This window comes from Delphinus delphis, chromosome 17 (assembly GCF_949987515.2).
Source record: "Delphinus delphis chromosome 17, mDelDel1.2, whole genome shotgun sequence".
In the NCBI taxonomy this organism is placed as follows: Eukaryota; Metazoa; Chordata; class Mammalia; order Artiodactyla; family Delphinidae; genus Delphinus; species Delphinus delphis.
In genome coordinates this window covers 17878308-18003653 of record NC_082699.1, presented here as the reverse complement: position 1 = coordinate 18003653, position 125346 = coordinate 17878308, and the positions used below count along the sequence as shown (strand labels likewise).

The following is a 125346-nucleotide window of genomic DNA, read 5'->3' as shown; positions in this document are numbered from 1 at the left end:
TCTGTTTTATTCAGTTACTATTTCATTTTTGTATTGTCTAGATTATTTTATGCTTTTTAGACTGCTTATCTTTCATGCAATTATTATTGGCAGATAAGTCTCCTTTTGAAGAGCTGTCAATATTGAGGAATACAATCTACTATAAGTAAATTCAGCTCATGTTAAAAGAGAAATACATTTAGAGACATCTTGCTATATATGGAGCTGTCATCTTAGCTGTGGGTCGTTTTGCTAAACTTATCAATTATTCTTTCAAAGTGGTACAGGTATTCTGAGAAATTATATAAAGTTGCTGTTAAAGATCGAAGAGTGTTTAAAGCTAGTAATTCCTATCTGTGTAGAGGAAAATTCATACAAATTAACAAAGCTTGGTTATATTTAGACTTAGCAGTGCTAAGTTGAGCTTCTGCTTAGTTATATCTAAGTTTGGTAAAACACATAAGATCTGGAAATCAATAGATGCAGTTGATTTTATATATGGTGTTTTATTTGCAATATATAAATCTCATTTAATTCCAGGCTAGTCATATTTGTGCTAAGTCTTTATATTCCTATTAGGCTATAATAAGAAACTCTTAAATATTATATATCACACCTAATGGTTTGTTGGTTTAAACAAATATTTATTAGCCTAGAAGTATTTTGGTATATCACAGCACCAAACTAAGAGTTAAAAAGTATAAAATCTTGTGCTAGTAAGCCAAGTTATCTTGAACAGGGGACTGGTTCTTCATTTCACTTCTAGGAAATTAAGGAGACTACACATCAATAGGGTGATGTTTACCACATTTTTTAATGAACGAACAAGATTGTGGATATTGCTTAAATCTAAGATTGTAACATTACAGATGATCAGATTAGAAGAATTATAAATGAGAAAAAATGCCTTTCTTGCTGCATCTTTTAAGTAACAGTCTATAAATTTCAGCTTTTGCTACTTTTGATTAAGCATTAAATATTACAAGCAGTACTAAATACATTAACTAGATTAATTTAGATACTTGTTTTCTGTTGCCTGCTATATAAAGAAAATTCAATTTTAGTGATGGTCATCATTAACTTTATGATACAAAGGGAAATTTATGTGCAGTTTTCATACCAGTATATGCAATGCCAGGTCAACCCCAAACTCAGTTTTCATTTATGCTCTAATATAGTATTTATCCTGAATTAGGTACATAATGTATTTTCTTTATTTACTCCATATTTCTTTATCTGAAAACAGAAGACTTTTGTTTTAATGCCCTATAGAATATTCAGTTTCCTTTCTCCACATTCGCTTAGTTGCCCACCGGCCCCCCTCCCTATACACACACACTGTATGTTTCTTAAACTGGGAAAATTATTTTTTTTTACATCTTTATTGGAGTATAATTGCTTTACAATGGTGTGTTAGTTTCTGCTTTATAACAAAGTGAATCAGTTATACGTATGTTCCCATATCTCTTCCCTCTTGCGTCTCCCTCCCTCCCACCCTCCCCATCCCATCCCTCTAGGTGGTCACAAAGCACCAAGCTGATCTCCCTGTGCTATGCGGCTGCTTCCCACCGGCTATCTATTTTACGTTTGGTAGTGTATATATGTCCGTGCCTCTCTCGCGCTTTGTCACAGCTCACCCTTCCCCCTCCCCATATCCTCAAGTCCATTCTCTAGTAGGTCTGTGTCTTTATTCCTGTCTTACCCCTAGGTTCTTCGTGACATTTTTTTTTCTTAAATTCCATATATATGTGTTAGCATACGGTATTTGTCTTTCTCTTTCTGACTTACTTCACACTGTATGACAGACTCTAGGTCCATCCACCTCATTACAAATAGCTCAATTTCGTTTCTTTTTATGGCTGAGTAATATTCCATTGTATATATGTGCCACATCTTCTTTATCCATTCATCCGATGATGGACACTTAGGTTGTTTCCATCTCCAGGCTATTGTAAATAGAGCTGCAATGAACATTTTGGTACATGACTCTTTGAATTATGGGTTTCTCAGGGTATATGCCCAGTAGTGGGATTGCTGGGTCATATGGTAGTTCTATTTGTAGTTTTCTAAGGAACCTCCATACTGTTCTCCATAGTGGCTGTACCAATTCACATTCCCACCAGCAGTGCAAGAGTGTTCCCTTTTCTCCACACCCTCTCCAGCATTTATTGTTTCTAGATTTTTTGATGATGGCCATTCCGACCGGTGTGAGATGATATCTCATTGTAGTTTTGATTTGCATTTCTCTAATGATTAATGAAGTTGAGCATTCTTTCATGTGTTTGTTGGCAGTCTGTATATCTTCTTTGGAGAAATGTCTAAGGTCTTCTGCCCATTTTTGGATTGGGTTGTTTGTTTTTTTGTTATTGAGCTGCATGAGCTGCTTATAAATTTTGGAGATTAATCCTTTGTCAGTTGCTTCATTTGCAAATATTTTCTCCCATTCTGAGGGTTGTCTTTTGGTTTTGTTTATGGTTTCCTTTGCTGTGCAAAAGCTTTGAAACTGGGAAAATTTTAATGTTGTTTTGAGATAGAACTCATGGTCTTAATCACCATATTGTTCTATAAGTTTTGTGTTTATGTTATTGTTCTAATATAGGACACAGTTGCATCAGTATTAGGCTTGTTTCTCCCTCTTTATAGAACTAGATGCTTAGCATCATTTTTAATACAAAAATGTTATATTTATTTAGGTATATATTTATATGCTAACACTCTTATTTGTGATAGCATCTATTGCTTCATTATTTAGAGAAGCATGTATAAGATGACAGCTTATAAGAAAAATTCAAATTTCATGTTTTTTTATTCAACCAGAATTGTCTAAAATATTTTAATTTGAGCCGCCTTTTACATCATGAAGTAAAGCTTGTGATTAATTCTGCCTATGCATACCAACTGGCCCAGATCAACTGTTAGGATTTTTTAAATACATCAGTAGAATTTTAACTATAGGCGTATTAAATGTTGATGCAAACTTATCAAATATATTTTCCTTTTGAATCAGTATAGTGTCATTTCTGCTCTAGAAAACTTCAAGGATCTGCATCCATCTCAAGTACAATTTTGAATTGTAAAGTACATTTTCTTCAGACCATCAAAGAAAATTTTTGTTTTTCCATAATTTCACTCAGATGTTTTTGAAAATGCATGTTTCCTTAGTTTCTTACAGCCACCATTTGAATCAGCCAATATGTTCCTTTTTGATATTTGTTTTTTGTTTTAATGAGGATCCAAGACAAAAAGTTACGGTAATCCAAGGTCACAAGCTAATTTATGGTGAGATTCTAGATCCAGATCATAGTTCGAATTAGAACAAACATGGTGCTTAGATTCTAGAAACACCCTATGAATGGTACATCTAGAAAAGATGTTTGTTAAGAGTACTGAAATAAATAATATACAGAATATTGAAATGGTGGAATTGGGATAGGGAGTTAATGCATGAGATGGGCTTATAAAGTAATAAATGCCTTTTAAAGTACATAACATTTCTATCCAAATGAACATCATCCTTAGTAGGGCGATTGTTGCTCAAAAATGTTTCTGGAACTGACTTCAGAGCTTATAATAAATGTTCTTTTGAATAGCCTCAGTGGTGGGAGATGCTTTTCTTTGAATGTTTTGCAACAGTCAATGAATGTTTTTGATCCAAACCTACTGAATAAAGATGAGTGGCCAGGCCAGGTCAGGAAGAAGATATATAATTAAAGGAATTAGAGTAGCTTTCTCATGTAGCCAGTAGTCATGCCAGGATCATGACATGTCACAAAACCAAATTTAAGAAAGTTGCATCAGAGTTGTGATTCAAATGGGTTTTATAAAATTGCTGCCTTACGGTGTAAAACATCATCTGTGTTACTTTGCTCAGAGTAGACAAGGTTTAAACCTTGTGCCTCCAGCAGTTTGGTTTCTCTGCAACATCATATTAACAGACAGTTTGGGGAATTCCCTGGCAGTCCAGTGGTTAGGGCTCTGCACTTTCACTGCGGGGGCCCAAGTTCAATCCGTGGACGTGGAACTGGGATCTCGCAAGCCGGGCTGCATGTTCCCCGCCCCCGCACCCCCCCCAAAAAAAGACAGTTTTTCTGTTACCGGGAAGAGTATGATCTACCTGATAAAGTACCATTCCGCCCTCAAATACTGAAGGAACTCTCCAATGAAAACTTACATTCCTAAAGAGCTGAGTCTATGAAGTTACTTTGACTGGTGGAATGGCAATAGTAAAGTCATAAAAAGCCAAGAGCTAATGAAACCACAATTTAAGTTATGTGATTGTTCTTAAATGGAACTGTTTTTCTTCTTTTCCTAATGGCAATTTTTACCTTATCTTCTAAAAATTAGATTGTAAGAAAACAGGAATAAAGAAGGGAATTATTTCATATTGTGAGGGGGTGTTGATCTCATTGTCTCTCCCAGTCCCTTTCAGGGTGCTTTAAACATGGTAGGTGTTCAATAAATGTTGACTTGAAACAAGCTCATTGGTGTGGAAAGGCAGTACCTCAATCATATTCCACTGGATCCTTAAGTTTTATGTCTTAACTAACGTTGAGATAAAATCTTTGTCTGAGCCTAACTGCAGATGTCTGCACATCATCTAGTCTGCCATTTGCAGGGGAGAATACTGAATGCGAAGGCAGGAAAGCTGGGTTCAAGATTGTTGTTGCTGCACTAGATTCTTGGTGTTCTCCCAGGAAAAATAATAGCAGTCTCTGAACAAACATTTCTCCAAAGAAGATGTACAAATGACGAACAATACCTGAAAATTTGCCCAAGTCGTGAGGCATTAGGGAAATGATAATCAAAACCACAATATGATATTTCACACCCCGTAGATAGCTATAATAAAAAAGATGGACATTAACATATTGACCAGGATGTGTAAAAATTACAACTCAACCTTGCAGGTGGAGATGTGAAATGGTGCAGCTACTGTAGAAAATAGTTTGGTGGCTCTTCAAAACGTCAAACCATGTGACCCATCATGGTATAGGCCTAGGTATATACTCAAAAGTACCCGTTGGAAGTTTTTAAACATCAAAATAAATAGCCACAGGGCTTCCCTGGTGGCACAGTGGTTGAGAGTCCGCCTGCCGATGCAGGGGACACAGGTTCGTGTCCTGGTCCGGGAAGATCCCACATGCCGCGGAGCGGCTGGGCCCATGAGCCATGGCCGCTGAGCCTGCGTGTCCAGAGCCTGTGCTCCGCAACGGGAGAGGCCACAACAGTGAGCGGCCCACGTACTGCAAAAAAATAAAAAAATAAACAGCCACAGAGAAGAAAGTTATGATTGAAGACTACTCTTTAAAGAAAGGATAGAGTAACATTTTATGAGGTGCAGCTATCCATCCTAAGCAGATTCATAGCCTTTATTATATATGAGAGAATGAGAAAACAAACTAAGCATTAAATTCAAAATGTTTGAAACTAATGCCAACAAAATCAGGATGAAAGAATTAACAAAAATAGCAAAAACAATTAGAAAATAGGAATTAGTAAATTAGGACATTTATAAATAGAAGAGCTGGTTCAGAGCAGTAGAAAAACATGGGACATATCAAGAGAAAAATGAGGAAGCAAAAATATATGGATGAGATAGAAAATAATACTCAACATTTGTTATGAGAAAGTTAATACCCCAAAACAGAGAAAAGCTCTTAAATTATAAGAGATTATTATTTATACCAAATTTTTAAATTGTGATTGAGTGATTTTCTAGGAAAATAGAAATTATGAAAATTAAACCAAGACAAAATCTGAATACATCAATAACCATGAAAGGAAAGTGAAGTAGTTGTCAAGATATTTCTCCCAAAGAAACGTAAGACTATTTTTTTTAATCTTCATGGAGCATGATTCACAAAGATAGCAAATTTCTAAATTCCTGTTACAAAGTTAGTATAATACTGATATCAAATTCTGAGATAACAGACTTAAAAAAAGAAAATCCTATAGGCCTATACCACAGGTATATAGAGACAACAATCCTAAATAAAATACTAGCAAATCAAATCCAGACTGTAGTCAATGTATACTACACCATAACTAAATGAGGTTTATTCTAAGTAAACAAGGATTGTTTAAGGTAAGAAATTTTATTGATATAAATTTACTGAAAAAAATGTAGGATCGTTTCAATAGAGGTTTAAAAATAATTTGGCAAAATATCATTTCCACTCCTAATTTTAAACTAATACACTACGAGTAGAATGTTTCATTTATTATTTTAAAGCAACATTAAGCTAAAGTTATCATACTTAACAAAAAACATTTATCAAAGGGGCTCTCATTGAAAATGAGGACCACTTAACAAGTGTGGGTGAGGATGTGGAGAAAAGAGAACCCTCATGCACTGTTGGGAATGTAAAATGATGCAGCCACTATGGAAAACAGTATGGAGGTTCTTCAAAAATTAAAAATACCACTACTGTATGATCCAACAATTCCACTTCTGGGTATTTATCCAAAAACAAAACCAAAAACACTAACTCAAAAAGATATATGCACCACCCCCCTGTTCATTGCAGCATTATTTACAATAGCCAAGATATGAAAACAACCTATGTCCACCAAAGAATGAATGGATAAAGAAATTGTGGTATATAAATACAATGGAATATTATTCAGCCTTTAAAAAGAAGAAAATCTTGCCATTTGCAACAATATGGATTGACCTTGAGAGCATTACGCTAACTTACATAAGTCAGAGAAAGACAAATACCATACAATCTCACCTGTATGTGAAAACAAAAACCCAAGCTCACAGATACAGAAAGCAGATTGGTGGTTGCTAGAGGTGGGGGGTGATGGGTGAGCAAAATGGGTGAAGAAGGTCAAAAGATACAAACTTACGGGGTTTCCCTGGTGGCGCAGTGGTTGGGAGTCCGCCTGCCAATGCAGGGGACATGGGTTCGTGCCCCGGTACGGGAAGATCCCACAAGCCGCGGAGTGGCTGGGCCTATGAGCCATGGCCGCTGAGCCTGCGCAACGGGAGAGGCCACAACAGTGAGAGGCCTGCGTACCTCAAAAGAATAGACAAAGATACAAACTTCCAATTATAAAATAAGTCATGGGGATGTATGTACAGCATGGTGACTGTAGTTAGTAATATTATATTACACATTTGAAAGTTGCTAAGAGAGTTAATCTTAAAACGTCTCATCGGAAGAAAAAAGATTTTTCTGTGTATAGTGACAGATGTTAACTAGACTTATTGTGGTGATCATGTTGCAATATACACAAATATCAAATCATTCTGTTTTACACCTGAAAATAATATAATGTTACATGTCAACTATACCTCAAAATAAAAAAAAAAAACATGAGAATACTTGCTATCAATACACTATTTAGCATTTCTTGGAAATATCCAGACATTGCTGTAAATTTTTTTTATGTAGGTATAAATACTGGAAAAGAGGAGACAAAAATATCTGCAGGCAATATAGAATCTCACAGGAAAATCCCAAAAGTCTCAACTGAAAGATTCTTAAATCTAAAAGAGAGAAGTAGAAAATGTAGTGGACATTTGTAGAATCTTTTCTTTTCTTTTCTTTTGGCTGCACAGCATAGAAATCCCCATCCTGGGTTTGGGAAATACCATTATCTAAATTCAGGTGAAGGGGGCATCCCCACACCCTGCTACAGAAATCAAGAGACTTCTTGGGGACTTCCCTGGAGGCGCAGTGGCTAAGACTCTGTGCTCGCAATGCAGGGAGCCCAGGTTCGATCCCTGGTCAGGGAACTAGATACCACATGCATGCCACAACTAAGAGTTTGCATGCCACAACTAAGGAGCCCATGTGCCACAACTAAGAAGCCCACCTGTCGCAACTAAGACCCAGCACAACCAAATAAATAATAAATTTTAAAAAAAGACAGAGACTTCTTCCCTGCCTCCTGACTGCCAGGGCACAGGAACATGACCAAGGAACCCTCCACATCCTTCCAATAATTGCCTTCTCTTTTCTACCTAGGCTTTCTGTTGAGAATTATAACTCCTACAGAAATTGATATTAAGGGTAGGTTGCAGGCAGCAAACCCTCCAGAAAATGGAGGAATCTAACTGTGATTGCTTTGCCCAGGTAGGGCCCAAAGTGGTGGCAATTCCACAATATTCATAAATGGGGATCTGAAATCAAACAGCTCAGGAAAGTTAAATAGCTATTCAAGTTATTTCTTGCCTGTTGAGGACAGGGCTTTGGATGATTTCAATGCACCTATGAAAGAATAAGATGGAAGACATCAAGAATGAATGGTGTGAAACACAAAAGACCCCAGAATAGCCAAAGCAATATTGAGAAAGAAAAACGGAGCTGGAGGAATCAGACTCCCTGACTTCAGACTATACTACAGAGCTACAGTAATCAAAACAGTATGGTACTGGCACAAAAACTGAAATATAGATCAATAGAATAGGATAGGAAGCCTAGAGATAAACCCACACACATATGGTCACCTAATCTATGACAAAAGGATAAAAAACTAAAAATAGATCTACCATGTGACTCAGCAATCCCATTACTGGGCACATATCCAGAGAAAACCAGAATTCAAAAAGGTACATGTACCCCAATGTTCATTGCAGCACTATTCACAATAGCCAGTATATGGAAGCCACCTAAATATCCATCAGCAGAGGAATAGATAAAGAAGATGTGGTACATATATACAATGGAATATTACTCAGCCATAAAAAGAAACAAAATTGGGTCATTTGTAGAGATGCAGATGGACCTAGAGACTGTCATACAGAGTGAAGTAAGTCAGAAAGAGAAAAACAAATATCGTATATTAATGCATATATGTGGAATCTGAAAAAATTGGTATAGACGATCTTATTTACAAAGGAGAAATAGAGACACAGACATAGAGAACAAACGTATGGATACCAAGAGGAAAAGTGGGGGTGGGATGAATTGGGAGCTTGGGATTGAGATATATACACTATTGATAGTATGTATAAAATAGATAACTAATGAGGACCTACCATATAGCACAGGGAGCTCTACTCAGTGCTCTGTGGTGACCTAAATGGGAAGGAAATCCAAAAAAGAGGGGATATATATATACATGTATAGCTGATTCACTTTGCTGTACAGTAGAAACTAACACAACATTGTAAAGCAACTGTACTCCAAAAAAATTAAAAAAAAAAAAGATGCATGCACCCAATGTTCATTGCAGCACTATTAACAATAGCAAGGACATGGAAGCAACCTAAAAGTCCATCAGCAGAGGAATGGATAAAGAAGATGTGGTATATAAATACAATGGAATATTACTCAGCCACAAAAAGAACAAAATAAAGCCATTTGCAGCAACATGGATAGACCTAGGGATTGTCATACTGAGTGAAGTAAGTCAGACACAGAAAGACAAATATCATGTGATATCGCTTATATGTGGAATCTTAAAAAAAGGGGTAAAAATGAACTTATTTGCAAAACAGAAGTAGAGTCACGGATGTAGAAAACAAATTTACGGTTACCGGGGATAAGGGGGAGAGGGATAAATTGAGAGATTGGGACTGACATATACACACTACTATATATAAAATAGATAACTAATAAGAAGCTGTTGTATAGCACAGGGAACTCTACTCAATACTCTATAAGGCCCTATATGGGAAAAGAATCTAAAAGAAAAAGAGTGGATATATGTATATAACTGATTCACTTTGCTGTACACCTGAAACTAACACAACATTGTAAATCAACTACACTCCAATAAAAATTTAATAAATAATTTTTAAAAATCTAATGGAAATAATTTCAGGAAAAATTAAAAACTCATCAGTTGATATTTTGTTCTGAACAAAAGCAAAATGTACTAAACTCAGTTTCTGATTTTATCTTACCACTAGCCTGTACTCCAATTATCAGTTAAAATGACTAAACCCTGTTTTCAATTAAAGAAAACAAAAAAGAATTAACGGTGTGAATTTATAGCCTGAGAAGTGGAATGGTTGCTTTTCTTTTTTATTTTTTTGGCCATGCGTGTGGCTTGCAGGATCTTAGTTCTCTGACCAGGGATCAAACCCGTGCCCCCTGCAGTGGTAGCATGGAATCCTAAACACTGGACCACCAGGGAATTCCCTGGAGTGGTTGCTTTTAATGGTACTGGATGGCTTAAAGAAAGAGGACAACCTCAAATCCCACAGATTTCAAGGCACGGTAGAATTCTAGGAAATTTCTAGTATTCTGTTATTTAACCACAGATAGCTTTCTGATCATTGTAAAACCAAACTTGAAGATTGATCCAATAAGCCGAATTAAAATGTCAGTTCAGTTAGTGTCTGGTGGTTATATGTCTACCATGTAAAATTGAAGATATTGATTGAGAAAAGGGTGGTAACCTAAAAAACTGAACAGGGATCATATTGAACCCCTCATGACCCTCCTCAACAGTTAAATCAATCTGCCACCATCTTTTGGTAAGAAGCAGGGACTCCCTTATACCTGGAGATACCTTCTGGGGAGAGGTAGTTCTCACCTCACCTGCCTTTGTTTCAGAGTAAGAATACAAATGGATCCCTGGGGACTCCCAGGATTCAGCATCAAAGTTAATGGAAGATTACTGCCAACTCCATAAAGACAAGGTCACCACGAGTTTAGATCCCTCAGGAATAAAAGTTTAAGTCTCGCTACTGGGTAAAAAACTCCAGCCAGGAAGTTTACTGGCTGAAGGCAAAGGAAACAGTAATGGAAGAGGAAAATCATAAAAACCTTCTTTGACCTTACTACCCGTTGTAGAAATGACAATTACAACCTTTCCTTTATATTCTTCCCTGCTATGCCCTGCGTATATTTATATGTGTTAACTACTTTCCTTTTCTGTTTTTCCCACCATCTCCTTTTTCCACCACTATTTTATTTAGGTCTTTTGGAGGTTTAACTTTATAATTAGCGCTTGAGGGGATCACAAGAGAACTAGACAAGAAACTGATATTATTTAGAGAACTCAGATTTTTTTTTTTTTTTTTTCGGAACGCGGACCTCTCGCTGTTGTGGCCTCTCCCGTTGCCGAGCACAGGCTCCGGACGCGCAGGCTCAGCGGCCATGGCTCACGGGCCCGGCCGCTCCGCGGCATGTGGGATCTTCCCGGACCAGGGCACGAACCCGTGTCCCCTGCATCGGCAGGCGGACTCTCAACCACTGCGCCACCAGGGAAGCCCAGATTTTTTTTTTAATTCAGTAATTGGCAAGACAGTTGCTCCTCTTCAAGAAAAGAGGGGCTAGTGCTTATTTTTCCCAGTTTTACTGAGATATAATTGACATGCAACACAGTATAGGCTTATTTATCCATTCCACTGTTGATGGACATTTCAGTTGTCTCCAGTTTTGAGCTGTTACAAAAAATACTGCTATGAACTTTTTTGTACATGGTTTTTAGGGCTCATATATACACATTTTGTGTAAAAGCCAGAAGTCAATTTGCAGATTCATAGGGAATGCATATGCTTGGTGTTATACGTTTTCAGCTAACGGTTTCCTAAGGTGGTCGTACCAATTTATGCTTTCACCAGCAGTGTATGAGAATTCCGGTTACTCCACATTCTTACCAACCAACACTCAGTATTGATATTTTTATTTTAGCCATTCTAGTGGAGGTGTGTTGTATTGCATTTATTTAGATATTCTCACCCACGCACCTGATGCTCAATTAATCTACGACAAAGGAGGCAAGACTATATAATGGAGAAAAGACAGCCTCTTCAATAAATGGTGCTGGGAGGGGACTCCCCTGGTGGTCCACTGGTTAAGACTCCGCACTTCCACTGCAGGGGGTGAGGGTTCGATTCCTGGTTGGGGTACTAAGATCCTGCATGCTGAGCGGAGCGGGCAATATATATATATATATATATATATATATATATATATATATATATATATATATATATATATATATATAGTTCTGGGAAAACTGGACAGCTACACATAAAAAAATGAAATTAGAACATTCTTTAACACTATACACAAAAATAAACTCAAAATGGATTAGAGACCTAAATGTAAGACCGGGTACTGTAAAACTCTTAGAGGAAAACATAGGCAGCAAACACTCTTTGACATAAATCACAGCAATATCTTTTTCAATGCATCTCCTAGAGTAATGGCAATAAAAACAAAAATAAATGAATGAGACCTAATTAAACTGAAAAGCAATAAAAACAAATAAATGAATGAGACCTAATTAACTGAAAAGCTTTTGCACAGCAAAGGAAACCAATAAACAAGACGGAAAGACAACCCACAGAATGGGAGAAAATATTTGCAAATGATGCAACCAACAAGGGATTAATCTACAAAATTTACAAATAGCTCATGTGGCTCAATATCAAAAAAACAACCCAATCAAAAAATAGGTAGAAGCAACTATACTCTAATAAATATTAATTTTAAAAAATGCACGGAAGACCTAAGTAGGCATTTCTCCAAAGAGGACATACAGATGGCAAAGAGGTACGTGAAAAGATGCTCAACATCGCTAATTGTTAGATAAATGCAAATCAAACTACCATGAGATATCACCTCACACCAGTCAGAATGGCCATCATCAAAAAGTCTACAGACAATAAATGCTGGAGAGGGTATGGAAAAAGGGAACCCTCCTACACTCTTTGTGGGAATGTAAATTGGTACAACCACTATGGAGAACAATATGGAGGTTCCTTAAGAAAGTAAAAATAGCGCTACCATATGATCCAGTAATCCCACTCCTGGGCAAATATCCAGAGAAAAACATTGAAAGGATACATGCACCCCAATGTTCATTGCAGCGCTGTTTATGATAGCCAAAACATGGAAGCAACCTAAATATTCATCAATAGATGAATGGGTAAAGAAGATGTAGTACATATATACAATGGAATATTATTCAGCCATTAAAGAGAATAAAATTAATGCCATTTGTAGCAACATGGATGGACCTGGAGATTATCATACTAAGTGAAGTAAGTCAGACAAAGACAAATATCATATGATATTGCTTATGTGCGGAATCTAAAAAAAAAAAAAGATACAAATGAACTTATTTACAAACCGGAAACGGGAATTCCCAGCAGTCAGGGGTTAGGACTCCGCACTTTCACTGCTGAGGGCCCGGGTTCAACCCCTGGTCAGGGAACAAAGATCCCACAAACTGCGAGGCAGGGCAAATTAAAAAAAAATAAAAAACGGACTCACAGACTTAGAGAATGAACTTAGAGTTACCAGGGGGAAAGGGTCGGGGAGCGGGAGGGATAGATTGGGAGATTGGGATTGACATGTACACACTGCTATATTTAAAACAGATAACCAGGGCTTCTCTGATGGCGCAGTGGTTGAGAATCTGCCTGCCAATGCAGGGGACACGGGTCCAATCCCTGGTCTGGGAAGATCCCACATGCCGTGGAGCAGCTAAGCCCGTGAGCCACAACTACTGAGCTCCCACTTCCATGAGCTTTTGCTTAAATGATTCTAAAATTTAGGACCACATTTTCCCTTACCCAAGGTTTTTTTTTTTTTTTTTTGCGGTACGCAGGCCTCTCACTGTCGTGGCCTCTCCCGTTGCGGAGCACAGGCTCCGGACGCGCAGGCTCAGCGGCCATGGCTCACGGTCCCAGCCGCTCCGCGGCATGTGGGATCCCCCCGGACCGGGGCACGAACCCGTGTCCCCTGCATCGGCAGGCGGACTCTCAACCACTGCGCCACCAGGGAAGCCCCCCAAGGATATTTAAGACACTAATTCACTGTTTGCTAATACCAAAGTGGAGGATTCTGATGATAAACTGATTTGTTCTTCTTGATTTTTTTAAGGCAATATTTACAGTTTTTCTTTTTTCTTTTTTTTGAAGTATAATTGACTTACAATATTATCTTAGTTTCAGGCATGAAACACTGTGATTCAAAATTTTTATAGATTATACTGCATTTATAGTTATTATAAAATATTGACTGTATTCCCTGTGCTGTACGATCACCACTCTTTATGTTTAAATTCCAGTATTTTTATTAGGCTATGTCTCTGTGCTGATTGAGCTGTATTACCTTTTCAAAATTTTCATTAAAACACACTTTTAATGTTTCCATCAATTTTTATGATAAAAACTTTCAAATGTTGAGAAAAGTTAATAGTACAATAAACATCCATATGCCCTTTACCTAGATTTAGCAGTTGTTAACATTTGCCACATTTGCTTTATCTATATCTATATCTATTATTTTATCAGTCAGGATTCTCCAGAGAAACAAAGCCAATAGGATATATCCATATCTATCTTTCTATCAATCTGTAGCTCTATATAGACATAAAGTTCTTTTTCTCTCCTTCCTTCCCTCTCTCTATAGATAGGTAGATAGATAGAAATATATAAAACAAGATTTAGTTTAAGAAATTGTCTCATGCGGGACTTCCCTGGTGGTCCAGTGGGTAAGACTCCACGCTGCTCCCAATGCAGGGGTCCTGGGTTCGATCCCTGGTCGGGGAACTAGATCCTGAATGCTGCAACTAAAAGATCCTGCATTCTGAAATGAAGATCCCGAGCGCTGCAACTAAGACCCGGTGCAACCTACATAAATAAATAAACAAATATTTTTAAAAAATAAAGTCAACTGAATTCTAGATGTACTCATCTACAAAGTACAGTTGTCCCTCCTTTTCCCAGGAAATTGGCTCCAGATGACCCAGAAGCCCCTGCGGATACAAAAATCCTCCAATGCTCAAATTGCTTATATAAAATAGCATAGTACAGGGACTTCCCTGGTGGCACAGTGGTTAAGAATCCACCTGTCCCTGCAGGGGACACGGGTTCGATCCCTGGTCTGGGAAGTTCCCACATGCTGCAGAGCAACTAAGCCCGTGCACCACAACTACAGAGCCTGTGCTCTAGAGCCCGAGAGCTACAACTACTGAGCTCACATGCCGCAATTACTGAAGCCTGTGCGCCTAGAGCCCGTGCTCCACAACAAGAGAAGCCACCGCAATGAGAAGCCCACGCACCGCAACGAAGAGTAGCTCCCGATCACCGCAACTAGAGAAAGCCCACTCACAGCAGCAAAGACCCAACGCAGCCAAAAATAATAAAATAATAAAATAAAATAAAATAGCACAATATGGATACTGTCGGCCCTCTCTACCTGCAGGTTTCACATCTGCGGATATGGAGAGCCAACTGTACTGTCACAGCAATACCTTGATTAGTGTTTGATTAAATAACTCGGTACTATAGCCTAGCTGAATTGACACATCAAGTTAACTATCAAAATTATCTATATGGGACTTCCCTGGCAGTCCAGTGGTTAAGACTCCACGCTTCCACTGTAGGGGGCACGGTTTTGATCCCTAGTGGTGGAACTAAGATCCTGCATGTCATGAGGCGCAGCCCAAAAAAAAAAATTATCTATATATTTCTCTATATGTCTATAGCTCTCTCATTATATAGAATACATATACGTGTGTGTGTGAAATTTGCAATTTTCTGAAAGTTGCAGAAATCCTGACACTTCACCCATAAATACTTGAACATATTTCTCCCAAGGACTAGGTTATTCCCCAACATAACACAATACAGTGAGGACAAGTTAATTCCACTGATTCGATAACAGTAAAATTTCCCAAACTGTTCTAATAAATTTTAAATCTAGCATTTATTGAAGATTATTTATTGCCTTTAATTGTTTTGTCTTTTTATTTTTCTTTAATTCCAGAGCCGTCCTCCACTTTTTTATTTTTTTGGTCACACTGACATTTTTGAAGAGCCCAGGCCAATTGTGTTCTAGAATGTCTCACAGTCTGGATTTGACTGATTGTTCCTTCATGATTAGATTCAGGTTAAAATTTTAGTCAAAGAATACTAAATGCATAATGCTATATTACCACCGAATCCCACCAGGAGGCACATAATTTTAGTTTGTCTCATCATTGGTTTCATCACTTGGTTCAGACACTGTCTGCCAGATTCCTCTATTAATAAAGATAAGCTTTCCCCTTTAAAATTGACAAGGAATCTGAGGGTTGATACTTTGTGATTATACTTTGTGAAAATTGACAAGGAATCTGAGGGTTGATACTTTGATACTTTGCAACAATGTTTCACCTAATAGAATTTGTGTCCCTTGATGCTCTTTGCCTGAATCAGTTACTACATTGGTGGTTGTAAAACAGTGATCTTCTAATTCTATCATTGATTCTCTCTCTGTGTTTTTGGCTGCATTGGGTCTTCATTGTGCGTATTATGATTTAAGAAGCTAATAGGAATCTTTCTCCACATCAAACCAAAGGTATGTGACCCACACAGCCTTCCCTCTTTAAATGCCTAACATTTTCAAATATCCTCCTCTACTGACTCCTTTTAGCTTATGATAATGCTCAAATCACTTTCTGAAAACAAACAAGAAACAAAACTTCTCCCTACTCTTGACCTTGCATTTGTCACTAGTGCAGTCTTATCTCCCTTTTTCTCATCTCCTCCAAGCCTTTGATGTCTCTTTTTTAAAAAAATATAAATTTATTTATTTATTGTCTGCGTTGGGTCTTCGTTGCTGCACACTGGCTTTCCCTAGCTGCGGTGAGCAGGGGCTACTCTTTGTTGCGGTGCACGGGCCTCTCATTGCAGTGGCTTCTCTTTGTTGCGGAGTGCGGGCTCTAGGCGCGTGGGCTTCAGTAGTTGTGGCACAAGCGCTCAGTAGTTGCAACTCGCAGGCTTAGTTGCTCCACGGCATGTGGGATCTTCCTGGACCAGGGATCGAACCCGTGTCCCCTGCGTTGGCAGGCAGATTCTTAACTACTGCACCACCAGGGAAGTCCAAGCCTTTGATGCCTCTTTATCTTCACTTACCAGTTCGCTCCACAGTTCACTACAACAAAAAGTAATCTGATGAAGAGCATTGACGTACTCCACATTGCCAATTCAGTTTTTGTTTGTGTGTGTTTGTTTTACAAATCTTGAATGAATTTACATTATTGATTACTTACTCCCTCCTCAAGACCCTTTTGACTTCTAGCCCACATTTCTCTTAAATGTTGGTGTTCCTTTAGCCACTGACCTCAGCATTATGGGTTTTTTTCTCCCCTAAACTCTCTCTTGGAGTGATCTCTTTATTTTCATGGTTTCAAATGTAATCATTTTACTGAATGAGCTGGACTCCATGTGGTGCTGTCGCCCATTTTCCTTTAAAACCCGCTCCGTGGGTTTTCCTTGCCTTGGATGAAATCTCAGGAAGGTTCCAGAATATCTGCAGTCCCTCTGTCAGAAGAACAGTTTCTTTAAAAAAAAGAACAGTTTCTTATCAGTCATTAAAAATTTCAGGCCACGGGCTCCCCTGGTGGCGCAGTGGTTGAGAGTCCGCCTGCCGATGCAGGGGACGCGGGTTCGTGCCCCGGTCCGGGAAGATCCCACGTGCCGCGGAGTGGCCGGGCCCGTGAGCCATGGCCGCTGAGCCTGCTCGTCCGGAGCCTGTGCTCCGCAACGGGAGAGGCCACGACAGTGAGAGGCCCGCGTACCGAAAATAAAAAAAAAATTTCAGGCCATCTAGTATTACATCATAATCCAAAACTTCACTTAAATGAAAGCTCCCCCCTATCCTCTCCCAGCTTAAGCCTGTGGTGTAGAATGTCTGCTGAATATATTCCAGTTGAGATGTAGTAGTGGACATCTGTACTTTTTGTCTCTCTTGCATCTCTTATCTCCCCTCACTCTAGTGTAAGAAGCTTCTTTCTTATGGGAGGTCTCATTTCATGTGATTTGAGTGGGGCTGGCTCCACTCCCACCCATGCTACAGCCCAGGCCTGATCAGTCAGATCACTGTTTGGTTGAGAGATGAAGCTGATTAGAGCTAAGCCAATTGGACCCCCCTCCCAGATCTTTGCTGTTAGAATAATCCACTGGGGTTACTGAGCTGGTAGGTTGGCTATGAGTCTGGAGACTAGAGGCCATCTTGAACACCACAGAGACTGACAGAAAAAGGGCCCTCCACATAAGCTGAGCCTCTGTTCCCAGGATTTCCTAGTGAATTCATTTGAGATAGATTTTACAAGTTTCATTTTTAAAAGGCATGACAGATGACCTATGGGAAACTTTAAATCCTCAAATATGTCCAAAATGGAATCATTTTTTCTTTCCCTTCTATTTTCATTTCTTCTGTCTGTACCAACTCCTTTACTTTCAAATCAGAAACCTTGCATTCAACTCCTTCCTTGTCCCCTATATGCAACAAATCGCAGTCCTGTCTGTTCCCCTTCCTAAATATCCCAAGAGTCCTTTTTCTACGTTCCCTAGTCCAAGCCCTCATCCTCCATCTGTCAGGCCCTTGCAATAGCCTCCTTTTCTGATTTTTCTTTTCTGATCTGACCTGATCAAATCTGTTCAGAACAGTCATTTCAAAATATAAATCTGGCCTCACCACCTCCCCTCTGAAAATAACTCTAATTTGCCAAATGATTTCTTTCCTCTTCTTCTTTTTTTTTTTAATATTTACTTATTTGGTTGCGTGGGGTCTTAGTTGTGGCAGGCAGGCTCCTTAGTTGAGGCATGTGGGCTCCTTAGTTGTGGCATGCGAACTCTTAGTTGCTGCATGCATGTGGGATCTAGTTCCCTGACCAGGGATTGAACGCGGGCCCCCTGCATCGGGAGCGTGGAGTCCTATCCACTGCGCCACCAGGGAAGTCCCACCAAATGGTTTCTAAGATAAAGTCCAACCTTGCCAGCCAACAAAGCCTTCCATGGCCAGATCTTGGCTGCCTCTTGTCTCTCACCTCCTTCCATCAATGATTTAAGGTATTTCTTAAAAATTTGATTTAAGAACAGGTTTCCATTTTTTTAAATGTACACCTGTAACTTATATAATACTGTACATCAACTATATCTCAATAAAAAAAATTGTGATGACAGTACAAAAATTCCCTATGTTCCTCATTTAATTTCTCATATTAACATCTTATATTAGTATGGTTCATTTGTTACAATCAATGAACAAATATTGATACACTATTAATAATTAAAACCTATACTTAAGTCTGATTTTCTGCATTTTAACCTAATCTCCTTTTTCTATTCCTAAATCCCATTATATTTAGCATCCTGTCTTCTTAGGTTCCTACTTAGGCTGTGACAGTTTCTCTCAAACTGTCCTTAATTTCAATGACATCGACAAATTTTAGGAGTACTGGGACATTGACAGATTTGAGGAGTACTGATCAGGTCTTTTGTAGAATATCCTTATTTAAGATTTGCCTGATGTTTTTTCTCATGATTAGACAGGGGTTATGTGATTTCGGGGGTGGGGGGGAGACCACAGAGGTAAAGTGTCATTTGCATCACATCTTATCAAGGGTACATACACTCAACATGACTTATCGTTGCCGAGGTTGACCTTGATCACATGACTGAAGTAGTGTTCGTCAGGTTTCTCCACTGCAAAGTTACTTTTTTTTTTTTTGCGGTACGCGGGCCTCTCACTGTTGTGGCCTCTCCCGTTGAGGAGCACAGGCTCCGGACGCGCAGGCTCAGCGGCCATGGCTCACGGACCCAGCTGCTCCGCGGTATGTGGCATCTTCCCGGACCGGGGCACGAACCCGCGTCCCCTGCATCGGCAGGCGGACTCTCAACCAGTGCACCACCAGGGAAGCCCAAGGGTTACTTTTATTTTAAAACCTCACTTACACGGGTCATTAAGAGAATGGATTTGGAAGGACAATATGGCATACTAGTTAATGAACTCGATCTGTAGACTAATGGAGTTAGAATTTCCAAGGTAAGATTCTGACTCTTCTATTCAGAAGCTGGGTGACTCTGGCAAACTACTTAGTCTCTCTAAGCCTGTTTCCTAGCCTATAAAATGGGAATTGTTTTAAAGATTAAATAATACAGGAAATACAAGTGCCTCTCACAGTGCCTGTGTGGCACATATAAATATTCAATCCAAGGTAGCTGTTCTCTTATCGTCATTAATAAGGGCAGATCTGGGAGGATGCCATGTGGAGAAGGGCAGTGGTGGGCCCGGGAGATACAAGATTTCAACCTTGAATATTTGTGTATGGCAATTTTCAGTTCAGAGCAGAGTGTCCAGTCTCTTCTATATTCACAAACTGGTGTGAAATTTGGGGATCTTGACATGGGTATTTCTCAATCACTGCCATACACTCCACTCCTTAGCCAGCATCTCATCCGTCCACTGCAGAGAGAACAGAGTATTTCAGAAGAATAACGAGGCATCACCTCTCATCCATGTGGTGATGTGCCGTTCACCAAGCTCCTTCACATCTATGATTGCATTTGGACTCCACCACCAACCACATGTTGGCATTTTCATCCCCATTTTACAGATGATGAAACTAAGGTCCAGAGAAATTTATTTTGTTTTTAATTTATTTTATTTTTGGCTGTGCTGGGTCCTCGCTGCTGCGCACGGGCTTTCTCCAGTTGCGGAGAGCGGGGGCCGCTCCTCCCTGTGGTGAGTGGGCCTCTCATTGCAGTGGCTTCTCCCGTTGTGGAGCACGGGCTCTAGGCTCATGGGCTCAGCAGTTGTGGCGCACGGGCTCAGCGGCTCCGCGGCATGTGGGATCTTCCCAGACCAGGGCTCGAACCCGCGTCCCCTGCATTGGCAGGCGGATTCCCAACCACTGCACCACCACAGAAGCCCGGTTCAGAGAAATTTAAATGACCAACTCCAGGTCACAGAACTAAGAAGTAGCAGAGTTGGGATTCAAAGTCTAGCCCTCTGATTCCAAGTCTAGTGCCTTTTCCAATACGTGTTAAGTGGAGATAGGCGAAAAAGAGGCACACACACGCGTGCGCGCGCGCACACACACACACACACACACACACACACACACACACACACACACACAAAGGATGGGAAAGGTAGGCAGGAGGTAAAGTCATAGGATAAGAAAGAACTGTCTGGCAGGGACAAAATCACTAGGGCTGCTATCCCTCCTTAAACAGTAGAGGAAGGGTAAATATGTGTTTGGGCAATGATGGCTTTATAAGTAGATAAAGAAGGACAGTATAAATTATGATAACACAATTATGGGATTTTTTGACAAGAAAAGAATTTATCTGGAAAGCTTTGAAGAAACCATTGACTCTCCATTTTACAGATTAAAAATCTAGACCCAGGTAGACACCTGACCAGCCTCTGATCTTATATCATTAATGGGAAAGCCAGTCTGAAGGCCAGCTGGGACTTACTGTTATGGCTGTTTTGTTAAAATATTGAAATGCTCTTCTCTGTTTTTAAACAGCTTTATTAGGGTATAATTCACATACCATAAACGTCACCCATAATAATTACTCAATAATTTTCGGTAAATTTATACAGTTGGTCAATCATCACCATAATTTTTAGAACATTTCTATCACTCCCAAAAGAAAACACTGAAATACTTTTATAGTGGTGAGTAAATAGCCACTGCCCGCAGACCCCCAAAAGAATCTCCTTCTGTGGCCTCGGAATCCCCCCCACAGCTACCCATGATCTAACTACAGGTACCTGGCCCTTGGGGCAGGGAGCAACCAGGCCCTTGCTCCAGCACTGAGCAACTTCTGTTCTGCACAGTTGGTACCTGTGCCACATCTGTTGTTAAGTAAGTTTAGTGTCACCCCTGGGAAGAATCAAGGTAAATTATCAACTCTTCTGGTTCCCAATCCAGAGCTTTTCACATAGCACACTGCTTTTCAGAAGGACCGGAAAATAAACAAGTGAAAAAAAGAAAACAAGTGCTATGAAATTGTGTCTCCATAAAAGATAGACAGGTTTTGAAAAGGGCAAAGGGTATCCATCATCACCTCTTCAGTAGAGGTGTTCTTACCTTGAGGTTTACAAACTTCCGCCAATGGATGGACTTCTGAGGGTCAGGTAACCCCCTAGAATACAAAATTTTATGAGTATGAGCATTTTTCTGTGGAGTGGGTCCATGGTTTTCATTCGGTTTTTAAAGGGTTCCTCTTTCCCCGCAAAAGGATAACTTTCTAAGAGGTCTAGGGGAGAAGCAAGCTAGGAATGTGCTCAAGGTCTGCAGACCTGGGTGAAAGAATTCTGATAGGGAGGAAAAGGAAAGCTGAGAAAGTGAAGACAAGGTTCTCCGGAGTCACAATCTTATCTACAAACCAGATATGTATATAAATCAATCGTTTTTGACGTGTAAAGTAAGTCACGCAGAATAGGTCACATATACAAACCATCTGTTATTTTGTTAATTTTCATTGTCTCTTCTTAGGAGATCCACATGAAATGACTAGTTTAGATTCAAAATTATAAAAATAATACTTTTGTTTTGTAGATATGCTTTTTTTTAAAGTATCACTCTAAATCATGAATTTGGAGTTTTCGATACTTTTTTTTTTTTGTCTGCGCCCCTGCGGCGTGTGGGATCTTAGTTCCTTGACCAGGGATTGAACCTGGGCCCAAAGCAGTGAAAGCACGGAGTCCTAACCACTGAAACGCCAGGGAATTCCCCTGATACTTTTTGAAATCCCATTTACAGCTCAGTTGGATTACATTAGCATTTTTAAATTGTTAACTAAAGCACCCCAGTATCTCTACAAAAATTACAATGAAACCAAGTTCCTTATTATACTTATAAAAGTGATTTTTTAAAACTCAAAATAGTACATCATGTCCATTGCATTTTATCTTAGACTTTTAAACATAGTATTTTTTTTTTTTTTTTTGCGGTCCACGGGCCTCTCACTGTTGTGGCCTCTCCGGACGCGCAGGCTCAGCGGCCATGGCTCATGGGCCCAGCCGCTCTGCGGCATGTGGGATCTTCCCAGACCGGGGCATGAACCCGTGTCCCCTGCATCGGCAGGCAGACTCTCAACTACTGCGCCACCAGGGAAGCCCTAAACATAGTATTTTAAACACATCATTTCAAATTTTGATTCCCTCTGATAGGTGCGTGGAATTTGACATCTGGAAAGAAAACTTGGAGATTTTACAGTCTGATTTACTCATTTTATTGATAAGGAAATAAACCCAGAGATATTAAGAGCCTTGACCAAGCTTGCTAATGACAGAGCTGCGATAAGAATACAAGCCTTGGATTCCTGGCCTGTTGCCTCTTCCAATCCAATAACCAAGCTGCTGGTTGCTAAACTGCCTCTGTTTCTCTGATGAGATCAGCTAGTGGGAGACTAAGAATAAACCACTCTGGGGAGACACAGACTCAAGTAAGGACTCGTCAGCTCTGCCTCTTCATCCTCCAACAAGCACATTCTCATAGGACTGCGCCTAACTCACCGGTCTACTGAATCACTAGAACTCAAGCATTCATAAATCACATGACATTATCAATATTGCAGGATTTGCCCATTGATCCCTTTGTGGGTCCTTTAAGAAATTAGACTATTTGGTTTCCCATATTTCTTCTTTTCTGCCAGAAAGTCCAGTTGCTTTCAGTCCCCTGTGTCACAGGCTCTGCCTTTCCCTTGGCAGGGAAGACCTCAGGCACATACACAGCTTGTGTACGTCCTGGTTTTTCTCTTCCAGGGAGATGGAGGTGGGGGTAGTTTGTGAGGTGAAGGAGAATCACTTCCTTGAACCTGATGGTCATTTCTAATTGCTATGGAAATTAAAAAATGAACATCATTATCAAATCTAACAAAGACAGCTATTATTCCTTAATATTATCTGATACCTATTTTCTGCTTAAATTTCTCCAGTTGTCTCCAAGATATCTTTATTTTTTAAGAGACAACTTTTATTGTTTTTATTTTTTGGCTATGTTGGGTCTTTGTTGCTGCTCACGGGCTTTCTCTAGTTGCGGCGAACGGGGGCTACTCTTTGTTGCATTGCGTGGGGTTCTCATTGCGGTGGCTTCTCTTGTTGCAGAGCATAGGCTCTAGGCTTGCGGGCTTCAGTAGTTGTGGCGTGCGGGCTCAGTAGTTGTGGCTCGCAGGCTCTAGGGTGCAGGCTCCGTAGTTGTGGCGCACAGGCTTAGTTGCTCCACCGTATGTGGGATCTTCCTGGACCAGGGCTCGAACCTGTGTCCCCTGCACTGGCAGGCGGATTCTTAACCACTGCGCCACCAGGGAAGTCCTCGTATAGAGTTTATGAGAGCTCCACTTCCTCTCCTACTTTTGGAATTGTCAGGCATTTTGTCTTTTGCCTATCTGATAGGAAGCTCCACTCTGTAAAGAAATGAGATGTGTAAAAAACAAACAAAACAAAACAAAAACTGAAGAAATGAGATGTGAGCCTAGTCCTCAAACACTGTATAATCAATTGTTTTAGATATAAACATTTCATGCTTCCTGGAGATAATTATATGCTCCCACCCCACCTGAAAGTGACTGTTTTAGCTCCTGAGTACATGAGGATCTTTTATATATCAATGAAAGAATGAAGAAGGTAGTGAGGTAATTATGTACTATTTACTATTTCCTGGAAAGATATGACTGGTACTGACTTTTCCCTCCTATGAAGATCCTCTTTAACACATATAAAATCCAAGGGACCAGATGTTGATTTTACTGTGAGGAGTATTAGGATTCCTGTAACCCTTTCTTCCTTATTAGTATTTGTCATGGCAGGTTGTTGATTCTGATGATGTCATAATGCTTTGTTTGTGGGGTCATCTAAAGACACATACCTTAGGAAGAATTGGCTTTTAAACAAAGTAAACCTTAGATGGTAAAACGATCAATTTTCTGAGATCATAGGGATAAAGATCTCCAGAAGAAAATACATCTGGAAAAGCTTTCCTCTTTCATGATATGAGTTTTACTCAGTTGAAATGTAGGCAACACAACTGGGCTGACACCTGATATGTTTCTGGATCATCCTTGGTTGCCGGAAGCCTGCAAACATTCCTCAAGGACACAGTCATTTTGCACAACAAAGGGAAAACCAGCCCATTTCTGGCAATCGGGTGGAAGTCTAAGAGGAAGAAAAGTATACCAATATAAATTCCTCTCTAGCGATGAAGAATAGGGTGTTTAGTATTATACCATAGAATAAGTAGGGTATTTTAAGGATCTTTTTTCCTTTTTTGAACACATTTTACCTTAGAGAATTTCACAGAGAACATAATGATCTAAAGAGTGGGAAGGATGATATCTTACATTGCTCTTATATTTAAATCTTACATAAATTTCTTAAAAGAACTCCAAGTTAATAAAATGACAGATTTTTAAGCTTTCATTCTGGTAAACTAAAAGCCTTCTACTCATGTATCAGCCACCTACATTTAAAAAAAAAACAAAAAACAGAACAGGAAGTGCAAGCATTTGGCTTCCATTTTCCTTTTATAAACCAATAACATCTTCAGTTCTATGTGGCTTCTGATAAATGTTGGCAGAACTGGTGCACTCCCAGAATAAATTCTGTGTACTCAGCTCTCCCTACTCATATACATCCCTAGGTGGAACGACCACAAAACTGCCCACTACAAAACAGGCTGAAGAGAAATCTGGATGTGACAGAAGGTATGTGTATATTATAGCGTGACACTGATACATTAATAACAATTTCATGTCTAGGGTCAAATCTCTAACCAAGTGTCAGTGCCGTAACACTATAACTATTATTGATACACGTGAAGTTTCAAACTGAGGGGCTAGGGTAACGGGGCAGAAATTGCACACAAACAAAAGAAAAACTTCCAAATGTTCTCTTCCCCTTCAGGCAAGTTTCAGTTCCACAAATCTACCCTTGCCTTTAAAATATCAAAGTGCTGTTCTGCCCTCAATTCTCATCCCGTTGTGCAAGGAAATCTGTGTCTCTCTTCCCCAAATTAGGAATATGAGAAGACTTCCAGGTCCGTAAAGACTAGAAAGCAGCCCTACGGCAAGTTTTATCTTGCCCCAAAGCTGTGAAAGTGGGCATGGTAATGTGGAAAAAGCATCCGAATGGAAAAAATCTGTAAACCATACACCTGTGGTTGGAAAAACAAAACAAAACAGAAAAAAAACCCCAAAACCCACGGATCTGGACATCAGGATCTCGAGGTATAGACAGAAAAAAGAGAACAATCGTGGCTCGGGTCAAAACCCGAGTAGCGTTTCCTAAGCGATCGGGGTAGCGAGTGGGGAATCTTAGTGGAGGCTGGGGAGCTGGATGTGACCGAACGTACCGACACCGCCATTCACCGCGGCCGGGTCCGCGCCTCCCCCTCCGGACGCCTACTGCGCCAGCCAATCCCCTCGCGCACTCCCCTTCCCATTGGAGGCCCCGCCCCCCGCGCCCAGGATGCTGGGCCCCCGCGGCGTGACGCAAGCACGGCAGCTCCGCCCCCTGCGTCTCTGGCCTCGCCGGTCTTGGGGGGGATGGTTCTATCATGGCGTCAATGCAGGTAAGAGGAGTTTGCAGCATCTGGGCGGGCTCCGGAGCCACAGGGAGGATCCGAGCGTTTCGTCCGGGGGGGTGTCTGGGACTCTGGGTACCTGGGCCGGCTCCGGAGCGGCCCCAGTAGCCGGTCCTTCCCCAGCGTCCGGGCGTTGGGAGGGGTGAGAGGCGGCGAGAAGAAGGGGGTTTCTCTGTCGGTCGAAGCGGACACCAGCCGGCCGGGAAGTTGGGGGATAAAGAAGGCTAAGGGGAGGAAAGGGCGAAGTTTGATGTTCGCTCAGGGGCAGTGGTCTCGGAATCATCTCCAGCAAACCCGGACGGCTCCCGCTGGCCTGACCCCCGCCCCAGGGATGTCTTTTCCTCCGCGGTCCCCGGCTGGGCGGAAACAGCTGCTGTCGCCGTTGTCGCCGGGGCAGGGGCGGCCCTGAGAGGGGCTGAGTGTGGGGAGCTGAAAAGGCGTTCCCGGAGAAGGCGGCTGGCTGCAGAGGCGTTTCGCGGCCTCTGTTCAGGCCTCCCACGCCCGGCCTCCCTGGCCTGCTCGGCCCCTCGACTCCCCTTTTGACTCTTAGTCCTTTGCCCCAGGGGTACCTTCCTCTTTCAGCCTCCGCACTCTCAACGAACATACGTCCAGCAGCCCATTTTCTTACTCTCCCCGAAGCTGCAGTTAGCCCATCAAAGTCATTTGCCGCCTAATATGCAGTCTCCCCGAGAGACAAGTCACCAGCTCCCCATAGCTCCCGGGATAGATAGCTCGCCCTCAAATCTTTTTATTTCCTACGGTGCCCCACCCTTGCGGTCGCGGTTAGGCTACAGCCTTTTACCCCTCTTCGCCAGATCTTTAGTGGAACCTTAGTTTGGTAGGAGGTGTTTTATTAACCCGTGTTGTATTTACCTGACTTGGCAATGCGTGGTTTTCTGGTTTTCCAACTTAATAGGCTCCTTTTTACCAAATCCAAGGAGTTTGATTTTTTTTCAGGCAAAGATGGCATCCACAGTTGCAGTTTTGTAGAGATTAACTCTGCATTATCTATAGCTTGCATTTAATTTACAGATGAAGACTAGCTCTGTCAAAACATAGGAAGAGAAGGCAGAACTCCCGTTTGGAGTGTCATCTGAGCGCTTTTTAGAGTTTTAACAACATCTTAAAGAAAGAGACCACGTTTTTCTTGGAAGGATTTTATGCTTTTGTTTCTAGAAGAATAAGCACGTTTCCCTGTCCCTTTTTTCCTCTTTTTAGGAGAGAAAAGTGCTTTTCTTTCATCTCTTCTCTTTTCTGAATCTTCTTCCTCTTCTGTGCACGTATTTGCTTCACATTTACTTCTGTGCTTTTGTGTTGTCTGTCCCCTTTCAGCCTCTCCATTCAAGACTCTTTTTACTTTTGCTTCTCCCTCTGGACTTCCCTGCAGAATAGAAAAAGAAAACTGTATATAACGTTCCTAGTTGAAGAGATGTCATGAAGTAATCCAGAGAAAAAACAAGAACAATTTCAGGAAACATTATACTTTACCCTAATCTCCCCAGAGACGTTAGAGAAGTTTCATCATTTGGGCCAAAAAAGGAACTGTAGAACACTAGTTGAACAGTAGATCGGCTATATGACCAATTTAAGATTATTTGTATTGAAAGATTAAAATCCACTATACTTGTGATTATATTTGGCAGGAGGATTATAGGGATAACTAATTTGCTGATTAGATTTAGACTTTTAGTGTCTGGAGAAGACAGATTTCAGTTTTTAAGAGAAAAAAACTTGAGTCGGTACAAAACAGTGTTGACAGTCTTGAATTTTACATGGCGACTTAAGCAATGGAAACAATACTAGGCAGTGCAATACTGCGTTTTTCTGCATCCCAAGTACTACCTCTGACTGTCTTTTCATCCTTTATTCCTTTATGTCTTCTGATTAGAGGAATGGAAAACTGATGTTTCCTATTTTAATTAAAACTAAATTCTTCCTTTTATTTGTATTTTTAAAATACCTGATACAGATTTTCTGGTAGTATCTTTTTTATTAAAAATTTTTTTAATCGAAGCATAGTTGATATACAATAGTTTATGTTTCAGACATACAATATAATGATTCACAATTTTTAAAGATTATACTCCATTTATAGTTATTAGGAAATATTGGCTATACTCCCTGTGCTGTACAATATATCCTTGTAGCTTATTTTATACGTAGTAGTTTGTACGTGTTAACCCTGTCTCCCTATCTTGCTCCTCTCCCTTTCCCTCTCCAGTGTTAACCACTAGTTCTTTATATCTGTGAGTCTGTTTCTTTTTTGTTATATTCACTAGATTTACTTTTTAGATTCCACATGTAAGTGATACTGTACAGTATTTCTTTCTCTGACTGATTTTATTTCACTGAGCATAATACTCTCCAAGTCCATCTATGTTGTTGCAAATGGCAAAGTTTCATTCTTTTTTACAGCTGAGTAATATTTCATTGTTTGTGTGTGTGTGCATGTGCGCACGCCAACATCTTATTTATATGTTCATCTGTTGATGGATACTTAGATTGCTTTCATATCTTAACAATTGTAAATAGTGCTGCTTTGAACATTGGAGTGCATGTATCTTTTACATTAGTGTTTTCATTTTCTTCTGATATATACCCAGGAGTGGAATTGCTGGATCAAATAGTAGTTCTAATTTCTGTTTTCTGAGGACCCTCAATGCTATTTTTCATAGTGGCTGCACCAGTGTACATTCCCACCAACATTGTACAAGGGTTCCCTTTTCTTCACATCCTTTTCTGGTAGTATCTTGAAAAATATTTTAATATAGATAAACTGAGCTTTTTGAAACACAACACTTTCTGTGTGGTTATTCTGTGTCTTAGAACAAAATTTTTTCCTGACCATCTTAATGGCAAAATTTAACTCCTCAAAACAAATAAATTATACATAAAACTACAGCTAAATTATGAAATTTGTTCATTCACTCATCAGTTATTTTTTTGAGGGCCCACTATGTGTCTGGTATTCATCTAGGTGCTGGGGATACAGCAGTGAACAAAAGCAGGCAAGATTTCTGCCCTTGTGAATGTAATAGTCTGGTTAGGGGTAATGGATAAGAACAAAATATTTAAGTTAATCGCTATTATATTAGAAGGTGATAGTGCTATGGAGAAAAATTGTGGAAGGAGGTTAGGAAATATTTTTCGGATTTTAGTTTGAGTGCTTAGGAAAAAATAAGCTATACATGAATGCTGCTCTAACCATGTCCTTACCTAAAAAAGTTTTCAGTAGATTTCTTTATCTTAACGCGCACCAGGATATTATTGCTGATGAGGAGGTTACTTAAGCTGTAAGAGGAACTGTATTTTAAAAACATGCATATTATACAAATGTAACATAAGACTTGATTACTTACATTGATAAAAATAAATAAATGAATAAAACAAATTAGCCTTTAGGATCATCAGGATATCAAGTAAAGGTAGACTTTGAATTTCTTCTTTGGAGAGTATGTTGTTGTTTTATCTTTTTTAAAAAAATTTTATTGAAGTATAGTTTATTTACAGTGTGTTAATTTCAGGTGTACAGCACAACGATTCAGTTATACATTTATATATATCCTTTTTTAGGTTCTTTTCGGAGAGTATGTATTTTAAAGTTGATGTTGTAACTACTGCAGTATACTCTTATCAGTGCCTCTCAGCCTTTTTTTAGGCTGTGGCACACACAGAAAATACGTTTTGAATTGCACACCAGGGTGGGTGAGATTGTTGGAGGCTAGAAGCACCTGGCCAAGCAGTTCAGAGTGAAACACTGGGGATGAGGATCAGTATTCTGGTACACCTGTAATGCTGGGGAAGCTCTGCTCTGTAGTTTTGCTAGAGTTGTTCTTCAATATATAGTTCAAGATTGTGGTTTTCAGATTTATATGAGCCCTTTGAGATGTTCTTTCCCATTTTTTTCTTTTTCTTTTTTCTTCCTAGAACAAAGTCACAAATCACCAAGTAAGATATGATTAGATTATGTTTTAAGAAACCATTCTTTGAGAATGGTGGGTTCATGGTGATACTTAAAATTGGCAGGAGTTAGAGTAAAGAAATAGATTTACGTTTAATTTTGATGATTCTAGAATTCTTAAAATACTATGTGGAAGGTTGTCGATAACAAATTTTTAGATTTAGCATTTTCGGGACTTAGATAATTTGGTACAAACTTTCTATCCCCAAACTACAAAAGCATTATTAAAGTGAATTTTTATGTGATTCAAAACATTTCTTAAAAGTGTAGCAATATTAGGGTATTCTGTTTTCAGCTAAACCATAAAACAGTGTTTTTTGTGTTATGTTTCTTTTTTCATTTTGTACATAATCTTTTTTTTCCCTATTGGCTCATTTCATAAAATAATTAATATTGCCTCCTGGATATTTCTGATTTTAGAATTTAGCTGTTTGATTCAGCCTTTATGTTAGAAGTTTTTAAGTATACCTGGTATACTTTTCTAATTTAACCATCTAGATTTACTGATGTAATGAACTACTTTTACCTTATGTCTTAAGATCTTAGAAAGTCAGTGTATAGTAGTTGATATTTGTCAATTCCAGAAATAGTGATATAATTGAAAGAAATGGTCAGTTGAATTACTCTTGCAGATTTTCTGCATTATCTTCCTCTCACTTAATTGGGTCTCAGACTATTGACTGTTGACTTGACTAGATGGAAGGAGATTGAGATTTAGTAACAGGAGATGGATTATGAATGTGTGTTTTTTCTTAGATGAGTTAGAAATAATAAATTATTTTGGATTATTCACAACTCTGCATTGCTGTTTACTCAAATAATTGGTGTAGTGATTGAGAGAGGTAGAGTGTGGCCTCTTGCTGACATTATTGTTGTCATGTTACCTTGACAATTAGATTTCATATGACTGTTGACATCATTATGAAGGGTTACAGCATAATTAAAAGTTAGAAAACTGACTGTCATCGTGGATCCTGAGGCTTACTGAGCACTGGAGACTTGGGGTGTATAGCTAGAATTACAGTATCTGAGAAGGTTGGCTAGGTACTCTGGCTAGGAATGGGGCTGACAGAGAGCTGTTGGAGCAAGTGCTGAAGGAAAAGGGGAACAGCATAGAGTAGAATTGACGGTGTTCTGTGTGAATGAGAAACATAAGTAGATAGTAGACTACATTGTGAACAAAAGCATAAAGTTGGGGTCATCATCTTAATTCTCAAAGCAGTCATTGTGGTATTTTTCTTTTTGCTATTAATCAATTACTACTTTACAAGATGCCTTCTATTTTTGTCCTAAAGTGTTGGTTTGGGTCTTTCATTTAACTTTTTAGGTCTCTTCCACTCCTCTGGGCCATAGATTCTATTAGAATAGGAAAAAAAAATCCTTTCTCACTGTTCCTTAAATGTGCACATAGTGACTACAGTAAATGCTTGTCAGTTACTTGACATAGCAAATTCTGCATTAATTTAGTTCTATTTTAGAGAAATCCAAAAAATTTCACAATTTGTTTGGAAACACAAACGATCCCGAATAGCCAAAGCAATCTTGAGAAAGAAAACGGAGCTGGAGGAATCAGGCTCCCTGACTTCAGACTATACTACAAAGCTACAGTAATCTAGACAGTATGGTACTGGCACAGAAATAGAAATATAGATCAGTGGAACAGGATAGAAAGCCCAGAGATAACCCATGCACATACGGTCACCTTATCTTTGATAAAGGAGGCAAGAATATACAATGGAGAAAAGACAGCCTCTTCAGTAAGTGGTGCTGGGAAGACTGGACAGCTACATGTAAAAGAATGAAATTAGAACACTCCCTAACACTGTATACAAAAATAAACTCAAAATGGATTAAAGACCTAAATGTAAGGCCAGACACTATAAAACTCTTAGAGGAAAACATAGGCAGAACACTCTAAGACATAAATCACAGCAGGATCCTTTCTGACCCACCTCTTAGAGAAATCTAGTAAGCAATTTTCTTATAGTAAGGTTGAATACCTATAAAGGAATAACAAAATTCATATTTATAATTACATGTGTATTCCCCCCAAAGTTTGATTATTTTCTTGATACATGTGTTTGCCATAACTTTGTTTTTGAAAGTATTTTCATTTTCTTCCTCTCTGGATTCTTATTCCAACCTTGTAAAATGGGAAGTCAGATAATCCCATTTCATTCTATTAGAGAGAAAGAGTGACTTTTGATAAGTAATCACTTACTTGGGAAGTGACTTACCCAAAATTTCATAGCAACTGAGTAGTGAAGCTGAATTGGAAACCAAGCTCTAAAATCTACTGATGCTGTTAAGTTGGAGGTAATGAACATTAACAAGTTTGGTATTGTTGAGAAATCATTTGGATAATTATTTAAATCTTCAGTCAAGAATTTAGCATTTACTAAAAAATATTTTATAGCTTCTATAGTTAAGAAAATGAGAGGAAAATATTCCTTATACTTTAAAATATAAAGTCACTTTATCAAAATTTTTACAAAGATTCTTTATGCATATACTTGTGCACTGAGTAAAATTATAATGGCAAATCTTTACTGTTCAAAGATAATCTTTATTAAGGAGAATTTTTAAAGGGGTGATCTGGCATTTTTCTGAAAATATACTTCTGCATAGTATTTATCTAAATTGAGCATTTGTTAGATGAATTTTATTGCATCTTTATATTATTGTCTGCTTCATTATTTTACCTACATAATACATTATCATGTTTGTCAGGTGTTTTAAGAATGTTTTTGTTTGATAGCCTTTATTTGGGAATGCAGTTTTTGGAGTACCAACAAATGGTGCATACCTTTGAGTTACTTTATTCTGAGGAAAACTGTAGTTTCATTCAGTTGCTTTTGTAAAACTTCATTAGAAAAACGTGCTCAGGATCTGGAATCAAAAGACCTGGATTCAGGTTCTGTTTCACTACATAACAGTTGTGTTACACAAAAATCAGTGTAGTGAAGTGGTTAAGACAAAAGTAGATTAACAGAGAGGTAAACATTTGTAAAACTCCTTTCTTGGTTTCCCTTCCCAAACTTGTTCTTTCTATAGTATTCCCCATGTGGTACATGGCAACTTCGTTCTTCCAGTTGTTCAGTCAGAAACCTTGGTTTCATCCCACTCCGTAGTCAAACCATCAGCAAATTCTATCCAGCTCTACCTTCAGAATAAATCCAGAATCCAACTCTCCGCTCTTCTGCATCATTACCTGATGTACATCATCATCATCATCTGTCATCTGTATTATATCAACAGCTTCCTAACTGGTTTCTCTGCTTCTGCCCTTGTTCCCTTACAGTCTTTTCTCAACTCATCAGATTCTTTCAAAACAAAAGTCAAATGTCACTTCACTCACATCCTTACTGTGGCTTCCCTGTTGTACTCAGAATATAATCCAAAATCCCTGGTAATGACCATTGCCCCACCCTCCTCACTTCTCTACAGCCTTATGGGCCTCCTTGCTATCTTTGCCCCTGTTATTTCCTCTGCTTGGAGTGCTCTTCTCCACATATCTGATGGCTCACTTCCTTTTTTTTAATCTCAGATCTTTGTTCAAATGTAGTTTTCTCAGGGAAGCCTTCCTTGATCACCCAGTACAAAACAGTCCTTCCACTGTGGCACTTGCAGTGCCCCTTTCCCTGCTAAATTTCATCTTCATATCCCTAACATATTGTTAATTAATATACTATTTCTCCTGGACATACCCCAGTGCCTGGCATGTAGTAGGGCCTCAGTAAATGTCAATGGAATAAGCACAGCTTTTGGATTCAGATAAACTTGGTTTGAATTCTAGCTTTGCCGTTTAATATCTGTGTAACCTTTTTTTTAACCCATCCTATGGGGTAAAATTACAAATTACTTCATGTTATAGACCTTTGGAATTGTTTGTGAGTTATATCTTGTAATTCTATAGGCCTCTTATTTTAAACTACCTCTATCAAGTACTCACTTTAAAAAAATTTTGATTCCTGGTCCTGTGTTGGCTACCAATGGAAAAAAACAAATTTCCTTTATATGAAGCCTCTCCTTGTATTTACACACCACAGGAAGGAGAGAGGAAGTATGATTTCTAATTAGCATGTATTCTTTGCCAATCTTCTTCAGAATTTGAGAGTTAGCCAAGTAAAATTTTGAGCCTCTTACATCAGTTTTACATGGCATGTTCAGTTTTTTTATTTTTTTTTGGCCGCGCCACATGGCATGCTGGATCTTAGTTCCCTGACCAGGGGTGGAACCCATGCCCCCTGCAGTGGAAGAGCAGAGTCCCAACCACTGGACCGCCAGGGAAGTCCCAATTTTTTTCTTTTTTTAATTGAAATATAACTCACATATCATAAAACAACCTTTTTTTAAAAGTATAAAATTCAGTGGTTTTCAAAATACATTCACAGCCATTGTCACTAAAAGAATATACTCACAAAGTCACCCCCAAAAGAAACCCCATACCCATTAGCAGTCAGTCTGTTCCCAGTGTATCATGTTATCCTGTCCCCCACGTCCCCACCTCCACCCTTGGAAATCCCTAATTTGTTTTCTATCTTTATAGATGTGTCTATTTGGGGCATTTCATATAAATGGAATCATACAATATGTGGTCTTTGGGACTGGCTTCTTTCACTCAGCATAATGTTTTTGAGGTTCGTCTATATTGTAGCTTGTATCAGTACTTCATTCATTTTTAGGCTGAGTAATAGTCCATTTTATGGTTATACATACCACAGTTTGTTTATCCGTCAGTTAATTGACATTTGGTTTGTTTCCTGTTCCCATCTGTTAATTGACTGTTTGTATTATTTCTGCTTTTCTTTTTTTTGAATAATGCTGCTATGGGTATTTATGAACATGTTTTTGTATGGACATGTTTTACTTGTCTTAGGTATATACCTAGGAGTGGAATTGCTGAGTCATTTGGTAACTCTTATGTTTAATTTTTTAAGAAACTGCCAGATGTTTCCGTGGCAGCTACACTATTTTACATTCCCACGAGCAGTATGCAGAGGTCCCAGTTTCTACATATTCTGGCTAATATTTGTTGTCCATTTTAAAAATTATAGCCATCTTAGTGGGCGTGAAGTGGTATCTCATTGTGGTTTTGATTTGCATTTCCCTAATGACTAATGTTGGACATCTTTTCTTGTGCTTATTGGTACATTTCTTGGAGAAATGTCTATTTAAATCCTTTGCCATTTAAAAAGATAAGTTATCCTTTTATTGTTGAGTTGTAAGAGTTCTTTATATATTCTGAATTTATCAGACATGAGATTTGCAGATATTCTCCTATGTGAGCTGTGTTTGCACATTCTTCATGGTATCCTTTACAGCACAAGTATTTTTAATTATGATGGAGTCCAGTTTATTCTTTGGTCATTTGTACTTTTGTTTTCATATCTAAGAAATCATTACTTAATTCAAAGTCATGAAGACATACTTTATTATACCTCTCTTCTTCTGAGAGTGTTATAGTTTTAGCTCTTACATTTATGTCTGATTCATTTTGAGTTAACTTTTGTATATGGTCTGAGGCATATTTAGCTTTTATAGCATTAATATGGCAGGTTGTTTTCTTTTTGAAGTTGTATAGGTGAGAGTCCATCAGGTTTGATAATATCCTGCTGGATTCAACTTATTTCTCTTGGTGAGTGGAGCTTTTAGCTCTTTTTCAGATAAGAATTTATATTGCAGCCCTACTACTAAAAAATGTGATTATAATCCTGATAAACTATTACTGAGAATATTTATGTATTCATATATCGGCTTTTATTATAATTGAAATAGACACACGAACTTTGGTTTATAGACTTGCAAAAAGCATTGAGCCATTGGGCATTTTAGAGGTCATCCAGTCCAACCATCGTACCTTTAAATCATTGCTGCGTTTTGTGATTAGAGCTAGTTGATAAAATGATTACTTTTGTACTGCATGAAAGGAAGCTATATTGAGCAAATATAGTTTTTTTAGTATATAGATTTGATATGAGAAAAATTGTTATATTTCCTTAAATAGGAAAACCAATTTAAGGATTTTAGTGGAGAAAATTATGTAGCTGGGCATATTGGTGCCATCTTTGCTCTTTATGTTGCTGGAAACCTCAAATTCCTATCTTTATAACAGTTAGTTTGAGCTACTTGATTTGATATTTCTACAGTCTGTCCACATTATTCATGAATTCTGTATTTGTGAATCCACCTACTTGTAAAATTTATTTGTAACCCTAAAATCGATTTCATGGTGGTTTTGTGGTGATTTGTACACATGTGCAGAGTGGGAAGATTTGAGTTGCTGACGTGCATGTTGCAGCTCAGGTAAAACAGGGCAACTTTGCAGCTGTCATACAATAAACAAGTGTCCTTTCTTGGATCTGTTTAGTGCCACTTCCTTTCACATGTTGCTTTTAGTGATTTCACTGTTTAAAGTGGCCCCCAAGCATAGTACTGGAGTACGATTCGGTGTTCCTAGTTGCAAGAAGACTGATGTGTCTTGTGTAGAAAATATGTGTGTTAGATAACCTTCATTCAGGCATGTACTGTTGCCCTTGGGTTCAGTGTTACTGAATAAACAATATATATTAAGAACTCCAAACAGGAACGCACACAAATTAAGGTTGAATGTATGAATGTGAGTGGAGGATCACAGAAACCTAACCCTGTATTTCCCCTAGGAACAGTGTTTCACTGTTTGCTAATTAAGTATTTGCTGTGACTTTACAGAATGTAACTACTGTGAATAATGAGAATTGACTGTATTTTGATTTAAATTTCAGTCCACCTTTGATTTGAAATGTACTGAAGCCAGGTTAAAACTGGCAAAATGTAATGTTACTACATTCAGGTTCCTTGTTTGCCTTTTTCCATTTTCTACTGTAGATAAGTACCCTCCCCCAGTTTTTTTCTTGAGTTACCCACACAATCCAAGTTAGTGGTTTTCAATGTTGGCATTATATTGAAGACACCTGGTGAGCTTTAAAAACAACAGCTATCCCCCGAGATTGATTAATTGGTCTGGCAGCATCTTGGGTATTGGAATTTTTCTCAGCTCCTTGCTAAGTCTGATCTGCAACCAAAGTTGAGAACTCAGCTACAATGGGAGAATTTAGCTGTGCAAATTATGTAAATTGGATAAGATATAATAAATCTCCAGATTTAGGTTTCAGGAGATGGTAGACATTTCAAAGTTGATACTTCTGGAGAGATCTTTTTAAAAACCAAATTTGAGACTATTAAAATGTTTATGTTTCTGGCTGTTTACATGATCACAGTTCTATCAAAGAACATCCATTTTCTGTACATATCAGAGCAAATGTTGACTGCCTTTTCAATTTTTGTGAAATCTCTTGTTTGGTGGCCATTTTATACAAAGAAGGTATCTGCCCTGAGAGTTCTTTGTGGAGGAGGATTAGTAAACAAAGTACATTAATATGCTGCTGCTGGGTGGTCTTCTAGGCTTAGTTATGAGCTTAGTGATTCTTCTGTGCCAGTTGTCTACCTAGACAAACTTACAAATTTTATATCAGAAATCTTTGGAGTTGAATATGAATAATTTCAGGCTTAAGAGTTTTTTTGTTTTAGTTTGGTTTGGTTGTTTTTGATTGTTTTAAATAATCTTAGGAGGCCTGTATTAAAATGTGAATAGCCCTTGGAATGTTAGTCTTGCTTTTAGTCTTTTGGCCGTTATTGTTGTTACCCCATGCAGCTCCCATTTTAGGCCTATGCTGAGAGCTTTTTGTCAGTCTGTTAAAATCACTGAGAATCAGGCTGTTTATGATTCTGGGTCCTGGGTCTATCTTTCCTGTCTTTAGGCTGAACTGGACATTGCTGCAAATTTGTAGATTCTGTCAGTAGCCTTTTCCTGTTATGAATACTTAATCTTTTTACTCACTTTTTAATAGTGAGCTTCCACTTTGAATTCTGGGTATTTTCACAGTTCTCAGTCTTGTCTTTTCATTGTTTCTGAGATTTTTTTTTAAACTTATCTAGCTAACTTACCTAGTTAGTCCTTCTACTCTTTGTCTGTCTTCTTGTTTATTTATTTTTTAAAACTTTTGGCTGTGTTGGGTCTTCGTTGCTGCGCGCAGGCTTTCTCTAGTTGCCGCAAGCGGGGTCTACTCTTCGTTGGGGTGTGCGGGCTTCTCATGGTGGTGGCTTCTCTTGTTGCGGAGCATGGGCTCCAGGTGCTCGGGCTTTAGTGGTTGTGGCATGAAGTCTCAGTAGGTGTGGCACGCAGGCTCTAGAGCGCAGGCCCAGTAGTTGTGGTGCACGGGCTTAGTTGCTCCACGGCATGTGGGATCTTCCCGGTCCAGGGGTCGAACCCGTGTCCCCTGCATTGGCAGGCGGACTCCCAACCACTGTGCCACCAGGGAAGTCCCTGTACTTTTTGAATTCAGATTTTACTCGAAATCCCCATTAGTTCTTTAAGTCTTTATATCTGGCATCATGAATCCACCAAACTTAGCCTCAGTCTCACAGCTGTATACACTTTTTCTTACCTTGTGTGCCCTCACAGCACCTTTTACCTCTTTCATAGGATTTTTCACTTCTGCCTGTACTTACTATAAAGGTACTTTATTAGATTTTTAAGTCACTAAGGGCAGTGTGCTACTAGTAGTAAGCACTCAGGTGTTTTCTGAGTAAATAAATAGAACAGCAACTCAAGTAAATACTTTTTTCAAAATAGGTCAGAAGTGATATCAAAACATTGCTTTTTTTGCCCTATCTCTGATTCCTTTGATGTCTGTCTTTTGCTTCAGCTTCTGCCCTGGCCCAATTAAAGAAACTAAAGAATTGAATCGAATAGGAAAAAGTATATAGTATTTTAAAATTAATGTTCATTTCCTGTTAATTATATACATCTCTTTCAACTAGATTAATATTTGGTTTGTAATTCTTTCACTTTGGACATAATGCTTCAATGGAAGTCTTTTTTTTTTTTTCCTTATGGTAGGTTTTTTCCTTAAGCTTCGAGTCTACAACGCTTATTTTGACAGCAAATAATTTTAGGTCTTGCTTCATTGAGACTAAAATTATGTGATTGCTCTCTCCCTAAGTCCAAATATGTTGTGTCTCAGGATACTTCTCATTCCTGAAATTGTATTCCTTTTCTAAATGTTTTATTCCTAGGGTGTGTCTGGGTGTGGATCTGTTTGTGCATGTGGGAGGAGGAGGTATGAGGTTTTATTGGGTGGAGGGGTTTTGGTATAGCGAGTTTGTGATTGATTCTTTCAGATGTAGCAGAGGACAGAACATCTGTTGATGGTCTGTGAAGTGTAGACTGGGCTGACTGATAAGCGTTATTACCCATAAACATAGTATTGACTTAAAGAAAGCCATAAAACATAAGAGTTATGAGTTTAAATTTTATTCAGGGTCTCACTGAGGACTATAGCCCAGGACATAGCCACTCAGTTAGCTCTGAGGAAACTGCTCGAAAGAGGCAGGGGAGAAGCCAATTTATATATGATTTTTGGCTAGGAAATACATGCAGTCAAGCATACATCTTGGTAAAAGATTACTGTTAATCACCGAGAACAGATATCTCAAGTGAATGATTTTAGTGCTTTTCTGTGTATGGGGAAGATACAAGCATCTGGGATCATTGAAATTCTTCCTGAGATATGCATCTATATTTAAGGGCCTGTTTATCCAAAGCTCAGAGTTCCTTATCCTGTTTTTCACTCTGAGTTCCTCTCAGGTTGTACTGTTGGTGGGCAACTGCAGTGGGTTACTACTTAACTCTTGTAGAACTGGGTGGTGAGCAACAAGCACTCTTTGTTCTTTATCTGTGGTAGTGACAGTTTTTTCAAAGTGACAGAGCTTTACTTCAGATTTTTTCAATTTAAATTATAATGGAAGAAATTGGTCAATTTGGAATACTTCTACCAAAAAGCATAAAAAACAACCCTTACAAGGATATAGATGTCTGGCTTAATCCTTGCAAGCCTCTAGTTTTCATAAATTTGATGACAGTGATTGAAGTACCAGAGGAAACTAAGACAAGTTAATGGTGATGGCTTGGAAAGGATTATCTGTGATCCTGAATAGCAAAAGTGGTGTGAATAGGTGTTACTTCTTTCTTTTTTTCTCAGCACCTATTCTAAAATTGACTGTTGTATCTGATTGTGACTGAAACCAGATTTTTCTATTTAAGATACATTGAATTTTTTTTTTTTTCTGGCTTGTGGGATTGAACCCGGACCACCACAGTGAAAACCCGGAATCCTAACCACTAGGCCACCAGGGAGCTCCCCCATTAATGTTTTTTATTATCTTATTTTAGATCCTCATAAACTGGCAAAAATTAAGACTAAATTTTTAAAAATTCAGCAGCCCTTGTTTTTGTAATTGAAAAAAACAATTGAAAGGTAAATTGATAATTTCTTAAACTGACAATGTAGGATGCCAAAATTGATTTTTTTTTTTTTTTTTTGCGGTACGCAGGCCTCTCACTGTTGTGGCCTCTTCCATTGCGGAGCACAGGCTCCGGACACGCAGGCTCAGCGGCCATGGCTCATGGGCCCAGCCGCTCCATGGCGTGTGGGATCCTCCCAGACCTGGGCACGAACCCGTGTCCCCTGCATTGGCAGGCGGACTCCCAACCACTGCGCCACCAGGGAAGCTCGTGATTTTATAAGTCAATCATTTATACTTTCATATTTCTTCATTCTTTATTAGAATGAAACTTGGTATAAATACATTTTATGTTCTCTTTATTGTTTTAATAAACTGAGTTTTACGTTGCTGTCTGAAAAAAACGAGTTGTTGGTTTTTAAAACAAAAATTAAATCCTAATGGCCTTGTATTTCTAGAGATTTTACATATTAATGTTAAAGAAGTTGTTGACTTCTGAGTTTGCATAGAGTGAAAGAAACATACTAAAGGTATTCTTTCTGAGAATCTCAGAATCATACTGTTGCTATTTTTGACAATGTGTAATTTGTAAGCAAAAATTGTTTTAAAGAAGACTTAGAGATTTGAATTGATCTTTATTTAAAATAGTGGTGTTTATACTGTGTAGCTTTTTTTTAAAAATAAACTTATTTATTTTAAATAAATTTATTTATTTATTTTTGGCTGCATTGGGTCTTCGTTGCTGTGTGCGAGCTTTCTCTAGTTGCGGTGAGTGGGGGCTACTCTTCGTTGCGGTGCGTGGGCTTCTCACTGCGGTGGCTACTCTTGTTGCGGAGCACAGGCTCTAAGCATGTGGGCTTCAGTAGTTGTGGCTCGAGGGCTCTAGAGCGCAGGCTCAGTAGTTGTGGCGCACGGGCTTAGTTGCTCTGCGGCATGTGGGATCTTCCCGGACCAGGGCTCGAACCCATGTCCCCTGCATTGGCAGGCAGATTCTTAACCATTGCACCACCAGGGAAGCCCCTGTGTAGCTTTTTAATAACACATTGTTATTGTCTTTTATAAAACACAAATTGAAACTTCTGAAGAAAATCAGTTTTATTTTGGTCACTTACATACACATGAGATATTCTGCTGTCTACCTTAAACACCAGTTCTTAAGCGTATTGCTGTATTCCTTATGTTAAAAAATCTTCCCGTCAGCATTAAATGTGATTCTTTTTTCTTACTTTCTAAAGTTAATGAGTCTAACTAGTATTATAAAAGTTTCCATCTACATTATCAAGAGAAAATGTTGGTGGAGGAAATCCCTAAAATCACAGCATAGCATAACCGAGCATACACATACTGAGGAAAAACAAATGGCTATATACGTTGAATGTAACAAAAAAAGTTGCCGAAGCTGTCTTTTCATTAGATGGATATTTGGGTTTTGTGAGGTAACTAACCTGGAATGTTAAGGTTAGTAGTTCATTTTATAAATTATTTTATTTATTTATTTTTGGCTACGTTGGGTCTTCGTTACTGCACAGGGGCTTTCTCTAGTTGTGGTGAGTGGGGGCTACTCTTCGTTGTGATGCGTAGGCTTCTCATTGCGGTGGTTTCTCTTATTGTGGAGCACGGGCTCTAGGCGCATGGGCTTCTGTAATTGTGGCATGTGGGCTCAGTAGTTGTGGCTCCTGGGCTCTAGAGTGCAGGCTCAGTAGTTGTAGCGCACGCACGGGCTTAGCTGCTCCACGGCATGTGGGATCTTCCCGGACCGGGGCACGAACCTGTGTCCCCTGCATCGGCAGGCGGACTCTCAACCACTGCGCCACCAGGGAAGCCCTGGAAAATATTTTATACTGACTAGCTTTTCCCCAATACTATTTTTAATTAAAACTGGAAATTTATTTGCCTTAGATAAGATACAAGGTAATGATAACATGAGTTATGAACATATTTGGTTTTATAGTGGTAATTTGTTCATTTGGTTAACAAAAAGTTTGTGCTAAAAACAGCTTTATAGTTTTTTGGAACATTTTTAAACCATTATAGTTATGTAGGGATATGAATATATATAAAAAACACTACTCACATTAGATGAGGTTATTATAATATCATACAAGATTTATGAGGTAATATTGAGAAGTGCTTAGAACCATAATGAGAATATGTATATCACTTGTAAAATTACAGAAAAGTAATTATAGGTATATATGACTGAATTAGGCTGACAGTATGTGGAGGAAGCTTTAACTTGTGAAAATTAAGTAGAACCTGGGTTGTGGAATTTTTGAACTAAAAGAACTCTAGAGAGGGACTTCCCTGGTGGTGCAGTGGTTAAGAATCCGCCTGCCAATGCAGGGGACACGGGTTCAAGCCCTGGTCCGGGAAGGTCCCGCATGCCATGGAGAAACTAAGCCTGCGAGCCACAACTACTGAGCCTGCGTGCCACAACTACTGAGGCCTGCGTGCCTAGAGCCTGTGCTCTGCAACAAGAGAAGTCACTGCAATGAGAAGCCCGTGCACTGCAAGGAAGACAGTAGCCCCCGCTCGCCGCATCTAGAGAAAAGCCCGTGCTCAGCGACAAAGACCCAACGCAGCCAAAAATAAATAAATAAATTTATTTTAAAAAAAGAACTTTAGATAATTTAAGTTAATCTTTTTTTTTTTTAATGAAAAAATGGGCCCAGAAGTTAGGTAACTTGCGTAGGTTTATGATACTTAAGGTGTACCTGCAATTCAAGAAGTGGCCTCCCTAATTTAAAGTATTTGTAATTTGTACTTTTCAGATAAATCTGCCTGACAGAATAAAAATGTTCTCAAATTATTTATAGTATCAATTTTATTTATCCAAGATGAGTGCCATTGCAAAACCAGGTTTTATGTTCACTGAAAAATGTTGAACGTGGAATAGTAAAATTTGCAGTACAAATGCAGTACATCTTTAAGAACACATATTTGTTAGAAGAGTATTCTAACAGTAACCAGATGTGTGTTCCTTTGAGACTAAATCTAGAGGAAGGATAAATCTATGTAACTAAGATCCATCTATTTTTACAGCTTAAGAAGAACCTTATAAAATCTTTTTAAGTCACAAAACTTTAAAGATAAAAGTTGTGGAAGCTGCCTTTTGGTATAGAGTGTTGAGCATCAGTACTTGTTCTAACAGTATGTCATGATCTAATTAGCAGTATTCCTGTTTCCACTTTTTTACCATTGTAAGCTGCATGTGTGCTGCTCCCTCTCCCCCCACACCCAGTTTTGTGTTATTCTTTAGGGTAAGTTTTCAAGAATGCTGTTACTAAGTCATAGAATTGGTATTTTCTGGCTCTCGAAATACTTGATAGTGAATTGAAAGTTGTGAAGGAGCACACCAAAAATGCCAGAAAACTTTGCTCTGGGGGTGCCTACAAAAAAGAGGGCCTTGGGAGTAAAATGTGATTAGTATCGCAGAAATAGGAAGAGAGCCAAGTTTGGTACAATAGAATCAAAGGGGGAAAGGTCTTCACATGGAAGATTGTAAGTGATAAGTCTGTGAAATTAGACCTCCAGTAGGTTTAATGAGCAAGTGGCTTGAACTCTGAGAAGCTTGCAGGGATTGAAGTTTAAGTGAATGTATTAGAGGGGAAGTAGAGGCAATGGGTGTTGACCGAATTCATGGAGTTGGACAGTGAAAGGAAAGGAAGGAATGGACAGAGAAGATAAATGATGACTGTTTTAAAGCTAGGAGAGACCCAAATGATGACTGAGGGGAAGGGGTTATGGACTGGGAAAGAATGAAGTTATTAGAAACCAGATTATTAACCCTGAGAACAATATCCTGGATGAGTTGATAAGGCATGAGATCCAGAGAGAGAGGTGGGAGGGTTTCAAGAAGGGGAGAGAATTTTCTTTTTCTGGGAGTTAAGTGAAGGACCAGAGATTGACTTTAGGGGTGGTGTGATTTTTATTTATTTTTCTTTTAGTTATTGGCTAAAAATAGGGAAACAAGTTGGCAGTTTGCATATTTAGCATTTTTACTTAGAAGGAAGCTTTTCATTAATGAATTTTGGAGAATATTTGTGACACAGTTTATAGATTTGAGCTGAAAGAAAGCCAAAGTTTATTATTTAAAATATTACCCCAGGGAATTCCTTGGTAGTCCAATGGTTAGGACCCTTTGCTTTCACTGCCAAGGTCCCAGGTTTAAAAAAAAAAAAAATTCCTCTAAACAAATGAAGTTGATACATATTTTCATGAGCTTCAAAATATTTTTAAAAATTTCAAAATATTGTTAAATTTGCTGACCCATCTCATTCTAACAATCTGAGATAGATATTTAATTATGTAGAAATTAAGCTACAGATTATTATTTATCCAAAGTCACACATATTATACACTCCTGGAAAGCAGGTGTTGAGTTTGCCAATTGAATATATCCTTTATAGCACTTGTATTCTTTCTTTTTTGGGGCGCTGCACCACGTGGCTTGCAGGGTCTTAGTTCCCCCACCAGGGATTGAACCTGGGCCCCTGACAGTGGAAGCGTGGAGTCCTAACCGTTGGATTGCTTGGGAATTCCCATGCGCTTATATTCCTAAGGCTTGAATTTTACTTACATTTTTAACAAATAAGTGACAGATCCTATTATCCTAAATCCTAATTCTTGTCTTTTGTGATAGATCTGCAGTTTGATTTGTAGGTCAAACCAAACTTTGCACTCAGCATATTTATTTAAGGCTTGATGTGTGCCAAACCCTGGCTGTAGTCTACATTTTCCACTACATAGCATGTTTTATGCTTTATGACATTGTTGTTTCAGCAACTTTATTAATACTTATTAAAGCCTCTCAATGTAGCCCAGCGTAACCAAATCTGGAAGGTATAATAAAAAATTTGTAATTGTACCTTTACAAGGAAAAAACCCACCGCATTTAAATATTCTTCCAGTGTCAGAAAAGGTTAGCTAAAATGAGACCTCAACTCTTATCAGGCTTAGTGCTAATTACTGCTTTTTACCTATAGCATGAAATGTAGTGATCACAAGGGCAGAACAGTAGACTCAGAACTGTATTTTATTTCATTCAGAGTCAAGGTTTCTGGGTAACTTAAATAATTTATTTGGAGCATTAATTTCCAAAACACCGGACAGATAACTTCTGAACTAGCTTGAGAAATTCGGGTTTGATATTTTATTTGGAGCATTAATTTCCAAAACACTGGACAGATAACTTCTGAACTAGCTTGAGAAGTTCGGGTTTGATATTGTATTTGGAATGTTAATTTCCAAAACACTGGACAGATAACTTCTGAACTAGCTTGAGAAATTCAGGTTGTGAACTCATTGCCTCCTGGAGCTGAGGTAGTTTAAAAAGTACACATGATGGATCCATTAGGTTCATGGTAGAGAGCATACCCAGCCTAGAGTTTTAAAAGGCCAGGGGACTTCCCTGGTGGCGCAGCAGATAAGACTCCGTGCTCCCAGTACAGGGGCCCCCGGGTTCGATCCTGGTCAGGGAACTAGATCTACATGCACACTGCAACTAAGGAGCCTGCCTGCTGCAGCTAAGACCTGGCGCAACCAAATAAATAAATAAACAAATAAAAATAAAATAGAAGGCCAGGCTTCACCTCTGGTTGATTCAGTTATTTTTGTCTATCTGAATATTCACGAGAAGCTTGAATCCACAGGTCCAAATCTCAGCTGCCTCCAACGCCACATAGACAGAGACTGGCTGACTCTACCTAGTCCTCCTCCTGTATTTGTTTCAGATTAATAGTACCACCATTACTCAAGCTAACATCCTGGAGTCATTCTCATTTTTTTCTTTCTTACTCCCCCCATCATTTACTATTGAATCCAGTCTTTTGTATCTTGATTGTTCACTAGTAATGTCTCACCTCTTTATTTTTCTAAGTAGTTTTCAGTATGGCTTCCTGGCCTTCATTCTGTCTTAACTCCTCCAGTACATCTGCCACACTGTTGTCAGTTATCATTCATTTTATTAAATTTTTATGTATGTTCATTGTTGAAATGTTGGAAAACTACAGATTAGTAAAAAGAAAAATCACTACCCTGAGAAGATCAATGGATGATGAGATTAAGGGGTTAATTTTTAAATAGTTTGGTTTCTATCTTTTCCTTATAAACATGGCATTTAACATTGAAAAAACAATTCCCTTGTAAAGTCAGTCCCTAATCCTAAACATCTCCTCACAGATATTTCACATATCAGTTATCACTCCCCTTTCCTCTTTTTTTTTGATTCGTCTCATAAATATTTACTTATGCTAAAGTTTCTTCTCCGTCCTTTCACAACCAAGCTTTTTGAAGTGGCCTTAAAAAAAAAAGGGTATGATGCATAAAAAAGAATTTAAAAATCATAAGTGACTATTTTAAGGAATATTAATAAAATAATAAAGAATATTAATATTCATCTAGCTTAAGAGATAAAAGTTACCATTCCTTTTGAAGCCACCTCTATGTACCTCTTTTAATTGTACCTCATTCCTTCTCAGAGTAAATTGCTCTCCTGGATTTTGTTTATCATCCCCTATTTTTCTTTACTTTTTTCTGACTTGTTTAACCTTTTAAGATTAATCCATCTTGATGGATGTAACAGTACATTTTTTAGACTAAGTACTATTCCATGTTACAAAGTCTTTTTTTTTTTTTTTTGCGGTACGCAGGCCTCTCACTGTTGTGGCCTCTCCCGTTGCGGAGCACAGGCTCCGGACGCACAGGCTCAGCGGCCATGGCTCACGGGCCCAGCCGCTCTGCAGCATGTGGGATCTTCCCGGAGCGGGGCACGAACCCGTGTCCCCTGCGTTGGCAGGCAGACTCTCAACCACTGCGCCAACAGGGAAGCCCTACAAAGTCTTTTATAATGGTTTATTTTACTCCTAATTTATTGTGAACATAGCTGCTTTAAATATTGTAACACATCTTTCCTGATGCACATGTGCATGATTTTCTCTGGGGTATGTATATGTATCTAGGAGTGGACTTGCGGGGTTGTACTATGTCTTTGTTCAGTTTTACCAGCTAATGTCAAAAGCGGTTAAATAAGTTTATGTTCATGCTGGTAGTACCGGAGTTCCAGGGATACCACATACTCCCCATTACTTAGTATTGTCTGACTTAATTTTTGTGAAAGACATCTCATTGCATTTCTATTTCACATTTCCTTGATTGATAAAGAGGTCAGATATCGTTTTTATTTGTTTATGGGCCATTTGTGTTTCTTCTATGGAATGCCTATTGACTGTTTTTCAGTTTGGTTATCCTTTATTGATTTTTATAGGAGTTCTTTTTTTGTGTTTTTTTGTCTTGTTTTGTTTTGGTTTTGGCAGTACGCGGGCCTCTCACTGTCATGGCCTCTCCCGTTGCGGAGCACAGGCTCTGGACGCACAGGCTCAGCGGCCATGGCTCACGGGCCTAGCCGCTCCGCGGCATGTGGGATCTTCCCGGACCGGGGCACGAACTCGTGCCCCCTGCATTGGCAGGCGGACTCTCAACCACTGGGCCACCGGGGAAGCCCAGGAGTTCTTTTGTATGACTAAATTCTTTTCTCAGTTTAAGAGTTGATTTTTCACTTTCAGTGTCTTGATGAACTGCAAAGAGAATTTATCAGTCTTTTTCCTTTTTGGTTTGTACTTTCTCTGTTTTAAGAAATCCTTTTCTACTGTGAGCTCATGAAATTTTTCTAAAATTTTGTCCTAAACTGTTGTCTCCTAAAAGTCTTGCAGTTTAGTCTTTCACATTTAAATCTTTAATCCCTTATGGGTTGAGTTAGGCATCCAATTTCTTCTTTTTTTTTTCTTTTAATGAATACACAATTTGTCTTAGCCCCATTTACTAAGAAGCTTTCCTATTTGGTCAACAGTCAAGTTTCCAAGTATGTGTGGGTCTGCATCATCTGGGTTATCTCGTCTGTCCCATTTGGCCTGTATGTGTCCATATTTGAGTTTATGATGAAATCTTTTTTTTTTTTTTAACATCTTTATTGGGGTATAATTGCTTTACAATGGTGTGTGTATGATGAAATCTTGATGCCTACCAGGGCTAATCCTTCTGCCTTTCAAATCTAGATGTCATTTTTGAAAAAATCCAGATGTTAAAAGAAATTAGCAAAAATGTAAGATAAAGCTACTTTAAAAAAAATGAATAATTGAAAGGAGTTTTATATTTCACTTAACTTTGCCTTTCCTGATCAGAGTATGTTTACATATGTTTGTATATCATATGTTTACCTTTATTTTTAAGAGCTTATGCTTCTCATTTTATTTTTTATTGAAGTATAATTGACCTACAATACTATGTTAGCACAACATTTAATATTTCTATACACTACAGAATGATAATGGTGAGTCTAATTACCATTTGTCACCATACAGTTATTACAGTATTATTGACTATATTCCCAATGTTGTACATTTCATTGCTCTGACTCATTTATTTTGTAACTGGAAGTTTGTACCTCTTAATCTCCTTCACCTATTTCTCGTTCCCCCACCCACCTCCTGTCTGGCAGCCACCTATTTGTTCTCTATATCTATGAATCTGTTTCTGTTTCTTTTTGCCTGTTCATTTGTTTTGCTTTTTAAATTCCACATATAAGTGAAGTCATATAGTATTTGTCTTCCTCTGTCTGACTTGTTTCACTTTACATAATACCCTCGAAGTCCATCCATGTTGTCACAGATGGCAAGATTTCATTCTTTTTTATGGCTGAGTAGTATTCTGTTGTGTATATATACCACATCTTTATCTTTTCACTTTTCGATGGACACATAGGTTGCTTCCATGTCTTGGCTATTGTAAATAATGCTGCAGTGAACATAAGGATACATATATCTTTTCAAATTACTCTTTTTGTTTTCTTCGGGAAAATACCCATAAGTGGAGTTGCTGGATCATATGATAGTTCTATTTTTAGTTTTTTGAGGAGTCACCATGCCGTTTTCCATAGTGGCTGCACCAATTTACATTCCCACCAACACTGCATGAGGGTTCCCTTTTCTTCAAACCCTCCCGAACATTTGTTATTTCTTGTCTTTTTGATAATAGCCATTCTGACAGGTGTGAGGTGATATCTCATTGTGATTTTGATTTGCATTTCCCTGATGATTAGTGATGTTGATCATCTTTTAATGTGTCTGTTGGACATCTGTATGTCTTTTTTGGAAAAATGTCTGTTTAGGTCCTCTACCCATTTTTTAAAAATTAATTAATTTAGTTTTTGGTTGTGTTGGGTCTTTGTTGCTGCGTGCAGGCTTTCTCTAGTTGTGGCGAGCGCGAGCTACTCTTGTTGTGGTGTGCGGGCTTCTCATTGCGGTGGCTTCTCTCGTTGTGGAGCACGGGCTGTAGAGCACAGGCTTGTTAGTTGTGGAGCATGGGCTTAGTTGCTCCACGGCATGTGGGATCTTCCTAGACCAGGGCTCGAACCTGTGTCCCCTGCATTGACAGGTGGATTCTTAACCACTGTGCCACCAGGGAAGTCCCCCTCTGCCCATTTTTAAATCAGGCTGTTTGTTTTTTTGATGTTGAGTTGTATGAGTTCTTTGTATATTTTGGATATTAATCCCTTATCAGATAACATTGTTTGCAAATATCTTCTCCCATTCAGTAGGCAGCCTTTTTGCTTTGTTGTCAGTTTCCTTTGCTGTGCAAAAGCTTCATATTTAGTTTGATGTAGACCCATTTCTTATTTTTTTTTTTTTTTGCTTTTGTTTCCCTTGACTGCAGCAACATCCCCCAAAATATTACTAAGACTGATGTCAAAGAGTGTACTCGTTAAGTTTTATTCTACAAGTCTTTTGGTTTCAGGTCTTACATTTAAGTCTTTAATCCATTTATAGTTTATTTTTGTGCCTGGCATGAGATAGTAGTCCATTTTGATTCTTTTGCATGTAGCTGTCCAATTTTCCCAACACCGTTTATTGAAGAGGTTGTCTTTTCCCCATTGTGTATTCTTACATCCTTCGTTGCAGATTAATTGACCATGTAACTGTGAGTTTCTTTCTGGGCTCTCTTTTCTGTTCTGTTGACTTATGTGTCTTTTTTTGTGTCAGTACCATATTGTTTTGATTCCTGTATCCTAGTAGTATAAGTTGAAATCAGCAAGTGTGTTGCCTCCAGCTTTATTTTTCTTTCTCAAGTTTGTTTTGGCTATTTGGAGTTTAGTGTTTCCATACAGATTTTAGATTTGTTCTAGTTCTGTGAAAAATACATTGGTATTTTGATAGGGGTTGCATTGAATCTGTAGATTTCTTTAGGGAGTATGGTCATTTTAGAAATATTAATGCTTCCAATCCATGAGAATGGTGTATTTTTACATTTGTTTGTGTCATCTTCACTTACTTTCATCAGTATAGTTTTCCAAGTAAAGGTCTTTAACCTCCTCAGTTAGATTTCTTTCTAGGTATTTAATTTTTGATACAATTGTAAATGGGAATGTTTTCTTAATTTTACTTTCTGATAGTTTCTTGTTCATGTATAGAAACAGCAGATTTCTGAATATTACTTTTGTATCCTTCAACTTTACTAAATTAACTTACTAATTTGAATAGTTTTTTTGGTGGCTTCTCTATAGGGTTTTCTATGTTTAGTATCATGTCATCTCTAAACAGTAATGGTTTTACTTCTTCCTTTCCAATTTGGATTTCTTTTCTTTTTCTTATCTGATTGCTGTGATAATGCCAGTCTTCATATATAATACATTTTGTATTGGAAACAGTTATTTTCATAAAACAGTGTCTGTTAATAAATGATGAATTTATTTTTAAATAAATTAACAACATTTAAATTTTCACAGTTGTAATTTCTATCGCAGTAAATAGCAGTATATCTATATTTTCCCCCTATAAGCAAAAGCTTTTTGGGTTACTCAAAAATTTGTAAGTGTAAAAGGCTCCTGAGACCAAAAAGTTTAAGAGCTATTGCTCTAAAGTAAACATTTAAAATTCTTAATATATACTTTGTTAAGTACACTTTTAGCTATATTCCACACCTTTTGATAGGTAATATTTTTGTGATAATTCCTTTTTTTTTTTTTTTTTTTTGTTTTTTGTTTTGGCTGTGCTGTGGGGCTGTGGGATCTTAGTTCCTCCACCAGGGATTGAACCTGGGCCCTTGCCAGTGAGAGCACGGAGTTCAAACCACTGGACCGCCAGAGAATTCCCATGATAATTCATTTCTGAATATGTTCTAGTTTCCTTCTTCTTTGATCATTGAGTTGTTCGAAGGTGTGTTTTAAAATTTCCAAATGTATGTGGGTTTTTTCCAGTTCTTTTTGCTGTTGATTTCTAATTTACTGCATTGTGGTCAGAGGATGCGATTTGTATCACAGTTCTTTGAAATTTGTTGAGGTAGACTCTATGGCTTCACACCAGTTTTTATAAATGCTTTGTAAGTGCTTGAAAAGATTTTTTTCTCTAGTTAGTGGCAGTATTTTTAAAATGCTCTATTCATCAGTGAGCAGGTAGGAAAATAGTAAATACTCTATAGATACTTTTAGGTAGAGAGAGATTTCATACAGGTAATAGGTTACAAGGGTATGGTTAGGACTAGAGCAGCAAAAAGGGTAGAGAGGGTTTGAGAGGAAGAGGGAGGTTGTCTAGGTTGTCTAAGGATCTGGGAGTTGTTACTACCTATGGCTGGAACCAAAGAGCCTGCACTTGCTACTAAGCTGCTGGAGCACTGGTACAAGTTACTGCTACTTGGTAGAACCATACACACTCCTGCAACTCAGCAAGAACCCAGGAGCTCAACTTTTGCTGATTTTTCTGGAATCTACAGCTGCCAGCTCTTGACTTCAGTAGGAGACACCTTCTGTTGGAGGTGTTTCAGAACCAGGAATAAAATGGGAGGGGGAATGGCATTTTTCTTCTACTTTTTTTCCCCGCAGTACCTTCTGTTGGCAGAATGGGAGACAGGGGAGTCTGACAGAAATAGTTTACGGGCTTTTTTGTCTGCTTGATCTATCCATTACTTTGAGAAATCTTAATAAAATTTCCTACTATGAAGGTAGATTTGTTAATTTTCCTTTGCTTGTCTATTTTCAAAGGTAAGTTGGGTATATACAAGTTTTTTTTTTATTGTTTAAATTTATTTTTTTACATAGCAGGTTCTTATTAGCTATCTATTTTATACATATTAGCGGGGTGTATACAAGTTCTATGCTTTTGATGAACTGAACCTTTTATCATTATATAGTTTGTTTTTTTAAAATCTCTGTATTTTTGTTCTTAAAGTCGGTTTTACTTGATATTAGTGTAACTTTGTCAACTTTATTTGGCCTGGTATCTTTTCTGTCCTTTGATTTTGAACCTTTCGGTGCCCTTATCTTTTAAAAATCACATAAACTGTATATTGTCACCATCCATTTATCTTTTAATTAAAGAACTTTCATTTTTTTGCTGACTAACTGATATAATGGAATTTTTTTCATTTTGTATGATTTTCATTTATCCTTTTTTTGTATCTGTGTCTTAGTATGGATTGATTTCTTCTTCCTTTTTCTCATTTTGCTTTTTCCACCTCTCCACATCTGGAACTTATACACTCCTATTCTTTTACAGGTTACCGTAGTTATTTTTGCATTTATTTTGCTGTTATCATTCTAGTTTTTATTTCATACTTTTAGTTACGAAAATTTTAATCATGAGGAAAAGTAGAAAAAAGTACAACATCTCTAGTCTTTATTAAGATTCAACAATTAACATTTTCTGTATTTAGTTTTTCTTTCATTTATTTTTTTGTTTAATAAACATTTTTTGTTTTTGTTAAGTCTTATTAAGAAATAATGCACATACCATGATCATTCAAAGTATACAGGCTAATGGCTTTTATTATTCAGAGTTGGGCAACTGTCACCACAGTCAAGTTTAGGACAGTTTAATAAACGTTTTTACTAAAGTATGTGTAATATACAGAAAAGTACGCAAATCTAAATATAGAGTTCACATATTCACAAAGTGAATGCATCCTTGTAACCACCACATGAAATAGAATAATACTCATAATACCCCAGGAGCCTGTCTTATGACCACTCCTGATGACTGCTTCCTTTTCCCAAAGGTAACCACTGTCTTGACTGCTAATGCCATAGGTTGCTTTTGCCTGTTTGTGAGCTTTATGTAAATGAAATTATATGATACAGGTTTTTTTAAATGTTTTGTTTTTTGTTTGATTTCTTTTGCTCAACATTAGTTTATGGGATCCATGTTCTGTGTAGAACAAATTCATCTTTATTGCAGTGTATGAATATATCACAGATTATCTACCCAATTTCCTGTTGACAGGCATTTGAGTTATTTCTGGTTTGGGCCTGTCATGAATAATGCTCCTATAAATATTCTTCTACGTGTGTTTTGTCGAACATATGTATGTTGGGTATATACCTTAGAATGAAATTGGTGGGTCAGAGCATATGTTTATTATATTCAGGTTTACAAAGTAGCACCAAATCGTTTGCCAATTTACACTTCAGCCGTGTATGAGATTTCCATTTCTTGAACATATATACTTGTCAACTTGGTCTTGTCAGTTTTTAATGTTAGCCATTTTGGTAGATATATGTCATTATTGTAATATGGCTTTAATTTGCATTTTTCTGTTCCCCACTGAGGTTGACCCTTTTTTCCTATATTTATTGGTCATTAAGATGCTTTCTGTCCATCATGTGTTCTAGTTTCTCACCAATTTTTCTGTTCAGTTTGTCTTTTTTTAAAAATTAATTTGCAGGAATTGTGATAGCTAATTTAAATACATAGTTATCAAAATCTAAAGTTTTATCAGTATGTTTGCACTCTTTTCAAAATATAAAATGACCTTGGAAGGGTTTAACTCCCATCACGTGCCTACCAGTTTATATGTTGATTGCCCTAATCTTACACATTAGGCATTTCTGGCTAATATACTTCATTGCAAATCCAAAATCTAAAAAAAGGCTTAGACTCACAGATATAGAGAACAAATCAGTGGTTACCAGTGGGGAGAGGAAAGGGGGCAGGGGTGAGATAAGAGGCACAAACTATTACGTATAAAAAAAGCTACAAAGTTATATTGTACAACATAGGGAATATAGCCAATATTTTATAATAACTATAAATGGAGTATAACCTTTAAAAATTGTGAATCACTATATTGTGCACCTGTAACTTATATAATATTTTACATCAACTGTACTTCAATTTAAAAAAAGAAAGAGGACTTCCCTGGTGGTTCTGTGGTTAAGACTCCGTGATCCCAGTGCAGGGGGCCCAGATTCAAACCCTGGTCGGAGAACTAGATCCTGCATACCACAACTAAGAGCCCGCATACTGCAACTAAAGATCCTGCACGTGGCAACTAAGACCTGGCGCAGCCAAATAAATAAGTACATAAATATTTTTTTTAAAAAAAGCATAGGAAGAACACTGACATAAATCACAGCAAGATCTTTTTTGACCCACCTCCTAGAGTAATGAAAATAAAAACAAAAATAAACAAATGGGACCTAATAAAATTTAAAAAGCTTTTGCAGGGCTTCCCTGGTGGCGCAGTGGTTGAGAATCTGCTTGCTAATGCAGGGGACACGGGTTCGAGCCCTGGTCTGGGAAGATCCCACATGCCGCAGAACAACTAGGCCCGTGAGCCACAACTACTGAGCCTGCGCGTCTGGAGCCTGTGCTCCGCAACAAGAGAGGCCGCAATGGTGAGAGGCCTGCACACTGCGATGACGAGTGGCCCCCGCTTGCCACAACTAGAGAAAGCCCTCGCACAGAAATGAAGACCCAACACAGCCAAATAAATAAATAATAAAGCTTTTGCACAGCAAAGGAGACCATAAGATGAAAAGACAACCTTCAAAATGGAAGAAAATATTCACAAATGAATCAACGGACAAAGGATTAATCTCCAAAATATATACACAGCTCATGCAGCTCAATATCAAAAAACCAAACAACCCAATTAAAAAATGGGCGGAAGACCTAAATAGACGTTTCTCCAAAGAAGACATACAGATGGCCAAGAAGCACATGAAAAGATGCTCAACATCACTAATTATTAGAGAAATGCAAATCAAAACTACAGTGAGGTATCACTTCACACCAGTTAGAATGAACATCATTAGAAAATCTACAAACAATAAATGCTGGAGAGGGTGTGGAGAAAAGGGAACCCTCTTGCACTGTTGGTGGGAATGTAAATTGATACAGCCACTATGGAGAACAGTATGGAGGTTCCTTAAAAAAAACTAAAAATAGGGGGCTTCCCTGGTGGCGCAGTGGTTGGGAGTCTGCCTGCCAATGCAGGGGACACGGGTTCATGACCCGGTCTGGGAAGATCCCACATGCCGCAGAACGGCTAGGCCCATGAACCATGGCCGCTGAGCCTGCGCATCTGGAGCCTGAGCTTCACAACGGGAGAGGCCACGATAGTGAGAGGCCTGCGTACTGCAAAAAACAAAAAACTAAAAATAGACTTAGCATATGACCCAGCAATCCCACTACTGGGCATATACCCAGAGAAAACCTTAATTCAAAAAGACACATGCAGGGCTTCCCTGGTGGCGCAGTGGTTGAGAGTCTGCCTGCCGACTCAGGGGACACGGGTTCGTGCCCTGCTCTGGGAAGATCCCACATGCCGCGGAGCGGCTGGGCCCGTGAGCCATGGCCACTGAGCCTGCGCATTCGGAGCCTGTGCTCCGCAACAGGAGAGGCCACAGCAGTGAGAGGCCCGTGTACCGCAAAAAAAAAAAAAAAAAAGGCACATGCACCCCAGTGTTCATTGCAGCACTATTTACAATAGCCAGGACATGGAAGCAAGCTAAATGCCAATCGACAGATGAATGGATAAAGAAGATGTGGTACATATATACAATGGGATATTACTCAGCCATAAAAAGGAATGAAATCAGGTCATTTGTAGAGACGTGGATGGACCTAGAAACTGTCATACAGAGTGAAGTAAGTCAGAAAGAGAAAAACAAATATATATTAACACATATATGTGGAATCTAGAAAAATGGTACAGATGAACCAGTTTGCAAGACAGAAGTAGAGACAGAGGTAGAGAACAAACATACGGACACCAAGGGGGGAAGAGGGAGGTGGGATGAAATTGGAGATTGGGATTGACATATATACACTAATATGTATAAAATAGATAACTAATGAGAACCTGCTATAGCACAGGGAATTCCACTGTACAGTAGAAACTAACACAACTTTGTAAAACAACTATACCCGAATTAAAAAAACAAAAAGTACTTTAAAAAAAAAATAAAGTGGAAAAAATAAATAAATTTAAAATGGCTTAGAAATCAAAACTTTTTGGAAGTTGATTACAAATTTTTCTTGTGAAACCTGAAATGAGTGGGTATGAGATTGCGTAGTGTTTTTTAAAATTTCATATGCTATAAACATTCACATATTTCAGTGCTAAATACTAATTAGTTTGGTGGGGTGCGTTGTTATTATTTTTATAAAATCCAGAAAATTCTTAATTTTGAAACATCTGGCCCCAGGAATTTTTACATAAGGAATTGTGAGCCTGTGTTGTTTTATACAGTCATTGTTTAGATTTACTTACATATTTACGTATTTTTGCTTCCTATGTCTTGCATCTTTCACCTGTCATTTAGGATTATTTTCCAGAAGGAAATTAAGATTTATTGTTTAGCTGCTCACTGTTGGTGGTAAACTCTGTTCTATCTGAAAATACCTTCTTTTCACCTGTGTTCTTGAAACTGTATCTAGTTTTGCTAGGTGTAGGAGTTAAAATTGTCAATTATTTTCACTTAGATGAAAGATAAAATTCCACTTGTTTTCTAAATCATAGTATTATCTGACTTCAATTATTGCTCTTAAAATGATAACCATCATTCTAATTTTATGTATCTTTGTAGGTAATCTTCTATCTCTAGTTTTAAGATTAGCTCTTTTTCAGTTGGTGTTCTGTACTTTCACAGTGATATGTGTGAGTTTGGGATTCTTTTTATTTATGCTGTTTGGAATTCATCCTGGACTTGGACTTGAGGATTGATGTCTTGAACAATTCTGGGGAATTCTCATGCATTATCTCTTAAAATGTTGCCTCCTATTCTCTTGTATTCTCTTTGTCTCATGTTTTCACCTCTGTTTCTCTGTTATATCCTGGAAAAATTCTTCAGACATCTTCCTAGGTGTTAATTCTCTCTTCACCTGTGTTTAACCTATCCACTGAGTTTAAAAAGGTTTTTTTTTTTTTTTTTTAGATACATTTCACATGCCATAGAATTCATCCACTTAAAGTGTACAATCAGTGATTTTTTTTTTAGTATATTTACCCAGTTGTACAACTGTCCCCATTATCTAATAGAAAATTTTCATCATCCCCAGAAGAAAACCTTGTACCCATAAACATTCACTCTCCATTTTCTTCCCATCTGCTGGCAGACACCAGTCTGATTTTTATGTCTATAGATTTGCCTCTTCTGGGCATTTCATGTAAATGGTATCGACCTATATGTGGTCTTCTGTGACTCACCACTTTTACTTACCATAATGTTTCTGAGGTTACTCCATGTTGCAGCATGTATCAGTACTTCATTCTTTTTTTTTTATGGCCAAATAACATTCCATTGTATGAATACAACAGATTTTGTTTACCTGTTCATCAGTTAATAGACATTTGGGTAGCCTCTATTTTTTTCTGTTATGATTAATGCTGTTTTGAACATTTGTGTTCATGTTTTTGTGTGGATATGTTTTCTTCATCCATTGAGCCTTTAAATCTAATTATATAAGGAATATACTTCTACATTCTTGTTGTAAAAGAGTCATAATATGACAGTATATAGTGTAAACAGGGGTGTCCTCTTTCTCCTCCATTTATGCTGCTAGGAGGGAACTACTATAAAATAGCTGGATGTGCTTCCGTCTCTCCCATGTGCGTTTATATGACGTTTCTATAAATCTCTTGCTTTTGTTTTAATATAAAGGAATTATATGTATTTTTGAGGCTTTTTTTTTTTCCATTTCAGTATGTTTTGGGATTCTTCTGTTGTTGTTAGTACACAGAGATCCACATCATTCTTAATGGCTGTGTAGCCTCATTTCCATATGCCATAATTTGTATAATTATTGTTAGACACATATATTGTTTCTGGATTTTGCATACAGTGAAGCAGTCAACATCCTTATTAATTTTTTTTTTTTTTTTTTTTTTTTTGTGGTACACGGGCCTCTCACTGTTGTGGCCTCTCCCGTTGCGGAGCACAGGCTCCGGACGCGCAGGCTCAGCGGCCATGGCTCACGGGCCCAGCCGCTCCGCGGCATGTGGGATCTTCCCGGACCGGGGCACGAACCCATGTCCCCTGCATCGGCAGGCGGACTCTCAACCACTGCGCCACCAGGGAAGACCCTTATTAATTTTTTAAAAAAGCATTTACCGAGGAAAAACATTTGTCAGGCACAGTTTTGAATGCTAGGATTACAAAATAAGTAGACCATAATCTCTGCCTTAGGTTGCTCACAGTTATATAAATGCTACAAGAACATTAAGTAAATTAATTGGGGATCTGGTGCTTTTCCAGCTAGGAAGATAGATTTTTATTGCATCAGGTATTTTATGCTATTGTCTTCTGAATAATTTCTCATTTGGTTCTTACTACTTTTTTAAGTATTTTTCTAGATTCTGAAAAGACAAATTGTTGCCTCAGTGGATAGAAATTATATTCCCCAGGATTTTTTTTTTTTTTTTTTTTGCTTCTGTGAGTTGCCTGGGGCATTTCTTCCTTAACCACTTGATTAAATTCTTGCCTAAGGTTCTCAGCAGGAATTCAGACTCAGACCCATGTGGGTGTCTGCTTGAGATTTTGACATTTCATGGGAGACGTTTTTTCCTTCCTATACCCAATTGCTAAGTTCTAAGCAGGTAAATTTCATTGTTATCTCTTTCTGTGCCGTTTATCTTATTCACTATTACACTGAGGGGTCATAGTTTTATGCAGGTCTTCCGAGAGATTCCTCACTTTTTGGTCTTGTCCCCCTTGGGTTTGGTACCCCCCTTGGGTTTCGCAGAAAACCCCAAAGTGAAATCCAACCCTGATCCTTTGAATATTTCAAAGTTCGTGTGTTCGCTTTGTTTTTGTTTTCTGTGGAATTATTCAGAGTATCTACATTGTGCTGGAAATAAAATTTTGCTTAGTCTTTAAAGGCATTCTTCCTTTAGCTTTCATTATACCACGGTCCTGGTTTTTCTCCCCTTTGATCACTCTCTTTTTGAACACTGCTGTACCCTGAAAGCATGTAGAGATTATTTACATATTTGTCTCTCTTTTTAGACTGTGGGCTCTTCACAGACAGGACTCATTTAGTCTTGTCATTTTTTTGCATCCCAGTCTGATTTTTGAAAATGTTAGTTTAATTTTAAATTTTTTATTCTTTTGGCCATGCTGAGCAGGTTGTAGGATCTTAGTTCCCTAACCACTGATCCAGGTCACTGCCAGGCCCCCGGCAGTGAAAGTGCCGAGTCCTAACCACTGGGACACCGGGGAATTCCCCAAAATGTTAGCTTAAAATAAGAATGAACGCCTTGATTTGTTGAAGGCTTTCCATTTCCTAAAAGGGGGAAAAGTTTCAATAAATAAATGTTAGAATTAAGGGCTATAGAAGTATACTTAGGAAAAAAGTATTTTTTTCTTAATTTGCATGAATCAAATTCTATCTTATTTTAAAATAAGGTAAAATCATTTCAGTGCCGTGTCATCTCACCCTGAAAGAAGAAAAATGTTGTAATTGTTTAATGTTGTTGGGGGGAAAGTAGTAATTTATTAGTGAAATGATGTTAATGTATATGGTATTCTTATTATTTTTTCTATCACGTCCTCCTATTGTTAACCTTCCACCTTTAGTTGATTGTTAGATGAAATTAGAGAAAACATGTTGGACATTTTATGTACAGTTGCATTAGCAATCATTGTTGTATAGCTCTACATTTTTAATGTTTTCCCCACTCTTGTTTATATTTCTTCCTACCCTAAATAAGGATTTCTACCCTTTAGAATAGTTTCTCAAAGTGTCAGTTTTAAATAAAATTTTGCAAGATGTGAGGCCTAACTCTCCAACTCCTTAACTTGCTCCATTTTTCATCACATTTTAATATACCATACACTTATTTGTTTTTGTTATTATTTATTAACTCCCTTCCCTCACTAGAGTTTAAGCTTTACAGGGCCAGGAATCTTGTCAGTTTGTCCATTGATGTACTGCCATTATTAGTATCTAAGAGGGATATATTCTCTCCTGGTTTTGATTCATAACCATAAGAGTATCATTTAAATATTTTGTGGCTTGGTTTCAACATATATTAGTGTGGGATGATACTTACACAGATACATTATTTAGAAGCTGAACTGTTTTATATATGAATGAGCTTTCTAGGATGCTATTTAAAATACTTAGTCTAGAGGCTTCCCTGGTGGCACAGTGGTTAAGAATCCGCCTGCCAATGCAGGGGACATGGGTTTGAGCCCTGGTCCGGGAAGATCCCACGTGCCCCGGAGCAACTAAGCCCATGTGCCACAACTACTGAGCCTGCGCTCTAGAGCCTGCGAGCCACAACTACTGAAGCCCGTGTGCCACAACTACTGAAGCCCGTGCGCCTAGAGCCTGTGCTCTGCAACAAGAGAAGCCACCACAATGAGAAGCCTGCACCCCGCAACAAAGAAGCCTGTGCCCCGCTCACTGCAACTAGAGAAAGCCCACGTGCAGCAGTGAAGACCCAATGCAGCCAAAAATTAAAATAAATTAAAAAAATTTTTTAAAAAATACTTAGTCTATTTTTCTTTTTTTTATTAAGAGCATTTCATTGAGCGTGGTATTCTTCATTAAACACTAATGTTCTCTGTCATACAACTGTAGTAGTATTTTTTTATACAGTCATACCCATCATCCTCAGCTGTCTGAAAAAGCAAAACTTGAACTAATATATAAGCATGAGCATTGATGAAAATGATCGGAAGCCGAAGAGGTAAAGATGGCATCACTGGGATGACACACCATGTTTTAGCACTGTGCTGCACATAGTGTGGTCTGTGGACCTGTTACTGGGCTGTGCTTTTCATTTTATGAGGACTTGGAAAAATTGTACCTAATTTCTCCGGTTAATTTCAGTGGGGGAGTATAGTATGGTTTAAGAGCAAATGAAGCAATAAGTGTTAGCCAGTGTTAAATGCCAGCACTGAAGATTGGTTAGGATTTGTTACACGAAAATAATGTGATATATTCACCAGAATAAGTAAACCCTTTTGCTTGGTAATGTATGGTGGGGCTAAGGAGGGGGAAACAGCAAATAAAAGAGAAAGAAAAGAGGAGAAAGAAAGAGAATGTCAGTGACTAGAGGTTAGATATTATGACAAGTTATTGATAGTCAAAGAGCAGATGACAGTTAAAAAAGTGAAAACTGGGGCTATCAAGCTATCAGAACTATATACTGAAGGATCATGTGGGCTTGTAGACCTCACTGTTGTCTGAGGATGTCACAATAGAGTAATCATTATTTTTAAAAAAAACCTTTTTTTTACATCTTTATTGGAGTATAATTGCGAGTAATCATTATTAACAGACTAAATTATGTACAATACACATAATGTCAGGGATCTGTATTAGAGTTCAGAGTTTTACCATGTTGATTTAAAATTTTTTGGATATTTAAAAGTGTTAGTCTTCATTTTATCTCATTTCCTGATCATGCCAACACATTCAAACTTGGTTTAACGTTATGGGTCTATGTTGGGACAGGCATTGATATTATCAGTTGGGGGAAATGGAACAGGACTGATTAGAACATAGTGATTACGTGTTTTTGTTTTTTTTTTTTTCTTTTTTGGCTGTCCCACACGGCATGCGGGATCTTGGTCCCCTGACCAGGGATCAGACCTGTGCCCCCTGCAGTGGAAGTGTGGAGTGCAACCACTGGACCGCCAGGGAATTCCCATAGTGGTTACAGTTTTTAAAGTGATCTTTAAATTGCTTTTACTCTTTTGTATAAAAACTGTATCTTGGGCTTCCCTGGTGGCGCAGTGGTTAAGAGTCCGCCTGCTGATGCAGGGGACACGGGTTCGTGTCCTGGTCCGGGAAGATCCCACATGCCGCGGAGCGGCTGGGCCCGTGAGCCGTGGCCACTGAGCCTGCGCATCCAGAGCCTGTGCACTGCAACGGGAGAGGCCACAACAGTGAGAGGCCCACGTACCACAAAAAAAACCAAACTGTATCTTGAGCTTTCCGAGGACTTTAAATCTCAGAAGGCTAAGAGTAATAATATATGTGTCTGTTTTATTCTGTTGGCCTTTTTGTGTCCCCACACTCGACCTTTGCTGTGAAGCAGCTACTCTAGTGATTCTTGGAGAAGTGGTAGTGGAGAAGAGGAAACGTTAAGCTCCTGGGCAGCCTTTTCATGTTACATAAATACTCTCCTCGACCCCTATAGTAAGCACCAGTCATAGGGAAGAGGAAATCTCAAGAATAATCCCTCATGTGTACTGAAGTGGGAAAAAGTTTTAGGCACTGAACTTGTGTCACTCTTAAGTGCAGGGTCACACATCCTAGGATGTTGTTGTAGTCTAGAGATTCTCAGCCATCGTATGATGACGTACAGGAATGCCATTCAACATCTTGTTGATAATAGTTAACTGCAAAATTTGTCAGTGGTTTTCTTACCCCCAAAAGTAGTAAATTTCAGTGGATTCATATCACTTAGATTCATTTGCATTCATGAGGAAGGAGAAAGGGAGGTCTGGCTGGACTATAGAGCCACTGAAAAGCCAAGCCAGTTCTGAAAGTGTTAAATCTTTTTTTTTCATGGTATTTAGGTTTATCAGGATCTTTTTTACTGAGTATATAAACCCACTTGGATCTCTTAGAAGAGCTCAAATTCCTGTGCGTTTTCCAGACTTGAGCCAATGCAAGATGAGGGCTAGATAGAATTTTTAGGTTTACTCTAGATTTGGGATGCTTTAAAACATTTAGATTCTGGGCCTGGCCTTTTTGTCTTGGAAGACAGATGTACTGCTGTACACAGTCTGGGAATAAAGTGCATATTTATTGATTGAGATCATGTATCGCTGGGTACGTGTTAAATATTGAGAGAACAATCATTTTAGGCATATTAAATTTACTCAGAAAATTAATTTTTATTTTTCAGGTGGTTCTAGTACTTAAAGAGTTAGGAAAATCAAGCTTTTTTTTTTTTAAGTGGGTTATCTACTCTAGCCACTTTTTAAAAAAAATATTTATTTTATTTGTTTATTTGGTTGCATCAGGTCTTAGTTGCAACAGGCAGGCTCCTTAGTTGCAGCTCGCCAGCTCCTTAGTTGTGGCATGCGAACTCTTAGTTGTGGCATGCATGTGGAATCTAGTTCCCTGACCAGGGATCGAACCTGGGCCCCCTGCATTGGGAGCGCGGAGTCTTAACCACTGTGCCACCAGGGAAGTCCCCAGGAAAATCACACTTTTATTAATAACATATATCATACATTTTTTAATGCACAATTTTTCCCCTACTTTAACATATCTGAAATCAAGATATGTCTAATCAGTGGTGTGTAATTGTTTAATTGGTAGCAGTTTTCCTTTCCTAGTATTACATAAAATAATAGTGCATCTTATGATTCATTGTCTAAGATTCAGAGAACCATGGTACGTTTGTAATATATGTAATTAATTTTCCCATACCTCTCCGATTTAGGGACAGACAGGGTAGTATTTGGCTGTGAACCTTTGGAACTGTTAATTTTTCAGCCCCCTTAGCTCCCAGTAGTTTGTAAGTAGTTCTGCTTCTTTACTTAGTTACCTTCTGCACGTTATTTTCCAGTTATCTCAATTCTAGGCTCTCATTTTCACCACTGTCTAGGAAAGCAGCCAGTGTTGCCCTGATGGTCTAATAATCTGGTGGTATCACTGCTTTTGCTAGTGTTCTAATGCACGTGTTTCTCATCTACTTTTGCTAACGCTTTGTCTTCAAAGTTAGGAGGTGAATGCTTCCTCATGTGATGATAGCTTTCTGTTGATAGATGCTACAAGGTATGATCTCTAAACACATGGTGTTATCTCTAAACAGTTACGCTAGTTTTTCACATTCTCAAGTGAGTATGAATTTTCCTTTATTTTTACATTGAACTCTTTAAGTCCTCCTTTTTTAGCTTCTGTGTTCATATTCAGGGTTCTTAGAACCAGTTTCTTAGAAGAACCAGAGGACCCTTGAGGGACCTGTTTGCTTACTTAAAGACACTTCCTGCCCTCTTTAATGATTATTGTTCCGGGAAGGATCCCTAAGAGTGAATTCCCTGTTTCTATGAGCCTGCCAGACACACTGTTTGACCTTCTACTCTTATTTTTTTTTTTCCCGGTAAGTTTTATTAGTACACTGGTAAATCATTAGTTTTATTAGTGTGCTTAGTAAGTACTCGTTAACCCCCCAAATGTTCGTCCTGCTCTGTCTCTTTATTGCAGAGGATGTGGATGTGCAAGGTAGTTTATTGCCTGATAGCAGAGACAGTAAGGGACTGGCATGAATTGTCTTTTTAATGTAGTGACTCCACCCCTCAATTAAAAAACGTGCTCCAGTGAATGTCTTGGATTCTGACCTGTGATACTGAAATTGAAATGACGAAGTGGATGATAGCCCCTTCTAATGGGGAGAGGTTGGAGCAGAGGTTCTGTATTAATCATCTTGCGCTGTGTGACACATTACCCCCAAATTTAGTGATTTGAAAGAACAAGCATTTATAATCCCATGTAATTCGAAGGGTCTTGAAGCAGAGAGCTGGATTCTGGCTTGAGTTTGCAGGCAGTATACTGGCCCCAGCTGTGGTCATCTGAAATCTTGGCTGGAATTGGAGATTCCAGATTGGAGATTCTTCCAAATCATCCATGGTTATTGGCAGGCGGCCCTAACCTTACCGCGTAGGCCTCTGAATTGGACTGTTCACAATATGGCAAGTGATTCTAGAGAGAATGACCCAGATGTAAATCATAATCTTTCATAACCTCATCTTGGGAGTGATATACCATCATTTCTGCTGTATTCTATCGGTTACACACACCAACTCTGGTACAGTGTGGGAGGGAACTACACTAGGATGTGAATACCAGGAGGCAGTTACTTGGAGATTGTCTTGGAGTTTGGCTATACCACAGACCCCTTTCTTTGTGGACCTATAATAAGTAGTGTCAGGGTGGGGAAAACTTTTCTTTTTCCACAGTGCTCTTCACCGTTATCTTCAGGAGACCAAGGAATAATTACACCAACACGATTCTTCTTAACTTGCCTTTATATCCTGTTTCAGTTGGTAGCTATGCAAATCGACCTTCCTTTATATCTTAATTCAATAACAAGGGCTGTCTTCCTTGTCTTAGTAAAGTTTTCAAGATCTGGAGAATTTCCACAGCAGTGTTTCCCAAAATGTAGTCATTGAAAGGAGACTTTTCCAAGATGCCCTACACTGAGAGGATTCCAGTACTTTTGGAAGCCTGTATGTTGTCTTCCTCCCCTTAGAGAATCATTGTGCAAGTTCGTATATCAGAAGTCTCTGAGAATTCCTGCTTTAAAAAAAATCCTTTTTTCTTTTTGTTGTTGAGCCCAGTGTTTCTGAAAATTTACTTGATCACAGAACCCATATTTGTTGACAGAAGTAGAATAAATCAAAAACCCTCTTCTAACATAGACATTTATCACAAATATAATCCTCCTTTATTCAAAACAAATTGTTTATGCAGCTTTATTTCTATATTTTGGATAATTAAAATTTTTCTAAACTAATTTTCAATTTGTAATTTTGCATTTTAGAAGGCAGCTGAGGTCAGAAGTTGCAATTAGTTGGTATCTTATTTTCCATGTTACTAGCAGTTATGATATTGCACCATCTGAGGAAAAGTTTTCACTTTTGGCAATTTAAAGAGCCATTGATTCTCAGCAAAGAAGGGAGGAGTTTTCTATTCTGTAGTGTTGTTAGATGGTGGTAAGCTTATTTAAAGGCATTATGAATTGAAAAGATCTAGAAACATTGCTGTATTGATAGTAATATTTCATTGTCTAGAAAAATCAGAAACTAGCTTTTAAGTAGAGAGTTGTTTGGAGTTCTGAACAGAAATCCATGCTTGTGTGCTTTAATCCAAGAAAAGATGTTCATTAAGAATTTTTATAATGTTACGTGCACTTCTAATAACATTGGTTATTTTGTTTTTAAACCTGTAAATTATGGGCTGCTGTGGTTTTTGTTTTGCATTATTGTATACTGAAAAAGAATGTCCACTGATGATAACAAGGGAAGAACTGAACAATAAAAGCTGTACAAAAAAGAATGCAAATACATAGCCATTTTGGGGCATCTAGTATGTGAAAAAATAACTTTATGTATCTCAGGCCCTGGTATGTTATATTCTGGTGTTGAAAGATTAAGTTATATGTGAATGATCCTATTTTAAGAAAATAAACAGGGGCTGTAAATTGTAAATTAAAATTATTTTAAACTTTTTCAAAAGACTTTTTAACTTAATATAGTTCTTCTCGAAAGCCTGTCTGTCTGAAATGATGCATTCTTTAAGGGTTATGGAGAACTGTGGTTTTTATAATTGAAAAGCAGTAAAGGAAACCCTGCTAAAACTTTTAAGCATTTATAACCATATAACTTTAATGGAGTAGTTTGGAAGTTTTATAGGTAGCTGGCTGCTCTTCATAACCACTTTACAACATCTAAGTTTACAAATATATTTAGAAATATTTGACAATAGATTGTGAGTTATAGGACAGGCAATTAAAATTTTGAGAATTAAGCATGTAAAATATATAGAAGATGTAAGGGGCTTGTAAAGGAAAAGGCGTGAGCATTTGGACGAAGTTTAATCAAGGATTTCAGACTGTGTGAATACACGTATATTATGTTGTAAGGGAAAAATGTACAAGTTATTATTGATACTCTTTTCTAGAAACGACTACAGAAAGAACTGTTGGCTTTGCAAAATGACCCACCTCCCGGAATGACTTTAAATGAAAAGAGTGTTCAGAATTCAATTACACAGTAAGTGTTTAAGTTTTAAAGTACTTGTTTGTTTTTCTTTTGTTATCCATGTAATATATGAATATATACTCATTTTAAAAATACAGAATTATTTTCTTATTTCATCCCATTCTCTTCCACCAAGAGGTAAGTACAGTAAACAGATCTTATTCTGTGCATTTATATATACAATTTCACTTTATAAAAGTTTCCTGCTAATGAGGCAGCATTTAAAAACTTTGGTCTGACTTTGTTATGAAATGTTCTTCACCTGTAATAGAGCAGTTTGGTATGAGGTTATTTATCAGACTTTTCAAAAACATTTAAGGCTCTGAAGAGAATGACAGTCAAGAGGTATCTCTATCCCTGTCCACTGAACATACTACATAGTTGCTTTCTTTACAGAAGGGTAGCTAAATGAATGTCAGACTCTTAGCATTCTCATTTAATAATAAGAAACTTTTCCATGAGGATGAAAAAGTGAAGGGTAGAAGGAGGACATAGAAGTATTCTCTAATTTAGCTCCTTCCGTGGGAGTGGAGCAGAAGTCTCTTCCCAGGTATGTGCCAAGAAGAGTAGAAATATGGGTCCCCTCTGTTAAAAATGAGCATTTGAATTAGTTTAAAGTGTTTTCAAGAGTATCATCCTAAGATTTCACAACTCAGTGTGGTCTATCCTTACCACTCCTTTGATCTAACAGTTCTGTTAGACAAGGGTAAATGTTCTAAAATGGGAAATTTTTAAGCAATTGACTCTCTCCTTAAAAAAAAAACTCCAAAAATGTAAAAGGAGTAGAAGCCAACAAGAAAAAGTTTACTATAGACCAACTTGTAGGACAAACTGAACAATTCAAATATTTAGTGATATTCTGGGTCCAAAGAGCAAAAGTGACCAAAGCTCTCACAACAGGGACATATTTATTTTCAGAAGAAACGATTTTGGTTACCTTTGACTTTGACATTTGAGTCAGTACTTAAGACAGGAGCCAAGCTTTAAGAACAGGAATATGAAGAAAGGGTATGTTGATGTTTGAATGGATATACTGATGTTTGAAAATGTAGTATGGGGGACTTCCCTGGTGGTCCAGTGGTTAGAATTCCATGCTTCCACTGCAGGGGGCATGGGTTCGATCCCTGGTCTGGGAATTAAGATCCCCCATGCTGTACAGCACAGCCAAAAAAAGAAAAAAGAAAAAAAAGAAAATGTAGTGTGTATTACTACATATTATAGATACTATAGAGTATCTAGCTCTATAACGATCTCTTTGAAACGTTGCTGGGTTCTCAGTTGACTGAGCAGTTTTAGATTCACTGCCAAATGAGTGGAAGGTACAGAGATTTCCCATGGACCCTCTGCTCCCACACATGCCATAGCCTCTCTAATTTATCAGCATCCCCCACCAGAGTGGCACATTTGTTAGAACTGATGACCCTACACTGACATGTCATAATCACTCAAAGTCTGTAGTTTACATTACAGTTCACTCTTGATACATTCTATGGATTTGGACAAATGTATAGCGACATGTATCATCATCATGGTGTCACACAGCACTTTCACTGCCCTAAAAATCCTCTGTGGTTCATCTATTCATCCTTCTGTCCCCTCCCAGCAACCACTGATCTTTTTACTGTCTCCATAGTTTTCCCTTTTCCAGAGTGTCATATAGTTAGAATCACACAGTGTGTAACCTTTTCAGACTGGCTTCTTTCACTTAGTAATATTCATTTAAGGTTCTTCCATGTCTTTTCATGGCTCTCGATTGACTTTTCATTTATCTCAAACAGAATTTAAAATGGAGCACACATTTAGAGTATAAAGCATTTGTTCTATATGATTAAACAAGTGACTGTTTTTTGTTCTATATCATTAAACAGGTGGATTATACTCCATTTTCATCTTTTTCCTCTTTACCTTTGTTAACCTGCCTCAGAATATCCTATAAGAGCTAGCCCTATAGTTTTCAAGGAAGTAGGTACCAATCGTTTCCACTTTCAACCTTTATTTTTTTGGGGGTGGGGAGGAACTACACAACACAATGATTTATAAAAAGTTAAAGGACCATCTTACGTTTTTAAAATTGAAATATTTGTATAGATATTTCTACCACAAATTATAACTACTGGGACTTCCCTGGTGGTGCCGTGGTTAAGAATCTGCCTGCCAGTGCGGGGGACACGGGTTCGAGCCCTGGTCCGGGAAGATCCCACATACCGAGGAGCAAGTAAGCCCATGCGCCACAACTACTGAAACCACGTGCCACAACTACTGAAGCCCGAGTGCCTAGAGCCTGTGCTCCACAACAAAGAGTAGCCCTGCTCACGGCAGCAATGAAGACCCAATGCAGCCGAAAGTGTAACTACCAAAATAAACAGCATCTTTGCTACAGAATAAACCTGTCACTTAGAGATGTTTGTCAGGCAAGAATTTTTCTTTTAAAATAATTTACTGTAAATGAACCACAAAAGTTTTATTATCTTTGGACTATCTTCCAGGATATGAAAATAGACTTATAAAAATTAGATCTTGGGAATTCCCTAGCAGTCTAGTGTTTAGGACTCCCCTTCCACTGAAGCATTATCTCCAAAGTGGATGAACTACAAATCAAAATTTTTTTTTAATAAGTTTATTTTTGGCTGCATTGGGTCTCCGTTGCTGCACCGGGCTTTCTCTAGTTGCGGTGAGTGGGGGCTACTCTACGTTGCGGTGCGCGGGCTTCTCATTGCGGTGGCTTATCTTTGTTGCAGAGCATGGGCTCCAGACATGCGGGCTTCAGTACTTGTGGCTTGTGGGCTGAGTAGTTATGATGCACGGGGCTTAGTTGCTCCGTGGCATGTGGGATCTTCCTGGACCAGGGCTTGAACCCGTGTCTCCTGCATTAGCAGGCGGATTCTTAACCACTGCGCCACCAGGAAAATCCAAACCAAATATTAATCTAGTTGAAAGAGATGCATATAGTTAACAGGAAATAAACACTGATTTTAAAATACTATTGTATATATACTTTTTCCTATTCAGTTCTTTAGTTTCTTTAATCAGGCCACGGCAGAAGCTGAAGCAAAAGATAGACATCAGAGCAATCAGAGATAGGGCAAAAAAGCAATGTTTTGGTGTAACTACTGACCTATTTTGAAAAAATTATTTATTACTCGGGGAATTCCCTGCCAGTCCAGTGGTTAGGACTCGGCACTCTCACCACCACATCCCAGGTTCAGTCCCTGGTCTGGGAACTAAACTCCTGCAAGCCGTGCAGTGTGGCCAAAATAAAGAAAAAAAAAATTGTTGTTTAAGTGGGATTATATGGGATGGGGTATATGGGTAAACGAAGATGATGAAAGCACGTTAAGCTTTTTGGAAGACAGTTTGGTAGCATGTAGACCTTAAAAAATAATGCGTATCATATCCTTTCACCTAATAACCTATACGCTGTCCTAAGGAAGGAACAGAGATACAGAAAGATTGACTTAGAACTAATTAAGTTGGGAAATGGTTTCTCAGTGTAGTAAAGTAAAATGGCACCCCTTGAGTTACAGTCCACAGACATCATATCGTGTAAGGCAGAAATTTTGTGTAGTCATAATTGCCTTTGAACATCCCTTGAGAGAGGCTGTATTGGTATATATCCTGTATTAATATATCCAACAAAGCTAGTTCTTCCTTCAGAGAGGCGTAGATGGCTGTTTCTTTGATTAGGAGCCATGAATGTGTGAAAAATACCTGTTTTAAACATTAGAATCACAGAACAATGGATATTCACAGGAGGTTAAGAAGTGAGACTTCTCTCATCATCCTTACTCTGGGGCGTGTGTGCTTGTGACTGGAATTGTGAACATTGATGATTTGAATGTAATGTAATTTAAGTGTACACCTAATGCAGCTCTACTGGACTTGGAGTCCATTGATATAGAAACTGCAAAATGACTAGAGTGAAATGTACCCTAAAAACTTTAACAGTGATTATCTTTGGGTGATTTTTGTTTTATTTATGCTTATGTAAATTTTCTGTAGTGAACATATGTTACTTTTTAAATTAGGAAAACGTTGTTTTAAATTATCCTGCATGATGTTGAGAAGTATGCCTCCTTTGACCTATCTCACCCATATATTGCAAGGTGTCTTTAAGATCTTAAGAGCTATGCTTGGATAGGTCACATGTCAATTTATGGTATATTATGTGTCCTAAGAATTGCCTTATAAACAGAACGAAAGGGCACCGAGAAGTCCTGTGATTTTTTCTTGGACTGTCCCAGCATAGTAGGTGGGAGTGGGCGGTGGGGCTGAAAAGGAATGTTCATGGCTAGGAAGGACCTAGTTTGGTGGGGGTTTTTTTGGTTGGTGGTGGGGGTTTTTTTGTTGTTGTTGGTTTGTTTTTTGGCTGCATCATGTGGCATGCGGGATCTTACTTCCCTGACCAGGGATCGAACCTGTGCCCCCTGCAGTGGAAGCATGGAGTCTTAACCACTGGACCACCAGGGAAGTCCCTGTTTGTTTGTTTTAAATTTAACTTTAGTTGATTTACAATGTTGTGTTAGTTTCAGGTGTACAGCTTCAGATTCTTTTCCATTATAGGTTATAAGATACTGAATATAGGTCCCTGTGCTATTATACACAGTAAATCCTTGTTGTTTATCTATTTGATATATAGTGGTGTGTATCTATTAATCCCATACTCCTAATTTATCCCTTCCCCTCCCCTTTCCCCTTTGGTAACCATAAGTTTGTTTCTTATGTCTGTGAGTCTGTTTCTGTTTTGTAAGTAAGTTGATTTGTATTATTTTTTTAGATTCCACATATGAGAAGTATCATATAATATTTGTCTTTCTCTGTCTGACTTACTTCACTCACTATGATAATTTTTAGGTCCATCCATGTTGCTGCAAATGGCAATATTTCATTCTTCTTCGTAGCTGAGTAATATTCCATTGTATATATGTACATCTTTTTGTTTTTGGTTTTATATATATATATATTTTGAAGTATAGTAGATTTACAATTTTGTACCTATCTCTGCTGTACAGCAGAGTGACTCAGTTATACACAGATATACATTCTTTTTTTTATATTCTTTTCCGTTATGGTTTATCACAAGATATTGAATGTAGTTCCCTGTGCTATACATTAGGACCTTGTTGTTTATCCATTCTAAATGTAATAGTTTGCATCTACCAACCCCAAACTCCCAGTCCATCCCTCTCTCTCCCCCTTCCCCCTTGGCAACCACAAGTCTGTTCTCTATGAGTCTGTTTCTGTTTTGTAGATAGGTTCATTTGTGCCATAGTTTACATTCCACATGTAAGTGATACCATATGGTATTTGTCTTTCTCTTTCTGACTTACTTAGTATGATAATCTCTAGTTGCATCCATGTTGCTGCAAATGGCCTTATTTCGTTGTTTTTTATGGCTCAGTAGTATTCCATTGTGTATATGTACCACATCTTTATCCATTCATCTGTCAATGGACATTTAAGTTGTTTCCATGTTTGGCTGTTGTGAACAGTGCTATGAACATATATAGTTCATAAATATGAACTATAGTTTGAATTATAGTTTTGTCTGGGTATATGCCCAGGAGTGAGATTTCTGGATCATATGGTAATTCTATTTTTAGTTTTTTAAGGAACCTCCATACTGTTTTCCTTAGCGGCTGCACCAATTTACATTCCCACCAACAGTGTAGCAGAGTTCCCTTTTCTCCACACCCTCTCCAGCATTTATTATTTGTAGGCTTTTTGATGATGGCCATTCTGACTTGTGTGAGGTGATACCTCATTGTAATTTTGATTTGTATTCCTCTGATAATTGGCGATTTGGAGCATCTTTTCATGTGCCTGTTGGCCATCTGTATATCTTCTTTGGAGAAATGTCTGTTTAGGTCTTCTGCTTATTTTTTGATTGGGTTGTTTTTTTTTTGATATTTAGTTGTATAAGCTGTTTGTATATTTTGGAAATTAAGCCCTCGTCCATCGCATTGTTTGCAAATATTTTCTCCCAGTTTGTAGGTTGTCTTTTCATTTTGTTGATGGTTTCCTGTGCTGTGCAAAAGCTTATACGTTTGATTAGGAGGAAGGACCTAGTTTTAAAGAGAATAGGTTTTTTGTTTTTGTTTTTTTAATGCAGCTTTTGCATTATATTTTATTTACTGTGTACTGGTTCTGATGTCAGGAATGTACTAGGTTTTTTGCATATATAACGTGATGTATCTTTCCAACAACACTTCGAGGTGACTTTATTTTTAACTCTAGCAGTTAATTTTTAAAAATACCTATTTTACAATTGCAGTAGTTAAAACAGGAGAGGTAAAACAGCTTACTTAGGGCCCCACAGCTAATTAAGGGACAGATCTGTCTAATTTTACTGTAAAATATTGCCTCTTGGGTCTGTGGTTGCATCTTTTATTACCATATAAGGTATTTAGCGTGCATTGTGAAAATGAATGGCCATGTTCTTAAGGGTTTATATGTGTTCCAGCGTGATTGCTTTCAGAGAGTAGGCACATTTATTATTTTACATATTTCTAAGTCCATAATATGTGAGGTGCTCAACAGAACCCCAACAGTATATCCTCAATCTTCCTTTTGTTTCCCTGTATTTAAAATAATAAGTTTTTATGCCTGAAAAGTATAAGATTACAGGAATTGACCAGGTATACAATAATTATAAGTGGCATGGATATAATTAGGAACTCATTTTGCTTCTAAATTCTGCCCCATCATCTTTGTCATAATAATCTCTATTCCTCTACCCACACTTTTTTTTTTTAAAGAACAAAAGATAGTTCTTGTTATAAGAATATAATTATAAACAGATTTATATTCATGATTGTTATATATGAAAACAAAGTAAGCTTACATAGATGCCATAGAAATCTATTTGGGGTTTTATTAAACAATTGAAACATAATGAGAGACAAAGGAAGGGCCTTCTAGAGCCTTAACTAGCTATCAGAGTAAGTGTACCGACGTCAAGTTAGCTTCCTTTTTCCTGTTTAGCCTTCTCTAGAATGCCGATGAGAAAATTGGTCTGATAGCTACACTCCTGTAGTCATTGCTGATACTGATTTCTCTCTTAGCTTCTAAAATAATTGATATCAGAAAGGCAATTGATTAGTTTGATGTTATCTATAAAATCTTTTCCATAATTGTAAAGATAGTCTGAAAAAATAAGGTAGCATAAATTGAATAGGAAGAGTGCGGGCTTTGGTGTCAGCACACCTAAGCTGGGTTTTATTTTGTTGTTTTTTCCGGACCTGGGTTAAAATTTGGCTCTGTCCTTTGTTAGCTGTCTCACCGTGATCTGGCTCTTTAACTGGAGTGTCAGAGAAGGAAACAGGGCCAGGGGTATAAATACCTACTCCTGGAATTGTTGGGAGGACGAAGTGTGTTGTTATACACGAATGACTCTCGTCCCAGTGCCTGGCATAGAGGAATACTCGGTGTTCTCTTTTCTCCTTCTCACCCCAATCCTTTATAACTGAAGTTTAATTTTTTTTTTTTCTATTCTAGGTGGATTGTAGATATGGAAGGTGCACCAGGTACCTTATATGAAGGGGAAAAATTTCAACTTCTATTTAAGTTTAGTAGTCGATATCCTTTTGACTCTCCTCAGGTAACAAAATGTTTTGCTTTTTAAATTTTTATTGTATTTTTGGATTATAGCTAAATTAGCGATTTTTGACTAAGTAAAAACTTATAAAAGAAATTCATTATAATTATGTGAATAGATTTGTTCCTTTATCTTATTTATAATATAATCAAGATCATATGAACATTTTACCTTATTAAGATTAGGGCTTTGCTGCTTTTGTGCTTCTGGAAACTTAAGACTGTTTCTTATCCATTCATGTTAAGCAGAAAAAAGGGATGGAAATCTAACACAGGCCCATGGGTTGTGGGAGAACTTAGCATTTGGAATAACTGGAGGCATGTATTCCTAGATAAGATGATGATAGAATGACATCGTTAAGAGGCAGGTGCTTTTTGGGAAGGAGCACGTCTTTGATTTCGCATTGGCATGCTGTCTTTGCAGCCTTTTAGTATTGCACGGGCAGAATATATTATTACAAGATGTTAAATATCTAGACCTCAGCCCCAAATCTGATCATTATAATTTGAGGCAGAGTCAATTCAGTTAATGTCTTAAAACTTGGACAAGGGATAATGGGGGTAGAGAAAAAATTTTGAGAGCTGCTTAACTGTGGTGAATGATTAATCCTTGGAAGTTAGAGAAAAGGAGACTCTAGGATGAATTCCAGATTTCTGGCTTGGTAAGATGGGTAATGAATTACTAGTAGCAAAATGATAAGACAGGTGCCCAACTCTGTGTAGCATTGCTAGGTAATGAGGTGTTGTGGATAGTGAAATTTCCCAAATAACTTGAAATTCAACATGTGAGGTGCTAAAATACGCTATTTTTGAGGAAAATCATATTTCATTGCTACTTTAAATAGAATATACCAAACAGCTTAATCAATTCTCTTAGCCATGTAAGAGTATAGATGGAAGTCAGTTATTGTATTGTGCTATAAATAAAGAGATGATTGTTTTAAGGCATAGAATTAAATGGAAACGGACTCCTTGAGTTCTAAAGTTTCCATGTGAGCAGAAAATTAAGAGGTTGGGGGCTCCTTTTTATCTTTATCATAAAAATAAGGCAAAGACGTATGTATTGTCATGACCTCTAGGCTTCTATAATAACCATGTGTAGACTGTAATCAAAAACCAAAGCAGATGTATTCCTTCTTTCCAGAAAATGATCTTCATTTTCTGTTGTTGGCTTTCAGCTTATCAGCATCATCTTACTGTTATTGCTTGAACCAGTGAGGTATCCACTTGTCACCTTCAACCTAAGTTCGTTGAAGGTATGTGAGGGAAGAATACACTCACCAGCTCAGAAACTTTGCCTAGGGGACTATTGGAGAAGGCTTACTCTGGGAACTCACAAATTTTTCATCAGAGGGAAATAATATTTCTGTAAACATGAAACCAAGTGAAAAGTGTTCTCTAAACTCTCAGTTTTTAATTCTAAATCAAATATCAAACTTAACCATCAGTTGAATTCCATCTTTAATTTTTCCGTAAGAACCATTGTAATAAATTCTATCATCTTATCTCATATTCCTTTTATCCTCCTTCCCTGGTTTTACTCCTGCTTGCTGATCTGATTTTGGTGTCCTCCAGGTTCTTTTTTTTTTGACATTATTATTATTATTTTAAAAATTAATTATTTATTTATCTTTGGCTACGTCGGGTCTTAGTTGTGGCATGTGGGCTCTTCGTTGCAGCATGTGGCCTTCTCTCTAGTTGTGACGAGTGTGGACTCAGTAGCTGCGGCACGTGGACTTAGTTGCCCCACAGCATGTGGGATCTTAGTTCCCAACCAGGGATCGAACCCGTGTCCCCTGCGTTGGAAGGCGGATTCTTAACCACCGGACCACCAGGGAAGTCCCGTCCTCCAGGTTCTTTATTCAGCGCTCCCTTTTTCTTCTCACTTTTTAAAGTCTTTAACCATCTTAAGCCACTGACTCCCAGATCTCCAACTCTGTGTACAATCTCTTTCTGAGGTTTAATTTCACACCCTTGTTGGATATCTCTACTTGAACACCTCCAGATGTCCAAATTTAACACAGCTAAACTCAGTTTTTTCTAATAACAAAATAAAATAAAAAAAGAATTTTTTCTTGGGTTTCTGTCCACCTATCTTCTCATGTTAAATTTATTTCCTTTCCCTCACTCTTAAATGCAGTTTTTCAGATCCTTTCACAGACTTAAGGCAGTCCACCATTTTTCTTACCTTATCGTCAGCGCTGTGTGGTCCAAGTGTTCAGCTTTTATCTGGACTATTACAAAATAGCCTCTAGTTGTTTCCACTCCTAGCCGTCCTTTCACAGTGCTGTTAGGTTTATTTGAAGGTGCAGTTACCTCATTGGTTTTCACACATACATCCATCACCACCATCCCCACCCTTCTTGGTAAATCCTGTGATGGTTCTTATTTCCTGTGGAGTCAAATCAAGCTTAGCAGTCCAGTCCGTTTATGGTTGAGTCTGACCTGAAGCATTTTAGCCACACATTACCTCCATGCCTTCTACTGTGTAGTAATACTTGCGTCATACTTTGTTAATGTAACCATTAAGTAATGTTATCTCTGAAAGTGAAAGATTACACGTAGAATGATGTGGAAACCCTAGGGCGGTTGTTCCCAATCTTTTGGAATATGAGGATTCCCTTTTAACATCAGTTAATTTATATTTATATTTATATATATATAAAATATTCTAATATCCATGATTGAGAAAATAACAGACCACTCTGAGTCCAGTAATACTTTTAAATTATTTTAAAATTCTATTAATCACATCATCTGTATGATTATAAAATAATTATAACATGTCCAGTAATCAAAGCTTGATGTACATATAGATTTCAAGATTTTTCTGATAACTAACACTTTCCAAAGGTCCATTGCATTGCTCTGGATAAGGGCAGTAAAATTCCCCATTCCCCAAAGATTTTATTTGTTCAGATGTGGAAGCATTGGCTCTTGTTAGGTAATTAGTCTTTCATTTTCCTATGCAATAAGCAGTACTAAATTTACCACTACTTACAAGAGTAGAATTTGAGGACATATCCGTAGAATAAACATCTCATTGTGAAATTATTACTTTTGTGTCAGTGAGATCTTTGCCTGTAAATGAGATCTGTAAGACTATACATAAAATTTATAGGCTGTGTTATTTTCTTCTACTAGTTATAATTAATTTCACATGTATCTCACTTTACAGTGAAAAGGCTACCTATGTAAAACACGGTGTTTGGCCCAATCATTTGCTTTAAAAGAAACAATAACAGGAACAAAAAACTTTCTCAGTTAAAATGGGAGCAGAGATGAAGTACCTTTTCATCACTGTTTTCTAGTAATGTGCACTTACCAACAGCCATACAGAAAATAAAGTTCTTTCTATATAGTGTATTCTGTTTCCTTATGCTAGGATACAGGTAAATGGTTGGTTAATTTAACATGTATTGAGCATGAACTGTGTACTTTAGAGATGGCAGAGAGCACAGAAATTAAAAAGGAATTGGGCCTGACTTCAAAAAGCCGATAATCTGTTTAGTATTTGGAGAGATAGACATTTATTCATTCATTCTGTAAGTATTTACTGAGCATGTATCATAAGACAAACACTTTCCTAGGTGCTGGCAATTCTGTGGTGAACAAAGTGGCCCTCCAAAAACCCTCCTTATGTGGAGTTTGCATTCTTGTAGAAAGAGAAGGACAGTAAACAAAAAGCAAAATATATAAAGTATGGAAGATGGTGAAAAAACGTAGAAAAGAGGAGTCAGGGTGTTGCAGCATTGGGTAGAGTGATCAGGAAAGATTTCATGAGAAGGTGACATTGGGGCAGAGATCTGAAAGAGGTGAGTGCATAAGCCACATCAAAGGGGTGAGAGAAAGGGCAGGTGAAGACAAAATGCAATGGTCCTGAATCTGGAGCATGCCAGGTGGGTCCCTGGAGTGTTGTATAATCAAGAAGAGGAGAGTAGGGCCTAGGTCAGAGAGAGAATTGGGGCTGGAAGGTCCATCAGAAATTGGATAGGACATTTATAGCCCATCGTAAGAATTTTGACTTTTACTCTCAATGAGGTAGGAAGCCCTTGAAGATGCTGAGCAGAGGAACGACAGGCTCCTGCTTAAAGTTAAAAGGAGAAACTTGGCTGTTATGTGGCACATTGACTTCTGGAGGCACAAGGGTACCCCTATTGCAGTGATCCGGGTGAGGGGTGATGGTGATTTGTACCAGAAGGGTAGCAGTGGAGGTTGTGGAAGGTGGCAATATGTTGGACTTACTTTAAAGATGCTAAAAATATACTTGCCTTGATCATAAAGCTTTAGAAACACTGGGGCAAAAGAGTAATCACTTTCCCCTCACTCCTATTCCCCCTCCTATTCATGCCCCTTTAACACGAACCCTTTTGTTGTGTTGCTTCAAATTCCCTTGTTGCAGAGATCCAGAACTTATATTCATAGTGTCCTCATCCTTTTGCTCGTGGTCTGATTCTCCCTGATTTGGGAAAGCTATCAATATTCATGCTGCTGATACATATTAGATGACTAAAAGGGGAGAACTGAATTGAAAACTGTGCTAAAATTCTTATCCCCAGTCACTTTTGTCAAATATTTATCATTCATTTATGCTAGACTACCTATGTCATATATATTATTCATAATTAGATATTTGATTTAGTTTATTAAACTCTCTGCTTGTATGTTCAGTTTTTATAGTTGCCCTTTAAATATTGTCATCTACTGACAATTTTAATCAGAGAAAACATCCCCTCATATTGTCCCTGTAGAAACCTTGGTATCTATATTGTAGATTGGCTTTATAATTATAGCCTGTTTTGTATTGCTCATTCTGTGTATATTGTATTTTCACCTAGCTTGATACACCATGTTAGGTGTCTGACTTTCTCATCACTTCCAGAGCACTAGTCTGAACACATTAGTATGCCTTCATTGTGGTAAGATCTCAATACTGTGAGGTCATACAGTATTGAGCCTGAAGGCTTTGGAAGCCCTCAGGTATGATTACCATGAATTTCACGTTAGAAACAGTTAGCTAATATCCATCCTTTATATTGTTACTGTTGGTGGCTTTCAGTTTAGATTTTTTAGTACCCAAAGGTTGCCCAGAGGTTGGCTTGCTTAAAATTTTAGGTTGGATGTGGGATGTGCGAACTTACCTCCAAAATCATAGGGATCCTGAGCAGAGTTCTTTCTCCCATCTCACGGGCTCCTGAATTTGAGCCACACTGGTGGGGGATATTTGGAAATTCACAGACACATGAGGACTTCTTCTAATGCAGACTCAGAACTTCAGATGTGGTTCACATGCATTAGATTTAACATCCTTTCTAAAATTGTGACTTTTTTTCCATTTAATAGCTTGTTATTAAAAACCTGTAATTCCATTTTACTCAGTATGGTTTATGCAGTGGGGAATGTGTGCAGTCTCCGGTCGCTGTTCAATCTATGTGACTACTTTGAATCTGAATAAATTGTTTAAAAAATTAATTAGCAAAATTATTCCCTTTGGTTTCAAATTCATCGTACTCAGTTATATTGTCATATCTGTTTTAGATAGTTTATCAGCTATTTGCGATTCCCCCCCAGAAAGGTTTTTGAACTCTGGAAACAGCTTAAAGTCTTTTAAGTTTTCAGAGCCTACTTGGCTGTATTAAAAAACGTGAAATGTGCATTCCCTCCTCTGGCTTGTACTGCATATTAAATAAACAAGGATAGTTACGAGTGTGGTCTTGGGACTCCCCTGGTGGCGCAGTGGTTAAGAATCTGCCTGCCGATGCAGGGGACACGGGTTCGAGCCCTGGTCTAGGAAGACCCCACATGCCGTGGAGCAACTAAGCCCGTGCGCCACAACTACTGAGCCTGCATTCTAGAACCCACGAGACACAGCTACTGAGCCCGCGTGCCACAACTACTGAAGCCCCGTGCTCCGCAACAAGAGAAGCCACCTCAACGAGAAGCCCACACACCACAACAAAGAATAGCCCTGGCTTGCTGCAACTAGAGAAAGCCTGCGTGCGGCAACAAAGACCCAACACAGCCAAAAAGAAATAAATAAATTTATTATTTTTTTAAAAAGAGTGTAGTCTTGAAGAAATTCAGCGTTGGTTACTCTTCTGTCACATGCAGAGAACCAGAATAGCAAAGTTTGCATCAAAACTGTCTGTGCAGACTACTTACCAGTCTTTTACGTGAATAAACTGTTGAAAAAAGTTTTTTCTTATATTTCAGGAATTCATCTGAATTCCTGAATGGAATTCAGGAAATCCTGGATGGAGCCTGTCCATGTTTAGACAAACTTCTAAAATTCTCTATCTGCCAGGTTGGGTTCTAGGGGTTACCTGTACCATGTACAACAAGTTAGTTCCCCTGTTTTTGGTTGCTAGAAGTTTTAGGCTTGTTGAATTTGCCCTGAATGCAGCAGGTTTAAAAGCCCCTGCTTTTTTTTTTTTTTTAAGCATTATTAAGATCTAATTTATTTTAAGTATTAGTAAGGTCTAATTTATTTTTATTTCAGTCCCCTCAAACTTCAAAACTGTTTCTTTCTCCTTGATTTCTGGCTCTCTTCTCTGCTTATAGAATGTCTGCTGCTTGTGCCATAGGTGTCTTCCACTGCTCCCCATCCCCTTTCTTTCTCTTCTCTCCTCCTTTACTTTTGATTCATGCATACTTCTTGGCTCTCAGACCGAGTGATTTAGTTTATAATCATTTCTCTCCAAAAAGAATACTGCTTTCCTTCTGCTTTGTGAATTGGCTAGTCAAAGCATCTCGTGATAACCTTTTGGTTGGCTGTCTGTGTATTTTCCTTGATGGTTGTTGATACATTGCTTCATTTGTGCCAAAGGAAATAACTTGGCAGTTCTTACTTTTTTGGTACCAGAGCACTGTTCTACATGACTTGTTTTCAAAAAGACCTTACTGGAAAAGAAATAGCCTTTAAAAATAATTGTGGCCAGGGAGTAATGGGCACTGCTGTGTTCTTCATGAAAATATCCTATTAGTCAAATGGCATTTTGTGGCAGAATGAACACCCCAGGGCTTCCCTGGTGGCGCAGTGGTTGAGAGTCCGCCTGCCGATGCAGGGGATACGGGTTCGTGCCCCGGTCCGAGAGGATCCCACGTGCCGTGGAGCGGCAGCCATGGCCGCTGAGCCTGCGCTTCTGGAGCCTGTGCTCCGCAACGGGAGAGGCCACAACAGTGAGAGGCCCGCGTACCGCAAAAAAAAAAAAAAAAAAAGAACACCCCAAAGCAGATGCATATCCTGTGAGATTTGTAAACTCCCACTCTAGACATCCACAACACATTGTGGGAATATCAAATGCATATAATATAATAAACTGTAGTTCACATTTATTAAAAAATTAATTTTAAAATAATTGTGGATGGACTCATGGAGCTGCAAGAGCTTTAAGCAGTCATTTCCCTTTGCAGAGCAGCACATTTTGAAAAAGGCACTAATTCTGATAGATATAATTGAGATAAATGATACTTCAAACAGAGCTGTGCCCAAGTCTTTCAGGGGGTCTTCTACAATTGGGCAGGACAAATCACTTGATATCTCTTGTTTTAAGACTTTACTTTTAATTTTCAACTTTACTTTAGCTCTCTTTTCATGGGAATGGAGGGTGGATCACCAAAATTTAAAGAAAAAAAAAAAGAAAGAAAGAAACACAAGTATATGAAGTCATTCCTTTGAGAAAAAATTGCTCTTCCTGTCTTATATTAGCTTCAGCCAAGGAAATGAGGCCCATATGTTAGCAGTATATTTGAGAATTCCTACTTCTATGAAAGAGTGCTTTCTTTGTTAATGTAAATATTTGTAAAATTGTAATAAAACCAGATATGTAGGTAGAAATTTAAAAATAAAAGCAAAACCTAGCTTATGGTAATTTCCCATAGCATATCACATATTAAAATATGGCCACCCTTATTTCACTGGCTGTCTTCTGCTCTATAAAGGAAAAAAGAGGGCTTAGTCCTAGAGCAATATATTTCATCAGTTTGTCATCACTTAAGGTAGGGTTTCTCCTTACTAAGATTCCGCTATATCTGAGTATGAGGTAATTTGCAGGGCTGAGATATACTTACTGTAAGCCTAGTTTGGGAACTATTGGTTTATATTTGATGAGTTTTATAAAAATGCCATCATACCTAGTGAATCAGAATCTGGGAAAGTGGGGCTCTTGAATTTGTATTTTTAACCAGCTCTCCAGGTGATTTTCTTTTTTTTTAAGGGCCAGATCAGGAAATAGGAATTACTCCTAAGCAACAATAAAAATTATATATTATACTGCAGTATAAAATTCACTTAAAAGATTGACAGATTAATTTTTATATCAAAATAAATAATTTATTATGAACTAACATATATCTAAGCATTCTTAAATATGAGACTTTTACTTTGACCTATTATGGGCTATGCGTACAGATTCCTCAGGATGTATGAATTTACTCTCCTGCCTATTCAGATGCTTAGGTAGATATGTTTAAGAAACAGTATTATTAAGACATTGAATTATTAGGGCAAAGGAAGGAAATACTACCTTTCAAATCAGTGCTGAGGCAACATGGAGAAAGGGGAAAACGTAGAAGAACTGAGTAAAAGAAAAGGCAGAGACAAAACAGCAAGTAATTGGGAGATTCATTCAAGCTTTGTTTTTTCATCTATAAGCACATAGATATTTGCTGATTAGTAAGTGGCAGTTTGTGCCCATCATAAATGCAAGTGTGAATTTAGAGGAGGTGGAAGATGTAGCAGTCATTTCCTTTTGCATATAACACCTTGGGTAATAACATTGTTATAGGTGGAAGTGGTGTTCCTATGGCATGTAATTCATACTGTCCTAAAGTTGAATACTTTCGTTTGAAATTTTAGTGTATTTGATTTGTGTATGCAGAGAACAATGAGTAGTTTGAAAAACCATTCTTGTAAATATAGTTGTCTTTCACTAGTCTAAAAATACATGGTAATTTAGAAAATTTTAAAAGGAATTTGTGAAAAATATCTGAAATATAAAATAGGTAATCTGGATTCTTTTCCTACGACATGGTCATTCATAGTAGTGAAACCAGTACTTATTGAATTGATAAGAATAAAGCAGTTGTTTATCTTGTTCCTGGCATTGATTTTATTTGTTTTTAATTTGGTTTTTAAAATATTAACTTACCTGGAGAATATTTTATTTTTCGGTAACATAGAATATTTGAGTATTAATGGAATTTTGTTCTTTCTTAGGTCATGTTTACTGGTGAAAATATTCCTGTTCATCCTCATGTTTATAGCAATGGTCATATCTGTTTATCCATTCTAACAGAAGACTGGTCCCCAGCGCTCTCAGTCCAATCAGTTTGTCTTAGCATTATTAGCATGCTTTCCAGCTGCAAAGAAAAGGTAGGACTTTTCAGAATTATTCCAGGTATAGTTCTTCTTTTAGTTTGGGTAGAGAAGCTATTTTAATATATAATTTATTTGAAGAAGAGACTTAATGCTTTCTATTATGAAGTTATAGGGAACGTTTTAGTAATAGATTGGCAAATAATTTGATAATAGAAGTCAGACATTGTTTCATATTTCTTAAACAGGAAATTTCTGCAGATGTTCTTAAATAATCTGAATTTTATTTCTGTAAGCATGCACAGGGCAAAAGTGTACAAGAAATTATTGTTTCTAGATTTCACAGTGGAAAGACCCAGGAATAAGCATTATGGCTCCCTTCTCCCCTCTGCTGGCTTCCACCCTATCAGTCTCTTTTAGGGGATTTCCCAGGAACCAGAGCTCTCCTATCATAAAGCCTAGGTAGAAGGAGGACTAGATTACCAGTAGAATTTTCAGGACTTTTCCTCTTATTCTCCTTTACTAATCTACAGATTCTGTGTCTGATGGAGAAAGGGAGGAAAAGACCAGAAAGAAAAACCATGTGAGTTAAATTTAGAATACCCTTTTAAAGTATCTAAATCCTCTCTGTGTTTCTGGCCCTCTTGTCATTCCTGCTTGAGGGTTAGTGTCTTGTCATTCCTGCTTGAGAGGTTTTAAAGCATCTCTTCTCCATGGGGGTTTCCTTTTGTATTCTCTTTAAAGGAAAAACCGAATTTACCTTAGAGATTAGGGAGCTGTGGGGTTATTCATTTATTTTAGCAGGTTTTTTTTCTTCTCCAAATTCAACTGTCATTTTTATTAAATTAATATTTAGAAAACATTTAGATAGTATTTCATTTTTAAATGGTAGGTTATCTAGATTTTGAAACACTCTAAGCCACTTGTTTGCAAAGTAAGTTTCTTGGAGTGTTAGTTCCATAAGAGGTTTCTTGGTGTTAGGTTTAAAAGAAAATTTTTTTGTTCAAATAAGAATGGGAAATAATGGGTTAAATTGTATATGTATTTTTTAACTGTAGCATAAGAGCCCTTAATATGCAATGTTATGTACAAGAGGAAGAATGAAACTTCTGGCAGTTAAACTGTGATACACCATTAGTTGAAACACATGTATCCCCATTTAGGAATATTAAGAAAAAAATGTACATCTTAGAATAGATGAAATAGAGTACATGTTATCTAACGTTAGTATCACCTGTTAACTTGAGTTTCCTCCCTGTTGTTAGCTTTTCTGAGCTGCATTTTAGGCCACACTTGTGCTTTTGTTAATCCCAAAGGCTTGGAAACAAGTTTCATTCATTTATTGCTTCCATGTTTTCTCCTCTATCTCCACCTCCACCGCACATACAGGCTCTGAACCTGCAGGTGTGGCACAGAGCAGTTTCCAATCAAGGGGCTTCTCTTAATGTCTATAGAAAGATGAGGCAGTAACTCTAGGGTTTAATAAGAGAAGTTAAGATTAACACGAGTGGTGTCTGCGCATAGCCCTTACATGTGCCTTTTGATTACTAGCTTTGTTTACATTTAAAGGTAATGATTTCCTGTTAAAAGCTAGAAAATTATTACGTTCTCTAACTCCTTCATCCTTTTCTAACCCTCATCTTTCCCCTCACATTCTAGTTGTCTGCTGTTAGTGTTTCTTGCGTAGTTGGTATAAGACTAATCATTCCATTTAAATTATTGATAAACTATATTATATAATATAAATGTAATTATAATTTATTCAACCAAAACAATAATCTAGAAGTCAGAATTCTGGCAGCATTAGTTTTGTGGAAAATGATAAAATTCAGACATTATTAAGTACCTGCTATGTGCTGTTGTTACTGTGCTAAGTACTAGATTACTAAGAAGAAGAGGAAACGTGTTTTGGCACTGAGGGGAATCTAGCACCAAATAGGCTTTAAAAAGTCTTTTAAATATTCGCCGAAAGCTGTTCTATTAAAACAGGTGAATTTTATTCTGTGGTGGACATGGTTCCGTGAGTTTCACTTTCCGTTGTATTCAGAGAGTAGTCAACTCCCTGAATACAAATTTTAATTTAACTGTAGGCATTTTTTAGTCATAACTCTTTCGTTCCAGTTTCTTTTTTCACAAAAAGAAACTTGTTTTTTGAAGATTGGGTTCTGATAAATAGATGAGTTTATTGTTTGTTACAGTAGTAGCAGTTTATTCCACATGAACACAGGTTATGACTTTACAGGACAAACAATAGCAGATCATCTATTCTTTAAAGTAGACATATAATTTCATGATAATTTTTCAGGAATTTTCTCTAACTGTATAAACAGGGTAATCTTGGTATAGTTGTTTAGTGTCTTATGTTCTTCTCTTCCTTTCTGTTAAATGACTGTTATTATTATCTCATAAGAGTTAGATCATAGTTATGTACATGAATTTTAGGAAGTGCCAAGTGGACTGTCAGTTTTCCTTCCTGCTACCTAGGTAGTCCTGTTCACCATTGCTATTTGGTTGGACCTATCATATTATCTACTAACCTGCCCTCAGTGGCGTTAATACAAATTTGACATGTTTCCAAATCTTTGTAGAGAGGCACATATTTCTTGTGTCTGATCAACATCCAACAGTTTTCAAGAAAATTCTTTCATAACCTGTCTTCAGTGTTGTTAGTTGTAGTTACAGCTATTTCTGATGTAACTCCTTGCAGAGCTGCCGTATGCTTCTAATATTGTTCTAGTCAGGGCGTATGTATTGCAGAAATGCTAATGTGTCTTTTCCCCCCTTTGCCTCTTACATACATTTTGGAAACCGAATCCTTTGGTCTCTCCTTGATGATACTTGTTTACAGGAAAACAATAATCCCTTGTGGAGGATTATAAGTTGCTAGGGTTTCTCAGACAAACCTAGTTAGGTAGAGTTTTGATTAGCTCACAAAAGTAATTATTAAATTATTTCTAGGGAGGTAAGATAAATGAAACCAAAATTCTTTACAACATAATGCTGCCACTTTAGGTTGATAGTCATTGTCTAGTAATCCCATTGGAACCTAACCCAAACCACATATGCACACCTTTTTTTTTTTTTTTAACAAGTTCAGTGTCAAGAGGTTACATTGCCTGGAATATATTATTTTTTCAGTTATGACATCTGCATTTATTTTGTTTCTTATGCATTCTGTAATATTTTTGCTAGAGCTTTTATTAAAACTATCTCCCCCTCATGTTTTCCTGTTTTACAACTTCTTATCTATTTAAATTCTTTTTGGTTTCAGAGACGACCACCAGATAATTCTTTTTATGTTCGAACATGTAACAAGAATCCAAAGAAAACAAAATGGTGGTATCATGGTAAGCAGTTTTATTTTAGAATGATAACTTCTCAGTATTTTGATTTGAAAGATTATATATATGCTTGCTTGGGAAAAAGAGAGATTATATAACTGATGTTGTACTTTTGTAATATGGAGATGAATCTTTAAAATAGTTTAAGATATTTTATGGATAAGTTAGACTAGATTTTTAATGGGGCACATAAAATCATGGCCATCATACAAGTAAAATCTAAAATCGCTTTAACATTCTGCTCTACCATTGTATTGCAGAACAGAAGTCCTTAATAATATTAAGTCAAATCAGAACTAGCCTATTGGGAAACCTGTTACTTGATATAGAAGTTATGACGCCTTGTGTACTCATTTAGTTATGGTACTGTTGTTAGGGTGGAGGATCACATTGTTAGAGATGGCCCGTTAACTTAAAGAAAGCTCTTCCTATTCTAACAGTTATTCCTGAAAACATTTGAGGTTCTACTGATTGTAGCTTTATGAATACATTATGTTTAATAATTTAATTTCTATTGTTTCTGTTGGGTAATGGTAGCTTAATAATTGAAGGCTGCTAGCATCTTTTCTAAGCTGACTACTGCTTCCTCAAAGAGGTATTTGAAATTAGGAACAGAAGGTTTACATTCATGAGAAACCATAAAATTATTTATAAAAATTATTTTTGAAGTATTATAAAAATGTATATTCTTTACAAATTATTGGTTCAATGTAATTCAGTAGAATGATAGAGTGGGTGCTTTTAAGGTTTGGAAGAAAGATGAGAAGAGCAGTTTGAATTTTGAATTAAAGGATAATGAAGGAGGATATGTCTACCAAACACCAAAAGATAATAATGCAAGAATAGACATTGAAATAGAATTACTCTTTTCGGGCTTCCCTGGTGGCGCAGTGGTTAAGAATCCACTTGCCAACGCAGGAGACATGGGTTCAGGCCCTGGTCCGGGAAGATCCCACATGCCGCAGAGCAGTGAAGCCCATATGCCACAACTACTGAGCCTGCGCTCTAGAGCCCGCGAGCCACAACTACTGAGCCCACATGCCACAACTACTGAAGCCAGCGTGCCTAGAGCCCATGGTCCGCAACAAGAGAAGCCACCTCAGTGAGAAGCCCGCGCACCGCCTCAAAGAGTAGCCCTTGCTCGCCACAAGTAGAGGAAGCCTATGCGCAGCAACAAAGACCCAATGCAGCCAAAAATAAACGAATAAATTAATTAATTAGAATTACTCTTTTCTAGGCCTTTCTGTATGTTAGATTTGAATATGTGATAAATAGTGTGTCACAAATAAATGAGAAGGAAAAATTATTTAGTAGTAAGTAATCCTTTTAACCTCATATAGAAAATATTTCTTTGGATTGAATTAATAAGCATTTAAAAAATACAACGATAGAAAAAGTATGTTTTAAAAAGTTAGGTATCAACTCTGGAGGAAGGAAGAAAGAATTTCTGAACTTAAAAGGAATCACAAATTAAACATTTAGATATATGAAAATTTAAATCTCATATAAAAGCATGGAGGGCTTCCCTGGTGGCACAGTGGTTAAGAATCCGCCTGCCATTGCAGGGGATATGGGTTCAAGCCCTGGTCTGGAAGATCCCACATGCCGTGGAGCAGCTAAGCCCGTGCACCACAACTACTGAGCCTGTGCTCTAGAGCCTGTGTGCCAAAACTACTGAAGCCCGCACGGCTAGACCCCGTGTTCTGGAACAAGAGAAGCCACCACAGTGAGAAGCCCGCGCACCGCAACGAAGAGTAGTCCCTGCTCGCTGCAACTAGAGAAAGCCCGCGTGCAGCAACAAAGACGCAACGCAGCCAAAACTAAATAAATAAAATAAATAAATTAAAAGAAAAAAAGCACGGAAAAACCTCAAATCACAGTCGATATAAAGTTAAAAAAATAAAATTGTGAAAGACGTAGCTTGATTAAAAATAAAGACCATTTATAATAGTTGCTTAAGAATAAATTAATTACAAACGTGGGCAAAAAAGTTCAACACAGTAAAATAATGACAGATTTAATATTCTGAAACTTATTGAATTGGCAGAGTTTTATAAAATGAATGCAGTGTTGGAGGAGGAGAATAAAGGGTAGACTAAAACAGTGTTTTCAGGGGACATCCCCCGTGGTCCAGTGGTTAAGGTTCCGTGCTTCTACTGCAGGGGACACGGGTTTGACCTCTGGTCAGGGAACTAAGATCTCTGCATGCCCCATGGCAAAAAACAAAACAAAACAAAAGACAAAAAACTGTTTTCATATTTGCTGGTGGTATAGCAAGTTAGTGTAATCCTTTAAGGAAACAGCAGTTCAGCAGTATTTAGCAGTTCAGCGATATTTAACAAGCTTGAAGTTCAAGACTGAACCTTTTGTCTCAGTTACTAAACTTCTGAGAATCCATCCTTGGAAAATCATCTTTAATACAAAATTGTTTGATGCATGAAATGTTCCACGGAGCGTTATTTATGATAGGCACTCTATTCCTTATCCTCTGTTGTTTCCATGTGTGCTATTTGCCTGGAAGGACTCCTTCCACTCTTCTTGGGAACTCTTTCACCAAAGCCTTGTTGATTACTCCCTCCTTTAAGGAATCTGATCAACTTTATTACTGTACCAGAATGCTGGTTTTGTTTCACTTTTTAAGATATCCCCAATAATTCTGATATAGCTGGTCACTTGATAACTACTGTTTCAGGGATTCTTAAATATAAAAGGACAGGTTTCCCATGGGAATGCTTTCTGAATACTGAAGGTCCACTAAAACTAAACAAGATCCTACTTGAATTAATTGGCCGTTTCCTTCAGTTTACATTTCTGGCTTCTCATTCTTGCACATCGTCTTGCCTTTTAGGACTAAATACTAAGCTGTCTCTTCGCTCTGTGCCTTTACAAAGAACCTTTTCAAAAAGAAAAAACATTCCTTGAGTGTCACAGTCCCCTTTACCTTTGCATAATAAGTTCTTAAATTCATCAAAAATTAAGATTAGTCAAGCAAGAATGTTGACAGATACAACTAAATCAAACATTTTTTAAAATGTCAAAGTTGCCAAGATAGTAGTCATTCTATTTCAGACCCAACCTCACTAATAATAGAAAAATTCCCCAATTGTCTTTTCCACAGTGTTTTTAAACCACTTTTAAGTCTTTTTGTTAAACTTGAGAAGAAATTGTCTTAGAGTGATGGAATTTTTTAAATATGTATTTTTTTTTTAATAACATCCTACAGCTTGGCTTGGCTTGTTATTCTTTTTAAATTTGTTTATTTATGGCTGTGTTGGGTCTTCGTTTCTGTGCGAGGGCTTTCTCTAGTTGTGGCAAGCGGGGGCCACCCTTCGTCATGGTGCGCGGGCCTCTCACTATCGCAGCCTCTCTTGTTGTGGAGCACAGGCTCCAGACGCACAGGCTCAGTAGTTGTGGCTCACGGGCCTAGTTGCTCTGCGGCATGTGGGATCCTCCCAGACCAGGGCTCGAACCCACGTCCCCTGCATTGGCAGGCAGACCCTCAACCACTGCGCCACCAGGGAAGCCCCTACAATATGTATATTTTGAAAGTACAGTTCTCTTCGCCACTCTATCCCACCCCATTGTTAGTATATTCCCATTTTTCCCTTCCTTAGGGAAATTTCCGTAGGGAAATTTCGAAAAGATAATCATCTCTTAAGCCCTCTAATGCTGCCTTGTGTAGTCAAAAAGACTTATCAGAAGGCCTTTACTTAAGAATACTTCCAGAATTTCTTACTGCTTGCTTTTTTTAAAAAATATTTATTTACTTATTTATTTTTATTTTTGGCTATGTCGGGTCTTAGTTTCGGCGCGCGGGATCTTCATTGCATCACGTGGGCTTCTCTCCATTTGTGGTGTGTGGGCTTAGTTGCCCCACGGCATGTGGGATCTTAGTTCCCCAACCAGAGATCAAACCTGCGTCCCCTGCATTGGAAGGTGGATTTTTAACCACTGGACCACCAGGGAAGTCCCTTATTGCCTGCTTTTGAATAAGAAAACTTGCATAGTAAAACTGGAAATATAAAAATTCTTTAAAATAAAATATACTTCATAGTAGAAGTTATTTTTCATAGTTAATGGCTTTTATCTATTGCTTGTGAAAGCCATACTTTTATAACTAAAGTAGAAGTCTTTTAACAGTTTAAAGGTGGATCATCTCCCAAGTTAGCCAAGAAGTACTAAGAAAAGAGGCTTTTCAAACTAAATTAACCTCTTACATAATGTAAAATAGTACAGGGTTTATATAGGAATTCATTTTCCCAGTAAACAGATTAAAAGTATCCCCCTCAATACAAATTAGCCGTTTTAAAAAGGCACCTGATTGTAATTCAACTGAATCATGACTATCCTTTTCTAGTTTCCTGTCCCAGGTACAGATAAATTTTTTTTGTTTACAGATAATCCTGTTTAAAACCTCCTCAGTTCATTGCCTTACAGTGACCGTTCTTATCTCACTGTGTTTTTGGCTCCTGGTTGAATCCTATATGCCCGAATCATTCCTCTCCTGCATTCTCCCTTAAATGGAAGGTTTTGCTCCATGAGTGAGTGTCATACGAAATCAAAGAAGGGTAGTTAGTGTTCGTTATACTTTGAGATGATGGAGCACCCGCTCTGTCATACAGATGGCTGGGTACAGGGACTCTTCCTTTACCTTTACAAAGCTAAAGCATTGCAGCTGTGTAGTGTATATTGTCTTCTCCTTTATACATTTCACAATAACAGTTATAAACAATATCAAAAATAGCCCACCTCGGTGTTATAGTTGAATTTGGAAAATCTTACCAAAAAAGGTAATCATACTCATTTAAGCAGAAGCACATTAGCTTTGTTTTGGAACTTTTGAAGTTTCAGCTTATGTTTTTCTGCTTAGCTCCTTTAGTTCCAGAAGATCTTCATTGATTATGTTCTCCTTATAACTAATGCCAGTTACCAAGAAATACAGACTCTGGTTATTTTCTTACCATCATCTAATTCTGAAAGGATTACAAGATCAGAGTAGCATCCTGATGTGACCTGCAATGCTAAACAAAAAGATCAGAGACTGAACAAAGACTTGCTTGGAGTTGGAAGAACTCACTGAAACACTTAACATTTCAGTTTCTAGAAACCAAGCAGAATTGTAGGCCTCATGTCAAGCTCCACAGCCCCTCTGTGTGGTGCTGACGGACATACTTGGGTCAGCATGGGTCAGAGTGTTTGTCAGGTGTAATCAAAGAGGCAAGAGAGGTTTTGGTTCAGATAGTGAGTGACATCTGTGTACCTCAGAGGGGGCTTCCAGGATGTAGGATGGAGGCATTATTAATGAAGAACAACAAATCTGAAATTGAGTTGATCTGGTTTTAGAAGAGAAGGACTCAGCTGACACACCAAAATTGAGCTGCCAGATACCACTGCTGGATTCTTGAAAGAAAGCCTCTCTGAGCATAAATTTGTGATCTTCCACATTATTAGTATACCTTGAAAATTAGGCCAGCCATGCTACCCCACTGTTACTGTCTTTGTACACATCACACCGTATATTGCATTTCTTTTGAGATTCTTCTCTAGAACGCAATAACTTGTTAAAGTGTAAAAAGTCATTGGTATGTGAATACATAGTCCTTGTTGTTAGTTACTTGAAGTTGACTATCAACCTGTTGTCCAGAGCTCTCTTATAGTTTCTGTTCACTAAGGAATTAAGGTCATTCCTGCACTGGAATGCAGATATTCTGTGTTGCTGATTAAGGTAGGGGTCCCTATGCTTTGAAAATCAGTTGAGCTGAGAATAGGGTTAAAGTCAAGAGGCCTAACCAAAATAGGTATTTGAATAAGACAGCTCATCTCAGCATACAAAAGGCTGAAGAATTCACCAATGATCCAGGTATAGAATCTTCCTTAGAAAACAGATCTGTACCCAGTTCAGTGCACAAATTAATGCTTGAACTTCAGAGTTCTGTATCGTAAAACACGTAATTGTTCTTTAAAAAGGTGAAAAGTATCTTTTTATGAGATCACAAGAATACTTCAGTGAGATAGCCAGCTAGAGTCCATTCATGATACCCATCAGTTTCCTGGGATCAATATTAAACGTATATGACTTAGTTTCATAAATGGTTGCTTTTCACAGTTGGGAGTACAGATCTGTGGTTCCTGAAGCAGTTTCCTTAAGGTGATAGATAATTGAACAATATAGTTTAAGACGGCTGCTGAGTATGGGCTGCAGAAAAACTAGGCTTATAAGAACTAAATTGGCATAATGTTTCAATACTATGTCCAGTAGACTGATGAGATGGTAATTTGGGGAGGAGTAGAGCAATATTTTTTATAAAACTATACACTGCATTCTGGTTCCATTCAGCTGGAACATTTCCTTGTAGGAAAATGAGGAGATAGGAACCCAAAATTGTCTCAGACTAGTATTAACCAACTCCTTTTCTCCCTGCCTAATAACTGTCCATAGGTTTACCTATGTTAGTTTTGAACCTTTTTATTTGTACTACCTTTTAGGGTTACAAAACCACTTTCTAAATTCCTGAGTCCAGACTTTCACTCTAGTCTAAGTCTTTGCCCTTTGTTTCCTGCGGGATAACAACTCTATTGTCTACTGTGTAATCTTTCTTGAATCAGTTTATCGAAAGAAAACTTCTAATTCCCAAACTGTTGAGACACAAACTTAACTGTAAAGATTTATTTTTGTGTTTCTTGGAGGTAGCATCCCTATCTACTGACCTCTTACTATGTTCCTTTTCTTCTAGTCTTCTTTCCCTGGGAATATCCAGGGAGATGGTTTCCAATAGAATGTGATGGTTTTTATACTTTGGGGAAAATTGAACGACCACCTTCTAATATAGTTCTCTCATTCACATTTCCCAGAAGCCCAGTGAAGTTAGCCATGGTAGGTGTCACCTCTTTGGAACTGGTATTTTATGTATTATATTTGAGGGTATAATTTTAGTAGGTTCTTCTGTAGTTCCAGAAAAAATTTAAGTGGTTTATTATGAGATTTTTTTTTTCAGGCCATAATTTTGCCACAAATACTTTAGCCAAGAGGTTAAACATATTGTGTTCTTTCACCACCTTTTATAGACCTGTATTTGTCTTGATCCAAGATAGATTTACTCTACCAACTTTTTTTTTTGGAAGCCAGTCCTAGTATCCAATAATCCTTTTCATATTGCTGGGAAACTATGTTCCTCCTGTTAACAAACGAGTGTTTTGCTTCTTAGTGATTCCCATCTTATTTAGGGAAAAGGTAGACATGGGTTTGGCTCATAACCTGTCTTCATACTGAACTTTTACTCATAGATTCCTTATTACATATAGGCATCATGGATATGTAATGTTGTAGTCCCTTTGGGTCCAGCTGTCAGAAATAATTGAAATCCATCTTCAGAACTTATTTAATAAGCTTATTTCTCCAAAGATAGAGCAAAGCAAGTAGTATCGTGTTAGTTCTAAACTTCTTTTAACATCTGACCCAAGATGGGGATGGGGGTTGGGATTGGGAGAATGGCTTCTCATAGATCTCCTAATCATTTTGGTGTCTGGTAGCACATTCATACAACAGCCTACTGTACTGAAAAACTTTCAGAGTTAACAATCTGATAAAGATACATTTATGGTTCCACCTATCATAGACGATATGTCTTTGGAGATAAAAGCTATCTAGTTAGCTAGATAACTTTATGTTTAAGTTGGATTTTATCTGTCACTTTTCTTATTGTAAACATTGTTATGTGGTACGTTACTAAACTTCATCCCCAGTAGTTTGACATACTATACTAGGTAGAGTTTAGTGCCATCTTTTAGCTTAGAGATTTAAATGTTTTAGTATTAATTTCAAGAGACCCTAGTGTTACAAAATACTCTATTGGAGAAGTGATGTTTTAAGGAACCTCCTCATACTCTTAAGCTTATTCTGATCCATGACAAATATATCCTCTTTATTCCAAGATCCACAGTCATTTAAGAAAGAGATACTTTAATGTGACAGTTAGAGGCTGTAAACTATCTACTTGTTCTCTTCTTAAAGATGTTCTTATTTATTTATTTATTTAAAGGATTCTAATGATTTAGATACAGTTTAGTCTGTTTCACCCTTTAGATTACCCTTAACGTATAGGATCATAGAATGTTTCACTAATTTGCCCAGCATAGAAATCAGATTTACTGCTTTTTAGCTCTCATTGAGTCTTTATGAATGAGAATTTTATTAGCAATATATCAATCCTAACATGGGATGGTTTGTGTAAAATATTTTGGCCAGTTGTTTAGAATTTTCTCCTTGAGAGTTTTCACAACTTTTGGGTAGTTGCCACTAGTCTTACTTCTTTCTAGAGATTCTTTCTGAAGAATAACCAGTCCTCAAAATCCTTCAAATAGGTTTTGTGAAGTAAATTTTGTAAAATAAGTCATCAACTCCCCAGAATTTATATGTGTTACATAAATGTGTTGAGGCTATCAGAAGGTGTTACTATACCTGTGGGATTGTTTTTTTTTAAATGACCTCCTTTGCGTGTGTATGTATACTTGCTGAAAAATTTATTTTCTGAAGAGAAATTAATAACATTTACGACTGATTGATTTAGAGATTGTAGCTCATATGTGAAGTTGCTTCTTTCAGTGACGTAACTTGTATTATTCTGTGTTAAGTAGCATAACAGTGTTGGTCAGGAGTTTACTTCCTGTCTCATTACAGTTTTAAATTGTTGCCCGTAAAAGAATTCTCTTATGATTGGTAAATCATGAATATGTGCTAACATATATCAGTTTATTATTTGAGATAGAACTAACATACTGATGATAATATCATTTTAAGATTTGTGTAAACTACCATTTCCCTGAAAGAATACAGCTTGATTTGCTTGTCACTATATACTCTATACTCGAACACAAAATGGACTTTTTTATTTGCAGGGATTGGGGGAGACAAGTCAGAAATGTAAACCATGTTCTTCTTGCTACTTGAAATTATTTCTGTATAGACTAACTTGCAGATTTTACTTATGCATGCTTGACTATTTTAATTATCTTTTTTCTCCTTTTCTTAAAGATGATACTTGTTGATGCCACTGTTATCATCCTCCTAGCAGAAGATAGTCCTACTGAGAAAATGAGCACTTTGATCATTCAGTCTTTGAACTTTAACCTTTGACTGGAAGTGACCTATAGGCAATGAAGACTACTTCCTTTTACTGCATTTTTACTCGTGTGCATTCTGGGCGCATGTTGATCGCTGGTTCAGTCCAGGCAACTGACATGCTTTTATTAGTCATACAGTATTAATGCAGGTGTCAGGAAATGTCAAATATAATTCCATTTTTTATTTTTATTTTTTTAAGCTTTTGGAAAAGTTCCAGGTCCTCATGTATTGTGCAATAACAATGACTTCCTTGGCGGTTTTGGGACGTTCATTGCCGGCAATGAACGTTGTAACAGGAAAAATTTTCATTAACTCCTGCCACCCAATGATTAATGCATGATAGGGCCTATGAAATGAACTTATCATTATCAGTTAGAGTGGGATTATAAATAAAGTGAGGGATCCAACATTACTTTGAAAGTCACCCCAACTGCTTATATTTGGATTCTATGCACTGTGAACCTAAGGTTAACAGCATGAATTAACATGCGTCTTTAAAGGACTGTAATGAAAGATCATTGCGTATTTATTGAATTGTTTATATCTGCTGTCAAATTGTTTTGACATGGATAGTTTTCAAGTGACATTGGCAGAGAGGTACAATATGTTATCCCTATGGTGAAAATGAATTCATTTGTTGTATATAGTTCCTCAGTCTCTGAAGTAAAGGTGTGAGTAATATAGGGTATGAATGGTTTAATCAGGGCTTTATTTTGGAAGTAAGAAAAATGGCAGTGACGAGTAAACTGCTGCAGTCCATGAGTTGGGCTTGTCGTTTGTACGTTAACAGTTTTCCCCAGCAGATGACACTCTGCTACTTCCCGCTAGCCGTCAGCATGAGCCCTGCTGCCTCGACACTATTTCATTTATTTGTGTTTGGAAAATCCATAAACATTTTTGTTTGCAGTTTTGTTTCTTTTGTTATGTTAAGTCAAGTTTGAATGTTACAGTACTTTAATTGAAAAACTTTTGTCAAGTTTTTTCTTGTAAATTTTCTTTACTTGTAAGTATCATCTTGTCCTTCAATCCTGTACCCTAAAATAAGAAATACATTTTTGACAGAGGCTTAATGTTTTAACAAAAGAGTGTGGACATTTTTATTTTAAAATTTAGGCAGAAGTACACTATAGAATGGTATGTTTGCTTATTTGTTTCACACAACCATACAGTTTTGTTCTGGAGGGATTTGTTTTGTTTTGCTTTGTTTTGTTGTTATTTAAGACTGCTTACAGCTAGATAACATTTTTCTATAGAAAAAAAAAAATTGTTTGAAAGGTCCAACTCTCAGTACCATGTAAGTTAAAGATACTGCAACTAGGTTCTCTTTTTAAAAAGCAATTAATGTATTTTATAAATTACCTTTTCACATATGCAAAATCTGTTTCTACTACAATGTTATTTTTACTAATGCCTATTGTTGCACTCTTTTTGACATATCCTGCAGTGAATATAATGGATCAATTTGGGCTTAAAAGTGAAAGCCAGTTGGCTAAAGGTTTGAAATATGTACCCCAGCAAAACCATCCAATCAATAATTGGCAAAGAATATTTTAAAAATTGTTTTTAATCTCTGTATAGATGACATTTTGTAGCTTTGTACATGTTGTTAATTAAGGGCATATAATTTTACACTCTAAAAGTATAATTGTTGAACTCAGGGGTGGGTAGACTTCTAAAATATGTCTGCTGTAGAAATAACTTGAAAAAAAAGTTTAAACTATGGCCAGCCACCAAATTGTGGACACCGTTTATACTGCTGGTTAGCAACTACCAGTGTTTAAACTTAAAAAGCATTTTTGTTCTTGACTAGAGATGTACACAAATTCTCACAGTAGTCTCTATCAGTCTTATTAGTTGGCCAATTTAACCAAGACAAAAAAATGTTTTTTGGAATGCTTTGAACTACTCTTAGTTTTTAACTGCTTTTTAATATGAAAATTGCAGCTGTAAATTATGTATTTTTCATATTTTACGTAACTGCTCTAAACTACTGATTCACTTGATCATTCTCTGGGGTGGGGTGAGGGTCTCTCTCCATACTGCTGGTCCTCTTACTAAAATCCTTTTATAAAGAAATGACCTGTGACATTTATTCACCAAAGGAATTAATATACCAGGTCAAAGGTTAACAATGCTATCGTATAGATAAATAGGTCATATATAGCCTCAATTGAGTTTTTTTAATACAAATAATAGTATTTTAACATACCTCTCTCTCTACATAGAGATACCGTACAATAAATTAAAATGACACAGAGGAAAGCAAAGGAAAACCAAATAATTTTGGTACATTTTATGGTTTAAGGAGAAGAAGATAGGATGAAATATCCTGAAATATAGACCATTCAAAATTTGCAATCTGGTAACACCTTATGCGTTACTTCCTTGAATTTAGGAATCATTGAAAACTCCTGTGCACTTAGATTTAATTAAGTTAATTTTAAATATAAGTTACATTATTAAAAGCATAAGATGTTTACCTGAGTCATTGCTCAAGAGAGGGCAATTAACGGCTTTGTAATAATAAAAAGAATATTTCTCTGTATTGCGTTGTTGAATGTCAGCCAGAATAACTAAGAAAATGTACATAGGAACATGGTACTTCCCTCTTCCCTGCATTCCCTCTATGAGGCACTATCTGCTGCATAGGTCTACAGAATTATACCTTCAGATTTAGGACAATACGTACTCTCTTCTTTTTTATTTATTTATTTATTTATTTTAAGGCCATTCTGGTTTGCCAAATTCTGTTACGGCAGTAGTACATTCAGTTCCTTATTTTGCATGTTTAGATCATGAACTTGGTGCCCTTTCCAAAAAAAAAAAAAAGAAAAAGAAAAAAATTATGTCAAGTAGGTAATTAATGCCATAGATTTTAAAGAGAGAAACGGTTTTCAGTTTTTTAAGATAAATTTTTAAAAATAAATTTTATGGCTGTTCTCTTAAGGAATTTAATATTCATCTCTAAAGGACTTACTTGTAATGTACAAATTCCTCCTTTTTAGCTAGCAGGGAAATAAGGCTTTTTTTAAAAACCCAGAAGAAAATGCTAAAAATAGCTTTTATATAGAGTTCATCTGGAGAAAGATCTTAATACTTATTGTTTTGACTAGGTATATAAATATTTCGTATAAAGTAACTAGAATAGTTTACTACTTTTTCCCTTCAGAAATTTTAACTATATGCAAAAATATATATCATTAGATTCCTGTGGTGGATAATCATTTCTTCAGATTCTAAAACAGGTATCTAGCGACTGCTTAATTGTTCCCAGATTGCATCAAAGATGAATTGAAATGAGTAATGATATGAAAATGGTATGTAACCACATATTACTTGTTTCTGGTAATCAACTCTTATTTTTTAAAAAGCCTATTGTTTTTGAGAATTGAGGTATTTAAAAACTTGTTAAAGCTTCTTCCTAAAAATAGAAGAGAAGAGCAGGTACTGTGTGTTTAAGAAAAATTTTTTTTAAATAAAGAATTCAGTGTCACTAGTTCTAAGCCTTTATGGTTACTGCTGCCTACATTTCTCAATCTCACTTTTATTTCGTTTTTTGTACATATTTTAGCTGAATGCTTAAGATTTGTGATTGTGTACATAAGTTTATTTTCAAAAAGAGCTGAGGCTTGACCATATGAGTCTTTTCTGAGGATTCATTGTTATCAAAATCAGCTACTGCACTATTCTGTTATGCTAATGCCTTTGCATGATTCAGATCTGTGAACAAGGTATCTTTTCATCTGCACCTCCTGGCCCTAATCCTCTTTACAGTCTTTATTTTTATTCCGCCTTTATTCTTCTTCCTTCCTGCCTCCTCACAGATACCAGTGATCAGTCTTCAGTGTCCCTCTGACCTCTCAGATTTTCTCCCCTCTTCCCTCCCTTCTTTCCTTCCTTCCCTTTCCTCTCCCTTTCCCTTTCTTGAGGTTAGGAAATCTAGAGAAGGAGGATTATTAAAATTATATCAGAAAAAAATTTTAATAAAAAGATTCTATCCTACAAATAAAATAATTTCTGATACCTAATCTTAGTCCATCAGTAGATGGCTAAATTTGTTGAATAATTGACTACTTGATAAATAAGCTGTTGTTAGCTGTAACTTAGTTCTTAAATAGTGATATTGAGGGAATTTCATTTACTTTTTGGATGTGACTCTCTCAAAGCCTAATTATTGCCCAAATGAATTCAATTACTTATTTTGGTGAAAGTGTTTTTCCATTTAAGTTTCTAAACCATTTTGAGACTTGGAGCTATGTTTTAAAAATAATAATTGTGGGAGACTTTTACTTTCTCAGCATAAATTAAAGACAGATTTATATACATCATTATCATTAGAGGCCCGTGGAATCTAAACATGTACTTCAAACTCAGATCTCTGTCCTTCAAGTTGAAATTCTGGTTCTGACTATGGTCCTGATAATTGAGGTGTTTATTGTGACTTTAATTCTCAAATGTTAGCATTGGGACCTATGGTTGGGGATGAATCTCCAAAATTATTACATGAATATCTTTCTTATGAAAAGTTTGTTGTTAATAAAACTGTGATATCTGAAGCCATTTTGAATATGTGGAAGGAATGTCTGAATAGAAGCCAGTACAGTACGTCTTCACAAACCTAAAGAACTTGAGTTTTGCAAGTTGAGCGCAGTTGATTGGGAAAGGAGAAATAGTTCTTGTTCTATTTCTTGGCACGTACACCATCAGGGTTTTGAGAAAAGTTTGCTCCCACAGTAATTCTCAGCTGTTTTCTTAAAGGCAAAAGCACGGTTTCAAAACTCACTGGGCTGTGGCTTGTTAGATGTGACTTCACTTGTCAGATTTCCTGACGCATCAAATTACTGAATAATCTTGCCTCTCTAATTAAAAACCTGAAACAGGAGGAATAAAGAACTTGGTAGATTGTGTCAGATAACCCTGGAAATGCAGGTCTCTTCATAGTTAATCACAGATTGTTTACATAATGCAAACTGATTGTCAGGCTCCAGGAACATAGTTATTTGAATAGATTATTAGGTCAGTTATCTAGTAGCCAAGAATTAGGTGCATGTTCAAGTCATAATGGATATGTTATTTTTAGTTGGTACCATTTTTCTCTGAATATTCAGAAATATAGATTGTGCATTTTATTAATAGGAATGGAAGCTCATGCTTGAAGATTTGCATAGGGCGGATGTATGTATTTTATAAAATCAAGTTGTACAATATGTAAAGCTACTGCTTTTTAAATAGAATATAAATGTTGACAGATAAATATATTATATATTTTTAAATACATGTATCGAACTTTTGTTAGTTGAATACAAACTACATTGTGTGCTTTATGGAATTCAGTAACTTTTAATAATAAAGCAGTTGTCATTGATTTCTTTTTCTGTAGACTTCAATGCTAAATTGGATAGATATTAAACCTTTTTGTAGTTTATGATAATGTGAAAATTTATATAATAGTTCCTCTTTATAAAAGACTGTGATCTTGAAAGGATTATGGAAATAGTAACATGTTCATTTCCAAAATGAATACAACAGAATGAAGATAGTCACTGAAGCCACTTGGTTTTTTATTTAAAGATGATCTTAGCTTAGTAGTGTAACCTAGTGTATTTTAGTGGTTCTTCATGCTTTAACTGAGTCCTGATAAAAGACTGGGCATTTTCAGAAAAGATGGAATTGAGACTGGAGCACTTGCTCAGAGTTACCATGACTCTGATGCTCCTGAGCTTCAAGTTGTACGATTCATGAGGACATGCTTTTCCCAAGTATACAAACAGATCAACTAGCTTACATAAATGACTGACTCCTGAAGCTATGAGAAGAGAGAAGGAGGTAAGCAGAAGGGCATATCTCCACATCTCAGTTATTCCTGGCAGGAAGAGATTCAGTATGTCCTGCTGCTATTTTTAAGTTTTCTTTTCACAGGGGATCTACTTACCCAGGAGCGCTGTACTCCTCACTGGGGCAGCTGTACTACCGTAAAGCTCTCTTAGCCCAACAAGCTGTTTCTGCAAGCCCTAAACAACTAGATTAGTAGCTGGTTAGATAGATGCGGGGTTCATCTTTCTTTGTACTTTGATGGCACTCTCTCCTTTCATTATAATCCTTAAAATAATTTCTACCTCCGACAGAAGGTATAACTTTTCTTCACTGGTTTAAGCTACTGTGGGTAAGTGGTTTTGTTGAAACCCTCCCTATATTCCACAGTACTTTACATACTAACGTAACACATGGCAAAATTAAACATGAACTGAATAAAAGGGTCAAATAAGGAAAGCTGAAATAAGGAAGTAAGGTGGAGAATATCTTCTCATACGTGTAGTTGATCAAGGACCTAATGTGGGTAGATATATATCATCAGGCAAGACCCTAATGTGGTTGGCTATATCCTGCAGAAAAGGCAACTTAACGTGAAAAATTTCTTATCTCCACTCTCAGCCCCCCAAATGCCTCTTTCTTTTATCTTTTTTTTTTTTTTTTTTTTTTTTTTTTTTGCGGTACGCGGGCCTCTCACTGTTGTGGCCTCTCCCGATGCGGAGCACAGGCTCCAGACGCGCAGGTTCAGCGGCCATGGCTCACGGGCCCAGCCGCTCCGCGGTGTGTGGGATCTTCCCGGACCGGGGCACGAACCCGCGTCCCTTGCATCGGCAGGCAGACTCTCAACCACTGCACCACCAGGGAAGCCCTCTTTTATCTTTCATATGGTGGGTTTTTTTTAACTTTTTTTTATTGGGGTATAGTTGCTTTACAGTGTTGTGCTAGCTCCTGCTGTACAGCGAAGTAAACCAGCCATATGTATACACATATCCCGTCCCACCCAGGTCACCACAGAGCACCGAGTAGAGTTCCCCATGCCATTACAGCAGGTCCACTAGTTATCTGTTTCATACCCAGCGGCGCATATATGTCAATCCCAATCTCGCAATTCATCCCACCCCCTCTTCCCCCGCTGGTGTCCACACGTTTGTTCTCTACATCTATGTCTATTTCTGCTTTGCAAATAGGTTTATCCGTACCATTTTTCTAGATTCCACATATATGCGTTAATGTACGATATTTGTTTTTCTCTTTCTGGCTTACTTCACTCTGTATGACAGTCTCTAGGTCCATCCACGTCTGTACAAATGACCCAATTTCGTTCCCTTTTATGGCTGAGTAATATTCCATTGTGTGTATGTATGTATGTATATATGTGTGTGTGTGTGTGTGTGTGTGTGTGTGTGTGTGTGTGTGTGTGTGTGTGTGTATATGCCACATCTTCTTTATCCATTCCTCTGTTGATGGACATTTGGGTTGCTTCCATGACCTGGCTATTGTAAATAGTGCTGCAGTGAACATTGGGGTGCATGTATCTTTCTGAATTATGGTTTTCTCAGGGTATATGCCCAGTAGTGGGATTGCTGGGTTATATGGTAGTTCAGTTTTTAGATTTTTAAGGAACCTCCATACTGTTCTCCATAGTGGCTGTATCAATTTACATTCCCACCAACAGTGCAAGAGGGTTCCCTTTTCTCCACACCCTCTCCAGCGTTTATTATTTATAGATTTTTTGATGATGGCCATTCTGACTGGTGTGAGGTGATAGCTCGTTGTAGTTCTGATCTGCCTTTCTCTGATAATTAGTGATGTTGAGCATCTTTTCATGTGCTTCTTGGCCATTCATATGTCTTTTTCTGTTATAGTTAATTGCATTCCTATCCAACTTAGTTATCAAAATGAAGAATCTAACACTATTTACTAGTCCTCTCAGACATTTTTCCGTCCTGTTGAGCCTACGTTCAAACCATCTCTGGAATTTCTTCCCCTTTTCTCCAGTCCCCTTGTCATTATGACATCACTGCCTGGTCCCGATGTTCCGAGGCTGCTCTTCAGCCCTCCACATACCTTGTTCCGTAAGCAACAGTGCCACAAGACCACCTGTACTTTGCTGATGTTCTCCGCTGTTCCTAGAATGTTCATTTTCTGCTTTTCTACCTGCAAGGTCCAGTTCAGATGTAGTTATAAAGTTACCGTCTTTGTCCTTCCCTCTTTACCCCCTACCAGTCTTCTCTCTGGAACTCTTTACACTGGGATAATGTCTCAGTTGTGTTTGTGTATCCAGCATGTGGCACACAGTACATAAGCTTTTTTTTTTAATATTTATTTATTTATTTGGGTGTGTTGGGTCTTAGTTGCCACATAAGCTTTTAATAAATGTTAGTTGAATTAACCTGATTGTGCTTGTATTTCTATCCTAGCTTTTTCAAGAAACTTAGGCACTAGCAATTTTGAAACATAACATCTAAACCAAACCACCATCTGTGTGAAATGTTATAGCAAGACACCCTACCCTTCCTGTCCCAGAGAATTTGAAAAAAATTGCTTTAAAGTAAGTCATTTGTCATCCTTAATAGGTTTTGCTTTCTTTTATAAAATGCTTTATCTCTGAGGGAAATTGCTTGAATGTATTCACAAATTAAGAATATAATTGTTTTAAACTAAATATATCTAAGGGACTCTGAGATCAATAAAGGTAAACCTGACACTAAGGTTAAAAATGGACATTAAGCAAATACTTAGTGATGACCTCTCCTATACCAAGAAGGATGGCAGATGAGAGGAAGCATATATCTTCCAAAGGCCTATGATAGGACGATAAGAAATAGATAATACAACAGTGACGATCCTGAAGGGGTACAGATAAGTGGCAGTTTCTGATAATCAGAGGAACACGTTGTTTGCAAAAACTGTTGTCATGACTTGAAAAATACAAACTTTGTGGATGGGTTCTAGGCAAGCACAAAGGTGACAAAGTACTTTCAAAGCTCTAGGACAAGACTTGTATGAAGGTCAGCCCAGAGGATGAGGTGTCTGGTTCAGAGACTGGGGGAGCAGAAGCCAAAGGCCAAATGATAGAGGGCTTTACGAGTCAGGGTAAGATTGAAATGGATTTTTCAAAGTTTCCACTAAACAAAGAGATGAGCCTGGCACTCAGAGATGCCTCTGTTCTCAGGGCATTTGTCAGTCGGGAGGGAATTAGGAAACTGAGCCATTGTGTGGGCGATATCACAGGGAAGTTTGCCCAGAAAACAAAGCCCAGGGTATGCCCCAAATGAGTCTGAGTCACTATACCAACATCCTACCCATCAAAACTAACTTAAAGAGGGCGGGCCCGGTTTCCTGGGAGCCCAGCTGGCCGGGCTAGTCCTCCAGCAAAAAAAAAAACCTAAAAGCCACAACCCGGTAGAATTCCACTCCCAGAGTAAAGGTCACTTGAGGAAACAGCCCTGATTCAGACTTGCACCCTGGAGTGGTTTGGGGAATGTCAGGCTGTGGACCTAGATTAAGAAGAGGTCCGTGACTGGCCGTGTCCTCAGGAGGTGATCAGAAGCAACTGAAACTCCTCTCTGGAGAAAGCTATTCTCTTCGTAGACCTCAAATTATTCCTCCAAGGGATTTATTTCAATACAGTGATCAGTACACAAGGACTATCTGGGAAACAGGACATCGTGATAAAAAAACAGAAACAGCAGACTTAGAAAGCATTGGAGGTATGCGGTAGGGAGTGACACAGTCTGACGTGGTTTACTGCTCTGCATGCCACACTGTGTTGGGAGTTTCTCAAGAACAAGAACCTGTCTTGTTCAACTTTATACTCATTCAAATATTGAGGGCCTCCTGGGTCCCAAGGAGCTTATGATCTGGCAGGGAAGGACAGTGGTGTCATAGGGTAATAAGAGAATGCTGAGTGAGCATCACAGCAGGACCAATCACAAAGTAGATAACTAATAAGAACCTACTGGGGGCTTCCCTGGTGGCGCAGTGGTTGAGAGTCCGCCTGCCGATGCAGGGGACACGGGTTCGTGCCCCGGTCCGGGAAGATCCCACATGCCGCAGAGCAGCTGGGTCCGTGAGCCATGGCCGCTGAGCCTGCGCGTCCGGAGCCTGTGCTCTGCAACGGGAGAGGCCACAGCAGTGAGAGGCCTGCGTACCGCAAAAAAAAAAAAAAAAAAAAAACCTACTGTATAGCACAGGAACTCTACTCAATACTTTGTAACGACCTATACAGGAAAAGAATCTATTAAAAGAATATATATGTATATATATACACATATGTACAGCAGAAACAAATGATTTACATTGTAAATCAACTATATTCCAATAAAAATTTACTAAAAAAAAAAACAAAACCAGGAGCAATCAAAGCTGACTAAGGGAGTCTGGAGAGAATTCCAGCGGAAGTGGAGAGTATTTGCCAGGCGTATGAGATAAAGCACACAGCAAATGCAAAAACCCAGGGTGAGAGAGAACAGTGTTTGTAGCATTCAATTGGGATGAGGGAATGGTAGAAATAAGAGATAAAACTAGAGCTAGAACATGAGAGACCAGGTTATAGAGTTTTGATTTTATCTTATGGGCATTAGTGACTGACAGATTTGCACTTCAGAAAAATTACCTTGGCCACAGGTTGGAGTGTGTTTGGAAAGGTCACAAAACTGGCAGAGAAAACAAGAGGCTTAATCCAGACAACAGGTGATGCTGACGTGAATTGATTGCAGAGTATTGGCATAAATATAGACATACACATCAATGGAACAGAAGGAAGAGTCCAAAGGTAGGGTCAGTTGATTTTCAACAGAGATTCCAGGGCACTTTTAGAAGAAAAGAATATTCAACACGTCGTACTAGAACATTTGAAGAGCCACTTGCAAAAAAGAAAAATCCCACCTCATACCATATACAAACATTAACTCCAGATGAATCATAGACCTAAATTAAGAGTAAAAACTGTGAAACTGCTTTAAGAAAACGAGAAAATCTGACATCTTGAATTTGGCAAAGATTTCTTAACTATGACACAAATTATTGAAAACAATTGATAAAAGAAGATGCTCAACATCGCTAATTACCAGAGAAATGCAAATCAAAACTACAATGAGGTATCACCCCACACCAGTCAGAATGCCAACATTAAAAAGTCCACAAACAGTAAAAATGCTGGAGAGGGTGTGGAGAAAAGGGAATCCTCCTACACCGTTGGTGGGAATGTAAATTGATAGAGTCACTATGGAAAACAGTATGGAGGTTCCTTAAAAAAGTAAAAATAGAGTTACCATATGATTCAGCAATCCCACTCCTGGGCATATATCCAGAGAAAACTCTAATTCAAAAAGATACGTGCACCCCAGTGTTCATAACCCCACTGTTTACAATAGCCAAGAAATGAAAACAACCTAAATGTTCATCGACCGAGGACTGGATAAAGAATATGTAGTGTTTACACACACACACACACACACACACACACACCACACAGCACACAGCACACACACACACACACACACACACACCACAATGGAATATTACTCAGCCATCAAAAAGAATGAAATAACACCATTTGCAGCAACATGGATGGACCTGGAGGTTATCATGCTAAGTGAAGTAAGACAGAGGAAGACAAATATATGATAGCATTTACATGGAATCTAAAATATACAAATGAAATTTACAAAACAGAAACAGACCCATAGACAGACATAGAAAACAAACTTATGGTTACCAAAGGGGAGAGGGTGGGGGGAGGGATGGATGGATGCAGAAGATGTGGTGTATATATATACACAATGGGATACTACTCCACCCTAAAAAGGAATGAAATTTTGCCATTTGCAACAACATGAACAGACTTGGAGGGTTTTATAAGTGGAATAAGTCAGACAGAGTAACACAAATACTGTATGTTATCACTTATATGTGGAATCTAAAAAATAAGACTAGTGAATATAACAAAAGAGAACAGACTTACAGATACAGAGAACAAACTATTGGTTACCAGTGGGGAGAGGGAAGGGGAAAGGGGCAAGATGTGGATAAGGGATTAAAAGATACTACTATGTATAAAATAAGCTACAAATTGTATGGCACAGGGAATATAGCCAATATTTTTTAATACCTACAAATGGAGTATAGTCTTTAAAAATTGTGAATTAATATGTTGTACACCTGAAACTTACATACTGTTGTAAATCAGCTAAACCTCAATAAAAAAATAAATCAGATAAGTGTTTGCCAGAGGGTATGGAGCAGTGGGAACAGGCATGAATAAACTTTCGGAGGTGATGGATATGTTCTTTATCTCGATTATCTTGATTTCACAGATGTGCATGTATATAATTATATATATTCACACATATGTGTGTATATATATGTGTGTGTATGTGTATATAAACTCATTACACACTTTTTTCTTTTGTTCTACATTGCACACTTTAAATAATTTTAGTCCATTTAACATCTTACCTCAATTAAACAGAATTATGAGACTTTCAAATAAAAGATAAAGGATGATGATGGCCTAAAACAGAGTATGAGAACGTAGACACATTTAACTGTAATCAACTTGCTCAGAATCACAGCTGAAAAGTGATAGAGCTTGAATTTAAACCTGAGTGACTGACTCCAAAATTTCATGCCCTCAGTCAATATGCTTATACTTCGAATGACCCCCCCCCCCCATATTCTTGGGTTGGACAACTGAGTAGAGAGCTGTGACCTTCACCGAAACACAAGGAGGAGAAGCAGATTTGGGAGAGGAGATATGTTTATATTCCCCATAGCACCAAGTATGGTAGCTTATATAGTCAATTACTGAGAGGAGATGCAAGCTGAAGTTTTTAGGTGACAATGATAATGAAATATTTAGTGTGATATTTTCTTGGTTCATGAGCTATTGCCTATTGTCAAAAAGCTGGAAAGGAATTTAATATTTTCTAGTCCAGTAAGCTAACCAAATGAATTATTTCTCAACGTCTTTGAAGCGATCACTCCTGACTACCTTCACTGATGGGAATTAACCTAACTCAGACAATTATTGCACTTTTGAATAAACCTTATTATTAACAAGTTATTTCTTCCGAACTGAAATCTGTCTCCTTGTTGGACTGATTTGTGTTGAAGTCTTTACTCCCAGTACTTCAGAATGTGACTGTATTTGGAAATAGAGTGATTGCAGATACAATTAGTCGGTGAGATCCTACTGGCATAGAGTGGACCTTAATCCAACATGAGTGGTGGTGTTCTACGATTGGAGAAGACCCAGAGACACACACGGGGAGAACACCAAGGATTGCCGGGAACCACCAGAAGGTGGAAGAGGCAGGGAAGGAGTCTTCCCTAGGGCCTGTGAAGAGAGCATGATCCTGCTGACAGCTGACGTTGGACTTGTAGCTCCAAAACTGTGACAGAATAAACACCATCCAGTTTGTGGTTATTTGTTACAGCAGCCCTAAGAAACTAATACACACTGCTCACCTCTTTTTTCTAGTTCTGCCATCTGGAGACACATAGACTTAATCCTAGTTCCTTCTCCAGATGTTTCCAAATGTTTTGAGAACATATTTCTCTTTCAGGAAAACATCTCCCCCACTGGTATTTTACATGACACATTTTCATATCCTTTCGTCATTCTTTTGTAGGGTCAAGATTTTCAAGGATGCTTTAAAGTGTGGTAACCAGAATTGATCTTACTCCTTCAAATACTCTGATAGACAGAGAGAATGGAATTTACTCTCTGGTTTAGGTCAGAGAAGTTTAAGCTGTTTCTCACAGCTCTAGGAATTCCTTGGAGGTACCTCAGGGACACACTTGAATATATTTCATATTGATGTTCTGCATATGTTTGCGTTAGGAGAAAGGGTTTGCTGTTTAGAACAAATTTGAAAAACGCTGGTTTAGACACTGCTTTTAGTAACACCTGTGATTGAATTCACTTTTTTGGGCAGCCACATCACACATGATTTTGATTGGTAAAGCTATGTTTTTCATTTTGCTTATATCTGTATAGGTTTTTTTTTAAATTATTATTATTGTTTGGTCCCAAGTAAAGTATGTTACTTATTTGTGTAAGGCGTCATCTTGTTTAGTCCTGCCATTCTATTGAGCCTTGTGTTTTTTGTTTTCTTTTTCCATCTTGCAACATACTCTCTGCCTCCTTTTCTGTATCACCTTGAAGCATTTGTTCTACCTCTTTTGATGTTTAAAACAAGCAAAGGACAGCAGTTTACAGAATCCTATTTAGTATCTGTAGCTCAGTGTATTCTTTAAACTATCTAATACTTTTCTGTCACACATTAAACTATCACCACTCAGGCCATATTCCTCTCTAGCTTTATCAAAGAAAGGAGATGCCGGTTTTCTGGGGCAACTTGTTTTTGGTGGGTTTATGCTGGTTCAAAATGATCAGTCCTTTGGTTTCTATTTGAATTACTAAATTCTACATATTGCCAGGCAATTTCTGATCTATTGAAATGTACACATTCCACTCTAAAAAATGTATCTTGAGTAACCAAAAGGTGAGTGTGTCACCATGGGGGTGCACTGCTCCCATCTCCCTTTGTGCGATAACTTGCTGGTCAGGTGCAAGCAGTGCAGTTAGCTGGTGTCCACCAACTGTAGCCTTTCAGGGATAATCTGCCTCTGTTTTTAGAGCCAGTCACCCTTTTCCCAAGCATCCCCCAGCCAGTAACTGAGCATGTGGTGGCCTGGCCCCTTCAGCTCAAAGTGGGACTTCTCTAATAAGTAATCTTTGCTCTAGGTCTTCCCATTAGGGTGGTGAGACTTTGTCAGGTCTGCCTCTCTGCATCTTGTGCTCTCCCTACCCAAATCGGCTTCCTGCTCCCTTTCCCTTCCCAGGTTTCAGATCTGCATCTTGGCTTGGTTTTCCCAGCCCCATCCGTCTTTATCTTTCAAGCACTACACAACCCCCTCCCCTCAACAAACCTCTCACACCCCTAACTCAGTGTCTGCTTCCCGCACAACCCGAATCAACAGAGTTGGCACTGGGTGTTGTCAAGAAGATGATAAGATGGAGTTTTGCGACCCAGTCACTCACTCGCCCTGACAATGAGGTGGTGACTTGGAAGAATGTTCCATTGGAGGAGACTGCCTTGGACAGTGCAATGGTTCAAGCCTTTGGAAAATATGAGAGAACAATGAATATAAGGACGATGGAATTGGCTGGTCGTTACTAGATTGTGTTGACCTCTGTCTTGGTCAGTTTGGGCTGCCATAACAAAATCCCATAGATGAGCGGATGAAACAACAGAAATTAGTTTCTCACAGTGTTGGAGGCTGGGAACTCTAAGATCAAGGTGTTGGCAAAGTGGATTTCATTCTGAAGCCTCTTCTGGTAGGCAGCTGCCATCCTCTGCTCACAGGATCTCGTCTTCATGAGCTCACAGAGAGACAGAGAGAGAGAGCTCTCTACCCTCTTAGCAATGTTCTATATATTTTAATATATATTATATATAATTATTGAATATATATAATATATTCAATATAATATATATATTATATATTCAATATTATATATATAATATATTCAATATTATATAGATAGATAGATAGATAGATAGATATTTTTTTTTTTTTGGCTGAGCCACACAGCCTACGGGATCTCAGTTCCCCGACCAGGGATTGAACCTGGGCCATGGCAGTGAAAACCCAGAATCCTAATCACTAGGCCACCAGGGAACTCCCTATAATACGGTATTATTAACAGTAATCATGCTGTACATTAGACCCCCAGAACTTATTCATCTTACTGGAAGTTTGCACTCTTTGACTAAAATCTCCCCATTTCCCCTACCTCCAGCCCCTAGTAACCACCAACATTCTGCTCTCTGTTTCTATGAGTTCAGCTTTTTTATATTCTACATTTGAGTGATATCATATCATACAGTATTTGTTTTTTTCTGTCTGACATTTCATTTAGCATAATGCCCTCAAGGTCCATCCCTGTTGAAGCAAATGGCAAGATTTCCTTTTTTGTTTTGGGTGGAAAAGATTCCATTATATATATATATATATATATATATATATATATATATATATATATATATATATATATATATATATATATACATATATCACAATTTCTTTGTCCATTCATCTATAGAGGGACATTTATGTTGTTTCCACGTCTTGGTGATTGTGAATAATGCTACAGTGATCATGGGAGTGCAGATATCTCCTTGAGATCCTGATTTAATTTCCTTTGGATATATACCCAGAAGTGGAATTGTTGGATCATGTGGTAGTTCTATTTTTTATCTTATTTTTTAAATAAATTTATTTATTTTTTATTTATTTATTTTTTGCTGCGCTGGGTCTTTGTTGCTGCACGCAGTCTTTCTCTAGTTGCGGTGAGCGGGGGCTACTCTCCGTTGCAGTGCGTGGGCTTCTCATTGCAGTGGCTTTTCGTTGCAGAGCATAGGTTCTAGGCGCGCAGGCTTCAGTAGTTGTGGCACACAGCCTTAGTAGTTGTGGCACACAGGCTTAGTTGCTCCGCGGCATGTGGGATCTTCCTGGACCAGGGCTCGAACCTGTGTCCCCTGCATTGGCAGGCAGATTCTTAACCACTGTGCCACCAGGGAAGCCCCTTCTTGAGGATTTTTATATCTGTATTTATCAGTGATGTTGGCCTGTAGCTTTATATCTTGTAGTGTCCTTATCTGGCTTTAGTATCAGGGTAATGCCGGCCCCATAAAATTGAGTTTGGGAGTATTCCCTCTTCAATTTTTGGAAGAGTTTGAGAGGATCAGCATTAATTCTTCTTTAAATATTTAGTAGAATTCACCAAAGAAACCATTTGGTCCCAGGTTTTTTTTTTTTTTTTGGTTGGGAGACTTTGGTTACTGAACCAATCTCCTTACTCATTATTGATCTGCTCAGATTTTCTATTCCTTCATGATTCAAGTCTTGGCAGGTTATATGTTTCTAGGAATTTAACCATTTCTCCTAGTTTATTCAATTTGTTGGCATATTATTCTTAATAATACCCTACCCATATCTTGCCCCTCCCCCTCCCTCTCTCCTTTAGTTTGTTCTCTTTATCTGTAAGTCTGCTACTTATTTTGTTATATTCACTAGTTTATTATTTAGATTCCTCATAAGTGATAGCATACAGTATTTGCCTTTCTCTGACTTATCTCACTAAGCATAATACCCCCCAAATTCATCCATGTTGTTGCAAATGGCAAATTTTCATTCTTTTTTATGATTGAGTAGTATTCCATTTTGTGTGTGTGTGTGTGTGTGTGTGACATCTTCTTTATCCATCCGTGTATGGACACTTAGTCTGCTTCCATATCTTGGCTATTGTAAATAATGCTGCTGTGAACATTGGGGTGCATGTATCTTTTCTAATTAGAGATATATACCCAGGAGTGGAATTTCTGGGTCATATGGTTGTTCTATTTTCAGCTTTTTGAGGACGCTCCATACTGTTTTCCACAGTAGCTGCCCCAATTGACATTTCCACCACCAGTGTACATGGACTCCCTTCTGTCTACATCCTAAGGAGTCTTAATTATTGTAATAACGGTCTAGATTTGCAGCTGAAGGGGCTTGAACTTCAGAGAATTCTGGAGATGGTTAGAACATAGAGCCCCAAAGGAGTAAAACAGAAGCAACCAATGAGAATATTGCTCATTATATATCATTAAATGAAAGCGAGAGTAAACCTAATGTACAGCGTAGTGACTATAGTTAAAAATAATGTATTATGTACTTGAAATTTGCTAAGTGTAAATCTCAAGTGTCTCTCACACACACACACAGACACACACACATACAAATGGTAACTATGGGAGGTTATAGATATGTTAATTAGTTTGGTTGTGGTAATCATTTCACAGTGTATACATATCAATGTATCAGAACATCACATTGTACACCTTAAATATATAACATTTTATTTGTCATAAATAAATGCAAGAATGGGTGAACAGGAGGCTGAGCTTGATAAAATGTGGTCAGCTCGATAAAATTACATGACTTGCCATGTTTTCAGACAAGAAACACTATTTAGACCCAGGACCCATGGACCGTAAGGCTGGTTCCAGCCCCCAGAGGAAGAAACCTGCAGCACCATGTCAAGTAGCTCCTATAACGATACCCCCAGTTCTTCACCGAAGTTACCTGCAGTTAGTTAGTCAGGTGATTATACAGTGAGGAAAGGAGGATACCCAGACATTTCTTGGACTGCTGGACAGAAGAAGCCTGAAATGCCATCATGGCTGCCCTATCAGAGAGGTCATACATGGGGGTGTCAAGAAATAAATAGGGTCCTTGGCAACTTCTAGTTTACAGTGGGCCCACTGGGTCTGTGACCCTGCTCTGTGGTTACTCCCCCATACCTGGATGTATACCTGGGATTGACTTAGATGGCAGTTGAAGTAAACCTTATACGAGTCCATCAGGAGTGGTGCGGTCAAAGCCACCATATTGGCTAAGGCCAAGAGGAAGCCCCTGCTACTGTCCCCCACCACTTGGCCAAAGTAGAATGTCTTTTTTAAAAGTCACAAACTTCTTCAGCCAAGATGAAGTAGCCAGGATCAATTTAAAGAAGTAAAAGAACAGAAAAGAATGGAAAGAACTAAAAAGCTAGATGAAATATATGAAACGATGGTTTCCAAAACATGGGCTCTCAGGCAAGAAAGGAAGTGGTCCTGAGAGAAGGGAAACGGATGTGGCAAACCCTACACTCAGCACAGCTCTCTGCCTGGCGAGTGTTTCCAGGCTGCTGTGCAGAGAGGGGAACCGGGTGGAGCCCAGCAGCCTCCTGATGTGAGGAGACAAAGCTGGAAGGCAGGGGAGGCCCAGGGTAGCGAGAGATGTCAGGTCCAAGCTCTGGGGAGCAGAAGCACCGTGGAGAGAGCTCCAGTACCACTTGCTGGTGGCAGCCAGCAAGTCCTCAGCGTGTGAGGAGCCCATCTGGGGCTGGGGAAGGAACGGCCCAAAAAGAGCAACTCCCAGAGATCATGAAAAGCTGGGACGAGTTTGTGTTCTCACCAGCCAGAGTGGAAAACCCTGTAATTCCTGGGCCTAGGGTGGAATATTCAAGAGAGCATTGCCTAAGTAGTGAGGAAAAATGAATCCCAAACTCTGTGCCCACCACAAAAAGCCCAGAAGGCAAGTGTCAAGTGGATCAAACTCTTTCCAAGCAACTTCATTGCATTACAGAACAAAGCCGTAGAATATTTGTAGAAATATATATGTGTGTCTTCTCATTATTCTCATTTTGATGCTCCCGGAATTACATCTGTAGCTCAGTCTTCCTCTATTCACAAAGCTGAACAGATTTTCATGAGCTCGTGGATGCTGCCCAGCGACGGAAGAGATAATGTTTTATATCTCTGTCTCTTTAAGAAAAAATTATAACTTCTTTCACTATAGCATTGCTGAGTGTTAAATCAATTCAACTCAGTCTCCTTCCAGTAAGATTTGGAATGGAGCCAGAATTCATGTTTTAGGGGAATAAAGCTCTCCCAGACGATTCTGACACAGAGCCAGAATCATCTGAGGATGACTGGTTTAACGCATTTCCAAGTTTCTTAGGTTATGAGCAATGTTATTTCTCCTTTTCCAGAAGGACAGAGACAAAGTAATTTTCAGCTGTAACTCAGTATCAGGAGTGTAAATACTTGTCTGGGAGAATAACACAACAAGGGAACAACAACAATATGTACAAACTTTAATTCTCTTGCAGAAAGAGAGGAAGTTATTTAAACTGCTAACTAAAAATTAAGAGGAAATACAATTCCTATTTAGAATAAATATGGGATTTTAGTTGAGAGAATTGTTTTGAGATCAGTGACAAATCTCCCCAGTCATCAAAAAGGAATTTTAGATTATTTTTACACTTGATCTTAGCCAAAAGTCTGAGAAGCGATTCAGATAATTTTTAATGTTTGCAAACATCCTTCCCATTTCTCCATGTTTCAAGCTAGACCCGGGCTTTGTATTAGGGCTATTTCTGTTTGCAAGTAAAACTAACTTAAGCTAAAAGGGATTAGTTGGTTTATAAAACCAGAGCATCAGAGGTGGCACTGGCTTCAGAAAAGCTGGAAACAGGGCTCAAAGGTGGTGGTAGTCTGGGCTCTGTCTTCCCCTCCCAGCTCTGCTTGGCTTTTATTCTACAAATTCTCCCCAAATGGTGAGCAAGAAGGTCACTGACAGCTATACTTCCCAGCTTCGCAGCCCCAAGAAAACCCTTTCCCAGTGTTTGTAAAGCCATCTTAAAGTGGACTCTGCTTGTTCTTTTTTGGATCTTATGTCTGCAACACCCCTCAGTCATCACTGAGCCTGGGGGTACCGGGTACTTTGACAAGTCTGGGTCTCGTGGCTGCCCCTGTGGCAGTGAGTTTACAGCCCCATCAGGACCACGTGAAATTGGCAAGGAGTATCCCAACACAATGAGAATGAGGTTGGGGTACTGAATGGGCAGAAGACATCTACCTACAACGGTCCACTGCAGGATGTTCGTATTGCCCAAACGGCAGATAGCAGATTGCCATTTGTGTGCGTACTTATCTAAAATACTCCAACCTGTGAGGTTGTGTATGAATATAAAATATCTGGCGAGTGGGGAGAGACGTAGCAGCTGAGGAAAGCCCTGCCATCCAGGTTTCAGTGGCTTATGTCTAAGCTTTTTTTTTTTTTTCCAGGTATAATTGACATATTATTAGTTTCAAGTGTACAATATACGGTTCGATATTTGTATATATTGTATATATTCCAAAAGGATAAACACAAAAGGTCTGGTTAATATCCATCAGCACACATATTTACAAATTATTTTTCTTGTGATGAGAAATTTCTAAGATTTACTCTTTTAGCAGCTTTCAAATGTACAACACAGTATTATTAACTATAGTCGCTGTATCGTACATTACATCCCCAGGACTTGTTTTATAACTGGAGGTTTGTACCTCTGGACTCCCCCTTCACCCATTTTGCCTACCCCACCTCCTCCCCGCCCCCGGGCAACCACCAATCTGTTCTCTGTCTGAGTTTGGGAATTTTTTTTCGTTTCCTTTTTTAGACTTCAAATATAAGTGAAATTACATGATATTTGTCTTTCTCGCTTATTTCACTTAGCATAATGCCCGCAAGTTCCATCCATGTTGTCACAAATGGCAAGGCTTCCTTCTTTATGGTTCAATAATATTCCATTGTGTATATGTATATATACCACATTTTCTTTAGCCCACTTTTCCCACATTTCTACACTTCCCCTAGGCCTTTTGTACCTTATATGAGCATTTTTTCACTATTGGAAAGAAAATAAATATTTGCTAAGTGATGCTTAAATGGTGATGGAAAGCTATTTTTTTTCTTTTATTATGTTTGTTGGGACTCAATCTACTCAACTTGACAGAGTAAAACCTGCTTTCTGGCATTTTGTTAACAAAGTCAGTATTAACCTATATTTTATCATCAATTGTATTTTCTATTGAGGAATGTTTGAAAGATATTGATAAGAGCCATCATAAGGTATTGATAAGAGATGTTTCATAGAGATATTCATTGTATATTTTAGAGGTAAATTATATGTATTTGTCCTCAATTCACTTGAATTCTACTATTTAAAACGATGGATATGGGACGTCCCTGGTGGTCCAGTGGTTGGGACTCCACGCTTCCAATGCAGGAGGGGCGTGATTTTGATCCCTGGTCGGGGAACTAGGATCCCGCATGCTGTGTGGTGAGGCCAAAAAAAAAAAACAAAGAGAATGGTTAGGTGTCTAATACACAAACACATTTATGATTACCATTATGGGATATAAATGATATATTAAGTTGCATAATGATTTAAGTTCCATTCAAGCAATAGATTTGAAGGTAAAAATGGTATGACATATAAAGTTCCTGTATGTAATATGTTAAAATAGAAAACTAATTATGAGCTTGCATAGAATGATGTGTCACTTACAATGGATTTATTTCTAGGATCTAACAATTCAAAGACAAAGGGCTGGAGGTGACCTGTTATTCAACACTTCAGTAAAACCAGCAAAGATACTACTAAATGCTAATTCAAGCACATTTTCAAGTTTGTACTGTTTTATAATAAATCTTAGACAAGATAGGTTAAATATAGGATGCTAATTGAATCTTATAAATTATTAAAACTGTGCTAAATATCCTAGAGCTTACATAAAATATAGCTCGATGATAGACACTAGACAATATATTACTTGAGGAGTACAATTGAGAATGACAGGATTTGTGCTAGAATTAGTAACCTAGAAGTAATTTTCAAAATTCAACTTATGATAATTGAGATTATATACATTATGCATCATTATCTTCACATAGCAATATAGTGGGGGACTTCCCTGGTGGTCCAGTGGTTAAGACTCTGAACTTCCAATGCAAGGGGCACGGGTTTGATCCCTGGTCAGGGAAGTAAGATCCCACATGCTGCGCAGCATGGTAAAAAAATAATAATAATAAAATAAAATACTAGAAGGGGAAGTTCCCTGGTGGCCTAGAGGTTAGGAGTCCAGGATTTCACTGCCATGGCCCGGGTTCAATCCCTGGTCGGGGTACTGAGATCCTGCAAGCCACACAGCGTGGCCAACAAAAAATAAATAATAAAATAACATAAATATGTTACTAGAAGAAAGTGATTCTGTACGTATTAGAAAAGTCACAAAAACAGAAGCTCACTGTAGTGAACACCAGGTGATTATTAGAAGACATTCCTAATCATCTGATTTTGAGATGTCGTGCTCAACTGTAAAAATGGATAACTTGAAATTATAAAACTTTTATCTTGGCATCAATATTTAGGATCCTTAATTAATAAATCAAATGATTTACAGTGATTCATAAAATAAATAATTTAGCATATCAACTAGATTAGTATTAACTTTTAAAAAGAACGAAGGTAACAGACCAGTTAGAAAAGTCATAAATTCCAAGTCTTAAAAATAATTTTTTCTCTTATAACTTTTAATACAGTTGGTAAACTGCTACAAGTGCAGGAAAGTAAAGTGCAACTAATTGTAAAGATAATAAAACCACCCATAATTCCACTTCTCAGAGATAACTTTAGCCTTGGATTGAAATCAAGCATAAAAAAGCAGTGTGATTCAGCATCTTAGGTCATAGGAGAATGTCACATTAAGACAACAGTGAGGGACTTCCCTGGTGGTCCAGTAGGTAAGACCCTGCGCTCCCAATGCAGGGTGCCTCGGTTCAATCCTTCGTCAGGGAACTAGATCCCGCATGCATGCCACAACTAAGAGTTCACGTGCTGCAACAAAGAAGTCCACATATTGCAGCTAAGACCTGGTGCAGCCAAAAAAAAAAAAGAGACAACAATGTGATATTAATACCACTATGCACCACTTAATTAGAATTAGCTAAAATCCAAAGCACTGACAACACCAAATGCTGACAAGCTGTGGAACAATAGGAATTCTCATTTATTGCTAGTGGGAATACAAGTGATACAGCCACTTTGGAAGGCAGTTTGGTGGTTCCTTACAAACTAAATAACATCTTACCATATGATCCAGCAATCACTCTTCTTGGTGTTTATGCAAAGAAGTTGAAAACTTATGTCCACACAAAAACCTGCTCTTGAATGTTTAGAGCAGATTTTTAAAAAAATTTTTATTGAAGTATAGTTGATGTACAATATTGTGTTACTTTCAGGTGTACAGCAAAGTAATTCGGTTTTTTATATATATATATATATATATATATACACACACACACACACACACACACACACACACATATATTCTTTTTCAGCTTCTTTTCCATTACAGGTTATTATAAAATATAGAATATAGATAGAATATAGTTCCCTGTGCTATACAGTGGGTCCTTGTTGTTTATGTATTTTTTTTAGCATTATTTTTTAAAATTAATTTATTTTTGGCTGCGTTAGGTCTTCGTTGCTGCCCGTGGGCTTTCTCTAGCTGCAGAGAGTGGGGACTACTCTTCGTTGTGGTGCATGGGCTTAGTACCTCTGTACCTCTGTACTAAGAAAGGATAATAATTACTTACTTTAGAGCATTGTTATAAGACTTAAATCAGCTAATACATTAAAGTGCTTCTAGTAAATTATCTATAAATGTCAGTCATTATTAATTCAACCTGCTCCTTCCTCATTAAGATGCATTAAAGAGTTCTCATTCAATTTTATAGTATTCTGTTTTAAATTTTGGTATTTTAACTTTACTGTAATCATTGTGTATGAATTTCCTATGGCTGCTGTAACAAATTATCACAAACTTGCTGGCTTAAAACAACAGAAATTTATCATCTTACAGTTCTGAAGTCAGAAGTCCAAAATCAAGGTGTTGGCAGGACCATTGTCCCTCTGGTGGCTCCAGGGGAGAACGCTTCCTTGCCTCTTCCACCTCTTGGGGTGGAGGGCAGGGCGATGTCCCAAGTGTTCCTTCGCTTCTGTATACTGTCTTCAGTGTGTCTGTTCCCAAACTCCCCCAACGCTTATAATTGCATTTAGGTCCCACCCTGATAATCCAGGATAAGTTCCTCCTTTCAAGATCCTTACCTCCATCACATCTTTTGTTATAAAAGATAATGTTCACTCTTTAGGGATTAGGACAAGGACATGTCTTTTCAGCGGCCACCATCAGTCCACTACGCATGGCAAAGTGGGCTGCAATAGCCTTTTGCCATCTTGTGTAGGAACCCAACACCACTTAGCATATTGTTTCCCTGAGGGAATGAGATTGACATTCCACAGGCCAAATAATTTCTACAAGTAAACATTTTCTTAATTTTTTAAAAAGTATTTGAAATGTTTTACTGGTTTTAAAATTTTTTTTCAAGAGTGGTAGGTGCTTGCTGAAGATGTTGAAGAGGCGTCTATGATTTGGTACACAAACCACACTTCTTGAAGCTCTCTGCATATCTCTTCTCAGCGTTCATTTCCTCAGCTTCAATGTCATTTCTCTGACATTGTTGTCTAAACCAGCACCACTGCCCTGGTCCCAGTCTCATTCCCAGTCACCTTTTTATTCCTTTCATTGCCTTTGTTTCTAGTCCTCTGAAGTTCACCTTCTTCCTCCCCCGCCCCACCCCTCCATTCCCTCCTGTTCTCCATATACACATATAACCTGAGCTCACCCTCTAATAGACAGGACAAAATACTACCCTTATGTTGTGCTAGAACTTGTTTTTATTTCCCCTCCATTCCCCTTCCCTCTCTTCCTTCTTCCTTCTTATTTTATATATTCCTTCCTTTCTTTTCAAGTTCTTTGTCTACTTGCTTATTACTTGTCATTGTTTTCCTCCCACCTGGAATATGATTGTTCCTCAGTACATGTTTTTCAAATGAATGAGTGAATGAATGAACTAAGGTAAAAGTTTCTCCCTTCCTGTCCCTTTTCTCCCAGCCCTTGAGGGTAATGAATATAAACAGTCTGGTCCCTATGTTTTTAGCTACTTTTCTACCCTTTTACTATGTAAATATATACACACAGCCTGGGTCCACTCTCTAATGTATAACACTACATGCTATATACAGTGCTGTGGAATTTGCTGCTTCTTTTCTTTAATTCAAAAATGGAACATGGAGCAGAAGCAAGAAGAACTACAATCCTGCAGCCTGTGGAACAAAAACCACATTCACAGAAAGATAGACAGGATGAAAAGGCAGAGGGCTAAGTACTAGATGAAGGAACAAGATAAAACCCCAGAAAAACAACTAAATGAAGTGGAGCTAGGCAACCTTCCAGAAAAAGAATTCAGAATAATGAGAGTGAAGATGAACCAGGACCTCAGAAAAAGAATGGAGGCAAAGATTGAGAAGATGCAAGAAATGTTTAACAAAGACCTAGAAGAATTAAAGAACAAACAAACAGAGATGAGCAATACAATAACTGAAATGAAAACTACACTAGAAGGAATCAATAGCAGAAGAACTGAGGCAGAAGAACGGATAAGTGACCTGGAAGACAGAATGGTGGAATTCACTGCTGCGGAACAGAATAAAGAAAAAAGAATGAAAAGAAATGAAGACAGCCTAAGAGACCTCTGGGACAACATTAAGTGCAAAAACATTCACATTATAGGGGTACCAGAAGGAGAAGAGAGAGAGAAAGGACCCAAGAAAATATTGGAAGAGATTATAGTCGAAAACTTCCCTAACATGGGAAAGGAAATAGCCACCCAAGTCCAGGAAGCTCAGAGAGTCCCATACAGGAAAAACCCAAGGAGAAACACGCTGAGACACATAGTAATCAAACTGGCAAAAATTAAAGACAAAGAAAAATCATTGAAAGCAGCAAGGGAAAAACGACAAATAACATACAAGGGAACTCCCATAAGGTTAACAGCTGATTTCTCAGCAGAAACATGCCAGAAGGGAGTGGCAGGATATACTTAAAGTGATGAAAGGGAAGAACCGACAACCAAGATTACTCTACCCTGCAAGGACCTCATTCAGATTCGATGGAGAAATCAAAAGCTTTACAGACAATCAAAAGCTAAGAGAATTCAGCACCACCAAACCAGCTCTAAAACAAATGCTAAAGAAACTTCTCTAAGTGGGAAACACAGAGAAGAAAAAGACCTACAAAAACAAACCAGAACAATTCAGAAAATGGTTGTAGGAACGTCCATATTGATAATTACCTTAAATGTGAATGCATTAAATGCTCCAACCAAAAAACACAGGCTTGCCGAATGGATACAAAAACAAGATCCATACATATGCTGTCTACAAGAGACCCACTTCAGACCTAGGGACACATACAGACTGAAAGTGAGGGGATGGAAAAAGATATTCCATGCAAATGGAAATCAAAAGAAAGCTGGAATAGCAATACTCATATCAGATAAAATAGACTTTAAAATAAAGAACGTTACAAGAGACAAGGAAGGACACTACATAATGATCAAGGGATCAATCCAAGGAGAAGATATAACAATTATAAATATATATGCACCCAACATAGGAGCACCTCAATACATAAGGCAACTGCTAACAGCTATAAAAGAGGAAATCGACAGTAACACAATAATAGTGGGGAACATTAACACCTCACTTACACCAATGGACAGATCATCCAAAATGAAAATAAATAAGGCAACAGGAGCTTTAAATGACACAATAGACCAGATAGATTTAATTGATATTTATAGGACATTCCATCCAAAAACAGCAGATTACACTTTCTTCTCAAGTGTGCATGGAACATTCTCCAGGATAGATCACATCTTGGGTCACAAATCAAGCCTCAGTAAATTTAAGAAAATTGAAACCATATCAAGCATCGTTTGTGACCACAACACTATGAGATTGAAAATGAATTATAGGGGGAAAAAATGTAAAAAACACAAACACATGGAGGCTAAACAATACGTTACTAAATAATCAAGGTATCACTGAAGAAATCGAAGAGGAAATCAAAAAATACCTAGAGACAAATGACAATGAAAACACGACGATCCAAAACCTATGGGATGCAACAAAAGCAGTTCTAAGAGGGAAGTTTATAGCTATACAAGCCTACCTCAAGAAAGAAGAAAAAATCTCAAATAAACAATCTAACCTTACACCAAAAGAACTAGAGAAAGAAGGAAAAAGAAAACCCAGAAGGAAAGAAAACCCAGAAGGAAAGAAATCATAAAGATCAGAGCAGAAATAAATGAAATAGAAACAAAGAAAACAGTAGCAAAGATCAATAAAACTAAAAGCTGGTTCTTTGAGAAGATAAACAAAATTGATAAACCATTAGCCAGACTCCTGAAGAAAAAGAGGGGGAGGACTCAAATCAATAAAATTAGAAATGAAAAAGGAGAAGTTACAACAGACACCACAGAAATACAAATCCTAAGAGACTACTATAGCAACTCTATGCCAATAAAATGGACAACCTGGAAGAAATGACCAAATTCTTAGAAAGGTATAACCTTCCAAGACTGAAGTAGGAAGAAATAGAAAATATGAACAGACCCAACACAAGTAATGAAATTGAAACTGTGATTAAAAATCTTCCAACAAACAAAAGTCCAGGACCAGATGGCTTCACAGGTGAATTCTATCAAACATTTAGAGAAGAGCTAACACCCATCCTTCTCAAAGTCTTCCAAAAAATTGCAGAGGAAGGAACACTCCCAAACTCATTCTATAAGGCCACCATCACCTTGATACCAAAACCAGACAAAGATACTACAAAAAAAGAAAATTACAGACCAATATCATTGATGAATATAGATGCAAAAGTCTTCAACAAAATACTAGCAAACAGAATCCAACAACACATTAAAAGGATCATACACCGTGATCAAGTGGGATTTATCCCAGGAATGTAAGGATTCTTCAATATACACAAATCAATCAATGTGATAAACCATATTAACAAATTAAAGAATAAAAACCATATGATCATCTCAATAGATGCAGAAAAACTTTTGACAAAATTCAACATCGATTTATGATAAAAACTCTCCAGAAAGTGGACATAGAGGGAACCTACCTCAACATAATACAGACCATATATGACAAACCCACAGCAAACATCATTCTAAATGGTGAAAAACTGAAAGCATTTCCTCTAAGATCAGGAACAAGACAAGGATGTCCACTCTCACCACTATTATTCA

The 125346-nt window shown here is 37.8% G+C and overlaps 1 protein-coding gene and 1 pseudogene across 2 annotated transcripts; one reads left to right on the top strand and one right to left on the bottom strand.

Moving 5' to 3' along the window:
- The first annotated feature begins 26208 nt into the window (after nucleotides 1-26208).
- Nucleotides 26209-102301, top strand: UBE2W (ubiquitin conjugating enzyme E2 W). 2 transcript variants are annotated; one of them, XM_059994778.1, is made up of 6 exons: nucleotides 26209-26253; nucleotides 67486-67577; nucleotides 75060-75162; nucleotides 84376-84531; nucleotides 87746-87821; nucleotides 96847-102301. In XM_059994778.1, exons 1-6 carry the CDS (start codon nucleotides 26239-26241, stop codon nucleotides 96858-96860), a joined length of 456 nt encoding a protein of 151 aa, XP_059850761.1. In that variant the 5' UTR covers nucleotides 26209-26238; the 3' UTR covers nucleotides 96861-102301. The 2 variants fall into 2 exon arrangements, with proteins under 2 accessions (XP_059850761.1, XP_059850762.1); XM_059994779.1 differs by lacking the exons at nucleotides 87746-87821; nucleotides 96847-102301 and adding an exon at nucleotides 85008-85413.
- Nucleotides 102302-116496: 14195 nt separating this feature from the next.
- Nucleotides 116497-116642, bottom strand: LOC132413409 (U2 spliceosomal RNA; annotated as a pseudogene).
- Between the last annotated feature and the right edge of the window lie 8704 nt (nucleotides 116643-125346).

What these genes read in the sequence shown, in the direction of transcription:
- UBE2W (XM_059994778.1), top strand. An exon ending in GTTCAGAATTCAATTACACA is followed by an intron (nt 67,578 to 75,059) that starts GTAAGTGTTTAA and finishes TTTCTATTCTAG; the next exon opens with GTGGATTGTAGATATGGAAG. An exon ending in ATCCTTTTGACTCTCCTCAG is followed by an intron (nt 75,163 to 84,375) that starts GTAACAAAATGT and finishes GTTCTTTCTTAG; the next exon opens with GTCATGTTTACTGGTGAAAA.